General features: G+C 55.7%; 1 protein-coding gene and 1 long non-coding RNA gene across 8 annotated transcripts; both read right to left on the bottom strand.

The window, feature by feature from the left end:
* Positions 1 to 34,129: 34,129 nt before the first annotated feature.
* On the bottom strand, positions 34,130 to 36,683 carry LOC105740005. Its single transcript, XR_001116008.2, has 2 exons — positions 34,979 to 36,683; positions 34,130 to 34,382 (listed from the first exon to the last, which is right to left on the bottom strand). It is a non-coding gene; the product is annotated as an uncharacterized LOC105740005 (long non-coding RNA).
* Positions 36,684 to 49,873: 13,190 nt separating this feature from the next.
* On the bottom strand, positions 49,874 to 109,631 carry ELFN2 (extracellular leucine rich repeat and fibronectin type III domain containing 2). Of its 7 annotated transcripts, none has more exons than XM_030815610.1 (4): positions 109,603 to 109,631; positions 99,532 to 99,682; positions 66,439 to 71,498; positions 49,874 to 57,916 (listed from the first exon to the last, which is right to left on the bottom strand). In XM_030815610.1, exon 4 carries the CDS (start codon positions 57,461 to 57,463, stop codon positions 55,001 to 55,003), a length of 2,463 nt encoding a protein of 820 aa, XP_030671470.1. In that variant the 5' UTR covers positions 57,464 to 57,916; positions 66,439 to 71,498; positions 99,532 to 99,682; positions 109,603 to 109,631; the 3' UTR covers positions 49,874 to 55,000. The 7 variants fall into 7 exon arrangements, with proteins under 7 accessions (XP_030671470.1, XP_030671467.1, XP_030671468.1 ...); XM_030815607.1 differs by lacking the exon at positions 109,603 to 109,631 and adding an exon at positions 109,052 to 109,410; XM_030815608.1 differs by lacking the exon at positions 109,603 to 109,631 and adding an exon at positions 108,633 to 108,936.
* Positions 109,632 to 135,174: the final 25,543 nt, after the last annotated feature.

Genomic DNA, 135,174 nt, shown 5'->3' with positions numbered 1-135,174 from the left:
GAGCCGAGATCATGCCACTGCACACTAGCCTGGGCAACAGAGTGAGACTGTCTGAAAAAAAAAAAAAAAAAGGAAGGAAGGGGGGGAGAGAGAGAGAGAGAGAAAGGAAAGAAAGGAAGGAAGGAAGGAAGAAAAAAGAAAGAAAGAAAGAAAAAGAAAGAAAGAAAGAAGAAGAAAGAAATAAAGAAATAAAGAAAGAAAGAAAGAAAGAAAGAAAGAAAGAAAGAAAGAAAGAAAAGGAAGGAAGGGCGAGCCTGCTGCCACGGGAGGTGAGTAGTATGTTCCCCGTTGCCGGAGGAGTGCAAGCACTGTTGCTCCAAGGATCACTTGGTGGGTAATGGAGGAGCTTGAATTCAATAACCTTCATTTATTTGTACATCCCACAAATGTTTATGGAACACCTACGGTGTGCCAGGCACTGTCCCAGACACTGGTACGACAAGGCAGAATCCCTGCCTGCATGGGGCTCACATCCCTGCAGTGCTGAACACATGCTGTTCCAGAGGAGGCAGAGCGGGCAGTTGAGGGCTGGGCTGGGCTGGGCAGAGGGCAATCCGGGGAGGCTTCTCTGAGGAGGGTGCTCGAGTATTGGCAGCCAGGCTGGGGACAGGACACGCACCTGATAATGCAGTGAACGCACCTCATGTCTGCCCCACACTGAACTGTGGGCTCCTTGTGGGCCAGACCGTGCACCTACTCAGTGCCCAGCACACAATAGGTGCACAATAACTGCTAGTTCACCTGAAGTTAACTGATAAAAGGCCCTCTGGGTCTCAGCATCAGCAGGTGCAAATGTCCAGAGGCCTCGAGAGCTATGAGAACGTTGGTGTCTCCAGGAGATGCAGGAGTACCTGGAGAGGCCACATCACAAGCCAGGAGCATGGAGAGCTGGGCTCTGACTCACTGGCCCCCTGAGTCTCTCCAGGGCATCTCTGCTCGCCTTCCTGCCGTTCTGCCACTCCTCGCTCTGGTCAGCAGGGGGCTCCCACCACACGTGGATAAGAGGTTTCAACGCTGCAGCCAGAATGGCTGGACAGGGCTGGACAGGGCTGGACAGGGTCTCTGTCCAAAGTAGAGCCCTGGCCTGGACATCCTAAAGGGGGAAGCATCTGGTCTACCAGGGCCCAAGGGCTTGAGCAGCCCAGTGGACACCCATGGACACAAATAAGCATGGGCCTCCCCGCCACTCGTGCTGGGCACAGTCACCCCTGCTGGGGCTGGCATCGGGCCTGGCGCTGGGAGACTCGCGCACTCTTGCTTTCTGGCTGTTGGGCCCTGAACAAGTTGCTTACCCTCTCTGGGATTTTCCTCCCTGAGAGGTTGGGCCAGGTGAGTTCCATGATGCAAAACTTGAAGGGGGACTTCCACATGCAACAGGCACCGCTGCAACACAGCTCCTGCCCTGGAAGGGATGGCGGGGGAGGAAGATGAGCAGGTACCATGAAAGCCATTACTGTGACAGGGCACGGGGCGGGGGGGCGGCGCAGCCGTAAGAGCCACCCAGAGGGCCATGGTGAAGGCTCACCTCTCCCCTGTGTCTTAAGCAGATTTCCTAAGCTCTCTGAGCCTCAGGTTTTCCATCTATAAAATGGAAATAATTAAATATATGTAAAATGCTAACAACAGCGTTGGGCAGCTCCTGGGATGTTACGTGCTGCTATTATTATGGTCACAAGGCTGACTGTGGGCATGCATTCATGGAGCTACAAAAACATGGAATTGGGGCCATTGGAGGCGGAAAGATTCATGTGGGCAGTGGGGCAGTAGGGGAGATCTGGGAAGACTTCTTGGAAGAGGTGTGCTCAGGAAAGATAAGCCAACTGGAGGTCTGAGCCTTCCAGGCAGTGGGGCCAGTAGGAGACAGGACAAGGATGCAGGTCGAGGCAAGGTATTTCTGGAACTCCCTTGGGCCCCAAACACAAGCCCCAGTGGGCCAAAAGAATGCAAGGTTGAGGGAGGCTGGGTGCTGGCTGGGACTTAGCTGTGTGCACAGTGCAGGATCCTTGCAGCTCTGGGGCTGCAGCTCTGGCTGCATGAAGCTCCGAGTGGGGCATCCAGTAATGTGGCTGCTAAACGGAGACATCCCAGCCTGAGGGAGGACTAGCTTGGCACAGAAGGCTCTGGGTTGGAATAGGCCAGGGCAGCGGGGCTTGGAGAAGGCAGAGTGGGCCCCTGCCAGGTACCTGGGCAGGAGGAGCCCCTCCATCTTGAAGCCTGGCACACAGAGCTGCCAGGGGACAGGAGATGGGGGCAGGCAGCCCAAGTCGAGTGGCGGGTGTGAAAGACCTGGAGAAATTGATTTATTAGGGACATAAAAGGAGCTAAATATGTTTGCCGGCTCAGCGATGACTCAGGCCTTCCCCAGGGGTCTGCAAGTGTGAGCATCAAAGACAGGCCTGCTCCCACCAGGACACTGCAGGCTCCAGACCCTCCTTCCCTTCAATGGGAGGACCACCTCCTACCCAAAGTGTCCTGAGAGCCTGACCTCTGAGGGGCACCAGAGACCCAGCCGCTCACTCCTGCATGCCTCCCAACTCTAGACTGCACCCAGAATGGCTGAAGCATGAAGCCAGAGAGTGACACACATCTGGGTCAAAATCCTGGCCTTGCCCCAAACTGCCATGTGATCCTGGCCCAGTGGGGACCCTCTCTGGACCGTCCCCGTGAGTCAGCCCCATCTCCCTCCCTGTCTGGCAATGTTGTCCCATCCCTTTTGGCTTCTTCCTGACAGCACAGCCTCCTCTGCCCAAGATCCACCAACCACCCTCCAGGAGAAAAGCCAGACTCCACAGGGCCTCACTGGGGAGAACATGCTCTTCCCGTGGCGGTTCCAGGCCGGGCACTGGGCTCTGGAGAAACGTGGGCGAATCCAGTCTGCAGGCAGGGCCAGCGGAGGAGGAAGAAATGACCTCGCTGTGGGGACAGCATTGGGAGCGACAGTAAGGATGAGGGAAGGGGGGCTGTGGGGCCTGGGGAGAGTGGAGCACGGAGCCCCCACACAGGAGTTTGGCACATTTGAGAAGCAGTGAATTCTTTGGTGGGCCTGGAGGAGGCCTGCCTAGAACAGCTGGACTTGGAATGGAACAGAAGCAGAGACACACTGGCCAGCCTGCGTGGGTGACTTTACCAGGACGGGGAAGGGGAGCCAGAAAAGGGTTCAAAGCAGAAGAGAGACTCTGCTGGAGGCCATCTGGGGATAGCCCCTAGGATCGACCACTCAAGGGATAGATTAAGGAGGCTAGGTGGGCCACAGGAGGCTGGAGGAGCTGAGGGAGGAACAGAGTGGTTGCTGGACAGGAGGAAAGAGGCTTGATGGGCCTCCAGGACTAAGACTTGTAGGAGGTGACAGCATTCCCCGAAACAGCCCAGGGAAGGGCAGGTGGGGGGAAGGAGTCAGGGAGAGGGGAGGTGAACAGGTCACACTGTGTCAGAGGGGCAGCAGGACCTCCCCGTGGATACCTTCAGCTGTGAGTTAAATAAGGGCCCTGGGCTCAGCGGAAAGCCCTTCCCACCTCCTCTTTCACACCCTCTTATCTCCTCCTCCTCTCCCCCTCCCCCTTCTTGGCCATTTAGTCTTGGCTCAGTGGTGTGTACTGGCAGGCATCTGGGTCCTGGGGTCCACCTGCAGGCCTGGGTTCCAATCCCAGTGTGTGGGTTCTTAACAGCACGTGACCCTCAAAAGTAACCCACAAAGACCCAGGTTTGCCCTGGACAGCCCTGCCCACCCCCACCATGCCCAGCATCAATATGTCATGGCCAAAGCCGCCAACCATGGAGCACTCGCTAAGGCCAGCACCTCCCCCTACATGCTGTCTTCCAACCTTCCATCACTCCCTAAGCAGGCATGACTATCCCCATTTTACAGAGAAGGGCCCTGAGGCTCACTCTGGCCCAGCCAAGAAGGACCTGAGCCGGCATGGAACCAGCGCCATCTGATTTGAAACCTATGTCAGGGCGGCCACAAACTCATCATCCATAGTAGGCCCTTCCTATGAGTGCTGGAATCTGGATTCCAGGGGACGCCAGGACAACAGGCGGAAACCAGGACTGCTCCAGGCACCCCAAGACATAGGGTCACCCTAGAGATCAGACATATCTCTAGGCGCAGCAAGGAACTGGGGTCACTCTGGGTGGCCCTGTGGACTGGAAGAGTTGTGCCCCGTGGCTGCTTTATCCTGGAGAAGGAAAGGACAGCTGTTTCCTCCAGAGCAGATGGGGCTCAGCCTCTACTGCCACCAATAAATCCAGCGAACTTTTCTCCACGGTGAGTCTCCCCGAGTCCTACCCCAAAGTGGCACCGTGTGGACTGACACTGGATTGGGTGAACCTGGTCTACTGCACGCCCTCAGCAGATATTAGCTGTCACTGTCATATTACTGATGGAGTCTCACTCGAGAGGGCTGAGTTTGAGGACTCTGAACAGGACAGAACCATGGAAGGTAATGGGAGCTGTCCATGCCATCCTGCCAGCTCTCCTCCTGCAGGAAGCCCTCCCTGACCACCCCTGTCCCCAGGGCTACTTTAAGACTCCAGAGGTTTCACCATTTGGCTTTTGGTGGGCTGGCTTCCTGGTCTGCGGTTGCCAGGCTCAAAGTTTTTGTTCAGCTGCTCAACGCCAAGGCCCACAAGGCCTCTCCTTTTCCATCCCTCTCGGCTTCTGTACAGGGTCCTCCAGCCCCATCCAGAAATGCCCTGGCCTATAAAAGCATCCTTCCTGTTCTTTCATGAGGAAATCAAAGTTCACAGACATTCAGGGACACGCCGTAAGTCACCCAGCACAGAGGCTCCATGAAGAAGCCCGAGGCAGAAGTCGCTGGCATTTGTAGAACATACTTCACCTCATCTGATCCTCCCAGGAGCCCACAAGGTAAACAGGATTATTCCCATTTAACAGATGAGGATGTGGAGGCTCAGAGAGCTTGTGGCTTGCCCAGAGTCACACAACCAGGAACAGGCATCGGATCCAATTGTCAAGGCCAGGAGGACCCACCAGCTGGAAGGCTTCAGCAGAGGGCGAGGATTAATTCTGTGACCTTTCCAGTCCCTTTGATCCTTTGAGGCTAAAGCTTAACTCTTCTCTTTCTCCCTCCCCCAAGGGATTTTCAGTTCATAAATAAGAGCCTAGAGGGGACCAACCTTTGATCCAAAGAAATGATTTTTTAAGAAAATGTCCCCCATTTAAAAATTAATAAAACACGCTCATTGCAGAAAATTGGAAAGCGCAATGAAGAGGAAGAAAAACCTTAGACCAAAAAACGAATGAGATCATGTCCTCTGTTGCAACACGGCTAGAGCGGGAGGCCATTATCCCAAGCAAACAAACATAGACAGAAGCGGAAAGCCAAATACCGCATGTTCTCACGCATAAGTGGAAGCTAAACAATGAGGACACACGAATACTAGGAAAGGGACAACAGACACTGGGGCCTTCTGGAGGGTGGAGAGTGGGAGGAAGGAGAGGATTAGAAAAAAATACCTGGTGGGTATTATGCTTATTACCTGGGTGACAAAATTATCTGTATACCAAACTCACATGGCAGTTTATCTATATAACAAATCTGCACATGTATCCCAAACCTAAAAGTTAATAAAAAACCTAGACCAAGAATTCCTCTCCCGATATTTTTGTAAACATTTCAGGATATTTCTAGCACACCTCTACGCTTTATGTGTTATGTCTCTGCAATGATACTGCAAATGCAGTTTTGTAACCTTAACACTTAAGCCTTTTTTTTTGTTTTTTTTTTGGAGACAGAATCTCACTCTGTCCCCCAGGCTAGAGTGCAGTGGCACGATCTCAGCTCACTGCAACCTCCTCCTCCCAGGTTCAAGCGATTCTCCTGCCTCAGCCTCCTGAGTATCTGGGATTACAGGCACGCGCCACCACACCCGGCTAATTTTTGTATTTTTAGTAGAGGCGGGGTTTCGCCATGTTGCCCGGGCTGGTCTCGAACTCCGCACCTCAAGTGATCCGCCCGCCTCGGCCTTCCCAAAGTACTGGGGTTACAGGCGTGAGCCACCGTGCCCGGCCTTAACACTTAAGCCTTAAGACTATGAAATCCGGATGTCCACGTGTATACCAGCCAGGACAGGTGAGGTTACACCGTGGCAACAAATATCCCCAAATCTCAGTGGCGTCACACACCACAAGAGGTTATGTCTTGCTCACACCCTATGCCCTGGGATTGCAGGGGAGGGGTTGGCATGGAGTCTCTGCTTATCATAGTCACTCAGGGACCTAGGCTGAGGAGGTGCCATCCTGGCATGAATTGCCAGGAGCGCTGTCTGGACATGACATGCCACTTCTGTTCACATTGCATTAGCCAAAACATGTCACATAGCTACCTCACTGCAAGGCCAGACGAAATACCATCCTACCACCGGCCCTGCAACATGGGAGGACAGTAATACTTGGTGTGCGGCACTAGTGCCGATTATAGCTAGGGTGACCAACTGTCCCCATTTTCTCAGGACCAAGGAGTTTTCCAAAATGCAGGCCTTCTTGTGCTAAAACTGGGAAAGTCCTGGGCAACCCAGGAGGACTTGTCTGCTCCTACTGTACCACGTTGTGCGGTCTTTACACACTCACTTTTCAAAACTGCACAGCAGCCATCTTGTAGATGAACCAAGGTTTCTCTCCCCAGTCCCCTATTGCTGGAAACTCAGAGTGTTTCCAGTATTCCATGTTTATAAATACCTTGTCTTAAATACCTCCATGGATAAAACCGTGTCTACGTGGCTTCTCAGAGGTGCCGTTGGTGGCCGTTTACAGGCTCACAATACCTGTTGTCCATAGGTAATTCAAAACGGTTGAACCAATACAACTTGCCTTCTGCAGCCGAAGCACGTGCGTGCTTTCCTTACCTTCTCCTGGAACCCAGAGCAGTCATTCTCTAATTGTAGCCTCCAGCTCACCTGGGGAGCTCCTTAAAACAGATTGCTGGGCCCTAGCGCTAGAGTTTCTGATCCACCAGGGCTGGGGTGAAGCCTAACCTTTGCGTTTTTGTGTGTGTGGTTTGTTTGTGGGTTTTTTTTGTTGTTGTTTGTTTGTTTGTTTTGATATTTGTTGCTCTCGTTCTGTTGCCCAGGCTGGAGTGCAGTGGTGCAATCTCAGCTCACTGCACGCTCCACCTCCCAGGTTCATGCCATTCTCCTGCCTCAGCCTCCTAAGTAGCTGGGATTATAGGCGCCAGCCACCACACCTGACTAATTTTTCGTATCTTTAGTAGAGACAGGGTTTCACCGTGTTAGCCAGGATGGTCTCGATCTCCTGACCTCGTGATTTGCCCGCCTTGGCCTCCCAAAGTGCTGGGATTACAGGCGTGAGCCACCGCGCCTGGCCAACCTTTGTGTTTTGAGTGTGTTCCCAGGCAATGTTGATGTGGTTGTTTTCCGAATTCCGAATCACACTTGAGAACTACTGATGCCGTGGCTTTGTTTTTTTGTTTTGTTGTGTTTTTTTGTGACGGAGTTTTGCTCTTGTCGCCCAGGCTAGAGTGCAATGGCTCAATCTCAGCTCACTGCAAACTCCACCTCCCAGGTTCAAGCGATTCTCCTGCCTCAGCCTCCCAAATAGCTGGGATTACAGGCGTGCGCCACCAGGCCTGGCTAATTTTGTATTTTTAGTAGAGACCGGGTTTCTCCATATAGGTCAGGCTGGTCTCGAACTCCCAACCTCAGGTGATCCACCTGCCTCAGCCTCCCAAAGTGCTAGGATTACAGGCATGAGCCACCACACCCGGCCAGATGCCATGAGCCACTGCACCCAGCCAGATGCCACCGCTTTGCCACCGAACAGGTGACCCTGCTCAGCTACTCACCAGAGGTCTAACCTGGAGCAAATTATGCAATTAGCCTCTCTTAGCCTAGGTTCCTATCTGTAAATTGGAGCAGTTGGGAGGATGGACTACCAGGGTAACCAAGAGTTCAGTTAAAGATAGTTACAGTTATTCAGCGATAGATTAAATGACGTTATGTTTTAAAATATTTGTGAGTTTGAATGGAACTGCACTGATGAACACTTGTATTCCTTTCATACCTGAGTGGGAATGGACTTTCTCCCTCTGAGGGTTAAGCATTTGTGTTTCCTTTCCAGTGTGAATCATCGCTCCTGCCCTTTGCCCATTCACCTGCGGGTTTCTCTGCCTTTCCTCTCAGTCTGCCTGGGCTCCTTACAGAGCAAAGATAAACCTGCATGGCCGTTCTTCATTGCTAGAGATTTCTCCAAAGCTGTTGCTCACCTGTCTGCTGGGGCCATTTTTCTGGCTTACAAAGTGGCCGAATCCATCTGACTTTCCCATTTTTATTTTCTCTATCACTTTTAAGCTTAGATTGGAGCCCTTCTCCAGAATGTGACAATATAAAGGAAATGGATTTTGAATGATGAGATTTCCTGCACCTTGAGGGGTGGTGGAGGTGGGGGATCCTGGCTCACCTCAAACCCTGTGGTGGTGATAGAAGGCACAGTCGGAAACCAAGGGCCCCTCAGCACCAGGACAACCCACCACCCTAAGCTCTCCCCGGCATTAGCCACACTGTCTCTCCACCCCCCCCCCCCCCCCCCGTCTGCAGAGTCCCCCCGCAGAGAGGCACAGGGCAGGCCAGAGCTGGATGCGCCGCTGGCAAGTCAAAGGCGCCATCCTCAGGTTGGAGACAGGATGACCGAAGGTGTAAGAACTGGCCAGACGAGTGGGACAACTCCCAGCTCAGGTCTCTCCTCGACTGCTTCGGCCGCGTGAGCTTTGCCTCTCTGGGTCACTGTTGTCTCATCCATAAAATGGGCCTGACCATGCCCAAATCAACGGAAGGATTTAAATAGATCAGCGCCCTGAGGTCGGTGCCGGACGCCGAGTACACGCGCCCAGTACACAGGGCTTGAGCTCATTAGACGCCCCAGTTCTGTTCCTGGGGTGGTGGCGTGAACCCCACTGCCTTTGCCTTTGATTGCACTGAAAATATCCAGCACCGCTGATGTCAAGGGCCCAGGGCCCGGCGGAAATGAACTCCCAGACTTGGGCGCCCAGGTTTCCGTGCGCGACCCCCAGCCCCACCCGCTGCGGCTCAGCCCATCGGCCCTGCGCGGGAACAGCGTCACCCGGGCACCCGGGCCAGAACAGGCCACGCGTGTCCCAGGAGCGCGGGAGGCTCCCACGCCCCCTCCCCCGCACCGCTCCTTTGGCTGGCAGAGCGGGCCTGAGCGCGTCTCAGCCGCACCAAGCGCCTCCCGCTCCCGCGCCACCCGGGCGCGCTGCTGGGGCCTGATTTCCATAATAATCAGCCATAGATCTCCCGAAAAGGCTGGGAGCGGCCGCCGCCGCCCACCGGGGAAGCTCCCGAGGGTGGGCGCCCCCCTTCCCACCATTCCTGCCGCCGCCCGGAGGGAGCCTCGTTTTTAAAAGCTTTCGAGAAACCGTCCGTGCGCAGGAGGCAGCTGGGAGACACCCAGGATGTCTTTCTCCGCATTAAGGAGGGGGACGGCGGTGGGGGGAGGTGGGAGAGGCCGCGGCGCAGGTGTAGACCAGGCTCAGAGGCAAAGAGGGGAGGAGGGAAACTGAGGCAGCCGCGGTTTGAGGAGACGTTTCAAGGTACATTCTCACCGCAGCCTCACAGCGACCCTGCGGGTGAGTTATCTGCTATGCCCCACTTTACAGGTGGGGAAACTGAGGCCTAGAGAGGTTTCCAGTCTTCCAAGCTGGCAAGTGGCTGGGCGGGGACCCTTTTCCGAGTTGGGGGATTCAGAGCCCGTGGCCTGCCCGGCACACTACCTCCTGCCCAAAATGGGCAGCGTAGGAGCAGGATGCTCTGTGCATCCCAAGATGGGAGAACCAACCCGAAAGGGAAAGACCAGGGGGCTGAGGTCCGGCACATGCTAGGAGCTGATCTGGTCCAGAAGCCCGTGGGCTCGCAGAACCTAGTTTGAACTCCAGCTCTGCCACGTCCCAACCATCCCCCAAGGGGTGGGCAAACTACAGCCCCTAGGCCAAACCCTGTCAAACTGTTTTGGTACAACCAGAAACCAAGCATGGTTTTTTTTTTCTTTTTTTTCTCTTTTTCTTTCTTCCTTTTTTTTTTTTTTTTTTTTTTTTTTTTGAGATGGAGTTTTCGCTCTTGTTGCCCAGGCTGGAGTGCAGTGGTGCGATCTCGGCTCACTGCAGCCCCTCCCTCCTGGGTTCAAACAAGTCTCCTGCCTCAGCCTCCCAAGTAGCTGGGACTACAGGCGCCTGCTACCACACCTGGCTAATTATTTTGTATTTTCAGTACAGATGGGGTTTCACCATATTGGCCAGGCTGGTCTCAACCTCAGGTGATCCACCCTCCTCGGCCTCCCAAAGTGCTGGGATTACAGACATGAGCCACTGCGCCCAGCTAGGTTTTTTTCTATTTTTGAATTAAAAAAAAAAAATTCCTGACATGTGAAAATTATATGAAATTTGGATTTCCATGTTCATCCACATTTTTTATTAAAATACAGCCACACCCACTTATTTCTGGTACTGTCTATGGCTGCTTTCCCTCTATGGTAGCACCGTTGAATAGTTTTGACCAAGAAGCATGGCTCATAAAGTCAAAAATATTTACTACGTAGGCTTTTCCAGAAAAGCTTTGCCCATCCCTGCAATAATGGGGCAATGAGGAAGCTTCTACGCCTCGGTTTTCTCACCTGGACAGATGGGAATGCTATTAAGTGAGGATGAAGTGAAGGCTGGGAAAGCCCTGAGCACAGTTGGCAGCACCTATCTTAGAAATGCCTTTGACTGGCCTGGTGCAGTGGCTCATGCCTGTAATCCCAGCACTTTGGGAGGCTGAGGCAGGCAGATCCCCTGAGGTCGGGAGTTCAAGACCAGCCTGACCAACATGAAGAAACCCCATCTCTACTAAAAATACAAAATTAGCCAGGAGTGGTAGCGCATGCCTGTAATCCCAGCTACTCGGGAGGCTGAGGCAGGAGAATCCCTTGAACCCAGGAGGCTGAAGTTGCAGTGAGCCGAGATCGTGCCATTGCACTCCAGCCTGGGTGACAGAGAGAGACTCCATCTCAAAAAAAAAATAAGAAAGAAAGAAGAAAGAAGAAAGAAAGAAAGAAAGAAAGAAAGAAAGAAAGAGAAATGCCTTTGACTTTTGCCAAGCCCCTGCTGCTTGCTGCCTCCCCATTCCGAATCACAGCTACCTGGGTGGATGCACTTTGAACTCAAGATGTTCATCCCCTGCCCCCATTCATCCTGCTTGTCCTCACTCTAAGCTTATCAACCTGGCCTCCAGCCACCCTCCCCAGTCAGTGACCCAGCCTGACCGGTTCCACCTCCAGCACCCAGCACAATCCCTGCCCCACACTGGTTCTTAGCAAACATTTTCTTTCTCTTTTTTTGAGACGGAGTTTCACTCTTGTTGCCCAGGCTGTGGTGCAATGGTGCAATCTCAGCTCACTGCAACCTCTGCCTCCTGGATTCAAGCAATTCTCCTACCTCAGCCTCCCAAGTAGCTGGGATTACAGGCATGCGCCACCATGCCCGGCTAATTTTGTACTTTTAGTAAAGATAGGGTTTCACCATGTTGGTCAGGCTGGTCTCGAACTCCTGACCTCAGGTGATCTGCCCACCTTGGCCTTCCAAAGTGCTGGGATTACAGGTGTGAGCCACCGCACCCGGCCTCAGCCAACATTTTCTAGATGGATGGATGGATGGATGGATGGGTGGATACTTTGCAGTCTTTCTCCATTCTCTCGACTCTAGCCTCCATCGTCTCCTTCCAGGTCTCCCTGCTCCCCCTCTTCGTTTCATCCCTGACTCTGTAGCCAGGGTCACCTGCCTCCTCCCTGGCTCCCCAGTGCAGCACAGGTGCTGAGCCACCACCCTCCACCAAACGCCCAAACTCCTAGCACTTCCCTGAGCCCAACAGGTTGTATCAAGCCTCCAGGTGTTTGACCATTCAGTTTCCTCTGCCTGGAACCTTCTTTATCCCCAGTCCAATGGGCTTTGCATCCTCTACTTGACCCCCAAGACTCAGTTCAGGACCCAAGTCTATGAAGCCATTCCAGGTCTCTCCCTCTTCTCCCACTGCCCCAGTATACAAAGCTATCTTGGTACCAGTGGGACTTTGGTACCTTTATGAATATGCATGAGTTTCTCCTGGTGAGCCTGTGAGCCTCTTGAGGGCCAGAACTGTGACTAGTATTTCCTAGTATTTTCTTTTTTTTTTTTTTGAGACAGAGTCTCACTCTGTTGCCCAGGCTGGAGTGCAGTGGCACAATCATGGCTCACTGCAACCTCCACCTCAAGCGATTCTTCTGCCTCAGCCTCCCAAGTAGCTGGAATTACAGGTGCCCACCACCACACCCGGCCAATTTTTGTATTTTTAGTAGAGATGGGGTTTCACCATATTGGCCAGGCTGGTCTTAAATTCCTCACCTCAAGTGATCCACCCACCTCGGCCTCCCAAAGTTCTAGGATTACAGGTGTGAGCCACCACATCCGGCCTATGACTAGTACTTCTGAATCACCAGTCCCAGCAAAGGCATGCCGCAGAGAAGACAATAAATTTTTAATAAATGAGTCAATGGAGGAAGGAAGGAATTAATATACTGGGATCATCTCCCTCCTTGGCTCAACAACTTTCAGACGCTTCCCAGGTTCCCTCTGTCAAGGCCCAGCCTGGTCTTCAAGTCTTGAAGCCCTATATGAAGGGGTTCTGGTTCACCTCCCAACCTTGTCTCAAGCTGCGTCCATCATACAGTCTTCCCGAAGCAGTCCTGGCCTCCGAGCCTCCATTCATGCAGTTCCCCCTCCCTGTTTATCCTCCTTAGCCTACCCACATTTGTGCCTGTGGGGGCCCTGGCCATCCTTGGAGATCTTACAGGGCTTCAGGGATCCAGGGGCACCTGCAGTAGGGACCAGCTACCCCCACATTTCCCAAATCCCACAGCAGAAGGCAGTGAGCAGGGACTTTGACCGGGGGGACCTGGGTCCCGAATGAATCCTGCCAATGTCTACTATGGAGATGTCATTTCAGCTCTTGGAGTAAAGAGGAAGAGTCCACTTTACTTGTCTCCTGGGGCTGCTGTGGGGTTAGAGATACCGTTACCTCTCTAGCACACAGTAGGTACTCAATAATGGACAGCTATTTCCAGCCTGTACACAACCCTTCTGCCCTTCTGAGAGGAGGCTCAGAGAGCAGACCTACAGCTCCCCTCAACCTGCAGCCCCAACCTCTCTCTCTCTCTTTCTCTCTCTCTCTCTCCCTCTTTCTCTCTCTTTCCCTCTCTCTCTCTCTCTCCCCTCACCCCCGACAGTGCCTGCAGCCAGCGACTGATGCTGGCGAGGACAGAATGACAATGAGGCCAGGACCTAAGCGAGCCCATCTGGGAACCTAAGACTGTGGCAGAGGCTCAGATGAAGCCAGGGCTTGGGAGGGGTTGGACAGGGATGGGGCAGGCAGGCAGGGCAGAGCAGGGGTAGGAGCAGGGCAGTGATCTGCCACTGACCCTACAGCTGGGTCTCAGCTTTCCCTTCTGCCCAATGGGTGAATCATTCCCTCCTCTCAGGTCTTGTCCTGAGTACTAAGGGCCAAGTGAGAGTTTGGGATGAAGAGGGACAGAGCCAGGCAGGGCAGGAGCCAGGGAGTAGGGCAGGGGCAGGGTGGGACCAGGCGATGGGGTTCACAATGGAGATGGGGCTGGGGCAGGGACCAGTCAGATTTCTGATTCAGAGCAATTAAGATTGCTTGGGCAATCAATCGGACAAAATCACTCCCAGGGCAGGAAAAGAGACAGTGAGAATATTGTTGGGGGTGGTGGTGCATGCAGGGAAGAAGGAAGAAGGAGAGAAAGAAGAAAGAAGGAATCTGAGAAGGGACCGTGGAGGGGAGGGGGAGAAGCCACCCCCTGCTGGGGTCCTGGAGGCAGCCCCACTGGTGCCAGCCTTCTCCTTTGGCCGGTGGGACCCCTGTGGCCACAGGGCTAGGGACTCACCCAGGCCCCAGTGAGGAGGAGGCAGAATGGACAATAGGTGGGAAGACGGGCATGGGAAAGGGGTAAGAGGGGAGGTAGGGTGTGGCTGGCACAGGACTGCGTAGCTAACAATCAGAGAGACAGCCGCCCCTCCTTTTCAAGTCCACATCACAGGTGGAGGGGCTGACTCTTGCCACATGGCCAGCTCTTACCACCTCATTGCCTTTGCCCAAGCCAGGGCCCTGCCTGGGATGCCTTTATTTCCCTACCCTCACCCCAAACATTTAATCCTCCTCCCTAATTCCTCCAGCCTTCACCCCAGCCCTGACCTCCCTCAGCAATGACTGTCTCACGTGACCTCACCCTCAGAGCTCGGTGTGAGCGGGGTTACAGTCTGGTGGTCCAAGCATGCTTGCCGGTGTCCCATAAATGTGCTTAGTCCTCACAAGCAGCATGGATGAGCATCACAGCCTGGTGGTTAAGCTCACAGGCTTGGGACTCCACTGGGCCAGGTTCTAGTCCCAGTAGCTTTGTTTTCACATAGTAGTTGCTTCATAAATGCTAGGTCCCCTCCTCCTGTTCCATTGCTAGCTCAGAATGTGCACACAGCAGGTGCCCAATGGTGGCTTCTGGGCTGAGGTGCCCTTCTGTTCCCTAGTGGGCCCCTTGTCCCTGAAAGGACACATAGATGTCACCCCTGCCTTGGCCTCCAGGCCCAAGCCTGAGCAGTGAAGCTTGGGAGAAAGGCCCCATTGCTCATTCCCCTTGAGTCTGCAGCTCGGGCAATCAATCGGTCACCATGGAAACCAGCCTTCCAATCAGAAGCAGGCACTTCTTGGCTGCGCCAGCGCCACCTACCCACCCACTCAGGCCTGGCTGTGCGGTCCCTCACCTAGGACTGCCAGGGGTTGGGGGCGGGGAGGAGAAAAGGGAAACTGGCATAATCGGGGCACACCTGCTTGTATCCCTAAAGCCCTGAGACTCTCCAAAGAGAGAGCATTTTCTTGGGGCGGGGGTCACTACTCCAGTGGCCCCCTGATTTTTATAGCGTTCATTCCTATAGAGTATGGCCCTTGGTACTCAGAACAAAACCTGAGGGGAGGGAATGATTCACCCATTGGGCAGAAGGGAAAGCTGAGACCTAGCTGTAGGGTCAGTGGCAAAGCTAGGCGCATGCCCCCTCCCTGAGCCCCCATCTCCTTCCCCCTCCTCCCTGGCCTGAGGAATGGGGCAGGGAAAGGAGGGGCAGAAGAGTTCCTGGCCTGCTGCAGCCAGCACCTGCCTTCCCACTAAATCTACGCCTGGCACTTCCAGGGCCCATTAGCGCCGGGCCCACCAGGGCCCATTTGCCAGCATCTATGGGCCTGCGCACCCACCTGCCCACCCACGCCCAGCTGCAGCCTCCCGCCCAGGCCCCTCCTTCCCCCACTGCCAGCTGGGATTGGACAGAGCCCAGGCTCTGAGTCACACAACCCCACGTTCAACAATTGGCTCCTCACTGCTGAGCCTGAGCAAGCCAGAAAACCTCTCTGAGCCTCAGTTTCTCTGTTTGGAAAATGGAAAGAATTACTCCTGCCTTACAAGGGAGTGACGAGGAGTCAGAGTGCATAGAGAGCTTAACATAGGGCCTGGTATGGACTCAGTAAAAGGGAGGCCACCTTCCCCGTCCCTGTTCCCTCTCAGTACCCAAAACTGTCCCTTGGAGCTGAGCTAAGACATCCACCTGCCAGGAGAAGGCAGAAGACAAATTCTACTATTCTTAATAACCAGCCCAGGAAAGCAAATTACAAATGAGATTTAGAGAAGGGCAGCAACTTGCCCCCCTACCCCGACACTGGGAGGGATAGGTAGGATTTGAACCCAGAGCTGTCTGACTCAGACCTGAGCTGTCTGCTGCAGCCCAGCCTCTCCTGATCCTGACCCAGCCCTTCTCCAGCCAGACAAAGCCTGTCACCCTGGGCCACTAGTGCCCAGCTCTGCACTGACAGAGCACCTGCTAAGAACTTGGCATGCCAGGTGCCCACCACCACATACAGCACCCCCAGCACTCACAGGGCTGCAGAGGGGAAGTTGAAGGGATGTTGAGTCATGCTGGGGGATCTGACCTGGTTGAGGATGCTGGGGAGACTTCTGGAAGGAAGGTGGAGGCTAGACCACCTCCCGGCCACCACACAGCTGGTGCTGCCGCCTGCTGTTTGAAGCTTTTGCCCTCTCTGCCTAGAAGTCTCCCATTATGGTGCTGTGTCTGCTGGGACCCATGGGGCACTGCACAGGGAACCATGTGGCCGTGTACCTCAAGTCCAGCCCAGCAGGGATCAATTGTCTCAGCCCCACCCCTCGCTACCCCCAGTATCCTCTCTCCTTTATAGATCACCCACTAAGTGCCAGACAGGAAATGGAGGGTTAAGTGGGTTTCTCAAGGTCGTGCAGCTGGTAAATGGCAGAACCAGGATTTGAACTCAGGTGTGCATGACTTCAAAGGAAGACACCACTGAGGCCTCCTCTACTGGGTCTGCCTCCCCCCGGCCCCTGGCTCCTCAATGATGACTCCTGTACAACAGGATGGAGCAACTTGCTTCCAACTATTATCAGATTTCTGCTTCCCCCTTCTCTCCTCCAGAAAACAAATTGATTCATCAAATTACACCTTTAATCTGTCCTAGGGAAGGGGAGGAATGGGACTCAGCATCCCCAGCAGGAAGCAGGACGGGTAATCAGCCCACCTGTCCTCCCCAGCTCAGGCACAGCCACCCATGCTCTATCCTCTCGTGATTAAACACTAATTGCCGCTATGCTCTCGAATTGAGTATTTTAATTTCCAGAAATGCAGAGTACATTTCAATCAGTTCCTCTCCCAAACCATTCCTTCTCAGGAGCCAAGCCAAGAACATAAGCCCCCCAAGGCCATAGACAGCTAAGCCCCACTCCTGTACTCCTGCCATCCCTCTCCCCCGCAACCACTGCTTCTCTCCTTCCTGGGTACCCCGTGGGGGGACTGTGGGCAGTCGAAGTGTGTGGGAGCATCCAAGAGACCCTACAATTGTCAGCTCAGAAAAGTGAAGCAGGCCCCCCCAACCCTGGGGTCAGACATGGGGGCGGGGACTGTCCACTAGAGGCAGGGTCCAGGCTGCCTGCTCCTCACCTGCCCCCGACCCTCTCCCTGTACACAGTCAGTAGACGCTTATCCCAGCCTTCGGAGTGGACAGAGGCTGGGCAGGAATCCCAGTGGGAGCAGAGACTGGCGGGCTGGACACCTGGCCCTTAGTTCCAACTCTGCTACACATCTCCCCTCTCTAGCTCTCAGTGTCCCCATCTGTCCCAGGAAGGGGCTGGGGAGGGGCTCACAGTCATAGCTGGAAGGTATGTGCTTCCCAGGCACAGGCCCAGGGCCAGGACCCAGCTGGCTGCAGATTCCCCTTGGGGTTCTGAGGAGGGGCCAGAAACTGACTTTTTTTTTTTTTTTTTTTTTTAGACGGAGTCTTGCTCTGTGGCCCAGGCTGGAGTGCAGTGGCACCACCTTGGCTCACTGTAACCTCCACCTCCCAGGTTCAAGCAATTCTCCTGCCTCAGCTTCCTGAGTAGCTGGGATTACAGGCACCTGCCACCATGCCCAGCTAATTTTTGTATTTTTAGTAGAAACAGGGTTTCACCATGTTGGCCAGGCTGGTCTCAAACTCCTGACCTCAAGCGATCTGCCCTCCTCAGCCTACCAAAGTGCTGAGATTGCAGTCGTGAGCTGCGCCTAGCCAAACTGGCATTTTTGAAAGGCTTTCCGAGCTGGGCATAGTGGCTCATGCCTGTAATCCCAGCTACTCAGAAGGCTAAGCGGGGACGATCCCTTGAGGCCAGGAGCTGAAGACCAGCCTGAGCAACACAGAGGGATTCTGTCTCTTAAAAAATAAAAATAAATAAGTAAATAAAAATTAAAATGATAAAAAGCCTCTCCAAATGATAACAATATGTAGCTGGGGTTTGGGAACTGCCAGGCTAGTGCAGCCCTCTCTGTTGACAGGTGTGAATATGGGCCCAGAAAGGGTGAGCCTCTAGCCCAGAATCACACAGCAAGTGAGAGATGTTAGCCAGGAGATAGCTAACAACCCTTCCAGTTTGGACATTTCAGAAAAGCAGGTGAACAAACACACAGAGTGAAGGAGAACAGGGGCGTAGCACCCACTGTCACGGAGAGGAAGGGTTGCTGAGAGGTCTAGTCAAGAATTCCTACTTAAAAACTGCATCCCCTCCACAATGTTAGATGTAGGTCTTGAGCAAGTTACTCCATCCCTAAAAATAAAGATGGGGCTAGGGATTTAACCGAGGTCTCTCCAAGGTCCCTTCTGGCTCCAGAACCCTCCTTCCAGGCCAGCTGGAAGCATAATAAATAATAATAAAATGGCAGACATTTACTGAGCATTTACTAAGTCCAGGAACTGAGCTAAGCCTTTGGCGTGGATTGATTCTTTCTAGCCACTCCACCATCCTAAGAAGGGCTGTCTTATTTCCCTCTACCTCCCCTACAGGTGAGCAAAGCGCAGCTCGGGGAGGTAGCTCCCGCCGGAATGGAGCAGAAACTTCTCGGCTGGGAATCGAACCCAGGGTCATTCAGTAGCGGCCGCGTTTTAGGACCCGGCGGTGCACGGAAGACCCGGCGGAGCGGCGCGCACCCGGGGCCCAGAGCTCATTAGCCGGACGCCGCGGGGGCCTTCATTAAAGCTCAGCGACGCGGAGGCTGCCCGCGGAGGCCCCGCCTGGGCGCTCCGGGCTGGCCCGGACCTGCGGCGTCGGCCCAGGAGCCTCTGGAAAGGGGGCGGGGGGCGGGGATCGGTAGGACCGCCTATGCTCAGGGACTGTCACCCACCCCCTCCCCCAAGCCAAGGAGTAGGGGGGAGGGGGGCGAGTGCACTCGGGTATTGGGGGGAGCATCAAATCGGGGTGGAGGGGGCCGGTGTCACCGAGCTATCCCCAAACCTCGAACGGCCAAGGCCGAGTCACCCCCGCCCCACCTCCACACACTATGCACCCATTTCACAGATGGCAGGTCCTAGCTCAGAGTGTTAGGGCAGGCGCAGAACCGCATCGCCATCGCCCGTTCGCAGGCCTGATTGAGAGGCTGGAAACGAGGATGGGAAGGGAGTGAGGACCTGTAGGCTCTGCCGGAGAACTTGGGCGGGGCCGGAGCGGGGCATCCAGGAAGAAGCCCCCACCCCAGCCTTGGATAGGGTAGTATACGATAGGGGGCGTAAAGAAGGGCCACGGGCTCCGGTGGTCGCAGGTCCCACCGGCCACCGCCAGGGCGGGGGCAGCAGGAGCAGGAACCTGCCCGCCTCCACACCTCGTCGACTCCCCTCTCCCGCCAGACTCCTGTCTCTGCGCCAGGCTGGCCACCCATCCCCCACGGCCCGCCCCGCGCCTCGGTCCTCCTCCCGGCTCCCCGCGCTCTCCTCGCCTCCTCCCGCTTCTCTTACCGGAAACTGATCCTGTCCCCTCCATCCCACTCCACCGGTTGACTGAGGTCGCCGCCCATCTCTCCACCCCCGCTGTGTGACTCTAGACGATTGTCTTAACCTCTCCGAGCCTTAGTAAGTAGGCAAGTGGAAAAAGAAGTCAGAAGACTCGGGTGATGGAATGCCAGCCTTTAATGGGTTAAAAAGTGGGAAATGTATGTGTGTATATTTGCTTTTCTATGCATATGTTTGCTTGTCTGCGCAGACAGCCTGGAAGAGGAGGGAAGTCGCTGGCGAAGCTGGCTGCCTCCAGGGAAGGAGCCTGGTCCCTGGGGAATGGGCCGGGGGGAGACGGAGACTCAGTATTGCACACACCTCTTAAATATTCAAATGTGTAAATGCATTAGCAATTCCAGCTAATAAACAAAATAAAATACATTTACAAAACTAAAATTTAAGAATAATACTAGTGAAGATTAAGCCAGATAAACTGTGTGAAGCCAGCAGACACACACAAGTTTCAGTGAACCGCCCCTGTTTTGATTGTCACTGCTCACTAGGTTTGCTGTCCGCTGCTCTGGGTCCCCCTTTTCTTCCCCATCTCCCTCCGTCTTCTGGCCTCAAACCCACCTCGCCTCCCCCTCCCTGCAGCCCCTCCCTGCGCTGAAGCCCGTTGCACTCCACCCCCATCTCTTCGAGGGTGGCTGGACACCGGACAGAGGGGCAGGGCTGCGGTGGAGCCCTGGGGATGATGGAGAGTGGGGGGCAGCTGAGCTGTCTGCCAGTCCCCAGGATCCCGTTTGGGAGGGGATTCCCAGTCCAGCTTCAGATATCTCCCCACCTCGCAGACGCAGGGTCCCAGTGTAACCTTTGATGGGTGAAAGGATTGGGAGTGAGAACTAAGAGCAGGGGGCGTGGCCGGGCGCGGCAGCTCACTCCTGTAATCCCAGCACTTTGGGAGCCCAGGCGGGCCGATTGCCTGAGCTCAGGAGTTGGAGAGCAGCCTGGGCAACATAGCGAAACCCCATCTCTACTAAAAATCAAAAAATTAGCCAGGCGTGGTGATGGGCGCCCATAATCCCAGCTACTTGGGAGGCTGAGGAAAGAGAATTGCTTGAACCTGAGAGGGGGAGGTTGCAGTGAGCGGATATCGCGCCACTGCACTCCAGACTGGGAGACAGAGCAAGACTTAGTATCAAAAAATATATAAAAATAAAAATTAAAAAGCGGTGGGCGAAGCCCCCAGTGAACCACTGGAATCCCTTCTACACGCCCCTCCAAGACAAACGCCCCCGACATACACCCACAGCCCAGCACAGCATCACCCTACACTCCATCCCACGTGCACCCGGCACAACCTCTGGCCTGCCCATCCCCCTCTTCTCAGCTCCTCCCCTCCCCGCCCCCTCCATGATACAGTGTTGGCAAGGAGGTCCCCAGAGATAGCAACAAGTAACTAGCACCTTAGGCCAGGCTGAGGGTGTGGCAGATGTGGCCTCAAGGCAGGGCAGGGTGGGGCTGGCCCAGGAACCAGAGACCTTTTCAGAATCCAGGCTCAAGGACAGGGAGAGGTGTTTCATGACAGGAAGGAAGGAATCACTCTAGCAGCCCCAGAAAGCCTGTCCAAAGGGAGTCTTGGAGCTCCCCTAGAAAGACCCTCCTCTCTAGTCTTCCTGCCTCCAGCTCGTCCCCTCCAGGCCACCATCCCCGTTGCACAGTTGCTTGACACGTGCTGGCTCTTAACAGGGCTTTCCCAGTGCACACCTACCAGGCCTGTCCCCCACCTTCCCTTGAGGATCAAGTTCATGCAGTGCAGGTTGACATTCAGAGCCCTCAAGAGGTCCTCCCTGGCCTTCCAGGTGCAGCCTCCTTTCTGAAACTCCAGCCCCCACCTCACCCGATGCTCTCCGCTCCATTTGGAGTGAAAGGTACCCACCTGCCTGCTTTCTGTGAGAGCACCGCACAGTCTGCAACCGCAGCCTGGCCCAAGTGAGTGGAGAACCTAGAGGCCAGGGTCTGACTCATTTCTGAGTCCTCAGGGCCCCTTGGACACAGGGAGCCCAGAAGGGCAGGGGAGTGATGGCAAGTTCTGCAGATCAAGAGGGCTGAGCCGGGGCCCAGTGCCAGGCAGAGAAACAGCCCTGCCTTAACCACAGACCTGCAAGGCCGGCCTGATGGGTCCCTTTAACAGGAGAGGAAACTGAGGCTCAAAGCAAGTGTCTTCTCCAAGACCACACAGGCCTTGTTTTGGTTCCTGCATCAGTTGGCTCCCAGGTGGGAAGAGCCTGGAGGGCAGGAGGAAAGCCAATGCCAGGGGATTCTGCCCCTCTCTGTCCGCCTTGGGCGCGGCTCTGGCCAAGTCTGCACCCTCAGGGCTCCAGCTGCTGCCAGAATTGCTCCTCCTGGTTCCATGGTGCTGGAATTCCAGTAGAGCCATCTCCTCCCTCTGTCCCCCTGGCCTTGGGAAGCAGCAACTTCCTACTACGCTGTGATCTCATTGTCCCTTTACTTTTTTTTTTTTTTTTTTTTTTTTTTGAGACTGAGTCTTGCTCTGTCACCCAGGCTGGAGTGCAGTGGCACAATCTTGGCTCACTGCAACCTCCACCTCCGGGGTTCTAGCGATGCTCCTGCCTCATCCTCCTGAGTAACCGAGATTACAGTTGTGCGCCACCACACCCGGCTAATTTTTGTATTTTTAGTAGAGATGGGGTTTCACCATCTCTTTGGGATTTCCCAAAGTGCTAGGGTTTCCCAAAGTGCTGGGATTACAGGAATGAGCCACCGCGCCCGGCCTTCATTGTCCCCTTCTAACACTTCCAATCCCCTATGGTAAGTCCCCGATTTTCATTTCCTGGCTTGGCCCACCTTCCAGGAGGGGAGACTGAGGCCCTACCAGGCTCAGAGATGCCCCCGTAGTCAAATGACCTGGCCCCTGAGTGGAGCCTGTGACCCCACCCCACCCCTGAGCTTCTCCCACTGCATTTAAGCCCAGCCCAGCCCAGCCCAGCACTGGGAGCTGCTCTGGAAACAGGGCACTGTCTGCCCCAAGTCCTGCCTGGAACTGGCCCCCCCCACCTACCCCTAAGTGCCCCCCTTAGTTGGCAAATGCCTCGAGAGTCTCCTTCCTTCCCTTCTCCACCGCAGCCATCCTGAGAATATCCTCACAGAGAAGAAAGAGGCAAGGAGATTCCTAAAAAAGCCAAATATCCTGGTGAGAAGCTGCTATTAACCTCCTGGGAAGCTCCAGAGAAGAAATAGCAGGGAGTGGGGAGGCTGCCCGACTCCTGGGCAGTGATGGAGAGCCAGGAGGCGGTGTCAGGTGGTGGGTGGGCGGAGAGGCGGCAGCATCCAATGATTCCCATCACACATTCAACGTCTGGCAGCTCCCGCTGAGTGAGCACCTGCTGAATGCTCAGGGGCCTCTGCAGGCACGGCAAACCTTGAGGCCAGAGCCAGGGGTGCCAACTCCATGACACAGATGAGAAAAGTGAGGCCTAGGCGAGGCAATGGGCAGGTGGACGTAGCCAAGGTCACACAGCTGAGGAAGGCCGGGGCTGCAGCTTTGAAACCACATCTGTCTGAAGCCAAAGTCTAGGAGAGAAATAGACAGATGGAGGGCAGCAGGGCAGAGATTGGACTGAGAGAGATGGAGAGAGGGAGGGAGAAGGGGAGGGATAAAGAGGGATGGAGAGAAAGAGGGAGAGAGAGCAAGTGAGCCAGACCATGAGGGGCACCCACCGACCTCACCAGCAGCCGGGGGCAGGGGTCACCATGGAAATTGTGTGCTTAGTGGCAATGTGGCAGCATGGGAGGGGAGGTGCAGTCTTGAGTGGGTCGAGTGGGCCTCTGAGGCTCGCATGGCAGGGGTGTAGGGCAGGAGCTGAAGGGGTTCAGTCCCTCCCACTTTACTGCTGTCCCCTCTGGAGTCCTGCCGCTCCACCACTGTGGCCAGCCATCCTCTCCGCTTGCCTATCCCAGGCCCTCCTGTGCAGCTGTGGAGGACGGAGCTAGGTGGGCAGTACCTGCCTTTCCTCTCCAGCTCTGGGCCGAGCCCACTGTGCTCACCAGCCTGGGTCTAGAGGAGGAGGGAAAGTCTAAAGCTCTGGGTCCCGGTCCCTGTTCTGTCACTGGTGTGCTGTGCCGACCTGGGCAAGCCATATTTCCAAGATGGTTGAAGGTTTCCCGGATGGTTCTATTTCTGGGGTTTTCACACTGTCTCAGAACAGCCCCATCTCAGAGAAATCTCTTGGGTGCTATTTGGAGAGAACTCATTCTGGAGTCCAAATCCTCAAAGTCTGACTCCCATCCCTTCATTAAGCACCTGCCATGTGCCAAGCACTGGTTCAGAAGCCAGAAATACTGGTTTTGTTGGTGAACTCGAACCCCTGACAATGCTGAACCTTGGTTTCCTCATCTGCAAAATGGGTCAGTGAGGACAGAGCCCCTCCTCAGAATGAGGAAGAGGCACGGATGAGAGCATTTAGGGGAATTCTTCCCACAGGCAGGTCGCTACCAGGATTCTCCTCCTGCTGGGGCCCTGTGGTCACACAGACCCAGGTTCCAAGCCCAGCTCACCCACTCACCACTTGCACTGCCCTGTAGAAGCCCTGACCCTGACATTAGACAGGCACAGGGGTGGCCTGCCATCTGCGTTAGTCACCCCAACCTGTCCCCTTGCCCCCCAACTACAGCCACACCTCCATGCATTCTTTACACCCCTCCCCCAAGACAGGATGAGGACTTGGGTCCCTGGAGACCGAGCAAGTCTTCCCCTGAAGACTTGAATAGGCACGGAGAAGCGGAGTGAAGCAGAGTTTCCACATATCCATCCCCTGCTCAAAAACCTTCCATGGCTCCCTATTGTCCTGCAAATGATCCAGCTCCTCCCCAGCATTTCAGTCCTCCAGAATAGGCCCCTCTGCCCCTTTCTCCCATTACTGCCCTTTCTCTAGCCTCCCTCTATCAGCACCTGTTCCCCAGTGTCTCCTGCCCACCCCCTGTCCTCTTGCAGAGAAGGGGGAGAAGGAGGGCCATTCCAGGCAGAGGGATCGTCCTGTGTAAAGGCTCCGTGATGCAATGGGAGAAGTGGGGCGCAGTGCGGCCCTCGCCCAAGGTGCAGCCCGGTCCTGCGCTCTGCTGAGCGCAGTCCTCCCTCCCAGGCCCCCCCACTCCTGGGTCCCACTGCTGCCCCTGGGTTTTTCTACCTTGTTCTTCCGGAAATCCACTCAGATTTCTCCGGGGGCCCAGGAGCTGCTGGGCTTCACTGTTGATTTTTCACAAGTGATTACTGGTGGTAGAATTTGTCACCTGCACAAAGAAAGGAAAATGAACCTTTCATCAGAGCCAGTCTGTGGGCCCCTGAGGAGGCTCAGCTTCAAGAGCTGGGGAGCAAGGTGTGGATGGGGGGCGGGCACAGGAAAGGGAAGCGGGGAGGGGAGGGAAGGGGCAGGGCTACCCAGGGCCAGGCCCAGACAGGTAGATCTGTTTCAAGCCCCCATTCTTTGGAAGATGGGGAAACAGAAGCTCAGAGAGCTTGAGAGCGTCGCCCAAGGTCACACAGCAGCTAAGGGACAGCTTACCTGGGCCCACTCGGCACCCCGTGAATGCTGGCAGAGTGGGTGCCCTGGGGCTCAAGTCACAGAAACAGAAAGGAATATGGCAGATGGTCTGGTCCCAGGCCTCTTCAATTTCACAGAGAGACTGAGGCCCTCAGAGGGACTGGAACTTGCCGAGGACACACAGTGAGGCCACTAGAGACTAGAAGGCAGAGACTCGACTGCAGGCTCCTGAACCTCAGCCCAGCTCCTTCCTCTGGCCAAGGAATCCCATAAGTGAGGCAGGTGGGGGCCCCAGCTGCAACGGTCTGTGTCCCAGGTCCGCTCCTCCCTGCTCCCCCGCCCCTATGCCCCTGGGCTCCGAATGGGTGGCTTTGGAACAACCTGCCCTCCCTGAGCCTCAGTTTCCCCACCTAGAGATGGGCACTACACCCGCCCATTTCTTGGTCTGCTGTGAGGGTTCCCATCTGCTGGCCGATGCCCGCCTCTCCCGCTCCAGGCTGCCTCCAGTCTGAGGTTTCTGTCTCTCTCTCAGCCCCCGCCCTGGGCTCCACTGTCGGTTTCACGCCTCCTCCGCCTCCACCTTGGCCAGCTTCCCTCATTGCTGTGAGCCAAGCCCGTCTTGCTCCCTCCCCAGTGCTCCCGCTGCTCAGCCGTGAGGATGATCAACACCCACCAGGCTGCCAGCCACCAGCAGGAGCGAGCGCAGAGAGCCGGCCTGGCTGGCACCCACCCCTTGGCTCCCAGACCCACCCCCCCGGACCTCAGCCTCCCCGACTCATCTCCAGTGTGCACCCGCCTCAGTCCCTCCAGCCCTATCTAGCCCCTCCAGCTCCCAAACCCTTTCTAATCCTCCCCACACCCTCTCCAGCTCTCCCAACCCTCCTGGCCCTCATCTTCCCCAGTTTCCGCCAACGCTATCCCTCCTCATGCCCCTCACACCCCCCTGGATCCCTTAGGCCAGGCTGCTGTCAAAGAGGGAGTGGGACAGGGCAGTGGGTGGAGGGGCCGAGGGCTTAGAGCACTGCTCGCCCACCTGCCCATGACCCCCTGCCCATGCCCCCCTGCCCACACCCCCACCCATGCCCCATGCTCATGCCCCCCCGCCCATGCCCCCAGCCCCCGCCCTCACCCATGCCCCCTGCCCACACCCACCTGCCCATGCCCACCTGCCCACACCACCTGCCCACGCCTCCCTGCCCACGCCCGCCTGCCCACACCCACCTACAACGCAATGGTGGCAGCCACCACCCCTCCCACAGCCCACTCACCACACTCACACAAGTCCTACACACACCCCTCCCACAGATACCTCCTACACTCACACACAAATCCACATGAGCACATACACAACCACCCAGGAGCCCTGACCGCATCCCACACCCCCAGCATCGCCGGCTCTCAGCGCCAGGTGGACGGGGCACTGGGAGTGGACAGGAGGGGCAGCAAGACCCAGGCTCAGGGCACCCAGAGCCCCCCTTCTGCCCCCACACAGGCGGCCTTCCTGGTCCTGGCCCAGTGCCAGCCTCGATTCTTGGGAACACATTCCTCCCAGCCCTCATCCTGGTGCCTCTGATGTGGCAGGAGGAGGGGGATGCTGTGGCCCACTGTGGCCACACTGTCACTACACCCCTTCCACAAGAGACTCCATGCACATGGCCCTCAGGGGAAGCCTGATCCCCAGCATAGCTGACCTCTGCGGTCCTCGAAGGCTGACCTCTGCAAACTCCTTCTCCTGTCCTGGCACCACCACGGGCGTCCCCTCTGCCACAGGCACCCCGTCCCCATCCACGCCTGCTCTCACCCTGCTCCTCAGGTGCGCAAGGGGCGCTGAGGGGCGAGTTCCCCCAATGGGCATCATCATCCCATGCCACCTCCATGCCCAGAGCACAATCCCCCCCCGATCTGCCAGGGGGCCCTCCCCGTTCTCTTCCCTGCTGTCAGCACCACTCTCCCACCAGGAGCCAGCCCAGGCGCCTGTCCCTGTGGGGCCATGCTCCCAACAGTCCCTGCAGAGCAGGCCTGTCTCCTCTGGGTCCCCCTGCACCAGGCGCTGCCCCCATCACAGAGGTCCACTTGGCCCACTACCTGCCTGTGCCCACTTCTGGGCCCACCAATCTGTGAGCACCTTTCATCCTGACACACTGGCCTCCTCCTCGCCATTCCCAGTCTTTTCTCCTCTTTGTCTGTCATTGTGCAGTTTCCTTTCTGCCCCTCCCTCCCCATCACCTTCAGAAGCCACCTCCTCCAGGAAGCCTTCCCAGATGCTCTGTGAGGTGACACTGGGAAGTTGTATACAGGCTTTGGACTCAGGATGATCTGGGTTCTCTACCTATCTGTGTGACCTCAGCAAGTCGCTCCACTTCTCTGAGCCTTAGTTCCTTATGCATAACATGCATTAATAACATCCCCTGCCAGGGAGTCAAACACCCTGGCACACAGTAGGTGCTCCACAGCCCTGAGGCACACCTGCTCCCCTACGAAGGGCCATGTCCTCCTTGTTTTTTGTTTTCGTTGTTGTTGTCTTTTTTTTTTTTTTTTTTTTGAGACAAAGTCTCACTCTGTCACCCAGGCTGGAGTGCAGTGACACAATCTCAGCTCACTGCAGCCTCTGCCTCCCAGGTTCAAGCAATTCTCCTGCCTCAGCCTCCAGAGTAGCTGGGACTAGAGGTGCGTGCCGCCACACCCGGCTAATTTTTGTATTTTTAGTAGGAACGGGGTTTCACCATGTTGGCCAGGATGGTCTTGATCTCCTGACCTCGTGATCTGCCTGCCTCGGCCTCCCAAAGTGCTGGGATTACAGGCATGAGCCACCGCACCCGGCCATGGCCTCCTTGCTTTTACCCTTGGCAGGGAGCGTTTTCTTTGTCCCATTGTTTATGTCTGCTGTCACCCTCTTTTCCCACTGGCCCTGACATCTGCTGATCCCAAACCGCCCCCAGATGTGGTACTAAGCATTTCCCATCCACCCTCGCCTGGAATCCTCTCCACCATCCTCTCAAAAACACTCACTAACCTCTCTGGGCCACAGATTCTTGGTTTCTTCATCATTAGGACAGGATGATAACACCTGCTCGAGGTTGATGTGAGAATTAAGGGAGATAATTCGGGAAAAGCACTTGGCCCAGTGCCTGGCTCAAAACTCAGCGGCCACATCACGCCTGGGTTTATAGTTGAGACTCTGTTATCGTTCTGCCCTGGAGAAGCTCCGGCCTGTGCGCACACTGGGCACTTCCCCAAGCCTCCCAGACCAGGCCCCAGGAAGGGCTGGCATTGAGGGCCCTGGCCGGAGCGGGTGGGGTGAGGCTGAAGCAGGTTCCCCCGCCCCAGAGTCCAGAGTGCCCTCCAGCCTCCAGCACCTCCTACCCCACCCCTCCTTCCCTCCCAACCCAGGCCCTGGGTGGCCCTGGCAGCTGCTCTGTCCCCACCCTACACACCCCTCCTGCCTTCCTCCTCTTATTTCTCCTTGAAACCGCTTCTCCAAAAGTTCATTCTGAAAGAAATCGATTTCCAAGCTGTTTGGAGATACAATTTGGTTTTTCATTTTGAAGAAATGATGGTGGAGGAGAAGTTTGGAGACTTAATCACCGGGGAAGGCCATGGAAATAAAGAATTCCTCTGCCCTTGGCTGGAAACTGGTGGGGGGGCTGTGTTCATTCTCTTGCTGTGACAGCAGAAAACAGGTGCACACGGAGAGGCACGGCTCCTGTATGACACACACATGTGCACGCCACATGCAGCACACAACCGTACACACACGTTGCGAAACACACACATGCACGTGGACTGTACACACCAAGACATACACACACACAGCCCTCAGTGAAACACCGTGGATGCCTCCAGCCCCCAGTCCCCTCAGCAGCGCAGAGACAGGGCGTGGCTGGACTCTCTCCACCCCCAGCTCTCTGTCTCTGTCCCACACCCTAATGCATCTTGCTCTTGGAATAACCCCATCTTCATTATTATTATTATTTTTTTGAGACGGAGTTCCGCTCCTGTTGCCCAGGCTAGAGTTCAATGGCACGATCTCAGCTCACTGCAACCTCTGCCTCCCGAGTTCAAGTGATTCTCCTGCCTCAGCCTCCCGAGTAGCTGGGATTTCAGGTGTGCGCCACTACGCCCAGCTAATTTTGTACTTTTAGTAGAGACGCGGTTTCAACATGTTGGCCAGGCTGGTCTCGAACTCCTGACCTCAGGTGATCCACCCGCCTCGGCCTCCCAACGTGCTGGGATTACAGGTGTGAGCCACCGCACCCGGCCTCCCATCTTCATTATTTCCTGGAGGGCTTGACTTCCGCTGCTATTCCAAAGGTCCTTTCCAAATCTGAAGCTGCAGATATTCATAATCAGACATTACTGCCTCACTCAAGAAGCTTCACGAGCTCCCGATTACCTGGCTGGACAATAATCACATCCAAAACCACGGGCAGAACCACCCACACCTCCGGCTGTGGAAGCACCTCTGCATTCCATGTCACTTCTGCCCCAGCAGCCCCTGACAGGATGGGCAGCTGCTGGGAATGTGCCTGGGGCCTGCAACCGCACCCTCTATGTCATAAACACACTGACCCAAGAGGTTGAGGGACTCACACAAGATTGTATAGGTGGTGGGTGGCAGAACACACACATACACACACACACACACACACACACACACACACACACATCGGTGGCTGCAGTTGCTCATTATCAGTTCATTCTTTTGTATCTGGAAGATTTTTAAGAGTTCGCTATGAAGATGGGCCCCTGGGAAAGTCAATGTCTGACATACTAAGGCAGGGAACCCCCAAATTCCTTGGAATGGAGGACAGAACAGGCTCTAAATTCCATCTAGTTCAACCCCTCTGATATTTGAACCCCTTTACAGTATCCTTGCCTACAGCTCTTCAGCCTGTACTTGCACACCTCCAGGGCTGGGGAGCTCGCGCCCACCTGCCCATCTCTGATCTCTTGTGAAGGTTGGAGTCCCTCGTTCTGCTGAGCTGAACTCTACCTCCGGGTATTCTCCCACCTTAGGTCTTGGGTCTCTGCCTTGGGGCTCCAAGCCTTCTCCTCTTCTGGCTGTCCTCAACCTCAGGGGCCCAACTGGGATGCCCTCCTCATTCCAAGTCTATTGGCAGAGGCCGGTGTGGGCCATGTTGAGGCTGGAAGTTCACAGACACGTGCGCACATGTATGAGGCATTTGGCCTTCATGCTGGGGAAGGAGAAGAACAGGGCCCATCTTCTTGGGAGAGGACACCCTTGGGGGCTAGGGGTGCCGGGTGAGGGGCACTGTGCAGACAGCAAGGACAGGGCCTCCTTCTCACAGAAGTCTTAGCAAGGGGCTTCCAGGCTCAGTGGAGACAGGCGTGGCTGCGGGGTTGAGAAATAAAGAACCCTTTGTTAGGGGGCAGGGAAGGGCTGAGGGCTTCCTGAGACGTGAAAGGAGAAACGAGGCTGAGATGGGCACAGGGCCCCAGATCAGGGAGGGGCAGCCTTCCTGGAGTGTCTCCGAGCTGGTCAGTCCCGTGGCCATGCAGGGGAAAGCAAGGTCCGGAAGGTGAGGCCCGGCCCCGGGCCAGACCAGACCGTGGGGCAGGGCTTCTGTCCCCACACCCTTCCCCATGGTCTGGGTTTCTCTCTCCCAAAGAATGGGCTGTCCCTGGAAGGATACTCAGGGGCTTCCCTTCCCTCTCTCTGTCCTCAGCTCCCGGGGCCCATCAATCTGTGTCCTATCTGAGGAATGTGCCACCCGAGGGAGACCTGGGGAGGGGGAAGGTGGGAGAGGACGTGGAGGTCAATCGGACCCTGCCAGCAGGGCAGCAGAGCATGAGGGGTGGGGAGAAGATCATAAATATGATTGCTTGGTGGAGGTGGCATCATGGGAGGCTTCCTGGAGGAGATGAGGTAGGAAGTGAGCCCTGGGGGCTGGGGAGGTCTGCATCTACCCATCTCACACACTTACCCACAGACTGGTTTCCCATCTGCTGAGCGTTTACTGCATGCTGGGTGCTTTACATGCCAGCAGGGCAGCCCACAGATCTCTACAGAGCATCTCTCCTGCATGCCAGGCACTAGCCTGGGCTGGGCTGGTTGACTCTGATGGGCAGTCCTGGGTCCCCGCTCCCCACGGCAATGTGATACACCAGGAAAGAGGCCAAGCCCCGGCACCAGGAGGCCTGGGTGCAGATCCCGGCCCCGACACTTAGCTGTCGTGCAGTCCGGAGGTGGCATGGGACTGTGTGCTTGTGCGAGCCAGAGGCCAATGGGATGAGGGTGGCCTGGTGGCCCTGCCCTGGACTCTCCCTACAGGGGCAGGTGGAAGAGAGGCACTGGTGTACAAGGCCCAGCCCTGGGGATCCACGGTGTCCCCGGCCCAGATTCCCTGCACCTGCCCCAGTTTGGGGCAGCCCGGCCTACTTCTCAAGGATATTTGGAGGTTCCTGAGAGGCCCCCCAGGGGCCCTGCCCGCACCCACCTCCAGCATCTGCTCCCTCCTACAGCCACATACTCGGACCCCTAGCCTGACACAGGATAAGCCCCAGCACGGGGAACCCCTTTGCGGCCCCTCCTACCCCGGGGACATCAGATCTACCAGTCCCTTCCTCTTCCTGCCCTGCCCTCCAGAGAAGTCACTGGGAGGTGGCGGGGGGTGGGGTGCAGGTGGGGCCTTGCAGGTCACACTCGTCAGCCCACGCTGTGGTTTACACCCCACCCTCACCACCATCATCTTATACCTCCAGCCCGGGACATTCCAGCTTCTGCTTTCAAGGTGGGGTTGTGCCCACGGAAGTTAAGGCTCAGCGTTTCAATTTTGAAATAAAAATTTGAAACTTGTGTCAGAGAGAGCAACATTGAAAGGAGATTCCAGCCAACCCCTGGGCACAGAAGGCCCAAAAGCCAGCGTTCCCTAAGGACAATCAAGAGGTAAGTGGGCGCAAGGCTCCTGTTCCCGAGGGACGCCCCCCATGAGATAGGAGAGCCAAGGCAGTGAGGAGCAGTAAGCGCCCACAGCAGCACCTGGTCCTGGCGGGCAGTGGGGACAGGGTGTGAGGCTGCCTGGGCTGTGGGACAGAGAGGGCTGCTGGCTCAAAGGACATAGCACCCAGAGACACCCTTGCCGGAGAAGGGAACCCCACAGCTGGCCTCACAGATGCCCAAGAGTGAGTGGGTCCAAGGAGAACCTGATGCAACGGCGAAATCCCCATGTGGGCTGAGTTTGTCTAGAGTTTGTCTAGAAGGGGCCAGGTAGCAGCATAAATGGCAGGAACAGGGTGGGAGCCAAGGAAATGATTCAGTTTTGCTCCTGGAGGCAAAAGAAGTTCCATTTCTGCCACTTGCGTTTGCAGCCTGAGAAGGTTCCTCTGGCACGCAGTGTGCAGCTGACCGAGCAGACACGGTCGGGCAGCTGCAGGGGACTCGGTGGCCTCAGTGAGCTCTGGCCGCTCAGGGGGTGAGGGGAGGGACCCACTCACTCAGACCCACTACTGACCCCACATTGCTGAGGAGGTTTTAGAGACAACCCCAGGCCCTATCCCCTCTTTCCCTGCCTCCCCACCGCAGGCCCCTAGGCCCATCCGCCAGCCCCTTCCCCCTCCCCAGGCCTGGGCCCCTGGAGGCTGAGATTGTGTGCGACCCCAGAGCCCCCAGTCCTGTCATTAGCGCTGATTACCCCCATCAGCACCCCAGGGTGGGGGGTGGCAGCTCTGGCAGAAGTGTGTCAGGAGTGCCAGGCATCCCTGCTCCACGCTGGCTGTGGGCAGCCACCGAGAGGGGGCGCTGGGAGGCGGGACAGGCAAGGTGGTGCTTCTCCAAGACCCGAGGCCTCCAGGCAGTCTCCTTTCACCCCATCTCCAGCAGCCTCGGAGGGGCCCTCCCCTCTCAGGACTCCTCCACCCTTACCCCCTGACCCATTCCATCTCCCTCCCCGGCCTGGGAGTCAGGAAACCAGGCTCTGCCCTCTAATCCTGCCCCTGCCTCAGTGGGCCACGGCACCCCAGGTACATGGCTTCTCCTCTCCGGACCCGGTTCCTCCTCTTTTAAATGAGGGGTGCCATTTCTTGATTCCCTTCCAGCTGCAATCAGCCAGCCAACCCTCCTCCCTTGCAGTCCCCTGGGCCGAGTGCCCACCTGCCTGCATCCTCTCCTCTCTCCTCCCTCCTCTCCTCCTTTTCCCCTCTCTCCTCCCGGTCCTTCTCCCATCTCTTCCTCTCCCTCTTCTCTCTTCTCTCCCTCCTCCTCACTGTCTTCTTCCTGTTCTCTAGTCCCTCACTCCTCTCCTCTCCTGCCCCCACCCCCAGCAGCCTCCTCTCTCCCTGTCAATTAGACTGGCTCTGGCAGGAGGCTCAGAGAGCAGGCTAGGGCACCCAGCTGGAAGATTGGGTGTCAAGCGCTGTCTGGAATCCTAATGCCCTAGCCCTGCCCTTCTCCACCTCCCTCACCTCTCCTCGAGTGACAGGTGCTGGGTGCTGGCATTGACTCTTCAGTGGGGGCACCCTCCCGCTGCTCTCACCCTGCCAGGCCTGCAGCCTCCTCTCACAGCCCCAAAACTCCTCTCACTCTGCCCCTTCCCCATGCTCCAGCGTCCCCCCACCCTCTCGACCTCTGACCATCCCCAAGGTCAAGGCTTGGAGGAAAGAGCACTGGGCTGGGACTCGAGACCTGCGTGCTGGCCAGGCCCCCTTTCAAGGCCTCAGTTTACCTGTCTGTGAAGTGAGGCTCCACCTCGGAGCCCTTCCTGCTCAGACTATGTGGCCCCCAGACCTGTCAGCTTTCTAGCCAATGCAGAGGGCTGTCGTGGGGTCACTCCTGACCTGCTCTGGTGGCGGCCCCATTTCAAATCTTATTTTGTTTTTATTTTCAATGGGAATGGCTCTGGGCCAGGGCATTAGCATTCCAGTTTCTAGCAGATTCTCTCCTTCCTGTTCTGTTGTGGGAGTTGCCTCACTCATCTTTGCGCTTGCCTGGCCCCCGCGTAGACTGGGCTGTCCCACTTGGAGCTGGCAGCCACCCAGGGCTGGTGGGCATTCGGGTAACCTACGTTCTGGCCACCAGCACCACCTGGCCTCATCCCAAGCAGCTCAAGAAGGTGCCTCTCTGGAAGTAAAAGGTACATGCTCCTCACTCCCGGACCGCATGCCCTGCCCCATGGGTGCCATAAGTCCGCAAGTTTCAAGGACAGCGATGGTTCACCCAACTCAATCGTCTCCTTTGGTTATTATTAATTACTTTTCACTCTTCACCCAGGTAACCCCAACAAGGTAACCCCAACAAGCAGCCTTCTTGTCCTCTACCAAGCACACCTCCCCAGAGGGTGGAGCCTGTGCAGAATCCCAGAGGTGACTCCAGCAGACTTTGGGGAACCGTCACTATCAATCAGGCACCTGCTGTGCATCAGGCACATGCTGGGACTCTGGGGACACAGCAGGGGACCCCACCAGCAAGTCCTCTTGTCTCACATTCTGCAAACAAAATAGAAAAATAGCTCATTTCAGAGTGGCCAGTGTCATGAAGGAAAGAAAACAGAGTGAGGGGATGTTGACCCAGGGTAGGGCCAGATAGGAGGGCTCAGGGAAGACACCACGGGAGAGGTGGCCCTGAGATGGGCCCAAAATGATAAGAAGCTGGCGTGGCAAAGTTGGGGTATATATACCATTCTAGATGGCGGCGGCGGTAAGTGCAAAGGCCCTGAGGCTGGAACATGTGTGGTTGTTTGAGCAACACGTGGCCAGTGTGGCTGGGGCAGGAAAGTGGCAGGGGAGGCTGTCACACCCAGAATGCACTCTGTGTTCGTTTGTAATGATCTTGCTACTTCTGGCTGCTGGGCACAGGTGGGGGTGGAGGATGGCCAGGGCTGAAGCAGGCAGGCCAGTTAAGAGGATGCTGCAGTGATTCAGGCAAGGGGCAAAGTGGCTGCATAGAAAGGCAGAGAAGTGGCTCTGGCCTATACAGAGACCACAAGATGGGATCGACTCAATGTGTCCTGCCCATGAGAGCAGTAAGCCCCTTCCCAGAACCCTCTCCCATGTTCTCACCTCCCCTGCCCCCAGCTGCGTACCTTGGTTCCTTTTGATTCCTTCTCTCCACCAAAGTCCTTCCTCCTCTTGCATCCAGTCTTCAGCGTGGGTTGTGAGTCCCCAGCTCTATCTGTTTCTGCGGCTGACCCAGTGGGGAATTAGGTCCTCAGGGAAAGGGGAGAGGAGGAGCAGAGGCCCTCATGGGGTCTAGTCCAATCGAGTTACTTTTATAAAAGACAGCCAGACCATTCATGCTGCAAAGATTCACCTCCGGCTGTTTTTCAGCCTGTAGCTTATTATGCTAAGAGTGTCTGTTTCCTTCTCAGCCTTGAGTCGTTTTACAAAAGCCACCCTTCTATTACCTAGGCCTGGGTGATGCTAGGGTCCAAGACAGCAGGGAGCATTGTAAGCGAAGGAAGAGCCAAGAGGCTGCACAGCGGGAAAAGATATTTGCAACAGGACTCTTAATTACAAATCAATGAGAGAAACGGAGATAACCTCACAGAAAAATGGACCAATGGCCCGAATAGGCATTTCACAAAAGAGGACAATCAAATGGCCCATAAAGATATGAAAAAGTGCTCAGCTTCATCATCAGGGAAATGCAAATTAAAATCACAGTGATTAGCAATTTACACACCCACCAGAGGGACTAAAGCGCAAAAGCTACAATCCAGCCAGGCTTGGCCAGGAGGCAGCAGTCCAGGCGGAACTTTCGTCTCTGGTGGATGGCAGTGTAAACCTATGCAAGCACTTTGGAAACTCGAATGGTATCTAGGAAAGAGGAACACACATTTGCCCTATGACTGAGCGATTCATTCCTAGGTTTACACTCAACAGGAGTGAGTACATATGCCCAAGAAAAGACGTGTGAAAGAATGCTCATACCAGCTTTCTTCATCATCTTGCCAGACGGGAAACGACCCAAATGTCCATCAACGGTTGAATGCATAAATCCATTGTGGTGTATTTCACAGCAATGAAAATGATCCAACCGCTGCTCCGATCCACATGAATGAATCATGACATGTTGCTGAGGGAAAGACGCCAGTCTCAAGCGAGGACATCGGGTGGGATTCGGTTCATGTGGAGCCCAAAGCAGGTTGGAAGTCAGGACAGCAGTTCCCCTCGAAGCTCTCGAGGGAGAGGCTGGCAGGGCTGCGAAGGGCCTCATGGAGCAGTAGCCATGTTCTTCATCTTCATCAGGAGGCCATGCCATGGGTGTGTTCACTTTGTGAAATATCTGTTGTTTTGATAGGCATGCTTTCTGTGTGTATACACATATATATTCACTTCAGTTATGATTAACTTCACAAATAATAAAACACTGCAGAAGGTATTTAGAGTAAAAGAAATGACCACTCCCTACCTACCCCACATGACTTAGGTGTGTGACCTTCCATACCTTTTTCTACGCAATTATATGGCTTAGTTGGGTGTGTCAAAAGAAAAAAAGAAACACACACACACACACAACTCCATCCCCAGTGACAACCCCAGACAATGCCAAATGTCCCCTGGGGGTAGGGTTGCCAGAGTAAATACAGGACATACAAATGGGATCCTACCATATCTTATGGGGTTTTTGCTATCTTTCATTTAATACAGGAGTTCTCACCCTTGTCACAACTGACATTTTAGGCTGGATAATTTTTTTTTTTTTTTTTTTGGCATGAGCTGTCCTATGCATTGTGAAATGTTTAACAGCATCCCTAGTGCCTTCCCACCAGATGCTGGTAGCACCTAACCATCCCCAGTGACAACCAAAACTGCCTCCAGACATTGCCAAATGTCCCCTGGGGGTAAGATTGCCACGGTAAATACAGGACATCTAATTAATATGCACTGTCTGAAATTCAGCTTGAACCGGCTGCCATGCATTTTTATTTCCTTAACCTGGCAACCTACCTAGGAGCAAAATTACCCCTGGTTGAGAACAGATGACATCTCTCATCGCTGGTTCCTTTTCAGGATGGGAGGATACCCCCTCTTTCTTTTCAGCACTCTGCTGTGTTCTGTGATGGGGACAAGCCATAGCCTGTCAGTCTGTCCCTTGGGATGGACATGGTGCTTGCTAGCCAGTGGGAGGTTTTCTGCCGCAAGTGACAGAAATCCCTGCTCAGTCTTACGTGGGCCCCAAGCCCATCCACAGTGCTGGCTGGCAGGGAGCAGGGTAAGCATTGGCCCTTTGCGTGTTCTGCTCTTCCCCACCTCGAGTCAGCCTCATAGGTCGGCCTCAGCATCCAGGCTGGCCGGGCCTGAGGCCACCTGTGGGCCCTCCCTGATGTCTCATTGGCTGAGACTGGTCACAGCCCACACCTGACCTGTCACTGGCAGAAGGTGCGCTCAGCCTGAGATCCATCAGGAGCACCTGCCGTGGTGGCGAGGTGGAGGTGGCGCTGGCGTCGTAGGCTTCCTCTCATTGTCAAGTCCCTTCTCAGACCTCACCTCTGCAGTGGGGCCACCCCTGAGCACCTATCGATTGTGGCCTTGTCTCCCCACCCAAGGGCTCTCCTTCCCAAGTGTTGCCAGAAGCCCCATCAGACATCTACAGTCGAGTGTCAGCTCCTGGAGGGCCCAACTCCTGGTGACTGCTGTGGTCTCAGGCCTTCTGAGTGCAGTCCGTGGCCGGGGGAGCCTCTCCACTCACACCGAGTGAACTCAGCAAGAGAGGGTGCCTTTGTGCTCTGCAGAGTGCAGTCCGGTCCCATATCCACAGCCACGAAACCCAAATGCTCCCAGAATCATATTCCTTTTCTTCTACCTATTTGCCAGCAAACCTGACCCAAATTGACGTGAGTGTTCAGCGCCTTTGTTTCTCCCACTTGCTGTGATATATGTGCAGCTTGCTGAAGAAATAATGTGTTTCATCAGGGGGTTGTCTTGGGCTGAGTTCCCCAAAAGCAAAGCCTGAGACAGGACTTGAGTGCAGGTGGTTTTTTGGAAGGCGACACCAGAATCCAGGAGGGAGCAACTGGGGAGAGTGAGACGGGGGTCGGGAGAAGATAATACAAGGGTCATTACGGAGGTCACTGCAGAGGGCACTGCAGGAGGGGGCATTCGACTTCTCTAGGACCTCCTGAGCAATGTGGGGTGCTTCTCTGAAGGACTAGAAGCTGCTGGGCGCTTACCCACCTGCCCCTGGGCTTTACCAGCTGAGGGTTACCCGAAGGGCCTTCACTCCCCAGAATTCCCCGGTTGCGCTTGAGGTGGGCTGAACACCCCAGAGGGTCTACAGCATGGCGCACCCCCAGACCCCGTGGAAGAGTAACACAGGATGGGGCATATGCGCCAAGTTACCTTCCGAAAATCTGAAACACGTTTGGCCCCAAGGGATTCAGGGTCCTAGAGTTGGAATTTCTGGGTTAGAGGGGGCACCTTGGGGAGAGTCTTGTATGTAGTTTGAAAGTTTTGAAACAGCAAGAGCTCTCTGAAATGGCTGTCTACGTTTCACACTCCTGGCCAGGCGTGAACGTCTTTCCTCTACACCTGCACACCAACATCAGGTATGCCAGCTAAATAGTAATAGTCACGGCAGACACTTATGCGTGCTCTGTATGGGGCCCTGTTCTAAACACTGATCCCTTACAATGACTCTGTGGGGTAGTACTGGGTTTGACACTCATTTTTTAGGTGAGGAAACTGAGGCACAGAGGGTTACACACTTTGTCCATGTTTCCACAGCTGGTAAGTCCAGAGCAGGAGGGATATGAACCACAGCACTACACCGTCTCTAACAATATCATCGTCTTTTTAGGTTTCTGCCAATCTCATGAGTGAAAAGTGATCAGGAGTTTGGCAAGTTTCTTGTCTTGTTTTGTATTTCTCTGTTGCTATCAGCTAGGAATAGGCAGAGGAACAAATGACAGAGACTCAAGCCAGACATTTATTGCTTAAGTAAAATCAGGAGGTAGGCAGTCTAGAGCTGGCATGTCAGCTCTACTCCATGGTTTTGGTCACGCAGACCCCTCCTCTTGTTACTTTGCTTTGTGTGATCTCTGTCTCCAAGGTCTCCTCACTGCCCCATAAGGCTGCTGGAGCCCCAACCATTATGTCTCGTATTCCAGCCACAAGAAAAAGATAAAGAGAAAGGAAATAAGGAACACCTGTCAGCTGCCTTTTTAGGACGGTTCCTGGAATCTGCTACTTCTCATTGGCCAGAACTTGAGTACGGGGCCGCATGCTAGACGGGAGGTTGGGGAATGTCTTAATAATAGACCACATGCCTGGCTGAAAATCAAGGGTTTTGCTCCTGTGGAAGAAGGGAAGGTGGATACTGGAGAACAGCTTGTGGTCTCTGCCACAACAGAGGAGCATCTTTGCATAGGTTTCTTCGCCATTTTTATGTCTTCATCTAAGAATTCCCTTTTCCTACTCTCCTTTTCCTCTCACACTGATCATCCTTTTCTTACTGATTTTTAGCCACACTTCTTATGGAGAACGCACTACACTTCCCAAAACCATCTGTAGCAGTGCTTGGCTCTAAGAATTTGTGTCAAAATCAAATGGGAGCCACAGTGATGGGCCCAGCTCAGCACCTGGCTCACGTTAAATGCCTCACAAATGTTGGCTTCCTTCCCTTGAGTCAGGGATTGCAAAAATGTTGGGGTGCCCCAGAACCCCCTAGAGTGCTAACAACTTGGAACCCAGACTCATTGAAAGACAGGGCCTGGGCCCTTGTGTTCTTACCAACTTCCCTGGGTGAGAATGATACCCACTGAAGTTTGAATTTGCCCTCAATTGTTGACAAACTCTGTACTGTCATTGACTTCCTCTTGGTTAGCAGCACGAGCGTGGCCACTCCCTCCACGCATCACCCTGCACGCATCTGAAGCCGAAGTGAAGTCCCACAGCCAACCTTCTCTTTGCCAGGAGAAAAAGCCCCATTTCCTCACTTATCCCTTGCGTGGCAGGGTTTCCCAACCCTTCTAGTTGCTATCATTCTCAGCAGGTGGACCTGGTGGGTCAACCTCCCTCCTGGCATAGTCAGCCTGGACTGACCATAGCCTCTCCAGGTGGAGTCTGGCCAGTACGGGACAGCACAGAACCCTCACCTCCCCCAGCCCAGACCCGGTGATCCTATTCACATGGCCCACGGCTGCAGCGGCCCTAGAAACAGCTTTGTCACTCTGTGAACCTACAGTAAGTTCAAATCCCCCACAGTCTCCAGGAAGCAGGAGTTCCATGTTGATGGTTACATCTGCACATGCTACACGCGGCACAAAACCTTTACTCAAGTGAGTTCAAGCGAGAGACATCAGTTCACATGAGAAGGCAGAGGCACGCAGGCCCAGGTCCGCCGGGGTGAGCCTCGGTCCACCGTTTCTTCGAATACAGGATTTGTTCTCTTTCCACTTGGACGTCTCAATGTTTCACAGAGAGGGCCCTAGTGTTTCCTAAACTGCAGAGTTTCAGGCATCTGCATCCCGATTAGTTACAACCAATTCTAAAGGAGGATCATTCTTCTCATCCTATTTCCTCTTCCTGGTTGGAACTGGGTCCCGTGGCCATTCCTAAGCCAATCACTGGCAGGGGGAGTGGGACTACCATCTCTGGCAGGTGCCAAGGTCCAGAGGCATGAGTCAGTGATGGGCCTTCTCAGCATGGCTGGAAGAGCCTGTGAGATTATTTAACAGATGAGGGGCACAGCCAGATGTGGACCCACTGGCTGCTATCATCCCCCAAGTGAAGGGTGGTGTGGCTTGCATCCCAAGGGGAAAGGGTACATGGAGAGGAGCCACCAGATTGAGATGAGTTTTCAAGCTCAAGTCAGTATGAGATGAGGGGAAGGTGGAGACTAGCTCCAAAACAACAGCCCATCATGTTGGCTTGAGCGGCACGGGACTGCCACTTACATAGGAAGCAGGAGGATTGGGGGCTGCTGGGCTATCTGAGATGGATGTGGGGCTGGAAGTCACCAACCTATATCCATATGTTGGTATTGGAAGCACTGGGGCTTGGGGGAAAGCACTAAGTAGGGAATCAGCGAGTCGACACTTTAGCACCTCCCTGACTGTCTCCAGCTGTGGCAGGAATCCAAGTGAGAGATGGAGACCTGGATTAAGGCCACCCTGCAGAGAACTGAAAATATAATTTGTAAGACTCCATCATCAATGCCAAAGAAGGAGGAAGCGAAGGAGAGGAAGCAAGTTTGGATCTCAGAAAGACTCAGATGGTGTGAGGTCGCTGTCACTGCCCTCAGCACATGGGGCTCGGCTCTGCCCTCACTGGCCTGGTCCTTCTTGGGAGCCTTCCCCTGGCCTCCCTGGCCAGGCCCCTGCCACTCCCCTCTTCCTTTACCCCACTCGGAGGTTCTCCTGGCTCTCTCCTTCCTGGCTCTCGGCCCTCTATGGGGTCTATTTCTTTTGAACAAAGCATCTGCTTCCATTGCTGTATCTGCAACACTGTTGCAGCCTCCTTCATTCAGCCAACATTTTTGAGCGGCCCCTACCTGGGCCAGGCCACAGTATGAAGGATCCTCAGCTTTCAAGGCTTCCGTGCCTCGATGCAGCTACGTGAAGCAGGTGTAGCTCACTCCATTTCACAGAGGTGGAAATTGAGGCTCTGGAGTTCGGAGGAGCACTCCAAGGCCCAGTGCCTGACCACCATGGGGCAGGGCAGACGAGCCCCAAACTTGGAGCCTACCCTAGGAAGTTTCTTGGCTTTGCTCAGGAAAGAATTCAAGTGTGAGCTGGTGGTGGAAGAAACAGCTTTACGGAGGCGATAGTGTTACAGCTCTGTGATTGCCCCTGAAGAGCAGGGCTACCCCACAGGCAGTGTGCTGAGAGCAGCAGCTCAGGAGGAGTTCCGCAGTCATGTTTATACCCACTTTTAATCACATGCAAATTAAGGGGCAGGTTATTTAGAAATTTCTAGAAAAGGAGCTATAACTTCCGGGTCATTGCCATGGAAAGGGGCAGTAACTTCCGGGTATTGCTATGGACAAAGGTAAAACTCATAGTGCTGGTGGTGGGCATGACTTCTGGAGAGAGGTGCTTTCAGGGCCTCTTCCTGTTTTAGCCACTCTTCAATCTGTTCTAGAGTTGAGTCTCCATCTCCTACCTCAACCACACTCCTTCCCTTGACCCTGGTGGTCAGTCCAGCCCTAAGTTCATAGCCTGGCCTGGGGTGTCTCATCATGGATTTATGGGTGTAGAGGCAGCCAGGCCTGGGATGGGGACATGAGCTCCTAGAGTCAGGGAGAGTGGGCAGCCTGGCCTTGCCTGTGTTAATCAGCATTTGTTGGGCCTCAGTTCCCTGGTCCATACACGGAGGGTAAAAATAGCTGCCTTTTCCTCATTGGAGTACAACAGAAATCAAACGGCCTCATGCCTACCTCGTGAGGTGTCACTGGAAGCTCTGTGTGTGAGCACAGTGCGGACACACAGTGGGTGACTCATCCCTCAAGGAAGTCCTCCAGTTAAGAGCCATGGACCACGTACCTTTGTACACCCCACCCCAGCCCCCCCTTAGCAACCTCCATCCGGCTGGCACAGGGACAGACTGAATGGAGTCGACGAGCAGCTGTCAACAGGGAGTCAGTGGGGAGACTTCCACTCTCAGGTCCTAAAGTCAGAAAGTTCCTTAGACCGAAAGGAGATGGGAAAGCAGGGGCCAAAGACCGGAAATGGGAGCTGCAGAAACTGAAATATCAGACACAAAACAGGAAGAAAGAGCAGCTCTGGCCACGAGGCAACAAAGCAGAACAAAGAAGAGGCTCGTACAAGGCAGAACAAAAATGGAGATGAAGAACCAAGATGGCCCAGAAGCCTCACTGCAGTGGGCAGAGTGAAGCGCGGCGCTCCCCTCTCGTGCTATGTGATGGGTGGACTGTGCCCTCTGGAATGGGGTTTACAGCACAGACTGAGCCACTCGAGGCTCCACTGTCTCCTAGGGTTACTTCCCGCCTTTAACCCTCACCTGAAGCATGTCAAAGGACCCTTATAAACTGCTAAGGGACAGCCACATCCCAGCAGCTCCCCAGAGACAGAGGTGCTGTCTCCTTTAGGCTTTCCCACCGCAGGTACCAGCCAGGGCTGGTGCCTCACATGGCACATAGAAGAAGACTTGTGAGTTGACCCTCAGAGCAAGAAACTAGGAAAAGCAATGGGGCCATGCGATGCTGCTGAGCAGCAGAAAAGAGAAAAATATGCTTTTTACTTAGCATATTTGTATGCTAATACCATCCAATACCAACATATGGATATATGTTGGTGACTTCCAGCCCCACGTCCATAAATTACTTGAAAGGGCAAAAGGAAGACACCCCAAATGTAAAGTGACTTTCTGAGCCCCCCTCCTCCCTACCCCCTTATCCTGCCCTCCATGAGTTACCAGTTCCACCCCACCTTCCTCCCACCCCCAGGAGAAGTTTCTGCCAGCCCCACCCACCTCCTGGGCCCAAGTGACGCCATCTCCCCTTCTACCTCCCCAGTCCCCACAAGGTCGTTCCCTCCTCTGTGAGCAGCCTTCCAAACCCGCCCTGCTCCTGCCCAGACACAAAACAGCAAAACCACTTCCTCTTCCTTTTCCTCCATGTATAGCCTTTTCCTCCAAACAGTGGGCCCATCCCACACCATCTGACTTCTACCCCCAGGCCCCGTTAACCCAGAGCCCAAGCCTACCCCTAGTATTTGCTAGGCCTGGGCGTGAGTACAAAGGGAAGCCCAAATCCTGTGTGTCTAAATACTGAAAAGTTCTCCATTCAGCTAACAGACTGTTAGAATATCCTCCTGCATTGACAAATGTACCTTCATGACGACCTCTAACAGGTTTGAATTTCAAATTCCTCGCCTCCCTGAATGTAGTGGCCTATGGAAAGTCAAGCCCCATTCTCTGGCCCACAAGACACCCTCTTCTCGCCCACAGCACTATCTCACAACTTAAAGGGTCTCACAGGCATGCATAGAGACTGCCACCCCACGCATTCAAGCTCTGCCTACACCTCCCACACGCAGCTACTCCTTGGTCATCTCTCATGCCTAGGAGTGCCCACATGGGTGGCACGGTCCACCCTGGGAAGGACAGGCCTTGGAAACATGTCCAGGGCCAACTGGACAGTCAATCCTGGCATCCCAGGTGCTTGGAGCATGGTCAAGTGGAAAGTGTCTGGGAATGCCCGTGGGCCCTGCAGACTCATCAGCCTGTGGGGAAGAGCAGGGGGCTAGGGGAGGGTCAGAGCAGACCCTTCTCACATACATGCCCTGTGGCAGGGACCCCCTTGATCCTGGTCCCACCTGCCTCCTCCTCCTCCCGTCTCTGGGTTATAATCGAAATAACCGCCAGACGTGACCTCTTCTTCCTTGGTCATGCTTCCTATGACCACAGGAAGGCTCTCCCTGCTTCCAACGCTTATTTTGGGGGGCTCATTCTTCTCATCTTTAAAGGGAGGATTTGGAGCAGATCTCTCAGCAGGAACCAGAATTTTAGCAACAAGACACGAGATGCAGGGGTTGACAGGGCTGGCACAGGCCCAGGGATTACTGTACAGGTGGCATCTCTCGACACTCCACTGGCCTAAGGTTGGGACGTTGGGCCATGCCCCATCTGGGACTCGGGTCTTTGGGCCCTGACCTCTAGGGGAACAGGCGAAGTTTGGGAGTAAAGTGGGTTAGAGCTCCTTCCAGCTTTCTGGGTATGCTGTGCTTGCTTGGGGCAATTACTGTCTCTGAGTCTTTACCCCAAAGTATAGAGCAGGAGTAAAGCCCCTACTTCACGGAGCTGCTGAGGAAATAAACACACCCTCGTCCACGCACCGGATGTGAGGCATCAGCCCAACCCTGCCAAACCCTCTTAAAGCTGCAGGACAGATGTTTGGGCTCTGCAGATCAGATGCTCTTCTGAGAGCCTTGGAAGGAAGCAGTGAGGCAGAGAGATGCTTCTACCGCCATCGTCCCTGCCCTAGGATGAGAGTCCACAGCCCATTGCCAGCACCCAAGGGATACCCATGCAGCTGCTGTGATCCTGGCACCAGCAGCCCAGGGCCCCCAAGGGACCGTTTCATTCCCTCAGCAGCCCCATGAAGCAGAAACAGGTGGCAGCTTCTTTGGTGGGCCAGTCCTGCGTAGTTACTTTAAAAATCAGTTCGAAAAGGCCACCCTCAAGTCTGGTCTGCAGCCCTCCTGACAATTCCATTCACCACTTGGTTTCCCCTTGTGAATTTTTCTTCCTGCTTAAATTAGTTACAGAGAATACTGTTCTCTGCAACAGAAGCCGGACTGAGGTCTATAAATTCACAGCCATGGTGCTTAACATATGGGGATTGAGCCATACAATTTGTTTGAAAAGTAAGTGAGAAGAGAGAGGGGCAGATGAGTGAGTTTTCTCCCCTGGACCATTGCAGATTCTGGGAGTTATCTAAATCAGGGGAGGCGAGAGTTGCTGGAGGAGTTTCACCCCCCTGGGAACTCCTTCACACGTGACCTTGCTTAGTTTGGCAAGGACCGGGAGGATAGAAGATGGACAGTCTGAGATGCAGGTGAGGGCGGTTTCAGAGGAGGCCAAGAGAGAGAGGGGGCTTTGGGGTGGGGACTGGGTAAGAATGGGTGTGGTGGGCTTGGTGCTAAGGAGAGGGGAGAGCTGACAGCAGGCTGGGGCCCTAGGCCTAGGGAAGGAGAAGGGGCTGCCAGCATATGCTGGAGAGGCAGCCCGGGCCTCAACTGGAGGTTGGGCCCTAGCAGTCAAGTCGTGAAACCCTCCAGGCAGGAGTGGTGGGGAAAGCAGAAAAGCCCTAGCTTCCTGACATGTCCCCACGTGCCTGCGGGAGGGGGCAATGGCTGAGCTCCCAGAATGGCAGGGCCGAGAGCAGCCTGGACAACAAGGAGCAGAGGGCAACCCACAGGTGTAGTGTAGGGTTGGGAAGACAGTGACAGCGGGAGGCCAGAACCGTCACCTCCAATGCACACCTAGCAGCAGGTCTCCTTCCTTGCAGACAAAGGGCCTTGGGAAGGTGGCTCATGGGGCCAACCAGTTCCCCATGTGGGAGTCCTCAGATGCAGAGACCAGGAAGCCGCAGATGGAACCTGTAATCCAGGGGAATTGGGGTAAAGTGAGACCAAGAGCAGAACTCAGAATTGGATTCCCCAGCCCCACAGTCTGGGAAGAATGTGAAGAAAACACCTGAGCCAGCAGGGATCACCTAAGCCTCCCTTGGCCAAGGAGCAGACAGTAAAGGCTTTCCTGGAAAAAGGGGCTTGCAGACCCCAACCTCACGACACCAACAGGATGGAAGCCTCGGGGAGGCCAGGGTGGTGGTGGCAGCAGGGGAGGAGCGTCTGGGATTCAGGGCCAGGCACAGGGCCACGGGGCAGCCTCAGGGATGAGGGGCTCCAGAAAAAGCACGAGGGCTGCCAGGAAAGAGCCGGGGGTGAAGAGCAGGAGAGAGACTGGCCTGGCCACAGCCCCACTGGGACAGCTGCACTGGGCCTGTGTGAGGGTACTCAGAGGGGACAGGGGCCAGCTGGGGCCCAGACAGGAAAACGGTGAGGGGCCGAGTGCTGGGTCATCCCAGAGAATCCCCACAGTTCAGCCAACTCCCATGGAGGCAGGAAGGGAGCAGGAAACCCCATGGGCCACCAGAGCCAGCAGGACACAGCTCCTGTAGACATAGGCCATGGATGAGTGCCACGCTGTGATACCAGTCACAGGGAATAGCTCAGAACAAGGGAGTTCATTTAAAGCAAGCCATAACAATCCAGGCCGAATCCAGGGGCCTTCTGGAAGAGGGGTTGCTAGCAGCTGAAGAACGGGAGTCTGAGAAAAGGGCAGGCGGGCTCTGCCTCTAGGAAGCAAGGAGGCTGGGGCTGGGCGGTGGGCCCCAGGCTGCCCCCGAACAGAAGCTCGGGCGGTTCAGCCTGAGGTCACTGGATGCTGACCTGAGTGCCTCAGCCTGACCAGAGAGACAAGGCATCTCCTAAATCTGAGAAGGAGCAGGAGTGCTTCCTGGCTGTGAAAAAAATGAACAGCAGATGGTGGGAGGGCACCAGAGGAGCGGGTGGGGCAGGGGTCCAGGACAGGCTACCCAGGCTGAGCCCAGAGGAGAGAACCAGTGGGTCCCACAGAGACCCTGGACCCACCAATGACAGGAGCAGGAGGAGGCCAGCCTCTGAGACGCTGGGCCTGGGGCTGAGTGCCTGGAACCCTGCCTTCAGAGACTAAAGGAGGCCCTGAGAACCGGTGAGATCCAGTGATTCCCCCAAACCCCGCAGCCACAAGCGCTCATTTTAGGCTCACCTCTGGAAAGCGTTTATAATTGTTGCGTCAGGGGGAGCTTGAGGGAGGGGAATATTCAGCTAAACGACTAAGCAGAAAAGGAAGTTCCTGGCCCAGCAGCCACGAGGGTCACCAGAGTCACCTTGAAACTGTCAACTCCTTCAAACCAAGCCCCAGCAGAGCTCAGGGAACTGTGCTGAGGACACCTAGCTTCCTTGGAGCCCTGCTGCGGGGAAGAACATTAAAGAAGCTGGAGAAGGAAGCCTGCCCGGGCTGGAGAGGGCCGGTGGTCGGTGAAGTCTGAGTTACAGATATCTTGGAAAAAAAGAAGAAAGAAAAAGGAGGAAGAACTTACATACCAGCAGTTTAGCCCTTGGGCAAGGCTTGAGAAGTGCACCCCACTTAGAGGGCATGACACAGAAGGTGTCAAAGTGGGGTGCCCCTGGCAACTATGGTCCTGTTTACAGCACCCAGGCCCTTGTCCCACCTGAAATATCCAGTTCCTGGGGCCCAGCCAGCAGAGAAGCTTTAACCCAACATTGTCCACGAGGTACAGCCACACTTAGATACATTCGTCCAACAGATGGAGGAACACCCCTTCACCCCAGAAAAAATAACACGTTGATGCCATGAAAGGTCATCTTTTTGTCATCTATATTTTGTATCACGATATCTGAGCACGTGTAGCGTTTCAGGTATTTGCGAATGTCCTCGAGCACTTACGAATAAATTGATTGTTTGTAAGTAAGGCATTAATTCAGAATTGGGGTTTTCTTTTAAGTAACGGCTCACGTGTTAAGATGCAAGCACCGGTGAAAATGTGTGGGCTCATGGCGTTTGCTCGGTTTTCAAATAATTGAAGTGTGCAGAAAGGGAAGCAGATACGCGACACTTACGACGTGGGGGGTAGCTAAGGACATTTCCCTAATTGCATTTGTAAACGGGACCAAAATTAGCCCAAAGCCCCAAAACATGCATGTTAAATGTGCTCTGTTTAGAAACAGAATCACTTCTGAGTTGAAATGAAAAGGCAAGGGTGTTTGCATTTGTAACATTAGGGAGTAAAAGTGACTTTCTAAGCCTAAGAACTGTTGCCAGATCTCCACCCACCGAAGCAAAGCCATTCCAGAGGACACTTCCACACTCCCAGGGGCCACAGGGCTCCCCCAGCCCAAGGCCGGCGGAGGCAGCAGAGGGGAAGGGCCTGGACTTGGACTCCCAAGGTTCATTGATCCCTTTGATCACCTCTTAAGTTTCCTGAGGAGTAGAATGAATCCTTCAACAGAAACAGCTCCTGCTGATGAGGAAAACAGGGACGCAGTGCGACAGGCAGGCAGCTGAGCAGAGGCTCCTGGAGGCCACGGTTGGGTCCAGGGACCATAGGGCAGCCCCAGCTGAGGGGCCTGAGGGGACAGAGCCTGTCAGGGCCCAGGCCCTACCTCTCTGCACCTCCCACAAATGTGTCCCACTGTCCTCCTCCTCCTCCCTTGGTGCAGGCTCACAGTGAAACCTCCCTCACGAAGGAGGCCTGGGACTAGCAGGAAGCAGAGCAAAGGAGGGACCCTGGCTGGCTGTGGCCCCCTTGGGATGGCTGCACTGAGTCTGTGTGAGGGCCCTTGGAAGGGACAGGCATCCAGCTGGCGCTCAGGCGGTAGAAGGTGAGCGGGCCCAGGCCCTGGGCCATCCCAGAGGGTCCCCAGAGTACAACCAACTCTTAATGGAGGCAGGCAGGGGGGCAGGAAAGCCCTGTGGGCCACCAGAGCCACTAGGACACAGCTCCTGAAGACCTAGGGCTGGGCTGAAGGCCACAGGGTGATATCAGGGAATAGCTCAGACCCACAGAGTCCAGAATATCCCATAGCAACCCAGGCTGAAGCCAGGCCTTCCTGGAGGAGAGTTTTGTAGCAATTGGAGAATAAGAGTCTGAGAAAATGGTAGGTGGGCTCTGCCTCTGGGAAGCAAGGAGGCTGGGGCTGGCAGGTGGGCCCCAGGCTGGCCCCGAGCAGAGGCTTGGGCGGTTCAGCCTGCAGTCACTGGACGCTGACCTGAGTGCCTCAGCCTGACCAGAGAGACAAGGCATCTCCTAAATCTGAGAAGGAGCAGAAGCCCCAAAGGACCAGAGAGGATCGCTTCCCAGCCATGGAGAACCGCAGCAGATGGTGGGAGGGCACCAGAGGAGGGGTGGGCCAGGGGCCCAGGACAGGCTGCCCAGGCCAGGCGTGGAGGAGGCCCAGTGGGTCCCACAGAGACACTGGACCCACCATAGACAGGGGCAGAAAGAGGCTGACCTCAGAGACCGTGGTCACTGACGGGGTGCTTTTCTCCTGGGAAGCAGCTGAAATCTAAGAATGCCCCCACATGGCCCTGCCTCTCTGTACAGGGCTCTGAATCCCGGGTGTGGGAGAGGCCAGGGCAGCAGAAAAATAAAGTGAGAGCGCACAACAGAGGGATATCTAGGCTTTTGGGAAGGGAGGTCATCAGGCCCCCAAACCATCAGACGGTGTGGTATCTGGGTGCACACGGACCCTGGAATTGAGTTTCCTGCTGGCCCCCTCTCTCTGGCAGACCCCCTTCTTTTTTCCTTGACCGCAGGCAGTGACCCCCACCCTGTCTACTAAGCCTTAGCCCCATGAGTGGGGCTCCCAGTGGGAAGGGAAATGGGGAAAAGGGCACCGAGGGTCATGGCAGTGCAGTGTGGGAGGAATACAGCATAGACCGTGGCCCCGTAGCTTTAAATAAGAAATTTATTGCAAATATAGAAATTGATTCTCTCCATACAGGAATCTCCGAGTTGAGGAAAACAATTTCGTGCCATTCAGTTTTAAAACAGGAAATTGAGGGGAGGGAGAGGCAGATATAGGGAAGAGAAAATAAAGTTAACCCCCATCCCCAAAAGAAGAAAAGGAGAGGGTTCAAGGCCCTCAGAGGAAGGAAAGGTTCGTAACACAGCGAGGGTTCACAGGTTCAGAGCCCAGGGCCTGAGCCCAGCTCTGCAGGACCCAAACCAGGTGCCCAACCACAGCCAACTTGGGGACTGGCGGCTCCTGAGGGAGGGAGGGAGGGAGGGAAGTGTGGCCGCCACTGCAGGAACTCCAAGCCCCTGTCCCAGCCCTGTGGTGGAGCGTGGAGTGGCAGAGGGGCAGGAGGAAGGAGGAGCAGGCCCAGACCATCCTGCCCACCCTACAGGACCCCCTTCCTCTCCTTCCTGCTCAGCAGGACTGCCTGACCTTTAGTGAGGCCTGAAGCCGCCTCTGGAGGCAAGCAGTATGGACCCTGGTTTTGTCTTAGAGGTGGGAGGACCCAGGGTCAGGGAAAGAGTGTGTCAGGATGGAATCTGAGCATGAGAGTTAGAGGAGGTCCCCTCTCCTGGGGCTCAGCCACCTTGTCAGACAGGAGAGGTGGCAATGGCGCCAGGCAAGGCTGCCCTAACCTTCACACTGGCTTCCACGGGCAAAGTAAGCCCCTCAGGGCCGAGCTTCCCTGGGCTCCCCGACAGCTTGGAGCCGTCCATCCACACTCATGGAAAGGGGGCTCTGCTGGGCCAGGAATGGGCAGGGGCAGAGTAGTAGGGGACAGAGGCGGTGCTTGGGGGACAGGCAGCCACTGCAACCCCACTCCCTCTAGTCTCGTGTTCACACCCACCCACCCACCCACCCTTCTGGCTCCTCTTGTCATTCAGAGCTTGGCTGCCTGTCCCCCCATCCCACAAGGGATGCTCCCTGACCAGCCTTTCCCCTCCCCACCCCATCACCCTATTTTATTTTCTGCAAGGCCCCAGTCACTAGGGAGCATTGTGTTTATCCCTTCCCTGCACTTAGGCCCCTTATAAGCTGGGACCTGTCACTGTTGTCCTTCATTCCTGATGCCATCCTGGCCCTAGCACTGTCACTAACAAGTTTCTCGACTCTAGGTTTCCTTTCCTCTTCTTTCCTTCTCTGCACTTCTGTTCCACCCTCTGTGACATTTCCAGGAGGGAGTGGGGCAGGCGACCAGCTTCCATTTGAGACCATGGGTGACTCTCGGCCAGCCTGACACTCCCCACTGCTGCTGCCCCAGCTGCCTCCCGGGGGCGATCCAGTCCTGGCCTTCCCAAGTGGGTCTTTTTACTCCCACCCTCTCCTCGCTCCCCTGACAGCCCTTTTCCCAGATCTACCCAGACACGGGCTCCCCAGCCTGGACACAGGCTGCCCCCACATGCCTCCTGCACTGCCCCAGGAGGGGAGCCCAGGTCAGGGATCTTTGGTGGGCAGAGAGAGACTGCTCCTGCCACGGGGAGAAGCAAGGCTGGGACCCATGAGGAGGTTTCCCCACCAACCAGGCTTTCTTGTCTTCCTGCCAGACCTCTGTGTTTTGCTACTAGAGGGCCATAAGCTCCAACAGAGGGTTAGCTGCACCTGCTGTGCCCTCCAGGAAGGAGCAGACCCATTGTGCTACTTCCCAGAAACAGCTTCAGGGGAGATTCTCCAACAGAAGCAGGCAAGCCCAGGTGTGACCTCGTTCGGGCCCAAGGCAGGAGGCCTCCCCGCAGAGGAGGTCCAGGGCATGGCACCCACGCATCCCTCACTCCACCGGGCCCCCATCTCCCCTCCCTCCCTGCGGCCCCCCTGCCCTCTTCTCCTGGTGTCTGCCCTGCTGGCCTGCCCCAGACCACAGCCCAGCTCCACCATGCTCATCACCATCACAAACCCAGACCTTGGATGGCAGCGTTTTGTGAATACTTCCCTCCCGCCTGGGAAGAACTCACCCTGAACAGGACGTGGGACACAGATGCAGGCCAGCCTCCGGTGGGCTCTCCCCAAGCTGAGCAGTTGGGGCTCTGGCCTGGCTGGGAGGCCAGAGACCCGAGTCTTAGACCCTGCTCTGCCTCACAAAGAACCACATGAACTGGGTCTTCAAGGCCAGTTCCCCTCCTGGATCATCAGAGTCCTGCTCTTTGGAAGGGCCCCTGTCCCTGCAGTCAGGGAGTCTGAGGTCTGATAAGTATCTTCACACAAAAAGGATGGGGAAATGGCAAGCACAGGCCCCTAACTCCTGCTGCCGGGAACCCTCCCTGGGGCCCAGCCCAGGCGTGCTGCTTCTTCACACAGGTTCCTTTCTCAAAGCCCCCACCCTCTCCATGAAGCCCCCCACGAAGCCCCAAGCTCCTGGCCTCCTATACTCAGTAGTGTGACTGATCCTCCACCCCAGCTGGCCAGCCAAGTCACCAGGCCCCCGTCTGGGAGCCCTGATTTCCTCATCTGCAAAACGGGAACAAGTGGGACGGACGGACAGTCCCTTCCACCAGGACACGAGCCCTTGAGGAGGCTTCCCTGGGGCTGCCCTCCCTGGCATGGAGGAGGGGAAGGAACTTGGGAAAAGCAGATGGCAGTGGAGCGAGGGAGGAAGGAAGGGAGGTGGCACTTGGGACCAATGCTCAGATGCACAGGAGGTGGGTGTGGGGCAGGGCTGTGTCTTGGTGGCACCTGTTTTGGGTCTGTTTTTGCAGAGCTGACCCCTCCCTGGGTTTCAAGAGCTGCTCGTCAGATCACAACAGACAGAATGTGGGAAAGCAGGGCATCAGAGAGGGGGCAGGGGAGTCTGGACAAACTGGCACATACACGACAGATGTTTGCTCAGAAAAATACAGTAAAATCGTCATGCAAATATAACAGGGAGTCTGCTTCCTCACACCCCTGGCTTCTCTGCCTGCTTGCTTTTCTCAGTTGTGCCGACTGGGTGTGAGGAGGGGTTGGAGGGCAGGTTTTGGGGGCCGGGGGAGGGAGGTCTGCTCCACATATCCATGCCGCCCCCTCCCCTCTCGCCCGGGGAGAACAGTCTTTTCTTTGCAAACGTCACCCTCAGAGTGAGCCCTGGGCTTCGTTAACCCCAAAGTTCGTGTGAGAGAGGTACTTAGCTGAGCCCGAGCCTCCTAGCCCTCTGCTGTCCTCCCCCACCCCCTGCCCCCAGCAGGAAGGTCGTTGGGGTCCCCAGGGGATGGCACTAGCTTTCCTGGTCAGAGCCCCTGCCCACCAACAGTGCTGGTCTTGGACCCATTCCAGTGCCTGCCCTCACCCCTCAGTCACACTCCCCAAATCCCAGGAAACCCATGTGGGCCACAGGCCCTAGACTGGGAGTCTCTGGCAGGGGCGTGGGGAGAGCCGAGGCCCCCCAAGCTGAGGTGGGTGGGAGCCAAGAGACATGTCGCTAGGCGGGCAAAGCTGCTAGTAGAGGCATCCCCACACCCCGCTGGGCCAGCTCCCACCCAGAGGTGAAGGATGATGGACTCCGGCCCATCAGCATCCTGACTGGTCAAGACCCCAGTCTCAGGACCCCAGATTTGCCTCCCAAAAGAGCTGGCCCCAGGAGCTGCTGCCAGCCCGGCCCTCCGTCACCACCCTCAACACCCTCTGCCACCGCCTACACAGAGAACCCCGGAGCCCAACGGTCACTCTGGGCACCAACTGCCAGGCACAGGGTTACCATGGTGACAGAGGCTGGCTGGGAGGGGGCGGGGCGCCACGAACCCAGCCTGCTCCCCAACCCTCTCTCGGGTGTGGGGCCTCACTGTTTGTGCTTTGTTTGATGTTGGGTGGGGGGTCAGAAAGAGGGGAGTGGCCATTGCCATGGAAACATGGGAGCCCCTCTAGCCAGGGGGCCAGGCCTGGATGAGCAGCCCAGAGGGGGTGGGTGAGAAAGCCCTCCTTCCCCTGGTGGGCGGCTGAGACAGGAGCCGAGATCCCATGATGGGGTCAGGCAGGTGGGGACACAGGCCATGGGGACAGGCCGGAAGTCCCCCATGACAGCTCCTCCCTGCAGCCCTCCAGGCATCACAGTGCACCGCTGCCCTTCTGCGGTGAGCAGGGGTCTCGGAGGACCAGAGAAGCTGGGGCCGGGGGCCTGCACCTGAGATGTCCTGGGAGCTGGCCTGCCCGCCACACACCCCACTCTTCCCAGGCCACGTGGAAGACACTTGAAGTGGGCTGGTGGAATGTCGCCCTGCCTCGGCTCCTTTCCCGTCAACAGGACCCTCTCCCTTCTCCCGGGTGCCAGCATAGGGGGCAAAAGCCCCCCAGGATTCTGAATCACAGCTGCACGCTCTGGGGGCACTGCCATGTGGCTTTCTAGGAAGAAAAAGCTGCCTGATTCTCAAATCCCTCAGCCCCAAGGGACCACAGCTTCGGAAAGGGATGTGGGGTGGGCGTGGGGTGGGCGTGGGGTGGGCACAGGGTGGGCAGCAGTCCACAAGGGAGCTGCGGGGGGTTCCAGGACAGCACTGGGCTGGGAAGTTGGGAGACTTGAGGCTAAGCTGCTGTGTGACCCTGGGGTTGTCAGCTCCCTTCTCTGGGCCTCAGTTTCCCCCTCTCTAAAGTGGAAGGAGACATTGCCTGATGTCTGTCTAATGCTAAATCTGCAGGTGACTTGACCCCCAGCTCGGGAGGGGACCCTCTCCCTGCCCCAGAGGGGCTCCAGTCCCTCTCTACTCCAGCCTTCTTGGTCCCCACACCTGTTTCTAGCCCCAGACCCCCAGACCCCACACTCTCTTGGCTTCCTTCCTCCCCCTGCCGGCCCCCGGCCCTGCACACCCCAGCAGAGTCCCTGGGCAGCACAGTAAAGACGACTGGTTTCGGTATCAGTTTGTAAACTTTAAGGAAAATGTGTCTCTGTTTTCCTGTCCGTTATTGTCGGATGTTGGTTTGTTCACAGTCGGGTGGTGGTCAGGTGTGTGTGTGCGTGCGTGCGTGCGTGCGGGTCTGCATGTGCGTCCTCTCCTGGGCCTTGGCCCCCGAGTCTGCTCCCCGCCCTGGCCGCCTGGACCCTTCCCCAAAAAGGCCCCCAGCCCTCTGGCTCCGACCTCACCAGGGAGGAAGGGGGCGTCACAGCTTCTGCTGGGCCGAGACCCCCTTCCAGTAATCGAGGATGTCATGCAGATCCTCGTCCTTGGCGAACTGGACCTTCTTGCGCAGGGCGTGACCGGCGGCCATGTACACCTCCTCCCGGTGGTGCTTCTTGTAGGGCCGGAAGCGCTCCCAGATCTTGTGCGTGCTCTCGGATGAGTACTCGGGGCTGGAGGAGTACCCTGAGTAGTAGTGTCTGGGGGAGAGCTGCGAGTAGGCGGAGTCACGCTTGGAGCGGGTCAGCGGCTTGAGGAAGGACACGCGCTGGCTCAGGCTGTCGGCACCCTCCTCGTAGTACAGGGCGGGAAAGCTGTGCCGGTGCTCGCTGCAGTGGTAGGCTGGCTTCACTTCCAGGTGGTGGATGCCCCCGCCCCCGCCGCTGCCCCCACCGCTGCCCGCCGGCACCAGCGGGAGCCGGTCCAGCGGGCTGTTGAGGGGGCTGCCCTTCTCGATGTACTTGGAGTCGCCCTTAGCCAGCCCTGTGGCGGCCGGATGGTCAGGCACGTCCAGGCTAAAGACCTTGGCGCTCTTGATGGAACCACCAGACGACACGCTGCAGGTCTTGCGGGTCACGGCCGCGTCGGCGCTCAGCTGGCGCTGTAGTGGGTGGTGGGAGCTCTCCTTGTAGGGAGGCGAAAGAAAGCTGGGCCGCTCCAGGGCCCCGGGGGCAGTGGCCGAGGAGGCGGCAGCAGCTGCAGGGAGGGACTGGCACTCGAAGGCCAGCTCGGGGTCCCCACTGCTGCTGCCGCCTCCCAGAAAAGAGGCCGAGTCCAGCTTGAGAGCATCAATGCAGTTGTTAATGATCTGGTTGACCTTGTCCACCTCCTTGGCAATGGTGGAGATTTCTGCAGCCGAGCCCTGGCCGTTCTCGAGGTCCGGGAGGTCATCCTCGGGCCGAGCCAGACTGTCCCCGCCGGTGCCTGTGCGCACCTCGATATAGTTGCCTTTGGTGGCTACCTTGGGTGTGTCCAGCCCGGCCTCCAACCCCTTGGCTGTAGGCAGCTTCTCCCCGATCATGGAGGGGATGGAGGCCATGCGAGACACGGGCAGCACGGGAGGCTCGCCCAGCTTCTGGGCAGCGTGCACAATGGAGCCGGCATCCACATCAGCCCCGTAGCGCATCTCCAGGATGGTCTTCTTGACGTTGACAGACTTCTGCTTCTCCTCCTGCATGCGCCGCTTGCGCAGGCAGTAGTACACGGCTCCCAGCACGATAACCATGCCGAAGAGGCAGCCCAGGATGGTCATGATGTAGTGGGTGGTGGTGGAGGTGCTGGGCGCCAAGTCTCCGGGGACGGGGTCCCGCGTGGTGAAGGTCAGGCAGGTGTGGTTGAAGCGGCGGCTGTTGCGCAGCGAGGTCACGCAGAAGGTGTACTCAGTGTGCGCCCGCAGTTTGTCCAGCGTCACGATCTCCTTCTTGTTCTTGAGGGTCATGACGTCGGAGAAGTAGCTGTTGTTGTACTGCACCAGGATGTACATCTTGCTGTAGGGGTGTGGGATGATGACCACCAGGGTGGCCGAGGTGAACGTGACGTGGTGCAGCTTGATGGCTGGCCCTGCCGACGCATCCGTGGTGGACGAGGCCGGCGGCTCCACCGAAAGGATCTCGTCGGGGTTGAAGCCCGAGTTCTCATCTGGCTCCCTCTGGGCGTCGGTGGAGTATGGCGTGGGGTGGCTCACGGGCCGGGCGGGCAGCGAGCCGTTCCGACACTTGGCCTGGAGTACGGTGATGGCGTTGAGGCTGTGGTAGGGCCGGGGCACCAGCAGCGGGTAGCCGGCAAACTCCCGCGGCGACTCGCACTGCAGGCGGTCGTAGTTCTTGGTGACGTTGTTGAAGACCACGAGCCAGGCCAGGAAGCCGAAGAGGTCGCACTCACAGTTGAAGGGGTTGCCGGCCAGCTCACACACCATCAGGCTGGCGAGGCTGGCAAAGGTGGCGCCGTCCAGGCGGCTGAGGCGGTTGGAGGACAGGTCGATGCTGATGAGGCTCGGGCACTCGGAGAAGGCGGTGGGCGTCACCACCTCGATGAGGTTGTGCTGGACAAAGAGGAACTGCAGGCGGCTCATGCCGCGCAGCATGCCCTCCGTCAGGTTGCTGAGCTTGTTGTAGCCCAGCTGCAGGACCTGCAGGCTCGACTGGCCCAGGAAGGCACCGTCCTCGATGTAGGAGATCTCGTTCTTGGTGAGGTTGAGGTCGGTGAGGTTCCCAAAGCGGTTGAGCGAGGAGTAGAGCACGGCTTTCAGCTTGTTCTCGTTGAGCCGCAGGTCATGCACGGTGCTGTTGATGTGCTGCGGGATGGTCTCGTAGGGCGGCTGGTTCTGGCTGCAGATGGCCAGCCACACGTAGCCCTTGTCGCCCTCAATGAGCCAGCAGTCGGCACGCACGGCACCCGGCCGGCACACGCACAGCAGCACCGCCGCGCACAGCCCCAGGCGCAGCATGGCGCTGGCCTCGGAGTGAGGGGCCGGGGCAAGGTAGGGGATGCCTAGCGGCCAGAGGCTGGGGCTGGCAGTACAGTCCTCCCTGGGGCCGCCACCATCTTGGGGGCGACCCCCAGCACGGGGGCCCCAGGCAAGGTGGGTACAACTAGTGCCAACTGCTGGGGGTCTTCTAGGGTGCTACAGCAGGCACTACGCCTGGCTGAGGCTGGGGGTGGGGGCCCCACAGCCTGCTCCCCACCGCAGTGTTGCTCCTTGTCTCCTGCTAGGAAGGTGCAAGGGTTCTCAGGGCTTGACTTCCTCTCCCTCCTCCTCCTCCTCCTCCTCCTCGTCTTCCTCCTTGGCTTCCGGGCTCAGAACTTCAGATGATTCCCACAGGAGGCTGGAGAGCGCCACACTGAGCCGGGAGTGAGAGAGATGGGGGCAGGAAGGAAGAGACCCATCTGCACCTGGTTCCTGAAAGGCAGCATCGAGAGCGGGTGACAGATCAGTGTGAGGGCTCAGAGCAGCCCCATCAAGCTCCAGCGCAGGCCCCCCGTCCCTTCTCCACACCCCGTCCCAGGGCCTCTGTGCCAGCAAGCACTCTGGGGTCCCTGTTACATCAAAGAAGCAGGGGGTTGGTGGGTGGCAAGAGGCAGGAGGGGGCCCGGGGCTGGGATGGAGGGAGACAGAAGAATAGGGGGAGTAGGGGCAGAGACTGAGGACCATGAGCACAGAAGGGACACTGGAGAGGAACAGGTGGGCACAGGTGCAGACACACACCCCCAGCACCCTGGAGGCCACGCTCATCCCCCCACCTGCACAGAGACCCACATGCCCCCACGAGCCAGACCTCCATGGCATGCACACGCAGACAGCTACACACACGCACAAGCACACCTACAATCTGCACACAACAAGCAGGCCCATACACACGTGTCCACATACCCAAGCAGGCACCCCTGAATCCACATAAAGAATTAAGAAGCCCAGCAAAATGCCTCCTTTCCTCCATGCCCAAAGATAAATAATTCATTTGTTGTGTAACTGCTCTTGTTCCAAAAATAATTCCCTTGTCTCAGCTTCCATGGGGGAGGGGGAGCAGAATATCACAGCTGTGGGGCCCCCCAAGCAGGGGGACACAGAAGCCGGGGTCTCCCACAGTGGGAGGGCGTGGGGAGACCTCATCTCACAGGCAGAGCAGAGCCAAGGGAAAGAAAGGCCAGCCTCTGGGAGGCCAGAGGTGCCCCAGTATCATCTCCCCAAAGTGCCTTCCCTGGAGCACCTTGATCCTTGGGAGAGGGCCAGCCTTCTGGAGTAGCATGGCTGAGGCCTGGCTCCCCTTCCATGGCTGGAGAGTCAGAGGCCCAGAGAGGGACAGAGTTGCCCCAACTAACACAGCACAGCCTAGACCAGGATCAAGGTTCCTAAGGCACTGAGCCCAAGTCAGAAGTCAGGAGGCCTGGAGCACCACATCTGCTCAGCCCAATTAGCTAGGTAAACCACAACATCTTCTATTTCCACAGCTACAAAGTGGGTCCCTTTCTGGCCCACTTGATGGGGGAGAAGAAGCAGGGGACTCATGCTGCCCATTTCCAAGATGCAGAAGGGCAGGGGAGGCACCACGGGGGTCACAGCGGCAGACCATCTGCATCAACCCTCACTTTCCAAGTGGGGAAACTGAGCCAGACTCAGGGGAGACTTGGCCAGGTTGCCCAGCAAGCTGGACACAGCCCCTTGGACAGATCCCAGCCCCAGCCCCCACCCTGTGCTCTCAACTACGGAAACAGCCCAGTTCTCCCTCCCTCTGCCCCGGGCAGGGGCCAGGGATGTGAAGATTAGTTCTGAGAAATCCACGTTTGGACACAGAAAGCCAGAGACTGTTGACAAGAGCCACCTCTGCCTCTCTCTCCTCCTCCTCCTGGGAAAGTCCAGGAAAGATTGCTTAAAAAAATTTTTAAACCTTTGCCATTAAAGCAAAACCAATTTACAGCACTGAGCCCCAGAGGGCTGGAACAGAGGAAAGGGAAATGGGTGCGGGGGGCGGGGGTTAATCCCACAGGAAGTCTGAGGTGGGGATGCTGACAGGTGAACAGGGAGTCCAGATGGCCCGCTGGACTAAAGGCTGACGCTACGTTAGAGGCAGTCAGAGACCGTCAGAGGCTGTGATGATCTGGACCTCTGAGGCCAGCCTCACACCTCCCCAGTCGCTACAGAACCAGCTTGGGGGCGCCACAAGGCAGCCAGGCAGGAAGGGGTGCCCAGGCAGCAGACAGCAGCTCTGTCCTTGGCTGTGCTATGCAAAGGTCTCAGGGCTGCAGAGACCTTGGCCCCCATCCAGCAGGGCCACTGGCTCCTGGGGGACCCCAGGCCAGTTCTACCCCTCTCTGAGCCTCAGTTTCCCCTCCCACAGGTAGCAAGGTTGTACTGGAAGAGGCTGAGTCTCCATGCTTGCCACTTCAGAGATCCACAAGCCGGCCTGTCAGAGAACCCTGGTCTGCTCCAATGCAGTCCCTCGTCCTCATCGGGGAATGTCTGGGGACCGCATTTGTATGCAGGTGCACACACAGGTGGCTCAGAGTGCTGATGCAGGGGTGTGCTGATGTGTACAAGTCGAGGATGTGCGGGCAGGCGCGTGTGCACACGTCCTGTGCATCAGCTTCGGGGGCATGTGCTTGTGTGTAGAGGGGCAGGAAGGTATGTGTGTCGGGGACATCCCAGAGAATGCAAGCACCCATCTATGTTATACTTGGCATGTTTAAGTACATGTGTGTTCTGTGTGTTCTACACATGTGTGTGCCTACATGCAACTCCAGCCCCACTCCTCATATCTGAGTTGCTCAAACCAGCATCCCCACAGCCAGACCCAGGGTATTGGGCAAAGCCAAGCTGTCTAGAGCCTTGGGAAAGCCCAGGCCCTGCCAAAGGATGCGAAGAGGCTGAGTGTGGAGGGGTGTGGGAGAAGAGGCCCACGTGGGAGGGGAGCTAGTCCCCCCACCAGCTCTTCTCAAAGAGTCCAGGGTGGGCAGAGGCCCTCTGTGCCCCAACCCCAGCCACTCCAAGCTCTGCCCACCTGAGCCTCAAGGTGACCTGCCTGTGGCCCTCTCTCCTCTTCCTCCTGGTCTCCAGGATGGCTTGGGCTGGGCCCAGCTCCCACCCACCTCCGTGACTCAGATGGAACTGGGAGGAGGCTCCCATCACCCTGTCCCAGGTGCGTCAGCTGCCCAGTCCCCATCCCCGGCTGCCTGCCTGCTACCCGTGGAGACCTGACGCAGCCAGGGAGGGAACAGAGAGGCCGAGGCAGAGAAGGCGCTGACAGCAGCACTTGGCCCCCAGCCCAGCTGTTCACGCACTCAAGGTGTCGGGGGTGGGGGCACCAGCCTGTCCTCTCAGGTCTGAGGCTGAGGGTCCAGCGGTCACATGGCCAAGGTCATGCCCTTCCCCTCCTCCCATGAGGGTGGTCCTCCCACACACACAGCAGGGGGGACAGGGCAGCACCTCACATATCCAAGTGGTGAGAGACGGGAAGAAGGGGGGGCTGCAGGGAGGAGGCGAGGACTGAGAATGGTGGAAAAGCAAAAATATCAAGACAGCCGAGCAGACAGACAGAGGAGGAGAGAAAAGGAGAAAGTGCGTCTGAGACAGAGGCACCAATGGCAGTGAGCTATCTAGATGACAGATGAGGGGTGTGGGGGGACATGGGCACCTGCTTCCCTCCCCCAGCCCAGAGGCCCAGCAGACAATTGACACCTGGTCTGGCTGAACCACTGGAATGCAGCCTGTGACCAGCCCAGAGGGAGGGGGGAGCAGCGGAAGCAGCTGTGGGGCGCAGACGCCTCTTCTGCCCAGAGCCCGGTGGCACAGCCCAGGAGGGGTGCAGCCATGCAGGCAAGCAGGCATCGGGGGTTGGCGTGTTCTGGCAAAGAGCAGTGCTCCTGTGCCCTGGCCTGACTGGACCCCTCCCCTAGAGCGTTTCTCCCTTCAGGCCCCAAGTGCCCCGCCAGCAGCTCTCTTTAAGGGGCGCTCTCTCCTTCCAGCACAGAAGAAACAGCTGCACAGCCAGGGTGCATGCTGTTATCGGGGGTTCCCGGTCTGCAGGCTGCATGCTGTAGGACGTCCCCTCTCGTGGGGACATTGGTGGGCAGAGAGGAGAGTCAGTGAGATCTCACAGCACTTGCTGCTCTGAGGGCAGAGCTGGTGGTGCAGGAGTCTCATTTCAGAGCTGGGCAGGACCGCAGATCCCAGAGTCACTCTAGGCAAATGCCTCCCCTCTCCGGGTAGTCAGCTGCCCAGTGATCCCGCTGGGTTTGTGCCCTTTCCGCCCGGGTGCTCCAAGGTCCTGGGCCCCTCGCTGGACTCGGAACTGGGAAGACAAGGAGTGCTGGCTCAGCCCCACCCCTGCCCCCCTCGGAGGGCAAGCCTGGCACAGCGCCTGGCCTCTGTGAATGACAGCCGCTGTTAACGGGGGTTTTATCGTTATTTCTTCACAACCCTCATCACCTAAGATCAGGGTTCCCCTGGACTCAGGCTCGCTGAACCTCGGGGTCACATCCTCTCGGCCCCCCACTATAGGTTGACTCCCAAGCTTCCCTGTCAGAGGAGCGTCTGGACCCGCGACCCAGGGAGAGCCCTCACTGCACTGTGGCGTGTGGCAGGGGTTGAGGGGTGTTGGGCTAACTCCCCAGGGTGGGTGAGAGGGTGAACAGAACGAGGCCAGCTGGGGATGCAGGCAGCAGAGGTCAGCAGGGAAGATGCAGACCCGACCAGCTCTGAGAACCTGGGTAAGCTGCAGGCCCTCTCCGAGCCTCAGTTTCTCCCCGTGTGGCAAGGTGAGTACCACCCAACTCCAGAGTTCCCCCAAAATCCCAAGACATGACAGACACACACACGCTCAGTCCAGGGCAGGAGGCCCCACAAACACACCACCCCAGGCTCCCGCTTGTGTGGCCACACTCTTGCAGGGACACCCGTCAGCTCCAGGAGCAGGTGGGGGAAGCGCAGTCTGTGTCCTGGCCTCCTAGGAGCAGGGACGTGAGGCTCGGCCAGGGAAATCTCATTTGCAGCAGCTCATAAGCCCTGGCACAGGCTCTTCCCTGAGCCAGGCTGGCCAAGGCTCCCGGAGGTGTCATTGTCACCGTCCGTGTCAATGCCATTACTGAGGATTAGGAGGACCGAGGACTCCTGGGGCCCAGCCAGATCCCTCAGGTAGGTGGCCGCCTCACCCCTCGCTGCTGGAACCCTAGCACCAGGCCAGGAACTCTGCCCTCAGGGACAAAGCCTGCCACCCCCCGGGGAAGAGACTCAAGCCGGGGGTCTGAACACCGGTCTTGTCACTGCCTAGAGCTCCTTGGAGCCCCCTTGTCATGGAGCTCCCTGGGCCTCAGTTCCTTGTCTGTAAAATGGGAGGATTATACCTTTGCCATGGAACTACCGTTCGGTAAGTTAACTGTTTGGATTTCCAGCGCAATGAGCTCTTGCTGCAGGGCATAGATGGTGAGGGGAAGGGTCCTGGGATTGAATGCTGAGCTGTGTGACTTCAGGCACATTATCTAACTCCTCTGGGCTTCAGTCTCCTGGCCTCTAAGATAGTCATATACCCCTTATCCAGTGCTCCTTTGTGTCTGACATTTGATGTTCCTTGAATCTTATATCAACCCCACACAGCTGGTGCTGTCAGCCTCATCTTACAGATGAGAAGACAGAGGCTCTCTCCTCCCCGGCTTCCCTCCAAAGGGCTGGGACCATGGCAGGGGCGGGACATGCACTGAGCCAGTCTACTGGGTTTCCTGCCCCTGTCAGAGGAAAGCGTGCAAGGGGGAGTTGTCCACAAGCCTCGAGAGACTTCGATGTTTCCACCAATCAGGAAGTACTGATTCCAGGCCAGCTGTGCTCCTCAAACCCCTAGGCACTCCCACCCCAGGACCTTTGCTCTTCTCTCTGCCTGGAATGTTCTTCCCCCAGAATCCCCATAATCCACTTCACTGAGATCTCTGCTCAACCGCTCCCTGCCCCCCACCCCCGCCTTCTCTGGCCTCCCAGTCTGAGATAACTCACTCCTCACCCAACCCAGGCTTCGGTCCCCTGACAGCAGCCAGCACTACCTGATGTCACTTAATTCTTCATCATCGCCCTGCCTTGCCCTGCCCCCAGCAGAAAAGCAAAGCAGGATTTGACCTTGTTCACTGCTGTAACCCCCATGCCTAGAACAGGGTCAGACGTACAGCAGGTTCTCAGGGCGTGCTGTGTGCAATGAGAGCTCCAGGCTAGGGACGGTGGGGAGATCCTGGAGCCCCTGACTCTGCTGAGTCAGAATCTTCAGTATCAGAGGGAGAAGCCCCCCCTGTGATGGGGTGCTCATGACGGGGCACAAACTGTGCCGAGCCTTCCTTTTAGCCTCACGGCCCTCCTTACGCCTCCCATTTTACAGGCGAGGAACTGAAACTCAGAGAGGTGCAGTGATGCACCCAAGACCACACAGCCAAGAACCCAGGCCAGCCTGAGCTCATGGAACCAGCAGACTTTCCAAGACTCCTCCCTGGAAGACGATGTCCCGTCACCTGCAGACGTCCAGTAACAGGGCTCTCGGCGCCCACCTAAAGCTACTGGGTCTCCTTTTTTGTTTCTTTTCTTTGCTCGCTGCAGCCTCTGCCTCCCGGGTTCAAGTGATTCTCCTGCCTCAGCCTCCCGAGTAGCTGGGACTACAGGCGCACATCACCACGCCCAGCTAATTTTTGTATTTTTAATAGAGATGGGGTTTCATCACGTTGGCCAGGATGGTCTCCATCTCTTGACCTTGTGATCCACCCGCCTCGGCCTCCCAAAGTGCTGGGATTATAGGTGTGAGCCACCGCACCTGGCCTTTTTTTTTTTTTTTTTTTTTTTGAGACAGAGTCTAGCTAGCTCTGTCACCCAGGCTGGAGTGCAGTGGCACGATCTCGGCTCACTGCAACCTCTGCCTCTCGGGCCCAAGCAATTTTCGTGTCTCAGCCTCCCAAGTAGCTGGGACCATAGGCACATGCCACCACGCCCAGCTAATTGTTTTGTATTTTTCGTAGTGACGGGGTTTCACCACGTTGCCCAGGCTGGTCTTGAACTCCTGAGCTCAAGCGATCCACCCGCCCACGACTACCAAAGTGCTGGGATTACACCCAGCCATCGTACCCGGCCCTGATTCCCTTCTTGAACAGCTCTGATTGCTAGAAATTTCTTCTTCTATTGCAAAGCCAAGTCTGGCTCCTTGTGCCTCTGTTCATGGGTGCCACCTCGCTCTCTGGAGCCACTAGGGACCAGGCCAGTACCCCATAAAGAACCTTCTGACACCTCCTGGTCTGTTATCGCTCTGTTTATCCAAGCTAAACAGCACCGCGTCCTCTACCTGCTCTTCCTCCGCTGTGGTGTCAAGTCCCTCCTGCCCTTGGGTACAGCTGCCCGGGTCATGCTTGCTGTCAAGGTCCCTCTTACAATGTGTCGCCTGGAGCCAAGCACGAGTGCCGATGAGTTTGGAGCAGGATCAGCTCCACAAGGTCCACGGGCAGCTCTGGGCAGTATCTGTTTAGGTCTCTTCCGAGGTGCTGGGTGTTCGTCCACCCCCATTCAATCATGTCTTGTTAGTCTCAGTCCTGCACACCAGCTGCTCTGGGTCTCGGGGGGAGCTGGCTCCTGCCCCTCATTGCTTTGGCACCTGCTCCGGGCTCTGTGTCATCCTGCACTGGGTGAGCAGGCCATGACTGCATCTGTGTCACAGGGAAACAGGGACCAGGCCCGGGCTACGGGCCCTGCCTGCGGTTCAGCCCTGGGTTGGGTGAGGCATGCTGCTCAAGCAGCCGCACACCCACCCACGTTTCTTACGCGTTCCACATGTATTCCCTGAACACCTACTATGCGCCTGGCCCTGGGGCAGACAGATTTGCCTCCCCTTCACTAAGCTGCCTTCTTACTCAAAAGAGCTTAACAAGAACGACACAGCACCAACAGCTGACAGCAAGGCGTCAGGGGCTCTGCAAGGCCTTGGTGCTTTGGACGCGCATCTCCAGGCGTAACCTCAGCCAAAGAAGGGGCTTGGGGCTGGGCCGCTGAGCCACAGCGTAACCTCGGGCAAGTCAGCACCTCACTTCCCTGGGCCTCAGTTTCCTCATCTGTTTGGAGGAAAACCACAGTACACGTGTCTCTGGTTTGCTGGGGCCACCCCAAAGCCCTGTCACCTGCCCACCGTGTCACCTCCCATGGCTCACCTCGTCCCCGTGCCTCCCCTGCTCACAGGGTGCCACAGTCATCTTTAGTACCTACTCCGTGTCCAGGCCTTGGTGGAAGGAGAGAGGCAGGGGGTGGAAGGTTTTACCAAAGGTCTTGGCCTTGGCAAACCACCCCATGGACTAACAGGAGAGGCCTGAGCCTGGTTCTAGGGGCAGCTGTAAACACACGGCCCGTGAGCAGGGCCCACTCCCTGGCAAACCCCCACCCCAGCCCACCCACCACCAGGCACCTGGGGACAGAACTGTCCCACAGCCAAGGATGACCTGTATTAAAAACCCACCTCCTGGCTTTCCCAGAATCCTCCAGGCTACTCAGGAGACTGCCTCCCTCACCCCCTCTCTCCCCAACCTGGCCTTTACCTCTCCTCCCCCAGATCCCACCTCCCCCATGGACTCTGCCTCCCACACCTGATCCCACCTTCCCAACCCGACCCCTGTCCTCATCCCATTTGACCCCACCTCCCCACCCCGCCCCCGTGACCTCTAGCCACTCCCCACTTGCCCTTGCCTCCCCCACCTGACCCTGCCTCCCACACCTGACCCTGCCTCCCACACCTGACCCCTACCCTCTCCCCACCCGACCCCTGGACTCTCCCCACCTGACCCCGCTTCCCACTCCCAACCCCTGCCCTCTCCCCACCTGACCCCAATTCCCAGTCCTGACCCCCTGCCCTCTCCCGACCTGACCTTCGCCTCCCCACCGGCCCCTGCTGGTCCCCTCAGCTGCAACCCCTGGGCACTACTCACCAGTGTCCACTGGACCCGCTCTTTCACCAGTGCCTGCGCAGCACGGCTGCCTCTGCCTGCATGGCCTCCATTCATTCATTCAATAAACATTTATGGAGCACCTACTATGTACCAGGCGCCGGCTAGGCCCGCCCTCCCGGCTCTGCCTCCTCCACCTGCTCCTCCTCCAGGGTCCCAAGGGGCGAACGCTTCCCTGCCCTCCAGTACCCTCAGGGCTGTCCCAAGACAGGGGCAGTGCATGTGGGGACCGCAAGAGGGAAGTGGAGGCTCCAGTGGCGCGGAGCGAAGCCCCTGAGAGGTAGCCCGGGGAGGGATGGGCAGCCTCTGACAAGATGAAAAAAGTCTTCAGTGCTTGCACTGGCTGAGCCTCCGCACTTCCCATATTAACTCATTTGATCCTGAGCCAACTTTAAACGTCTTAAAAGCACTATCACTATTCCCACTTTGCTGATGAGGAAACTGAGGCCTCACAACTGCTACGCAGTGGCTTCCAGCCTCCACGGCCCCAGGCTCTGTTCAAGAGCTGCTGCGGGATCCTGTTTCATCTGGATGGTGGTTTTCACATTTTTTTCATCAGTTGCCAATATTGAAAACTTGGCAGATTTTATTTCAAAAATCCTCATTTCTGGAATCCACTGAGATACAGGGAAGATCTGGCTTCCCTGGGTCTGCATCCCTGGAGGGACAGCAGTGGCACAGGCCGGGGTGGTATCCAACCTCCTCCCTGCCTCTCTGGTTTAGGTGGCCAGCTGACCCCTGCACACTGGAGTTCATGAGGCCAGCAACAAGGGGGAACCCCAGAGTGGGGACAAGTAGAACCCCAGCCTGTCAAGGGTATTCCTATGAGCCTCTCAGCCTGGGACCCAAGGGTGCCCCGATCCCTGCCTCCTGTACTTGACCCCTGCCTGACCTTGAGCCCCCCCTCCCCTATCCTCCTGACCCATGGCTCCTGGATTTTAGCACCAGGATACTAACAGCATGGATCTGTCATTCGGGGAGGGAGGTCTCCAGTTATGAGTCTGGGGCTCAAGGATTCTAGGATGTATCTACCATTTATTTGGTCCTAAAAGTCTCCCGTGTCTTGGCCTCTGTGGGTCACCAATTCTACAAGACTCTAAGCTGTCCTGACCTTCCGACGGCTTCCCCTTGGCTCCAAGCGGCCCCACTGGGGAGAGGTCCCCAACCAAGGGAGCTCCCACACAGCCACCCCAGGCCCACCTGTCACCCTGTGGGGCCCACTTCTCCCCTGCCAACAACCCTGCCTGGGTCAAGTTTGGGGCTCCTACTTGGGTTTGAGGGTTACCCTCTCCCAAACATTATTTCCACCCCACAGAACACTGCCAGCTGGCCTAGCCTAGGTGCTGTTTCCAGGCATGGCTGCTGTGGACACCAGGGGACCTGAGTTCCTGAAGCCACACCACAGCTCACCAAGGGGCCCTGGGGTTTCTGGAATGGCTCCTTGGTCCCACCCCTCTCCCCATGGACTTAGGGTCCCCTCACTCTGCTCACCTAGGACTGGGACACCTGCCTGCCACGCCCCCAGCCCCATGTGTCTAGCATGGCCCAGCACCCAGGGTCCTGGAGCCCTCTAGGCCCAGGCTGAGAAACTCCTCCTGAGGCCACAGCCCATTCAGCTTCTGTCGCTTCAGAACCTCTAACCAGGCGGTCGCAAGGGGTCAGTATGGACACCAGCTGGGGTAGCCTAAATTCCCTCCCCCTGGCCCTGAGACCAGCTTTCTCTAGAGGAGATGGGAGGGTCCAGCCCACACTGACGGCTGCCTCTGAGGCCATGGGGGGCCTGCAGCTGCAGCATCAGAGAACAAGGAGGCTCTGTCAGTGCAGAGGGGTCGGCATCGAGCCCCGGAAACTCCCCGGGGAGGGCCACCCCAGGACTGCCGGCTGGGCAGAAACCACAGCCCGAACGTGAGGCCATCTATGTGGCAGCTCCTGTGTCCACCAACTCCACGTGGCCAATTCACCAAGACCGGCCCTCCCTAACGTGCTGCCAAAGCGTAGGGTCCACATTCAGCTCAAATCCAGGCTACGCCACCTCACCCCGTGGTCCTGGCAAGCTAATCTTTCCTGGGTCTCAGTTTCCTCTTCTGTAAAGTGGGACAAGAAGGGCACCAGCTCAGAGGGCTGTGGAGGGGATGGCCACAGGCCAGGGTCTGGGCAGGGTCACAGCTCCAGGAAGCTGCCTCCTGCAGGTATCGCTGTGGGGGTCTGGCGCGTGGCACCGTGGCACACGCCAGGCAGGCAGGAGGACCTCATTACCCACTGCAACAATGACAGTGAGGAAGGATGGGGCCTGGCCTGACAATGTCTTCCTTTCAGTCCCGAGGGCAACACACCCCTCTTTGCCTCTGTCCCTGTCCCCTCTCTGATGTCCAGGCCCCTCAGCAGCCTGCTCCCACCCCCACCTTCAGCCTGTTCCCCGGCCTCGGTTTCTCTCCCATTGCCAAAGTACAATGGCTGTTATAATTAACGAATTATCTCAGTGTGACAGCTGTGGTCCTTTGAAAATTAGCTTGAATAACAAGATCCTGGTGTATGGTAATTTATTTTCCTCTCTTTCTCCCCCTTTCTCTCTACCTCACTTCTGCCTTGTCATGCATGCAAATGTTTTTCCCCTTTTCCTCCTTCCCCGACACCTTCCCCCTCTGTAGCCTCCTCGTCCTCCTCAGGAGGGTAAGGGACAGACTAAGCTTCTGCCTTCGGGTGAAAAGATGCAGGAGCTGACCCTCCTGGGCACCTCGTCCACACTGGCGCCAGGCACAGCGCCTGACACGTCGCCTTCTGAAATCTCCCCGCAGATCTAAGTCCTGCCACCTCCTTCCTGGGCCGGGGACCTGCAGCTTTGCTTTCCCGCCACCTCCCAGGCCGCGGCCCCTCGGGCTCCTCTGCTTGTACACCAAGCAGTGGCCTCCCCTGATGTCCTGGTCCCTGCTCACTGCCTCTCTCAAACCCGCTTCCCCCTCCCCTACCCCAAGAGCCCTTCAACCCCTCCCAAGGCTTCTAATGTCAGCTCCGGGCTGACCACACCCAAACCACCGTACCCAGCTGCCTCCGGGGCCCTTCCCTGGCACCTGAAACTCACTCGTCCATGTCCACCTCCATGACTAGACTCGTCTCCCATGGCCCCTTCCCCCTCCTCCCCTGCTTCTCTCCCAGTTCCCAGACACGGTAAGAGGCACCCACACCTCCCCACCTGCCCCTAGTCCCGCCTTGGTGCCGCCCCCTCCCCCTACTGCTGCTGGTCTACCTCCAACCCTACCTCCCCACTCCATGCCACCTCCACCCAGCAGAAGATGAGCTTTCTAGAACGTCTGAGCATGGCACTCCCTGCTGAAAAGTCTTCGTTGGCTCGGGCTGATCTGGGAAAATTCCAACAGCATCCAGAGCCCAGCCCACATGGTCCTGTGGGAGCCACTGCCTGTTCTGCCCTCCTACCTGCCTGCCTTCTTCCAACCTGGCCAGGGTCTCTCCTGTGGGTCCCCACAGCCCCCTGCGCTTCCTTCATCACAACCGGAATCATAACTGCTGCTGCTACTCCTGGACTGAGTTCCCCGAGGAAGGGTCCTGCTTCTCCTAGTAGGTGCTCAATAAATATTTGTTCATGGCTGAGTGAAGGAGGCCAGCTCGCCGCCCTCATATAGATAAGGAAATCGAGGCTCCGAGTAATTCATGACTTGCTCAGATCACACAGTTCATGCAAAAAACAAAACCAGGATTTGAACCAGCTCTGTGACTCCAGTGCTCTTCTGGGCTCTTCTGCTCCCTGGGGAGGTCGGGGAGGGGTCGGCTTTTGCACAGATCTCAGGGGACTTGAGCCTCCCTCCAGCCTCAGTTGGGCAATAAAGAGACCAGCTTCTAGCCTAGGCTGTCACTCCCTTGAGTTTGACCTTGGACTAGCCACATGACTCTCAGGGCCTCAGTCTTCTCATCTGTAAAGTGGGAAGGAGCCCCGCCTCATTCTCTATCCCAGAGGGTGGCTGATAGGGCAGAAACTCAGGTCTTGGAGAAAGCCAGTCCTGCTAACATCTGGGATTTTCCTGACCTCGCCCTCCAAACCCAACTGCACTGCCCTTGGCAGGCACTCCCCAGGGCTTTGTAGAGGGCATCCCCAGGATGGGAGAGGTCACAGAGAACAGGAACTCTTTCAGTGGGAGGTAGTGGGAGAAGCATGGGGGGCTTGGGGGTCAGATCATGACCTTGGGCAAGAGCTTCCTGTCAGAGCTCGGCGTCCTCCTCTGTGAATTGGGGCCGCAATGAGGACTCATGTGCACAGTGCCTGGCACAGTGCAGGTGCTGCCATGTCCACATGGCTGCAAGGTTCTATGGGAATGTGATCTTGAGTGTGCCCCAGAGAGGGAGAGAGAAGAGGGTGAGACAGAGCAGGACCAGCTGTTCCTGACTCTCCCTCAACAGCCCACAGAATAGAGCTCACACCCCAACCTGTGGCCCTAGAACCCCTCTCTCCCTCTCTAAGCTCACACCCCACCATGTCCCCTCGCAACCCTATAGAATTGGGGGCACGCCCACACCCACATCCACCAGGCCATTACTCACTAGCCATTAGCTGGTCCTAACCCTGGGACCCATTCCCACCTGTCCCCATCCCCTGGGCTGAGACCTTATGCCTCCTCCTCTGAGAAGCCTTTGGAGATCTCCCTTCTGCAGGGTGACCCCCCTGCTCTGCCCCCACAACCCCGAGGTATAGCCCTTGGAATCCTGGGTGGGTCCTAGAGATCATCTCCCCCATTTTACAAGTGGGGGAAACTGAGGTGCGGACGAGGAACACCAGCTCTCCAGTGATGCACTTGAACCCGGGTCTCTGCTGCGTCCAGCCTGCCAAGCAGCTTCTCTCCTGGTGCTGAGCTGTTTAGCCCTCGCCTGTCTTCTCCACGCCCCCTCCCCCACCTGGAGCTACCTGAGGACAGGACCCCACCTTCCTGTCTGTGCCCCTCCCCCAGTGCCCAGCCTAAGGCCTGGCGCATAGTAGGCACTCAGTAAATGTCTGTTGAATTGAATTGCGCTCAGGGCGGCCAGTCGTCTCTGCTCTGTAAGAAAAGCATAGAGTTAGTGGAGCTCTCCCCAAGACCAGGGGGGTGGGAACCAAGCTGGTGGAGTGAGGAACCTGGCCTGCCCCAAGGAGCCCGCGGGCCCTGGGGAGGGGGCCTGGGAAGCTGGAACATTCAGACTTAGATGAGTCCGAATTCTGCCCCAACAGGCAGCATGACTCTGGTAAGTCACGCTGTGGCAGGGCCTCACTGGCCTCATCTGTCAAATGGAGATGACACTCCGGTCCCTCCAGGCTGTGAGGACTGCTTGTGATGAGGACCAGAGAGATGTGAAGAGTGTAAACAGTAACCCCCAGCTCACAAGCATGGAGTGCCCAGCGCCTGACACAGGAGAGTCGGGTGCGAATGATGCCCATTCTACAGATGAGGAGACTGAGGCTTGGAGAGGGGCCTGGCTTGCCCAAGGCCACACAGCCCATGCATTGATCTCATGCTGTACACACGGCCTCCCTGCCAAGCCAGGGAGAAGCAAGGTGTGATAATGAACCCCAGACGAAGAAGCTGAACCCACCAAAGGGTGGCCCAACCCTCACCCAGGCTGGCAAAGATTCTGCAAGCAAAGGGCCCAGCATGAGCCCGAGAGCTGTGAAGGGAAGGGTGAGAAGCCGCATTCTCCCCTCCCCATGGGGGTGAGCTCTGATTCCACAGCCCCCCAGAGGGTTCAAAGGCATCCTGAGATCCAGAGGCTGCAAAGGCCTGGGCAGGCCTGGGTGTTAATATAGATCAGTAGAGACTATAAATACACGGCCAAGCGGGACACTGCAGGGCGGCCGACCTGGCACAGCCAAGACAGAGGTTCTAACCCCAGCCCTGCCCCCTCCCGCCACCCCTCTCCCTTCTGGGCCTCGGTTTCCTTGCTTGTCAACAGCAGGCTGCTCCATGACCATGACTGCCAGAAGGTTCTTTACCCAGCAACACACAGTTTTCTGACCCCAGCCAGGCTGGCCCAGGGGGAGGCCCTGGAGGCCCAGGCAGAGACCTGGGAGAAGAGAAGGATGTACAACAGGATCACCCCGGATCCCGGAGACAGTCAAGTGAGGGGCTTGACTACGCCCCTGCTCACCAGCCTGGAGCTGAGAAGAGGCAGAGAAAGGAGCCTAGAAGCCAGTCATTCATTCATTCCCTCCCTCTTCGTTGAAACAGCCATTCTGTGAGCACTGCCTCCTGCAAGTGGAGGACTCACAGCCAAAGCCAGGCCTTCTGGTTGGGGCTCTGGTGGGGAAGACAGGGAGATGTATGAGCATCTCTTTCCCTATCCACCCAAGGCTGCGTGGGGGCCATCCTCTGGCTCCCAACCCCCATCCCAGGTCGCATGACAGGGACACTGGTTTTACATCCACCTTCTGCCTGGACCACAGCCTCGTAAAGGACAAAGACCAAGTGTGGACAGTCTCGCTCACCCTGTAAACCCAGGGCCCGGCACCGTCCCAGCAGGCTCTCTGTACACATCCACGGCTGAAAATCACCCTGGGAACACAAGAGAGCCACCACCCACAGGGCCATGACACAGGCCCAGGGACAGAGGAGCACACCGTGCCGGCACCCACTGTGTGCCAGGCCCTGCACACTTCACACATGGCAGCCACACTGTCATGCCTGCTTGAAGGATGAGGAACTGAGGCTGAGAAACGACAAGAGACACGCCCAAGAGCTCACAGCTAAAGTGGCTCGGCACCCACGACTCCCCAGATACAAGTCCGGCTGATACCGCAGTCTGACCATCAAAGGGACGGTGTCTGGGACTCCCCGAAGGCCAGGCATAGGTGAAGGGACAGTGTCCCACTTCCTCATCAAAGCCTCAAAACAACCCCAAATGGCAGACAGACCCTTACATGACAGGGAGAGAAACTGAGGCTCTGAGAGATGACCCAGCCCCAGTCCTGGCAAATATTGGAAGGCCCTTCCCAGGCAGTGCGTGTGTCCCACGTCCTCTGAGACTCAGGGGGAAGGGGTGCAGACCTGGGCCCAAGTCCAGCTGGCCCTCATGTGGCTGGGTGACATGGGCAGTGACCGGCCCCCTCAGAGCCTCAGTTTCCCCAAGACTCATCTCCTCTGCCCCACGCAGCTGCTGCAAGGAGGAGGAAAAGGATAACCAATGGGCGACTCCCCTTTATAAACTGTAAAGTGCCATTCATCTTTGTTCTTCTTTCTTGCTGTCAATGCAACAGAAGCACCGTCCATCTTCAGGGAATTTAACTGCTACCGTTATACTTTCCTTGGCCCTCCTCAACCACTTCTCCGCCCTGGTCTCTAAAAAGGCTGACCTGTGTTTGTGAGATGCTCACAATGAGCCCACTCTTGTTAAGGGATTCTCTCACATTTCATCCCCAGGATCCTAGGAACCAGTTTTTTTTTTGTTGTTTTTTGTTTGTTTGTTTGTTGGATTTTTTTTTTTTTTTTTTGAGATGGAGTCTCAGTCTGTCGCCCAGGCTGGAGTGCAGTGGCGCAATCTGGGCTCACTGCAACCTCCGCCTCCCAGATTCAAGCAATTCTCCTGCCTCAGCCTCCTGAGTAGCTGGGACTACAGGTGCCCGCCACCACGCCCAGCTAGTTTTCTTGTATTTTTAGTAGAAATGGGGTTTCACCATGTTGGCCAGGATGGTCTCGATCACCTGACCTGGTGATCCACCCGCCTTGGCCTCCCAAAGTGCTGGGATCACAGGTGTGAGCCACCGCGCCCGGCCAGAATCAGGTATTATTTTTATGCCCATTCTGCAGATAAGGGAAGTAAGGCTCTCAGAGATTAAGTGACATCCCCAAGATCACATTGCAAGAAAGTTAGCATGCTCCCCACACCACTGTATATTTGCCCCCACATATCTGTATATTCCACTCTCAGTGGCTGCTAGAACCCTCTGGTTAGTTAATGCCCATCTGTTCCCTGGTTTATCCGACTTCCCAGATGTATGTAATATTCATAATTCCATCAGCAGCAGCTAACGCACCCCTTTCCAAGGCCTTCAGGAGCTCCATTAATCATTCAGACACACCTGCATATTCATTAACTTCTGAATAAATACAGGGTCCCTTATTACTTCAGGCCTGCTGCCTGCATTAAAGACACTTCAACTTCATTCATTATTAAACTCCCCTGGTAAATGATCACACCCCTCTATCACAGAGGTGGACAGCACCCAGGCCCTGGGGCTGGCAGGCCTGCTCCCAGTGACAGCTGCTGTGTGACCTTGAGCCAGGCCCTCACCCTCTCTGAGCCTCCTGCATGTTTACCTGGTAAAATCAGGCAAAGGATAGTCTCTGACCACCACCTGGCCTCATCAAGGTGGCCCTGTCTCATCCTTTGTCCTTTCTCTGCGTGTCTTTCTTGGACTCACATAATCCCTCCCCAGAATGGAAGCCGATCCTCTCTGGAGGTTTCCTTATGCTCCCCCATCAACAGCCTCCACTCACACCTGAGCCTGGGCCTGGGCTTTGCAGTCAGTGGGCCTCAGGTCCTGGCACTGGCCCATCATCCTGAGGGCAGCATCTCTGGGCTAACTCGGCTTGGGCCTGGCAGACCACGACACGTCCCAAATCAGAGAGGACAACTGACACCCCCCACCAGTTGCTGGACTCCAACTGCCACACAACAATATCAATGATGACAACAGTAATAATAACAGCACCCAGCACTTCCCGAGCCTGGACCATGCCCCGGGCCTTGTGCTAAGTCCCATACGGTCCCATCCTTAGATCCACCTCCACTTAACAGATAGGAAAGCTGAGGCCAGTGAGGTCAAGTCATCTCCCTAAGCTGGGCTGGAGCTGGCTCTGCACCCAGGCCTCGCTGACTTGGGGTCCCCAGGGCGTCCCTATCACATGTGCCACCAGGAGGACCCAGCACTGGGCCACCCTCTTGCCCTGGCTCTTTCCAGCACCTTCTTCCCAAGCTCATCCTTTATAGGCCTGATCTCTGCCTCATGGAGCTGCAGGCGACACGGAACGGGTCCCCCATTCGCTGGCAGATGCCCCAATCCATCTCCATTATGCCTGGCACTAAGGAGCGCCACAAATGAAGCGTGATGATGCCACCGCCAGCATCACTCCTGCTGGCTCTGACCTGCCTGCCACTTCCACCTAACATGCACACCAGGCTGCGACTGATGTCCACAGGCCCAGCTGCCACCTCGTACAGATGCCGGGATGGAGCCTTTGCTCCTGGCCCCACTGGCTGTGTGACTGTGGGCCCCTTACTGAACCTCTCTGTGCCTCAGTCTCATCATCCGAATTATGCCTGACTCCACCCTCCCCCTCGTCTCTCATTTCCCATCCATCTCGACACCTCTCCAAGCCACACACCTGTGTGTCCACTGCCGCCCGTCAGTCCAAGCTTGTCTGGATGGCAGCACCCACCTCCCAGGGTCTCTAGTGTGCCCCAAGGTCCTCCCCTTCCTCTGCTCGGCTCGGGTGCTGTCTTTTATGGACTCACCGAGGCCTCTTTCTTAACACCCTTTCAGCCGCTTCCATGGTTCCCAGGCTAAAGCCAGACGTTCTCCTGAAGGTCAAGGCCCCTCAAGGGCCTGGCCTGGCCGCCTGTTCCAGGCTCCCTCCCACCCTCCTCCTGGGCAGCCTCACCTCTCCCAGGGTGACTCCTTGGTGAGTGTCCGGCCCCCCTGGACCGTCAGGGGGCCGCAGTGGCCAGCACAGTGGGTCCTCCCCTGCAGCTCCCGCCCCTGGCACACAGTAGGCAGAGCAATCCCGCAGCTTAAAGGAATGCCTCCATCGAGTGCAGACAGCAGTTTCATCCCACGGGCCATGGTGACTGTCAACAGTGCCTCATATGCTGTCAATGAAGAACTCTTCACTCCTCGCCTGGGACTGAGCACTGGGTTGGCTGCTGCAAACTCAACACCCACCCCCGACCTTACAGGGTGTCAAGATAAAGATTGTCAGGCCGGGCGCGGTGGCTCACGACTGTAATCCCAACACTTTAGGAGGCCGAATCACGAGGTCAGCAGTTTAAGACCAGCCTGGCCAACATAGTGAAACCCCATCTCTACTAAAAATACAAAAATTAGCTGGAAAAGGGGGCACACACCTGTAGTCCCAGCTACTTGGGAGGCTGAGAGGCAGGAGAATCACTTCAACCCAGGAGGCAGAGGTTGTGGTGGGCCAAGATCACGCCACTGCACTCCAGCCTGGGTGACAGAGCGAGACTCTGTCAGAAAAATAAATAAATAAATAAAATAAAGATTGTCGGATTAATTTCTCAAATGAGAAAACAGAGGCTCAGAAAGACAAAGTGGCCTCACGGCGTCACAGCTGGTAAGTGGTGAGGCTGGGATTCAAACCTGGCTCTGCCTGTGCCTGGTTCTGGCAACCAGAAGAAACGTCCTAGAAGTAGTCAAGGAGCATCGATCAAGTGCCGACCACAAGCCAGACCCAAGTAGGCATTTACATCAATCACTTCATGAAACCCCTCCACGGCCCTGGGAGACGGGCACTGTTATTCTACCCATCTGAGACACGAGGGATCAGGCCCAGAGCAGGGGAGCCACTTCCCAAAGGCACACAGCTAAAAAGCGGCAGGGCCTGAGACACACCAAGGTGTTGCCCCCTCTAGCTCTGCCCAGATCTCCTTCCCAGCCTCCTCTGCTGTCAGGGACACTCTAGGGAGAGAGCCACCCCTTGGCTGGCTCTGTGGCAGCCAGGAGTTGAGCAAAGCCCTTCTCTCCCTGGGCCTTGGCTTCCTCACCCACGGGGGGTGGGAGATGTGGACAAGACAACCCAGGGGTCGTGTCAGCACTGGCACAATATCCGTGCACCCAGGGGCCCACCACACACCAGGCCCTGGGCTTGGCACCGTGGGCTGCAAAGACCTGCAAAACTAGTGTCTGGCTTGCAGGGCATCACCAAGGGAGGCCCAGGGTGGGAGAGGCAGGGAGCCACCTGTTCAGGGCTCAGGGGACAAGCAGGGTGCAGGTCCCTGTCTGCTGTCAGCACAAGCACCACAGAGCCAACAGGAAGCCAGAAGAAGGGTCATGGACACGGCTGAGCCCCCAGATACCCGAAGTTGGTGATTAAGTGGGAGGCTCGGCACCTCTGAGGACCCGCTACCACCCAAGAGGGCTGGAGACCCCCGGAAGGGGCTGCATCCAGCTAACCAGACATTCTACATCTGATGGGCACCTGGCCTAGGATTTCAGGCACACCATGGAAAAGACAAAGACAAGCCAGGAACTCACAGACGGACAAATAAGCCAGAGACTTCGCTATTTAAAGAAAGCTTCCTGTGAATTATTTTATAAGCTAAGTATCAGCCTCCAGTTCCCCATCAAAGGCTTGAATTTTCAGATTGGGTTTGCCGAAAGTGAGCTAACACTCCTGGCTTTCTAGGGGCTTCCGTATTGCACACCCCAAGGGTGGGACCAGGGCTGTGTCCCCACCATGCCCCCAGCCCCCAAAATGGGGCCAGCATGCAGAAGAGGCTCAGCAAATGCTGCAGAAGCCAACTCTGTTAGCGCACTCATTTCCAAACCCCAGGAGCAGAGCTGCTTGGGTGCCAGGATCCCCCGGCTGGCACACCTTGTGCCATCTACTTTCAGACCCTCTGGGGCACTTGGAAGGAGGTCAGAGCTGGTAGATCCCTTAGCACCACCCAGGCCCCTGTCATGCAGCAGGTGAGGAAACCGAACCCAGAGAGGACCAGAGCCTTGAGCCCCATGGCCTCCCAGCCACGCCCCCTCCCCTTCCAGGTGCCCCCTTCCTGCCCCGACCCACCAACCACCGCTGCTCCTCCAGGCTCTGTCATTGGCCTGTGGCGCCCTCGTCTGCCCTCTCCTCCAGGGTGACTTCATGCATGCCCCTGGCTGCTCAGATCGCGTTTGGTCACGGTCACCACTGCCTGCCTGCTTGCTCAGGCCACAGATCCCAGCTTTCCCATCAACTCCTGCCTCTCCCACTGGAAGATGAAGATCAGACCAGCCTCCAAGTCCATGCCAGGACAGGCTACTATCATCACTTGCCTGCCACTCACAGGGATCTCCTTTTTTTCCAGCCAGAGGGAGCCTTCTGGAGGGCAGCTCTGTTGCTGTCTCTCCTGCTCAAAATCTTTCTAGGGCTCCCTGCAGCCCCAGGGCCAGAGGCTAAGCTCCTTCTTGGTGGGTGACCACCAACACGGTGAACTACTACCAGCTTCAGCTCGGGCATCACCTCCTCCAGGAAGCCTTCTTTGAATCCCTGGTCTGGCTTCACCACTCCACTCCACAGCACCCCCATGCTCACCAGCTCCAAGCAGCATCCCATTGAAGGGTCACCGTGTCCCCTCCAGAGGGCCAGGAAGCACGGCGTGTCCCTCTGTGCCCCTTCAGTGTCCCCAGTGAGAAGCCTGGCACAGAGAAGGCACCCACGGAGTGAAAATTGAAAATGCAAAAGAACCACATAGGCCCCCAGGCATGTAAATCCCAGCTGGCGTCCGTCTCCACTCGCTCACCCCCACCCACGCTGAGTGTGCCCATTATTATGACATGACAGCCAGGCCTCCCAGCTCCTTCTGGCTGCTGCGACCATCAGGAAGCCGTCGAGTACAATGAGCTCCCATGCTGGCCCTGCCCTCAGGACAGTCTGGTCAGGCGAGTGCAGAGGGACACGGAAAGGGGGGGAACGTGGACACAGCCCCTGCCGGAAGCCTCGCCTAGACCCCAAGGTCAGCTGATGCTGCTGGCCTTGTGGGAGCCCCGTGTTACCTTCTTATCTGGGGACGCGGGGCTCTCACTTCCAAATGAGGAAACTGAGGCTCCAAGAGCAAGCAGCCGACCTGAACCCAGAGATTGGCCTTGGTCTCCTGCCCGCTTCTTCTTACATTGGATCCAGGAGCTTCCTAAGCGCAAGGAGGGGAACGAGTTTACCGGGCTGGGCATTTTACAGGCATTCTGGGAGGCTGTGAGCACCCAGGAAAGAACACCAAGTCTGGGGTCCTCATAACCTGGACTCAGACCCTTGCTCGGTTCCCCTCCCAGCTGTGTGGCCTCAGCAGCCTGCGCAGCTTCTCTGAGCTGACGTCTTCACTGGTCCCTGGGGGTGCGAGGCTGCCCTGCAGGGTTACTGCGTTAAATGAGATGGTAAGGACACAGCCAATAACAGCTGAACACCTTCCAGGCCACGCTGCGGGTGGACTATTGCATCTAATCCTCACAGTGACTCTGTGAGGCTGAGTCTAACAGGGTCCCCATTTGACAGACAATGAAATGAAGGCGCCAGGGTCAAACACCTTACCCAAGGCCAGGCAGCTACGGGCGGCGGAGCTAGCGCTCAGTCCTGGGTAGACCGTGCCGGGCACACGGAGGGCCTCACTAAAAGACATTCTTTTTTACTCCAACCTGCCCGTTATTCCTCAAAGGCCCCTGAATACACTGGCCTCCAGCCTGGCCTCTCCCTCCTACGAGCCTTTGTAGGGACTGTTGCAGCCACCTGCTGTGCCTCTCCTTCCACTTCCAGAAAGCAAACCTCTCACCTTTTACATTCTCATCAAATGCTACCTATTCCACTGAGCCGCCCTGGGCTCCACCACCCTGCTCCTGTCCGGCCCCTTCCCCCTACCCCACTAAAACCCCTCAGCACAGCACAGCAGTCTCCTAACCGACTGTCGCCTACCCTGCCTCAGCCCATCCTCTGCACAGCAGCCCAAGGAAGCCTCCTGCAGCGCAGTCACGTCGCCACCCTGCTCTAAAGCCTCTGGCGCCTCCCCAGCTCCTCTACTCCACAGTTTAGGCCCCTCATGATCTGGCTTGGCCCTGTCTCTGCAATGTGCCCTCCAACACCATCAGGACAAACTGCTCCCCACTTCACACACACAGGCGTGCACACACACGCATCTACACATGTCATGTGTGCACACATGTACACCTCTCCAGCTGGTGCGGGATCTCCTAGGCTCCTCCCTTGCTTGGGCCTCTACCTCCACTCCTGCCTTACCCACCTTCCCACCTCCAGCCCGACCCCAGAACAGCACCTCCAAGAAACACCCCCTGTAATTCCTCAGCTCCCCCCACCAGCTCCTTCCTGGAACACAGCATCCACATGGCCTGTTCCCAAACACACACGTGCTCCCTGCTGCTGGAAGACATAGCATCCAGCCTTCTCTCGGCCTAGAGGGAGCTCAGGGGCCTCTGGCCTCCTCCCCAGACTCCTGGATCCTCCATCCCCACTCCCAGGCATGGGCCTGTGAGCTTCTTACCCCTCTCTGAACTCGGAGAGGCTTTTCGCACCTCTTGGCCTTTCCCCTTGAGATTCCCAGGCCTGGAGTACTCTCCTGTCCCATCCCCGCCCAGTGAGGGTTACTTCTCAGGCAGGACTCAAAGCTGCCTCCTACAGGAAGCCTTCCAGCCCACCAGGCCTCAGCCACACTGTAAGGACTGGCTGGCAAGTCTGCCCCTGTGTGGGCTTCCTGAGGGCAGGGACTCTTTTCATGCCCAGGCTCATACTGGCTCCTTGAGAACTGCCCGCTGAGGAAACATGCTCCCTCCTGTGCCGCCCCTGAGTGCCCGGAGGCAGAGCAAGCAAGTGGATCAGACCACGGAGACCACCAGCCCACCTCTCCCACCTCCACCAACCATGGGGACCACCGGCCCACCTCTCCCACCTCCACCGACCACAGGGACCACTGGCCTACCTCTCCCACCTCCACCGAGCCCCCTGCGTCGCACACCTGGGCCACCGGCCTCTGCCCTCACCGGCTGCTGGCTCCCATGAGATTGGAATAGTATCCAAAATCTTCCCAGACTTCCACTTCTTCACCTCCCACCTCACTCACTTGCTCCAGCCACCACCTCCCGGCCATGGCCACCTTGCTCCTCCTGGTGAATGAAAGAAGGAAGGGCTTGCAGAGCTTGACCAAATGCTTCCTCAGCACTCACTGAACCCTCAAACCAGCATCATCCGCAAGGCACAGAGGAGGAAACTGAGGCATAGAGAGGGGAAACAACTGCCCAAAGCCAGGCTGCTGCAGGGTGAGGCCTGCAACCACCCCCTCCCTGCCTCCAAAGGCGAGGCCCTCCATGTCCCCAGCCCATGCAGCAGGTCCCTGGGAAACCAGGAGGGACAACGGGGTGCAAGGGAGAAGAATGTAAGGAAAGGCGGGGTTATTATCCTCCCAGGTCAGGGGCCTCAATCACCCTCCACTCCCCTCAGAGATGCTGACCCACCCCCTCATGTCTACACCCATCCCACCCCACTCCGGTCCAATCAGACTTCACCTTCTGTCCACAGGTCGACTCCCACTGTGGATAGAGAGCTGCCCCCACTGACACAGGCCTGGGGGTAGCAGCAGGGGCAGTTGTCCCCTCCCCCCACCCCCGGAGGCCCACACACCTGTGCCTGAGGGGCACCTCAGCCACCTGGAAGGCCAGGGCTGCCTGGGCAGGGCTGGGACAAAGGCATCCTGGCATCTTAGGGCCTCCTAGCAGGTGCCTGGTGACAAAACCTGACTACCAAGAATCACGGCCTGGCAGAACTGGAAGAGCTTAAACCTCTTCGCTGTCACCCATCAGACAGATGGGAGCCTGAGGCCTGCAGGGGTGCCAGTACTCCCCAAGGCCCCCTCAGCCTCCCCACCCACCCTCGGTGGGCACACCTGCTGGGAGCAGCCCCTGAGCCCCTGGAGGGAAGGACATGGCCTCACTCCCCCGCAGGGTCCCAGCACCCGGCCCAGAACAGGAGTTCAAGAGTTTCCTCGAACAAACAAAAGCATGAGAGAGTCCATGCCGAACACAGGCCCTACCTTGCCTTCTTGTAGGGGGATCTAAAGGTGGAGATCAAACGAGGGCATTAGCCTGAAAGTGCTTTCAAACCCATAAATCACTACACACCTGGAAGGGACTCATAATCCCTAAGTGGCGAAAATGGACCCAGGTTAAGTATTTCATTCACTCATTCATTTCATACTGCTTCTCAAGTCCTGGGGCAGGTGCAGGGGACTGGCAATGACCTCGACAGACATGGCACTGCCCTGAGGAAACTCACAGCCCCAAGGGAGTCAGTCATACAGGGGACCAGGAATTACAAGCAGAACGTGCGGGGCTGTGGGGCCTAGGCCAGGTGGGGCTGCCTGGTCTTCCAGAGGAAGGGTCACCTAGCTCTCAGGCCTATTGGAGACAAAGGGTCTCCCAAAAGACGGGTCAACTAGCAAAGGGAGCACAGCTCCCCAACCAGCCAGTGTAATCTCAGGTGGGCAGTGTCTAAGACGGAGACACACAGTTGGGCAGTATATATAACACTATCATTGTCCTCATTTTAAAGATGAGGAAACTGAGGCCCAGAGAGCCAAAGCAACATGCCTCAGGTCTCACAGCACTTAGGCAGCAAAGCTGGTGGTCATGGGGCCTCCTGCACATTCTCAGGTCCCTGAGGAGGCTTGGAACAGTTTCTAGAACATTCAGCCAGTGAACTAAGGGCCAAGCCACTGTGATGGGATTCAGGCCAGCTGCTCCACTCCCAGCAGGGAGGGAGGAGGCCGCAGCCAGGGTAGGCCAATGCCGATCGCACAGTGGGCCCTCAGGAAACACGGCCCCAGCTGGACCTGCAGAAATCACTAGAAACAGCCCAAACCAACCATCCCTGCACAGGAGCTGCCTAATGCGAGCCTGGGGGCCACCGCCCTAGGAGGCACATGAGGTTTCCCAGTAACCAAGCCAGCCCGGCAGCCCTCCCTTTAATGCATGCAAACGAGGGGCATAAATTCCTGCTTACTTAACTTCACAAATGTTAACAAGCCCATAAAAAATAAGTTATTCTTCCCCAGCTCCACAACACCCTTCATTTATTTAATTTTGCTACTCCTCTCCCCACCCCCAGCCTCCTTGGCGACAAGGGAAAAGCTGCCATCTTCCGTCTTTCCCTGCCTGCGGGGTCTTTCCCTGCCAGCGGGGTCTGCCCTTGCCTCAACCTGCCCCAGGGAGGCTGAAGGAAGAAGCCCCAGATAAGGAATCAGAAGGCCCAGGAGTGAGCCCTGCTCCCTCCTCTGCAGCTGTGTGACCTTGGGCTCCTGACTTAACTTCTCTGTGGTTTAACTGCCTCATCTACAAAGTAGGAACAGTAGCTGCACCCCGCCTGCTTTGGGGTTCCTGGGAGGATCAGAGGAGATAATCCAAGTAAAGTGCTTAGTTGTCTCTCGCACAGAGCAAACCCTCAATAAATGTTAGCCCATGTTATTATGTAAAGAAGAGTTAAATACCCCCCAGTTAATCCATTTGTAGAGTTTGTCTTCCGGGGCAAGCTGGCAGCTCCAAAGGCAGCCTGTGGTTCTGTTTTGGTGGCAGACTCGGTGTTGACACACATTTGAGTTTTGATGCCATCCAAACTGACCGCTGGAGTTTGCCACAGGCCCCACCACACCCTATTGCCCTACACAGACCAGACGTGCGCCTTGCAGTGACCCGGCCCCGGTGAGCGTCTGAGTTTCCCACCCCTAGTTCTTGCCTCTCAAAAGCCTTTCCAACTGGTGATCTCATTAGAGGCATCACTAGGCCCAGCTGACAGATAAGGAAACCGAGGCTCATGAGGGGGGCAGCAACGTGCCCACAGTTCCCAAGGAAGGGGCTATGGAGCCAAGGCGAGTGTGTAGCCACCAGTCCCAGCCTGCCTTCTCTCCCGAGCCCCTGTACCACCACGATAGTTTCGGGGAAGCCTCCCTGGCAGCTGGAGGAGCAAACAAATGGCCAGTTACGCAGGTGGCAGGAGAGATGGTTTTCAGCCTCCAGGGGCTCAGTGGGTCCCAGGACCAGGCAGGAGGCTGAGCAGAAGCCAGAGCATGCGCTGGGCCTTGTCCCAGCCAACCCAAGGCATGCCAAGCCAGGGTGGCATTGCTGTGTACCGAGCACAGCACTGGGGACTCCGAAAGATAGGAGACGGGGGATAGAGATGGCCTGTTCCCTTCAGGTCTCCTCCACATCCTCCACTTGAGCCCACTTCCAAGAATGGCCCGGGCCAGAAACCATGCCTCACTTGCCCACAACTGCCCCCTCCTGCTGGCATCGAGTAGAAACAGCCATAGCCCCAGCCTATCCCAGTTACTACCAGCTACATCTTCCCCAACAACATCCCAAGCTGAGGCCACTTTCATTCTTCCCTCTCTCACCAGTCTCAAGTCCCCCATGACGTATCACTCCATGACGCTCCGCCCCCACCCCCAGGCAGGTGCACCTGTCCATCCATTCATTCTGCAGAACAAAGCTAGGCTCCCAGCACTGCAGGGACTTGCCCAAGGTCCCACCAAGCCCAGAGTGAAACCCAGCTCCTAGACATCCCTACCACCACCTTCCTGATTTAGGAGGAGTCCCCAAGGGCATCCCCCGGGCAGAGGGCGGGGCCAGGCTCCTAAGGGGCGGGGCCATGCAAGACGGGCGAGGGGCCGGAGGGTGGGGGTGGGCCGAGAGAAGACTGGATCCTGGTCTGGGTCCCAGTTGCCTTGGCAGCAGGACTAATTAATTCCGACTCCATCTGTGCCTTGGCTGGATTGGCGGTTTGGGCTCGCGGGTGTTTGTTTTGAAGCAAAGGGAGAGAAGCGAGAGGGCCTGGGAGGCTGCGGCCTTGGGATCTAGCGAGGGGCTGACACTCACCCCAAATTCACATCGCATGCCCTCACCCCCACCACAGGAAAAGGCAGAGATGGCAGGCCAGGCACCCAGAGACCATCTGGGACCTCCTCTCCCCAACGAGGCTCATCATCTCAGCCCAAACGAGGTCTCACACAGGCAGCCATAGGCAGTGAGCGTGTGTGCACACGTATACACGCACCTGCACACGCCGAGGAGACCACAGGCCCCAGAATGAGACAGCCTTGGGTTTGGCTGCCAGCTTAGCCTTCTGAGTCTCAGCTTCCCCATCTGCAAAATGGGCAACACCACTCCCCTCAAAGGGCTCTTGGGAGAAAGAGAGGGACGTCCCCAGCGCAGGGACACCTGACGGGCCTCATCTGTCCTGGGGTCCAGGAAGGCTTTGCTGAGGGTGATCCTGGCGAGGGAACCATGTACGTGGTACCCAGAAGGTGGCACTTTTGAGGAACTGGAACAAGGTCAGGAGAACTGAGATCAAGATAAATGGAACGTCAGAAGGAAAGGGAGCCCCAAGGCCGAGCCAACTCCTTGCAGATCTCAAGGTTCTGGATCTTGGCCCAAGGGCAGTGGGGAGCCAGTGACATGCTGGGGAGGTGCCACCAATGGAAGGGTTCGGAAGGCATCGGAGGGGTGGGAATGGCGCCAGCGGCCTGTGAGGAGGCTGCAATGAGACGGGCCTGGAGGGTGACTTGGTGCAGGCAAGGACAGCAGGGTGGGCACATGAAGGCAGATTTGAGTCAGGCTTGGTGAAGAGTCAGGCAGGATGAAGAGAGAGACCAAGGGGGGAGTTCAGGGATGCCACCCAGGGTCTGGGTGGGTGGCTGAGTGAGGGTAGTGCCTGCCCTGGAACAGGGAGCCTCAGAGAATGGGCAAATAGCAGTGCAGGAGGGCAGAGGCAGAGGCCGGGTGGGACCAATTGAGCTTTAGGAGTCGGAGGAACACCCGAAAGGAGTGACCAGTCAGCAGGTGGCCACATGCAATGTCCTACAGCCAGAGGCAGGTGACGGCGGAGGATGGAGACTCAGGCATCCCTTGCACACAGCTGTTAAGATGCTGGCCCGAGAGCAGCGGCTGACACCCGGGCTGGGAGGGTCAGCGCTCAGGGACGGGTGTAGCTGGGAGTGGATGCTGGTGCTCAGGAGCCTGCCACACTCGCCTGCGTTCAAAGCCCGAACCCAACACCTCACCAGCGATGGGATCCTTGGCAAGTCACTTCACCTCTCTGAGCCTCAACTTCCCCATCTGTAAAATGAGAATAAAAGCAATACCTACCACATAGGTTGTTGTGAGGAGGGCCATCCCCCCAGATCCTTAGCTGAGCCCCAGAGACACAGGAGTTCCAGCTACCTGCTGGTGATCAAGAAGGGAGGGCTGGGCGTCAGGCCCTGGGCTGAATCCTGGGTCCCCTACTTACCAACTGTGGAACCAGAGCGAGGCCCCTCACCTCCCTGAACCTCAGTTTTTTGTTTTGTTTTGTTTTGTTTTGTTTTGAGACGGAGTCTCACTCTTGCCCAGGCTGGAGTGCAATGGTGTGATCTCGGCTTACTGCAACCTCCGCCTCCTGGGTTCAAGTGATTCTTGTGCCTCAGCCTCCTGAGTAGCTGGGATTACAGGTGCTCGCCACCACACCGGGCTAATTTTTGTATTTTTAGTAGAGAGGGGGTTTCGCCATGTTGGCCAGGCTGGTTTCGAACCTCTGACGTCAGGTGATCCACCCGCCTTGGCCTCCCAAAGTGCTGGGATTACAGGCATGAGCCACCGTGCCCAGCCACCTCAGCTTCTTAAAATGTAAAATGGGGATAGTGAAGGTATCAACCCCATGGCTCATGGGGTCACTGTAAATATGAAATAAGAAAACATGTCAGGCATGGGTCACCTGCCTGGGACATAGCAAGCACTAAATAATTCATCACTGCTGTCATTATTACAGTTATTATCACTGCTCCTCCCAGTGACCCAAGAAGGGAGATGTATGTGCTGATGCCCGAATAACAAACGAGAAAGACAAAGGCCTCAACCTAGCATCCAGGACCTGGACTGACCACCAAGTGATCACAGGATCCCCTTTCCCGGCCCAAACAGCCCCCTTAGCCTGAGACAGGGCTGCATGAGACGACCTGGATCTGAACCCTTTCCTGGCCTCTCCAAACTGTGTGACCTTGGACAAGTCATCTCACTTCTCTGGGCCCCAGGTTCCTCCCTTTAGGAAAAAAAAAAGGGGGGGGGGGTCCTGGGCAGGCACAATGGCTCACGCCTGTCATCTGAGCACCTTGGGAGGCCAAGGCAGGAGGATCACTTGAGCCCAGGAGTTTAAGACTAGCCTGGGCAACATAGTGAGACCCTGTCTCCACAAAAAAGTTTTTTAAAAACTTAGCTGGGCATAGTGAGATGCACCTGTAGCCCCAGCTACTCTGGAGGCTGAGATGGGAGGATCGCTTGAGCCTAGGAGGTTGAGGCTGCAATGAGCCACGATTGCACCACTGCACTCCAGCCTGGGCGATAGGGTGAGACCCTGTCTCGAAAAATCCTGGGCGATAGGGTGAGACCCTGTCTCGAAAAATAAAATAATAAAACAAATGAAAAATAAAAAACAAGGGTCCCCTATCTGCACCATTGTCCCGAGGACTGAACAAGGTGATACCTGAAAGTTGTCCAGTCCAGTGATGGCACACAGCAGGTGCTCAACAAGTGACAGCAGTTATGATCGGTGATTGGATATGAAGACCTGGACCCGGCACGAATGACTGCATACAAGCACTCACAATGGAGTGCCGAGGTGTGGTGCCTGTCAGCTCCATCACACCCCAGAGGGCTGAACATCTTGGGACTCACCCCCAGGTGACCCTCCCTGGCGCTCCCCCATCAGGGAAAGGGCAGAGAGCAAAGGGACCCCCAGACAGTGCCTCCCATCCATGCCGCCCCCCACTCCCACCACCTCTGCAACAAGCACACAGCCCCGCGTGTGCCGCCCCAGCCCCGTGACCCACTAGCAGCCCCTCCCAGTCCCCCGCTCTGCATCTGCTCAATTAGGGAAACTGGGGAGCGAGGGAAACAAAGACTTAATTTCTGAGCTAATCAGCCTGCCTCATACTAATTACCATCCTCCCGGGCATTAGGGCAGACTTCCTGGGGGAGGCTGAGGGGGAAGCTGGTCCCTGGGAATGACACCCCCTTCCCCTAAAGCCTGAGAGCCCAGCAATGGGAGGGTGGTGGTGCAGGGGGACCGGGAGGCTTGGGCAGGTGGGATTTCAGGGTGGGATGAAGGAGACGTGGTCAGAAGCAGGAGACAGAGTCCACTGGGCAAAGCAGGGAATGCGCCCATGGTCACCTGGACAGCCCCACCTTCCCAGGGTTCCCACCCCGTCCTCTGGGCAGCCACAGGCTGGGGGGAGGCCCAGAACAGGTGCCCCAGTAGGCATGCAGCCCATGGCCTTGGCCAAGAGGACAGATGGACAATTTGGGGCTGGATAATTGAGCAACGATCAGAGGGAAGCTTCTGGATCATAGCCTACTGGGTGTGTGCATTTGTGTGTGCTTGTGTGTGTGCGTGTGCGTGTGTGTCATATGTGCACACCAGAACAAGAGGGCTCAGGACTGGGAGCCAGGAAGCCTGCATTCAATTCCCTGCTCAGGCTCTGGGGAAGTCCTTGCCCCTCTGAATTTCAGGCTGTACCATAAGCGAGCTGGAGGGCACAATTTTTAGAAATCATTTCAGACGTGACCACAGGGCCACTTATTCTTCAACAAATGCTTGTTGAGCACCTACTATCATGCAGCCAGCTCTGTGCTGGCACCACAGGCACGTTCGTGAACAAGACACACAAGGTCCCCAGCCTCACGGTGCTTTCACTGTGATGGGGGAGCCGGGGAGTAAACATGAAAATCAAGAAACAAGTGCCCTGGGATTGGCAGATAGAGGAACGTGCTCTGTAGAGAGTCGACCCATAGGATGTGGGCAAGCGATGGGGCCACCGCAGCTAGGGCTTATGGCAGCATTTTTTAGAAAAGGCCCCACCCAGCGGCCAGGCCCAGTGGCTCACGCCTGTAATCCCAATACTTTGGGAGGCTGAGGCGGGCGGATCACGAGGTCAGGAGATCGAGACCATCCTGGCTAACATGGTGAAACCCCATCTCTGCTAAAAAGAAATTTTTTTTTTTTTTTTTTTTTTTTTTTTTTGAGACGGAGTCTCGCTCTGTCGCCCAGGCTGGAGTGCAGTGGCGCAATCTCGGCTCACTGCAAGCTCTGCCTCCCGGGTTCACGCCATTCTCCTGCCTCAGCCTCTCTGAGTAGCTGGGACTACGGGCGCCCGCCACCACACCCGGCTAATTTTTTTTTGTATTTTTTAGTAGAGACGGGGTTTCACCGTGGTCTCGATCTCCTGACCTCGTGATCCGCCCGCCTCGGCCTCCCAAAGTGCTGGAATTACAAGCGTGAGCCACCGCGCCCGGCCTAAAAAAAAAACTAACTGGGCATGGTGGCGGGCGCCTGTAGTCCCAGCTACTCGGGAGGCTGAGGCAGGAGAATGGCATGAATCCAGGAGGCAGAGCTTGCAGTGAGCCGAGATCGCACCACTACACTCCTGCCTGGGTGACAGAGCAAGACTCCGTCTCAGACAAAAAAAAAAGAGAGAAAAGGCCCCACCCAGCAATTAAACTGTAGATAATCCCAACTCACGGAGGGCCTCAGAGCAACCCCCCTCCCTTCTCTGGACCTCTGTTTCATGCACACTGCACAGGAGCTGGATGAGATGCTGTCCAAGGCTGATTGAGTCCCACAAGCAGGAGTTCTCACAAGTTTCTCCAGGCCGGGTGTGTGCATGAGAATGTCTGCATGATCCCCCCAGGGGCTGCGGTCTAGCCCACACATTTATACATACACAGACAGATGACCACTATGTCCCCAGTCTTGGGCCCGGCTGCACGATGGATGTACCAGGTAGACAGGTATGTGCCTGATGATGAGAGGGGCAGAGCATCACATACCCCAGGGCCCATCAGCTCCCAATCACGGGCTCTGGGGTCTGCATTCCAGAGGACACACTCAGCTCTGCTGGCACAGGTGTCCCTTGAACTGCCTCCCTCACACCTGGTCATGGGGCCTTCACAGCGGCCCACCATGTGCTGAGCACCTGAGCCTCACTGCACAGAATTCTCACAACAGCCCTGCCAAGGAAGGGCTGTTACCCTGTTTTACAGATGGGGAAACCGAGGCTCCACTAGGTCAAGTCACTTGCTCAGTAAATAATCAGCTAGGCATTCAAATCGGGCCTGATCCCAAACTGCCACCCCTACCATGTGCCAGGACCTTCTTCCTGGACCACTCTCAAGGCTCAAACCAGGGGACCCGCCTGGACCAGCCCTGCCCAATAACTGCCTTCCAGGGATTGCCAAGGGCGCCCAACACAGCAAGGCAGTCAGGTTCAGATGGCCAGGTTCAAATCCTGATTTCATCACCGAGTCGCTGTGTGACCGTGGGTAGGATCCTTAACCTCTCTGTTCCTCAGTTCCACCTGTCAAGTAGGGATGGTGATAGTATCTATTTTGCTGGGTTGTTGTGAGGATTTTGCTAAGTTCTATAAAGTTCTTAGAACAGTGCCTGGCACATGGTGTGTTGATAAAAGGAAGATATGATTCCCTTTGACTCTGTGAATGGCCTGACACTTGTGTTCCACAGAAGGCAAGAGGCAGAGCTGCAATGTGAACGCTGGACTCAGGACTCCCTGTCCAGCGCTCTCTTCCCACAGCATCAAGGAATCTCCAGCTTGGCCAAGGGAACAAAAAAGTCCCAGGACTGGCCCAGGCTCAGCCCCAAGGCAGAAAGACAGCCTGTGAGGAAGACTAAAGAGATGAGAGCCGCAGGCCAGGGGCCAGGCCCCAGACCCTTCTCCATCACCTGCACCTCCCTCCTCTGTGCCTGGCACTTGCCTACCTGGCCCCACCCCCAGTTCCGGAAGGCCCAGGCACTCCTGTGGACACTCAAGGACCCTGGGAAGCTCCTGGGCCCTGAAGCAGCTCCCCGTGGCCCCAAGGAACCCAGTGCCCAGTGATCCTGGGACACAGCAGGTGGAGAACAGCAGGGAACAGCATGGTCTCCCGGCACCACCTTCCAAGTCCCTGGGTACTCTGTCCCCAGAGACAGCCAGGGGTCCTGGCCCTGGACCCCCACACCCTACCTTTCCCCAAGTCCCAGGGAGCCCGCAGGCAGGAATCCCAGCCAGAATGGGCTCCTGCCTAAAGTGCTCAGCCAACAGCGAGAGGAGCCCAGATGTCCACACTTAGCCTTGGAAGGAGATCCCCGCAAACCAGCCCACCCATGCCCCGGGGCAGCATGCTGGGTCAGAGGAGCTTGATTCTGAAGTCAGACACTTCAGATCTGAAGTGGGTGAAAGCAGAAAAAGTGCAAACAGCCCAGGCACTCACAAGAGGGAAACGTCCTTTCAAGGAAAGCCCATTCCAAAGTGGATTAGGACCCAGGTCCCGCCGCACCCCTGAGGAGGGTGCTCCGGGTGCAGTCAGGGGCCACAGGAGGGTGCAGGGCCAGCTGCCAGGAGAATCCCTCCTGGGTAAGAACAGATGGTGTACATGTGTTTGTAGGTACCAGGAAACACGGGCCAGTGAGAGCCTCTGGAGAGGAGGCCTTGGGAACAGGCAGTGGCCCGTTCCTTTCTGCTGTGCACGCCGAGAGCATGTGCCAGTTCCCCAGGTATAAGGGGGTTTGTATACTTGTGCATTGTTTTACACGTACATGCTCCAAAACCCAGCAAATGCACAAAGATCACGAGGGCACACACATACACACACACCTGCCCATGCGTGCCCAGCTTCCGTCCAGCCAGCTCCCTCCTGCGGCCTGAGAGAGAGACAGGCGGCTGCGGCAAACAGACAGGGCAGGGCCACAGAGACGGGTGGGCAGACAGAGACAAAGAGACAGGGAGAGAGTCAGAAACAGAACGAATGGGCTCAGCTCAGGCCCTAGGGTGATCCTGCTCAGAGCAGCCACTTCAGGCTGGTCCAGGGGCTGCGGGAAGTGAAAGTGCCCAAGAGGAAAGCCGGCAGGGCTCCACCCTCAGCCTGGCCACTCACTGCGGTGTGGGCCCGAGCCGGTGCCTCACCTCTTTGGGCTGCAGCCTGCCCACGAGTGCGGGCAGTGGGTGGGAGACCCCCTGGCTCCAACCCTCCAGCACTCCGGGGGGTCCTGGTTCCCTGTCAAGCCCCTGCTTCCCCTCTCCCCAGATGGTGCTGAGGGCAGCGTCCAGGTCAGTTGCCATCTCAGCCCAGCCAGGAACTCACTCCCAAAGCCCCTCCCTCCCCTGCCATCAGCCCCTGCATCAAATCGGAGAGGGACGAGCCAGGCACTGACCGGAAACCGCAGGCGTGGATACCGCTGTCTTCCTGCCTCATCTCACCTAATCCCCATCACAGCCCTGATCCCATTCTACCACACGAAGCAAGCCCTGCGGCCAGCGGGGGATGAATATGAATGAGCTGGGATGGAACCCATGCGTCTACCCCAAAGCCCATCGGCTCCTTCCATGACACCCTGTTTGGCAGGCAGCAGGAGGGGCCACAGAGGCAGACACCCCCACATTTCCTGACCTAGCACCCAAACCCGGGACTCCACAGGCCCCAGCCTGTCTCCAGCAGCCTCACTGGTGACTCTAGAAGGGCCCCTGAAGCCCTGCCTCCCTGCTCCGACCACCAGGAAAGCCAGCAAGAAGCCCAGAGCTAGCATTCCTGACTGCACACCAGGCGTGGCACCGAGTGCTTCATAGTGTCACCCTTGGGAGGTGGGTACTACTTTTATTCCCATTTGACAGGTGAGGACACCGAGGCACACACAGGCGGGGCAACTTGTCATGAGTAGAATCGGGAACTGACAGCTGGGCCCATGGGCCTGATCACTGCGTCGCCCCATCCTGCAGCCTAGGAGTTTTTCCACTCTGACCTGCGACCCCCAAGCCAAGGAGTGTCTAGTGGGGCAGCAAAGGCCTCACCCCAGAAGTGCTGCTTAGATCAAGGGCCCTTGAGCCACCACCATTGGGGCAACTCAGTGCCGACCCCTCTCTGTAGCCGGTCTCTTCCCTGGATGATGCTTGGGGTCCCTGGAGAGCCCCCACCTCCATCCTTGAGTCCCAGCCCTGGGTGAGGAGGGGAAGCGGAGAAGGTCTGCCTGCCTCCACAGACCTCAGACAATGTCCTCCGGGACACAGGCTGTCCTTTGCCTGAGGTCCAGAGAGAGTGTGGGACAAGCCAGACTCACACAGCAAGCAGGAGGCAGGAAGGGGCCCCACAGCCCTTCATCTCTGCCTCCCAGCTTGGCACAGAGGGCACCCTACCTCCTATGCTGGGTGAGTTGAGCTGTGACCCAGTGTGGAGACAGGGATGGGGCTATGGGTTCTCAGTAGCTTCTAGCTTCTCACACAGCCCCCGGCAACCCTGTGGGCCTATTGTGTGCAGATACTCCTATCTCCAACCCTATTTCACTCCATCCCCTCCAGGAGCCTGGCAGTATCCCCATTTCACAGATAAGAAAACTGAGACTGGGACATGTGACCACTCAGGCATGGGATCTAACTCACAATGCCTCACTTCCCACCACCAAACAGGCCTTCCTGCAGCCCCTGCCCCAATCCAACCACTCCCAGCCCTCAGGGACTGCCTCTTCCAAAAAAAAAAGTCTTCCCAGAGCTCCTGGAACCACCGCTCAGTGGACCATCTCTCCTCTGACATTCAGAAAGCAGACTGAGGCTGGGCGTCTCAGTCTGCACACTCAGGCCTGTAATCTCAGCATTTTGGGAGGCCGAGGCAGGTGGATCACTTGAGGTCAGGAGTTCGAGACCAGCCTGGTCAACATGGTGAAACCTCGTCTCTACTAAAAATAAAAATACAAAAATTTTCTGAGCATGGTGGCAGTCGCCTGTAATCTTAGTTTTCTCTCCAGCCTGGGCAAATGAGCAAAACTCCATCTCAAAAAAAAAAAAAAAAAAAAAAAGAAAGAAAAAAAAAGAGAGAAAGCAAACTGAGGCCAGCATACCCACAGTGCCTCCACCCTCAGACTGGGGCTCCTGGGAATTGAGGCTCTATCTCCCTCAGACAGGGCACTCACTCCCCTTCCCAAAGACTAAGAGGTCCCAGGACTCCCTCCTCCAGCACCTCCATCCACACAGCCCCCTACCCGATTGCAGGACTCTGCCCCAAGGGGCCAAGCAGGACCCAGGCCACGCCTCAGCCCCTCCTCTCCCTTCTTCCTGGCGCTCCTCCAGGCCTGGCCAGTACCAGGCAGGCTACCCTCCCACCACCGGGCCCTATCCATGAATCCCACCTCTGTTGGGCACCACAGACCCCCCTTTCTCCTCCCCAAACAAATGGGGTCTTGAGCAAGGCACCAGGACAACCACACACAAGGCCAGATCTATTCCCTGGACTGGCACGGCTGCCAGCAGGGTGGGCAGTCAGGCTCGCGGAGCGGTCTGTCCTTTCCACAGCCCCTCCAGGTCCAGCCTCTGGCACTGGGAGCCCAGCACTCTAAGCTCGTCCTGGCAGGGCTGGGACCAGCAGCCCCCCCTCCCCAGGTGACCCAGGAGTGGGCCTGGGCCAGGCGCCCCTAACAACGCTCCCCACTTCCTCCCCTCTCCCTTCCCCTGACAGAGTGTGGGCGGGGACCTCTGAGCATAGGTCCAAATCCCCGCTCTGCACCCTGGAAGAGAATCTCTCCAGGCCTCTGTTTGGTGGTTGGTAACCGGGTGTGACACTCCCTATGCTGCAGGAGCTGCTGTGGCCACAGATGGGGTGGGGTACAGGCAGAAAATCCCAGCACAGAAGAGGTGCTCAGTTCAAACCGGTTTTTCTCTCTCCTTCATTCCCTCCTCTGCCCTAGGGGGATAAGAGGTGGGGCTGGCAGAAGTGGGGGTGAGAGGGCACAGGCTGGCAGGGTAGAAAATGACCTGTCCCAGGCACTTAAAATGTTGCCTATTCCAAAATCAAAGCCTCAAATCCCTCTACAGCTGGCAGTGAAGTATCATAAGACTAGGCTGGTTAAGGCTCCCAAGACCCCACAGCCAGCCTGGGCAACACAGTGAGACCCTGTCTCTACAAAAAAAAAAAAAAAATTAGCTTGGCATGGTGGTATGTGCCTGCAGTCCCAGCTACTCAGGAGGCTGAGATGAGCAGATCACTTGAGTCCAGAAGGTTAAGGCTGCAAGGCTGCAGTGAGCCATGACTGCACCTCTGCACTCCAGTCTGAATGACAGAGCAACAGCCTGTCTCAAAAAAAAAAAAAAAAAAAAATCCCACGGCCCATTAATGGCAACACTGGGGAGGAGGCCTCAGAGCTAAGCCTGCAAATCAAAGCTCAAAGCCCACTGCCTCCTAGAAGCCAGCCCAGATATTATCCCCACTTTACAGACAAGTAAACTGAGGTACACAGTAGTTAAGTAATATGCCTGAGGTCACACAGCTAGTGAGCATCTGGACTGATTTCTTTTGACAATTCAGGCTGCTACCAAAAGCTGTTCATTATGGCACAAGCACTCCCTAAGAATCTGTGATTTCGACTCTGTATCCAGAGTCATGTCTGAGTTCTTTAGCCTGAAATGCAAGGCCTCCCAGCAAGGTGGTATACAGCAGCAGAAGACAGCACCGGACCTCAAGTCAAATGCCAGGCCTGCCACTCACATCCTGCTGTGTACCCACGGCAACTTACCAGGCCTCCCTGGCCTCACTGTCCTCTTGTGTAAAATGGGAATAACAAGACTGACCTCCCATAACAAGCTGGTGGGGTTACCTATCCATGCAGTCACACAAATTTATTGAACATCTACTATGTGCCAGGCCCCATTCAAGGTACTTGAGATAGAGCAGAGAACAAGACAAAAAAAAAAAAAAAAGCTGCCTTCAGGGAGTTGATACTCTACAGTAGTGGGAGGGCAGAGATTCAGCAAGCAAATAAACAGTATTAAATTGTGTTAAGGGCTTTAAGAAAACAGAGGGAGGAGGCCAAGGGCAAAGGACAGGGTGGTCAGGGAGGACTTCCCTGAGGAGGTGACAGTTAACCAGAACAGGAGACAGCCATGCACTGAGCCAGGGGAGCAGCAGTGAGCACAGAAGGAACAGCAAGGTCAAAGGCCAGTGAATCAAATGAGAGCTGGAGCCTATGGGAAAATGCCTGGCACACAGCAGATGCTCAATAAACAGCAGCTGTGAAAATTATTACTCTAAGCCCCCCAAACCCCTTGCTCCTTGCCTTCCTCTTCTGGAAACCAGGTTGCAATGCAGCTTGAAGTGCATCCTAGGTCTCTTCCACATTCCTTCATTCATTGAAAGTAACCCTGCTTCCATTAATAGTCCTCCCATTTCGCAGGTGAGAAAATTGAGATTCCCAAGATCCCACAGCCCATAAACGACAGCATCGGGACACGAACCTAAGTCTAGTGGTCTCAAACCCCACGCTCCTGGCAGCCTTGGGTGGTCTCACTTACAAAGGGCTCTCACTACATTCCCCCTTCCCATCCCAAGACAGCTCAGCCTTTCAGAACTCCTCTAGGATGAACCAAGGTCTTAGCCTGCCCTTTGAGGCCACCCGGGACAGCCCTCTCTCCTCTTTCCCAGATCACCCTGAAATGTTAGCACCTGCCACCTGGAGCACCTCCCAGTGCCAAGCCCTGTGCCTGACTCTGTCCCCTGGCCTTGCTCCGGCAAGGTGAAGTAGGGATTCTTATCATCCCCATTGTACAGGTAAAGAAATTGAGGCCCAGAAAGGTGGAGAAACATGCCCAACGGCAGCATCCAGGAAAGTGGCAGTGTTGGGATCTCAGCTCAGGCCCTCGTCACCTGAAAGACAGTCACCCGTCACTTCCCAGGCCTCTCAAATGGTCCCCTTTGGGCATCACTCTCAGTCCCTTGCCTGGCCTGTCCCCCTGGTGATGCCAAAATGGTAGATAGGACAGGCTTCCCCTGACTCGTTATTCTCAGCGCACCACCAGCCACGTGCCTGGCATCTGGTGCCCTAGGCCAGGGCTGGCTGAACAGCTCAGAGCACCCAAGTCCCACGAAGGAGACCAGTGGCCAGGGGCTCAGGCAATGGCTGTGGGGACAGGGCTCGCCTGATGAAAGTGCACACACAGGCCCTGGGGCAGGCAGGAGAGGAGCACCAGAGAGGCAGCCTGCCACACCTGGCTCCATCCTGCCTCAGCCACCAGGGCACTATGTGCGTGTCAGAAGGCTCTCTGCCTCTCCGGCCCCATTCCTGTTACCACGAACTCAGGACCGTACTCCCACTGCTAAGGGTCATGGGGAAAGGTACGACGCCACAGAACTCTAGTGAGATCTGGCTATCCCATGCGTGTCAGGAAATCATTTTAAAACGATTTTTAAAAGTAATGATGGTGGGCCAGGTGCAGTGGTTCACGCCCGTAATCCCAGCACTTTGGGAGGCTGAGGCGGGCGGATCACAAGGTCAGGAGATCAAAACCATCCTGGCTAACACTGTGAAACTCCGTCTCTACTAAAAATACAAAAAATTAGCCAGGCGTGGTGGCACACACCTGTAGTCCCAGCTACTCAAGGAGGCTGAAGCAGGAGAATCGCTTGAACCCGTGAGACGGAGGTTGCAGTGAGCCGAGATCATGCCACTGCACTCCAGCCTGGGTGACAGAGCGAGACTCCGTCTCAAAAAAAAAGTAATAATGATGGTGGTGGTGGTTCCCAGTCACTGAGAGTCTGTTACATACCAGGAGCCATCACATCCATGAGCCCAAATAACAGCCACCCTGGGAGGCATGTGCCTCATCTCCATTTTACAGGGGGGGAAACTGAGGCCAGAGGTCCTCCACTGTAAAAACCAGAGCCAGGTTGCAAACCCAGAACTTGCTGCTCTCCTGTGCAGCTTCCTGTTGTTAGTAATTGAATGAAATGCTGCTTCAGGAGAACCCCTGGGGACTGGGGGGAGAGAGAGGACTCAACGGTGTGAGAGAGACAGGCTCCCCCAGGGAAGCAGTTAGGCCTGCTGAGTCCGGCACTCAGGGAGGGAGATGCTCCCCAGAACGTGCCTGCTGGTGACCTTGGGCAAGTCACTTCCCCTGTCTGATTCCTCAAAGGCAGGTACCAATGCTGGTCCCCCCAGAGAACGGCACTGGGTCAACAGGTCCTCAGCAAACATGACGGATGGGGACAAAGTCACTTGGGGGCAAGAAAGGAGCATGTGCCCAGATGAGAGACTTATGTGATCAGAGGCCCTAGAGAGCCAGAGGGCTCAAGGAGGCAGAGGTGGGAAGATTATGGCCACAGAAGTGGGAGGGAAGGGCTGGGTGGAGGCGCTGGGAGGAAGCACGCGCTGGTGCAGCAGGGTCTCCGGTCCGTCCACAGGGGCAGGCAGGATAAGCACAGACCCGCCCACTGTGCTTCACTCCCCAGCCCTCCACCACCAAGAACCCCCACTTCAGCCTGTGACAGCAATAGCAAGTCCCCTGCAGCAGCCCTTCCCCCTCCACGGCTCCTCCGTCCTCCGGGGCGCACCCACCACCCTGCACAAGCCCCCTTCAGGGCATCCATCACTACCCCTTTCCTGGGGACCTCCAACACCTCAACAGCCACAGCCCCTCCACGTGGGGACCACCGCACCTTGGAGACAGCATCTCCCTATCCTTAGCAACCACCAACACTGCGCGCAGCCAGCCAGCCTCCCTCCTCTGTCTCCTCCTCTCTCCACGGAGACCACAATGCCACAGAGGCGGCTCCCTCGCCACGGCAACCACCGTCACTCAGCGCCGCCTGGACAACAGCTCCCTCCACGTGGCCGCCACCAACACAGCCTCGGTGACAGCCCCAGCCTCTCCTCTCCTCTCCAGGGCAGCCACCAGCCCCAGCCAGGACGGAGCAGCTCCTTCTGCCTGCCCGTCTGCCTGTTTGCGGCCTCCTAGTGCCAGACGGCTCTCCCTGTGCCTCCAAAATTCAATGACATAGGATCAGGCCCCATATCAATTCTGCTGGCGTTTTCCCCTGCTCCCGGCTCACTTCCAGCCTCTCTCTCTACAATGGAAAGACCCCCACCTGAGCGAGACCCCCACCAGGGGGTCCCAGGCCTTCCCTTGGAAGCTGGCTCTCCACCCCCAGCAGGTGCACAGATGCCCCCTGACCTACTGGGGTGCAGACTAGGCCTGGCTCAGCCTCTCTGCCGGGTGATGGGGCAGGAGCTGGGGTCCTTGAGCCAACAGGGGCTTCCTGCCTACCCTCCCCAGTGGGCTTGTCTCAGCCCCCAACAGGCCTGCCGCTCTGCAGGCTGCCTCACAGGCCCTGTGGAAGGAAAGCTGGGTGGGGGGGTGCCCACGGCTGGGGGCAGGGGCCGGGCCCACAAGAAGGAACACACAGAAGCCTGAGGCTGGGCCACATCACAGGTTTGCAAGGCCGGGTCATGTGAGCTATGCTCACGGACAGCGACACACACACAGGCAAAAGGACCCTGTCCTTACCAGATGTCTGCAGCAGAGGAGGCCCCTCCGGCACTGTCCCCGACCTGGGTCTCAGAAAGGTCCCCCAGGCAGCAGTGGCAGCAGTAGCAAGGAGATCTCAGGTCCTGGCCCAGCCCAGGTGGCAGCAGCTCCTCACCCAAGTCCTCTCCTTCTGCAGGGAGGCGAGGGGGAGAGAGGGGAGGGAGGGAGAGAAGGGAGGAGAGGGAGGGGGGACAGCAGGAGGGAGGGAGGAGGGAAAAATGCTGAAGTCTTGAAGGGTACACTCACTTCTTTCTTGGGTTTCCCATGGCAACCGAATATACCACAAATGAATATCAGGGTGAGACAGAGAGAGGAGGTAAAGGGAGAGGAGGAATGGAGGGAGATGGAAGAGAGATGGAGAGAGACAGAGATAGAGAGATGGGGGAGACAGGGTGGGGAGAGATGGAGAGATGCAGAGAGAGATGGAGGCAGAGACGTGAAGGCACTGAGATGGAGAGATGGGGCAGGGAGAGGAGAAGAGATGGAGGTAGAGACAGAAGGATGATGAGGCAGGAGAGACGGAGGGCTGAGGCTTCCAATCATAACCCATGGGGCTCAGGGGCCAGGGGAGAGGCCAGGGGCCACAGGGCTTCTTTCAAGCCCCTGGGCAGGAGGAGCAAGCACAGATGAGTGAGCTTTCTGGGAACCAAGGGGCCCCCACTCCCACCCCTTCACCTTGTCCCACACTCCCTACTGGGCTCCACAGCCTGGAGGTACCTCCCAAGTCACATCCCAGCCTCACACCCCACTCACAGCCACGGTCACACATGTCACACCCACATGTGTGTGCACACTCACTCTCACCCTCCCCTGACCCCCAGTGCCCCCACACAGCCCTCACCCCCTTCATGGCCAACCACCCTCCTCTCCTGTTGGTCACTCGGATCATCAATGCCGCCCAACCCCATCATCAGCCGGGCCCCAGGGAACAAAGACACCCTCGCCCTCAGCACACCCTCTCCTCTTCAGAACTCTTCCAGGACTGGCACACTCCTTCCCCTATGTGCTCAGCCTGTTCCCAGCCAGGTGTAATGCCTCTGCCCCACCTTCCCGCCATATGGGCTCACACACAGCCTAAGAGCACAGTACCTGGCTGACCTCCACCTGCACAGACAGGCGCTCCCAGACAGACGGGCCTCGGCGGAACCTCGCCTCCATCTGCGCCAACACGTGCACACACACACTCAGCCCTTCCCGAGGAGGCCCCTCTCCCTCTCCGGCCCCGCACCCCACCAGCCCAGATGGTACTCTTGGCCCTCCCCCGCAGGCAGGGGCTCACACCTCGGCCCCCTCGGCATTGCCATTCACAAACATATGTAGACCCACCAAGTGCTGGCAGCCAGCGGCGCCCAACAGAAAATAAACACACACTCGGGCCTCCCTTCCCCTCTCCCCCCCACACTGCCTCAACTCCCTCACCCCCACCCAAAGGCAGAGAACTAGCAGGGCCGGCTTCCTCCAGGAAAAGTTCCCAGGCCTAGCTGGGAGCACACGATTGACCCTGAGCCCAGCAGGGATGGGAAAGCACTCCGGAGGCACACACTATACCCAAACACACACACACACACACACACCAGTCCTCCCAGAGCACACCCAGACAGAATTCACACAGGAGAACTTCCCACCGCCGCAGAGAAACGCACATCACAGACCCTGGGACCCGTGGGCCTAGAGACCAAGGTGCACTGCACACAGCTGAACCAGAACACAGGGGCGCCCCACACAGACACACTCCCCAACACGCAGGCCCACGCTGGTGCCAAAATGCGTGGGGCCACTGCACAGACGCACAAACCAGGGGCACCGTGGACTGCCCCGCCCCAGGCTCACCAAACACACCCAGAAAAACGTGCGTCGGGAGCACGGGGCCCCCAACATAGACACACGCCAATACATACATGCCCCAAGCATGCCCACACACAGGGAACCACTCCCGGACACACGTGCCAATGCACATGTGCCAACACAGCCCCAGCACAGCCACGCCTGCACGCCACAGCGCTCCCAGGGCAGTTCACGCGGCACGTCCCCATGCCGTCCACACCCACCGGGCACACACACCCCCTCGCCAGCAACTCGCCTGGTCCTGGCTCCGGTCGCCCCCTGTGCCCCTGCCCGGCGCGGCCGGCCCCGCCGCCAGCCCCCGCCCCTGCCGGCCGCTTTCGGAGCCCAGGCACCGCGCAGAGCCCAGAGGCTGCGAAATTGGCTGCGAGCGTCAGGGGCTGCGGCTGCAAATTCTAAACACAGGCAAGTAAGGAGGAAAGCCGGGCCAGCCGAGCGAGCCGGGCCAGCCAAGCGAGCCGGGCCAGCCGGGCGCAAGTTCCGGAGGCTGGAGGGGGTGGGCCGCCGGGGACGGGGGCCTCGAAGAGCCGCAGACGGCGGAGGACGGTGCGGGGGTGGGGAGCGCGGCGGGGTCGGGGGGCAGGGTGGCGGTGCGGCCCCGGCGGGGCTCCGAGCGCGCGCTCCCGTCCCCACCACACCAGGTCCGCAGCAGTTCCCGCCCGCCCCCTCCTCCGGCCCAGCAGCCATCGCGCACCCGCCCCGTGCGCCCCCAGGACGGACAAGCCCAGCCGCCCGCCAGACCCAAGTCTGCCTCCACCAAGTGGATGGACCGTATGGAGCCACCGCTACGCGGCTGTGCGTCGCCTCCTCCAGGACGTCTTCTCTGCTCTCCGCCTTCTTCGCCGCTGCTCTGCCCTCACCTCCACCTCCGCCTCTGGCCTCTGCTCACATGCACAGCCGCAAACTCAGCTCCACCAGCGCCCTCGCTCCACAGGAAGGGAGAGGGAGGACATTCGCCCTGTCCAAGGCGCTGGGGCAGGCCCGCTCCAATTCCACTTCATCCCGACCACACTTTAGGCTGCTAACGTGCCTAGCTTTAGCAGCTGTGCGGCCTCGAACCCGTGACCGCACACTCTGCCTCCGATTCCTCATCTGTGCAACACGAAAGATGCAGAGGGGCGTTCTGAGGATTTAATGAGGGACTCCTTAAACAGGCTTAGAGCAGCAGGCAACGAACATGGAAGATGATTAGCCAGTATTATTAGTCAGTATTGGCCCCTGTCTTGCTGCTGTGGCGCGGAAGGTTAGGCACTTCTCTGAGCTCAAGCTCCTCCTCTCTGGAAAATGAGGATGGCTTTGCTGGCTCCGGAGGATTCTGAGAGGAGTCTCAGAGACCCCGGGGAACATGCAGCTGCCATCCAACCAGCAAATGTGAGCGAATTAATCTTCGGGAAAGCATTAAAATTGCAAGTTCCTGCAATTTTCCCCTCGTCCACTCTCCCAATCAAAATCTCAGTGTACAGGGCCCAAGAATCTGCATTTTAACGAACACCGGGAGATTCGAATGCTCCCTGACAAAAAGGATATTACTCAATTTCTTGGCGCAGCATGGATGGTCCCGTGTGGTTGATCCTCAAACTACATGTCCAGACCCATCTTCTCAAAATCCACTCTGGGCTTCCCCACCTCCGGGCCCCTGCTCACACGGTCACTCCATATGGCACGCCCCCACCCAGGGGCAGGCAGGGCCTCTTTCACAATCCTCCAGCCAAAATTAAACAAGATAACAGAGAGTGCCTTGCCCGATGCCTGGCACATAGCAGGTGCATAATCGAGAGAATTCTGCAGAGCCCAGAGCAGAAGTTGGCACAACCTCTCCAGCCCTGCCCCGGAGGCTCACTCCACACCTGGCCTCCAGCCTGCAGCAGCAACCCCCTCTCGGTCAGGTCACAGAGGGACAAGAATCACCTGTCAAGCAAGCCCTACTGTGTGCAGACCCCATGCTGGGCACTCATCAGAGGTTCCCGTGTCTCACCTCTCCTCCAGGGCCCTGAGCTCTGCCAGGCAGGGGCTCCTCTCTGGGGGTTCCTGCCTGAGCCCCGGGGCCCAGCATTTCTCCCTGGGTGAAACATGCTAATAAGGGTGTGTGTGCACACACCATCTGAATGCAAAATGCAGCGATCCATCCTCGGTAGCATGTAGATGAAAGGAATTTGTTTAATAAGTATTTTTTGAGGGCCTACCAGTCTCCGCCTGCACAGAGCTGACATGCAGTGGGAGAAATAGACAGGCAATAGGCAGATGTAGGAAATCCACTGGGGAATGAGAAGGGCCAGGAAGGGAGGGAGGCAGGTAGGCTGACCCCACAGCCTCTGTCTCTCCAAGATTCAGGGACAATTGTAGGGGGAGAGGGATAATAGACAGGCCAAGGAGGGAAACTGAGTCAGGCCTGAGTCTTGGGACTAGGCCCACGGCAGGCTGGTCAGGCAGCCTTGGGATTCATTCCTTCCTTCCCCCTGAGAGAGGTGGTGACCAGTCTATACAAACAGTCACAAGAGCTGGCAGCACCCAGGCTCTTTTCATGCATCCTTAGGCCCCCCAACCCCCAGCAGTACCCATGCACTTCAGGCGGTGAAAAGGAGAGGGTGAAAAGGATGGGAAAGAAACATACACATGCATGCACAGTGCAGACCCCCTCCAGGAAGCCAGGAATGAACGGAGGGGGCAGATGGGAAGGGGGAGGAAAATAATGGCATCTCGCATGCCAGATAGGATGTTATACACTTGGTCTTCTCTTACCTAACCTTTAGCATGACCTTTAGGACAACCCAGAAGGGTTAAGAATTCGTTTTTTTGTTTTTTGGTTGTTTTATTGCTGCTGTTGTTGTTCTGGCCAGGCATGGTGGCTCACGCCTGTAATCCCAGCACTTTGGGAGGCTGAGGAGGGAGGATCACGAGGTCAGGAGCTCGGGACCAGCCTGACCAACATAGTGAATTAGCCGGGTGTGGTGGTGTGTGCCTGTAATCCCAGCTACTGGGGAGGTTTTTTTTTTTTGAGACAGAGCCTCACTCTGTCACCCAGGCTGGAGTGCAGTGGCACAATTTCAGCTCACTGCAACCTTGGCCTCCTGGGTTCAAGCGATTCTCCTGCCTCAACCTCCTGAGTAGCTGGGATTACAGGCATGCACCACGACACCCGAATAATTTTTTGTATTTTTAGTAGGGACAGGGTTTCACCATGTTGGCCAAGCTGGTCTCGAACTCCTGACCTTAGGTGATCCTTCTGCCTCGGCCTCCCAAAGTGCTAGGATTACAGGTGTGAGCCACCACACCCAACCAAGAATTCGGTACTTTTTTCCCCACTTCACATTGAGGAAACTGGGCCTCCGGGAGGGGAAGTGACTTGCCCAGGACGCACACCAAGGAGGAAAAGAGGTTGGATTTGGAGCCCTGCCCCTGTCCTTTCCACAAGCAAGATGGCCAGAAAGTGGGGAGTCCAGAGGGCCACAGCTGAGGCCACGATAGGGACCTCTTCGGGACCTGAAGAAGATACTGATCCTGGGGCAAACTCCCCACCATCACCCTGGGGAGCCCTCCAAGCGCTGCTGTTCGAGGCACTGTGGGAAGGCCAGGGAGCAAGGGGCTGCGTTTGGGGGTGTCCCATCTCTGTGGAGGAGGGGCGCAGGAGGAATGGGATGGGGGGATTGAGATGCAGGCACCACCCACGAGGCCCCTCCTTTCCTGTCTCTCCTTGCAGCCAAAGCAAAGGGCATCCCCTGCCCCCAGCTTCCCTAGGGCAGGGTCACTGCACCCATTTACAGATAAGCAAAGCAAGGCCCAGAAAGGGCCTTCAGTGAGAGGGGTACGCCGAGATGTAGAGGCCTCCAGGCCCACCTGGCAAAGGAGTTCAGCAGCCAATGATGCTGACGTGAGAGTCTCCCTTCAGGGGTTCCAGTCCTGGTTCCATCGCTGTGTGGCCCTGGACTAGTCTGTAACCTCTCTGTTTCTTGTCTTCAAAATAAGGAATAATAATAGTGCCTACTGCAGCTGGCTTTCGTGGGACTAAACGAATGCCGCCCATAAAGAGCTTCGAACCGGGCCTGGCTCTCGGTAGGGGCTCAATAATATTAGTTGATATCATTATTATCACTATAGTTATTACTATTTCAATCAGCAGCATCGTGCAGCCAGCACCCTTCCTCTGGCACCCCAGGCATAAGCAAGCCTGCCCAGGTAGCTCTTCAGTCCTCAGGGCTTCTCTGGGGCTTTCCTGGGGACTGTCTGCAGAGCTGGGGGGAAGGAGAGGGGGCTCAATTATTCCAACCCCCAGACACCATCTCCAGTAATAATGGCAATGCCTCTGCCCCAGGTGGTAATTGAGCCAAGAGAAGGTTAATTTAATCAGGGATTGGGCCGGGACGGCAGGAGGCAGAGGCCTGGGTTAACCTTCTACACTATTAACACAGCTCCTGAAGAGGTCTGACTTGCTAAGAAGGCTCAGGATTCCAGGCAATCCTACTTCTCGGCCATCCACTCCACACAGCACATGTCACAACACGGGGCAGGTGGGGGCACCGAGAGAGGAGCTTGGCCCCCAGGCACCGTGGCCGGAGCAGGTGAGGGTAGCAGCAACGCGTGCCTCCCAGCCCTGCACACGGTTGTCACCCTTTCACACTCACACATCACACCCGCAAGGGAAGCTGCCACCACCCTCTTACAGAGACAGGAGAGGCTGACCTCTGTCACACACAGCCAGGATGCAGATGCGGCAGGGGTGTCACTGGAACCCAGTTTTGCTGCCAAAAACAAGCATCCTACAAGATGTCAGGGGACACTGAGGAACAGGCATGGAGCCCCCAGTGACCGCCCCAGACACGCCCCACTAGAGAAGGCTTGCTGGGTGTGCCCGTTCCTATCACCCTGACTGTTTCTGGAGCTTGTTGGTGGAAGAGCAAGACAGCACTGACCTGGGAGTCAAGAGCAGCCTCTCCTCCAGCCAGGGACCTCTTGGCCTTGGGCTCATCACCTGGCATCCCACCCCCAATTCCTCATAGCTCCATGTCTCTCCATGAAATGAAGGTACCCCTCGAGAAGGGGCTGGGTAATCAAATGTGTCTCCCTGTAGCCACTGAGGGTGGCGGGGGTTGGGGGGTGGAATTCACATTAAATCAACAGACAGCTTATGCCAGAACTCAGTTTACTCATCTGTCAAATATCCACATAATAGCAGCTAACTCACCCACCTCAAAGAACTGCCATGGAAATCCAAGGAAAGAAAAGAAAGTCCTTTGCAAAGTTAGACTTAAACCAAAACAGGAAAGCAGCTACTCTGGGCTGGGGGTATAGGAGGTGAGAGGACAGAGCTCACATATACTAAGCCCCCACCATATGCCAGGCATCAGCACCCGCCCCCCACAAGGCCCATGGTCTCCTTAACCCCCTTCACCTCTCTAACCCCCCATCCCATGTTACAGAGAAGAGACTGAGGCTCAGAGAGGCGACGTGAATGCTTAAATCACAAAACACAGAAAGTGGCAAAATTGGATTCGAACCAATGGTCTCACGCTCCCTGGCTATGGCCATTTTCTATTGTCACATGCACTGACACACTCACATACACACTCATTAAAGCACATCCACCCAGGGTTGGTGGGTCTGGCTGGGATGAAGAGGAAAACAGGGACTGGGGAGGTCAGATTGGGGGGGCTGCAGCACATCGGAGGCCTCCAGGCCCACCTGGCAAAGGAGTTCAGCAGCCAATGGTGCTGATGTGAGAACCTCCCTTCGGGGGTTCCAGTCTCGGAAGGTGCACTATTCAGGGCGCAGGACTTAAGGAAAGGGGTCCCATGCCCACTCAGGATGCTGGGAAAGGGGGCCTCTTGGGAGAGACCATGCCATGCGTCCTAAGGCTCCATCCCTCTCCCCTTCCCACCCCTCATATACAAGGGACATAACCACACCTGGCCACACACACTCCCCTGACATCACACTTACACTTTCTGGCTGGGGGGAGCGACCTCCGACAAAACTGTCCCACTGACGTCACCTGTGGCCTGGAGCTTATGTCACACCTGAGGTTCTCACTGACGTCACATATATACTTTTTCCTGATGTCCCCACAATTAATCCTCTTTCTTCCTGCCTAGGGGTTGATGGCCCAGAGGTACCCACCTCCCCACCCACACAGCTGCAGGGCCCCCAGCTCATCAGGACAGCACCTGCCTGTGCACCCCTCTCGGGGGACACACATGCCCACATGCTTTGCTGATGGCCCAGATGTGACACGTCCCACAGGTGTCCACGGGCCACGAGAACAGGGGTGTCGGCCATGCACATACACATACACACACACACACTCCCAGTCCCGTCTCATGATGCAGCTTGCATGTTAAAACACCTCTCAGTAACTGCGCCGGGCAGTCCGCGCCCCACAGCTTCCACCACATTCCTCCAGGTGCTGCCAGCACCCCCTCCCTCCAGCTTTCTGACTCCGACAGCCTGGCCTGCTGACAGCGACAGCCGCAGCCCAGACACACACACACACACTCCAGCCCAACACCTGTGTCTCAGCAAGGGACCAAGGCAGTGCCCTCCAGCCGCAGCTGCTGGGTGGGAGGAGTCCAGGGGGAAGGGGCACAGCACAGAGCCCTGAGCTGCAGAAAGTGCCGAGTACCACGTTCCTCCCTAGCTGAGTGCACGGTCAGCACCACTGTCCCCTTCTCGTCTCCCTTCTTGGGCACGCCTGACACACCATGGCCTGGTGGCCTCTGTTTTGGACACAAGCTCCCCGAGTGTGCATGCACACGCACGCGCACACACACACACACACACCAGCTCGCTTCCCTCCAAACATTCCGAGGAAATCCTGCCAGGCCACTGACAGTGTGCGTGTGTGCGCTTGTGTGTGTACAGACAGAGAGCAGGGTCCACCCCATGTCCACACACACAGGCACACACCACACACACACAGCATGCACGATCCTCCCCACATGCACACGGCGCCCCACCGGCCAACACACCCACCCCCTCCCCGTCCCCTGACAGCTGCTGGAGCCCACACATGCACACACACACACTGGCACGAGCTCACACACACACACACACACCCGGCAGTGGCCCCAGCCCTGCAGTCTCTGCGATTTATGCCGCCTCCCTGGGCTGCCTCCCTCCTTGTCCCTGGCCAGCGCCTCTGCAAGGGTCCCCACCCCCCAATTCTGGTCTTACCAACCCCACCGCCGTCAAGCCCCACCCTGGCCCCCCTTCCCCTAGAAGACATCCACCCCGTCAACCCCTCTTACCAGCTAGAGGATGAATGCCTTGACCCAGCAGCACCCCGTGAAAGAGAGGGGTTAGGGCCCCCGATTCGAAAAGATGAGGGCAGAGAGGTGCAGTGTGGCACCGGCTGGCACACCGTCCACCATCAAGCCTCTGCACCACCCCCAGAAACGCTCACCTCACCGACCGTCCTCGGTGTCCTCCCACCGCCTCCGCCCACCGCCACCACCACCACCTCCCTCGCGCAGGGTGGTCCCCCGGGGGGCTCACGGGGATCCCCAGACCCAGGAGACACTGGGGGTGGCTCTCCCCGTCTCATCCCCCTCTTCCGTGTCCCTCTCCAAGCCCCACCCCCACTGACGGAGGGGGTGCCCTCCGGCTCCAGCCCCGACTCCCACCGTCTCCCCGGTCGCGGCGCTCGGATCCGGAGGAATTCACTTACCCCAGCCCCAGCCGGGATCCGGGCCAAGCACCGCCTCCGGGAAGCGGCGGCCGCGGGGCCTGCGCGTGTGAGTGTGAGTGTCAATGTGAGTGTGAGCGCGGGTGTGGGTGCGGGGTGCGTGACGCGTGGCCGTGGGGTGGCCCGCGTGTGTCTGTGTGTGTGTCTGGGAGCGCGCGTGTGCGCGCAGACGCCGCCGCCCCCTCCTCCCCGCCGCCGCGCCTCTGCCTTTGCCTCCGCGCGGAGGGCGCCCGGGAGGGGCCAAACGGCGCGCGTCAGGGACCGCAGAGGCCGTGTCCGTCTGTCCGTCTGCCAGGCCGCCCGCGCCCGGTGCCCTCCGCAGGCCTTTCCGCAGCAAGCCCGCTCCCGCCCCCGAGCCGGCCGCACGCTCCACGGACACACGCGCGCTCGCAGACACACGCCCGCGGGGCTGGGGCCGCGCCTGGCGCCGCCGCTGCAGCTGCAGCGCCCGGGGAGGCGGCGGCGGCCCCACGGAACCCCAAGCCCCGGCCCGGCGGACCCCTGTCCCGGCCCCGGCCCCCTGCGCTGCTCACCCCGCGGGATCCGGGTCCGGGTCCGGGTCCGGCCTCCGCCAGCGCATTCAACAGCTGGGGGCAAACTTGCGGCGGGGCCGCCCGAGGTGCTCCTGGACTCGCCCTCCCGCTGGACTCCGCCTCCGCGGATGGGCCCCCTCTCCGCCTTGTACCTCCATGCCCTACGGCCTGCGCCCTGCTGGTTGGTCCCGCGTTCAACCGCTGGCGACTGGGGAAGTGCGGCTGCTGCGTTCCCATTTTATAGGCCAGATAACTGAGGTTCGGAAGAGGAGTGATTCCCCCAAGGTTACACAGGGAGCCTGCAGACAGTATTAGACTTTACGCTCCCCTACCTTGTGCCAGGGCGCTCACTGCCTTTCCCCACCCCTCCAGGAGTAGGTCCAAGGGATACTGGGCTCATCCGCAGCTAGAGAAGCTTCATTAGCCTTCCAGAGGCCCAGTCCCCCGCCCCTTACGCCAAAGCCCCTGCCACCTGCTGCCACCTGCAAAGGGGTGGATGCTGGGAGGAGGAAGAGGTGGAAGATGCAAGAAGCTCTGGCACCCGGGGCCTATACCTTGGTGCTTGGGCAGGCAAGCACCTCCTCCCGAGCCCTGCGAGCTGCATGTCAGAGGCCTGCTGCCAGCAGGCCCTGTACTTCTCCATCACTTTTATAGGACCGCATGCACCAGTGCCTGTTCTCAGGTGTTGCACAACAGATGAAGTCCAGGCTACAGGAACTCCCCGTCGGAGCATCTCATGAAGGTCTGGAATAAGGAGACTCCCCAGAAGAAGCCACTGCCTGAGCTGAATCTTGATGGATGAGTAGGAGTTGGCCAGCTGAAGGAGGAGGAGAAGGGTGTCCTGGACTGTGGGAATAGCATGTGCAAAGAGGCACAGAGGCATGAAACAGCTTTGTATGTGTGTACAGGGAACTCCACGGAGTTGGGTATTAGTAGAGCAGAAAGAACTTCTGTCCAGAAATTCCTCCCTCCTGTCAGCTAAGAACAGGGAACGGCCCAGGATGGGCCTGGGAGGGCAGACAAGCACTGGGTCACAGGCCACACTGGTTGTCCCGGGGTATGGAGAAGGACTATTGGGCATTCCCCACCTGCACCCCAGGCTGCCTGGCACACCTACCCATCCTTCAAGGTCCTTCGCTGCAAACCCAAACAAGCCATATGCTGTCTCTGCCCTTTAAACTGAGCCCTCCTACAGGGCAGGGGCGGTATCCAACTCATGGTGTGTACACCCGACAAGGCTGGGCAAGAAGCAGGGTCCCAGCTCCAAGACCCTGCTGGAAGAGCCCCTCAGGTGGAACATAACGGCCTCTGCGCCCTCTGGCGGATCCCTCGAGAAACTAGAGTGCTCCCCAATCCAACAGCCCCCTGTGGCTCTCAGGCCCAGACACTTTCTGAGATGGGCACTGGCAGATGCCACCTAATCCGCTCCTGCCCAAGGAACTGAGCAGTGATGACCCCAAAGAATACCAGGCAGTGAGTGGCAAAATAGCCTCTTGCTGCTCCGTTTCCGAGACGTTCCCAGTCATCTTCCAGAGTGCAAGTCACAACCCTCTCTGAGCCTGTTTCCTCCTTTGTGAAAGGAATATAGCAAAAGCAGCCTGTCCCCCCAGCACAGTGCCGGCTGCTCCCTTCTCCCTGGAGACCTCCAGGTCTGGCTGGATTCGCTCAGAGTTGGTTTGAAGCTCTAAAACGGTCTAAGAATCTCCCTTTGGAGACTTTGCCCTTACGGGGCAGATGTACATTGACAGGAGTTTCAGCTCTTAGCTCACTTTCTGCCACCATATAGAAGATGGAGTTGGCCTGGCCTGAGGGTCATAGTGGACCACACCATCTAGACACTTGACTGGACTTTCTCTAGACCATAGTGGAAAGGATACATGTCTGCACTGTCAAAGACAGTAGCCACTAACTGCACATGGCTATTGAGTGATTGGAATTGTGGCTAGTGTGGCTGAGGAACCAAATTTTTAATTTTAATTGTTATTACTTTAAATAGCCATACTGTGGCTTGTGGCTGCCATGTGAGATAGTGCAGCTCCAGACATACAGCAAGCTCCTTGTTAAAATCAAGCCCAGACAGACCTAATGCACACACACAGAGAGACACACACACACAGGGAACGCTGAGGACCTGGGGATGCAGGGAGCGGGGAGCTCAGGAGACTGCCTGGAATCTGTAGCTGAATGGTTAAGACCGAGACAGATGTGAGCAATAACATGTCCATTCCCACAGTCACTGTCCCAGACCAGGCTTGCCGTCACCTGGATACCTGCAACGAACTCCCTCATCACCCATCTGTTTAAACCCTCCAATAGCTCCCCAGAGCCCATGCAGGGAGGCAAATACGTTCTCTTTCTCATGACAAATGATTGGCAGCAGCTGCCTAGAGGTGCTCACCCTTTGCAGAAAATGGCATGATCGATTGGTGATGACTGCCTCAGGAATAAATACAGAGATGAACGGTAAGCCCTCTCTGCTACAGGATAAAATCCAAACTCTTTATTTATTTATGTATTTTTGAGACAGTGCCTCTCTCTGTCACCCAGTCTGGAGTGCAGCGGTGCAATCTCCCCTCACAGTAGTGCAACCTCCGCTCACTGTAACCTCCGCCTCCCAGGTTCAAGCAATTCTCCTGCCTCAGTGTCCCGAGTAGCTGGGATTACAGGCGCCCGCCCCCACGCCTGGCTAATTTTTGCATTTTTAGTAGAGACGGGGTTTCCCCATGTTGGCCAGGCTGACCTCAAACTCCTGATCTCTGGTGATCTGCCCGCTTCGGCCTCCCAAAGTGCTGGGATTACAGGCATGAGCCACTGCACCTGACCCAAACTCCAAACTCTTTAACTTGCCTAAATAAGGCCCGTTGCAGTTGGTCCTTATTTATTCCTCCAGCATCTTCAATATCATCCCACATATGTTCTGGGTCCCAGCAACACCAATATCTGCCCTTTCCAGACTCACTTTCTGCCACCATATAGAAGATGGAGTTGGATCTGTCACCCCATCATCTTCACACCTTTGTGCTTTTGATCCTGTTCCCTTGATGTGGGAAGCCTTTCCTCCTCTCAGATCCCTTCCCTACCTGTCTACTTTCTACCTATCCTCAGGTGCTGCTTGAAGGCCGCCTCCTCAGTGAAGCCTCCCCTGACCACTCCTAAGCTGAGCTGGCTGAACTACTTCCTTCTCCACTGGCTCCCAGAACGCTCTGCGGAGGCTTCAATGACAGCACACATCACATCATGTCATTATTCATTCTCTGTGTTTCCACCTCCCCCCAACTTATTCTTCACTTGGTCACCTCTATCAAGTAGCAACCATGTGTCAGGGTCTCACTCAAGGCCAGGCACTGTGCAGGGCCATTCTCACACATTATTCTTATTAATAAGCCACAAATCTAGACATTAGGAGATTCTTTTCTGGGCACACAGCATCCACCCCCCTTCCCACTAGCGCCCCAATTTCTCCTCTCCCCACCACCATGTACAGTCTTGGAGGAATGTGAATCCAGGTACCACTTCCTGCCCTCAGCTGGGCTAATTGCACTGTGGGTGGAGTGACGCGTGGGCAGGAAAATTAGCCGGAGCAGAACCATCCTCAAAATGTCAGTGCCAGGTGACATGGGTGGGTTGGGCACCTGCCCTGCATCCCAGAACCCCATCTGCTCGGCCATCTCCCAGAGGTGCATAGGAGCTGCCTCTGGCTGACAGCTCACCAGAAAGTGCCCTTTATTTTCAAGGTGAACAAGCATGGCCCACATCCAAATGATCCCACTGCCCTAGCCACGTCACTAGAAAGACATTTTTTCCAGAAAGTCTTCCTTTCTTCAAGGCTTAGAGAACAGAGGAGGAAGAGTGAGAGGAACACAGAAATGCTAAAAGCTTCACGCATTGTTTAAGGTGAATAACAAGATTTACCCTTTGTACTTAGGTGAAATTTTCTTCACTTGGTCTCCGTGGCATTTTGAGTTGATGCTAAGAAAATTAGGTTAAGTGATTCTTTCAGAGAAACACACACACACACACACCCCAGAGCTTGTGCGGGGTGTCACATTCCTCCTTTGGATCCAGACCTAAAATCACATTTCTGTTGTGCCTCCAGTGCTGGAACTGAGGACATCAGCTCGCTGAGGACAGGAGCCAGTGGTGAGACAGAGCCTGGAAGAAAAAGACGGGCCTGGAATGAAAAGCATGGTCCTTGCCCACGGTGGAACCATGCCAAGTGGACTAGGAAAGATGGGGGCTGAGCTGCCTTCTGGGGAAGGTGGGTCCTCTTATCCAGGAGTGTTTTGTTTTTCTGGTCACTGTGACAGGTCAGGGCATGCAAGGGTGAAGGTAGTTGTCAGATGCTGGGGCTTGGGGGAGAATGAGTAGGAGAGAGAAGAGACCACAGGTCGGGAGGAAGGTGACAGGGAGGGAAGCCCTCCCCGCCCCCCCAACCCCCCCTGGAGGCCTAGTTACGAAGAACACATGTATTTCTAGGAAGGATTTTGACATTCTTTTGCTGGGGTGTGTACATTACAAGCCCCCTCCCCCACTTCAGTCTCCCTACCACCTCCTTCCCCCCACTCCCTTCAGAAAAGTCTGCGTGTTTCTCCTATGAGTCATTTATTGCTTTGTAATGAATTACCTCAAAACTCGGTGGCTTAAATCTGCAAAAAGACATGCTTATTATTTCACAGTTTCTGTGGTCAGGCATTTGGGAGAGGGTGATTCAGCCTTGGAATGTCTCATAAGCTTGCAGTCAAGATGTTTAGCTGGGGCTCCACCCATCTGAAGGCTGGACTGGGGCTGGCGGATCTGCTTCTGAGATGCTTCCCTCACATGACTGGCAGGTTGGTGCTGGCTGTCGGTGGGAGGCCTCTGTGTCTTGTCACATGGACCTCTCCATAGGACTGTTTGAGTGTCCTCACAACATTATGGCTGCTTTCTCCACAGTGAGAACAAGTAGGAAGCCTGTGTCTCTTATGACCTGTCCTCAGAAGTAACACTCATTTTCGCTTTCCTGTTGGTTCCATGGATCTGACCCATTCATTGTAGTGAGGGGACCACACAGGGGGTGGAGCCCAGGAGGGAGGTACCATCAAGAGCCCTCCTGGGGGCCAGTGGTTTTGAGATCAATTAATTATATTTGGGGAAGTTGAGGAAGTTCTGTGTTCTGCATCCACACTAGCAAAGATGAAAACAGAACTAGAGGAGTGGCAGCCAACACAGGATGGCCTGATTCCTTAGGAGTCCATGATTCTGAGAGCCTATGGTCTTCATTGTTTATAGACCAAGGGCAGCTCAAGACTAATGATGCATAAAGAATGTGCATAAAGACCCTAGGGCTGGACAAGAGTCAAAGGTGGCTGAGGGTGTGGCCCCAGTGACGGGGTGCCTGTGAGGACCAAAGGCCAGAGCCACACTCTGAGGGATATTTTGAAGTGTCCAGGTGGATGCCTGTTGGTCCAGAGACCCAGTTATGGGAGGGACCCCAGAGAACCCTATTAGAGGTGCTGATGGCACCCTGCTTGCCTGGCTTGGGGCTGAGATGACTGGATGGTGAGGTTTGCCAGGCTGCCTCCCCACCAGTCTTGGTAGAGCAGCCCTGGAGTGTGCTGTCAGATAGGGAGGGGACAGGAGGACAATGGGGGACACCCCTTTTGACACACTGGCTGCCTCCACTAGAAGGTGAGCCATTTTCAGCCAATTCAACCATCTAATCCAGATCTGTGCCATGGGTGCCCAGCCCCTTGCCAATCACAAGCAGGTGCTTGGGGAGGGTCCTGGTGAGCTGCCCCACCCAACGGTGCAAGGGCCAGACTGAGAGTGTCCATCCCCCTCCCCCCAACCCGGAGGCCTGCTCCAACAGAAGCGGGGTCTGCCGAGTGTTTACAGCCCCATGGCAGATTGCCTCCCCTCAGCTCTCTGAACCAGGAGACTCCTCTGAGACACCCCCAGGGAGAGCTGGAGGAGGAGGAAGGAAGCCTCAGATCTCTCTGCATCTGCCTGACTTATTCTTTCCCCTAGCCAGAGGCCACTGTCCCCGCACTATTGTGTGGCTGCCATTTGGATCTGAGCACCCTTGCAGGGAGCTCTGGAATTCTGCTGGAGCCACAGCATGGGGAGCGGAGTTAGCCTCAGCTGGCTCAGCGGCTACGAGGTCAACCCAGCAGCCTGCATTATTAAACCATCTATCTGGCTCCATCCAGGGAGATGCTGGGGGTGGGGGCAGGCTGCTGCCTGGGTCCGGAACTGGGGCAGCCGGCAGCTCCTGGGAGCTGGAGGTCACCGGCCTCATGGCTGGGCTTGTCACTGCTGACCTGCTGCCGGCTCCGAGGTTCCAGATGCTGCAGGGGCTGGAAAGGAGCTGACTGGCTGGTTTCTTCATGTTCTTTTTTCTGCTCAAAAACTTCTGGTCTCTGACTCCACAGGGTAAAGCGCCAGCTCCTTACGCTGGCATCTGGAGTTTTCTGCAACCTGGCCACACTCTTCCTAAAATCATAATAATAGCTCAAAAAGGAGTTGTTTACTCTCCTTCAGGCTTGGTGCCATGTGCTCTACATGAATTAAAGTCTCTGTGAATAATGACAACAATCTACGAGGTACTTCTGTTATTCTCATTTGACTGCGGAGGCTCAGAGATGCTAAGCAGTTTGACCAGGATCACACAGTGAAGAAGAGGCGATGATTCCCCCCAGGCTTTCCTGCTGATGCAGCCAGGCTGTGGCCACGAGACGCTGGGGATATTTTAGGCTCAAAGCCCCATTCTTAGCCCCACGATCGCTTGTCATTTCCCAGAGTCATGCCTTTCTTGAGGTTCTCTCAGTGTAGAATCTGGGGGACTGACAGTCCCTGGGGAGGGGGATGCATAGTATATATTCCCAAGACTCCACGTGGAAGGGATGGTTTGTGTGGCTCCTACCAAGTTACTCAGGCCCAAATCCCAGATGCCACCTGAATGCCACCTGGATGCCACCTGGGCTCCTGTCAGCTCTGCCTGCTAAACCTAGCCCCTCCTCTCTCCCTCGCTGCCACAAAGGCAAAGGCAGGTGGGTCCCATTCACCTCTGCGTGCTCAGGGTCTGGCATGCAGATGGCACTCCAAAAATATTTGCTAAGGAAAATGATCAAGTGTATGCCTGCGTGAACAAATGAAGGAAGAAAAGAAGAGGGAGTGGCCAGCATGAGGAGAGGAAATGGATGGGTGAACAGGAAGGCCGGTGAATTTGGCTCTGCCCTAGAGACCGGGGGTGGGCACTGGGCAAAGGAAATCTTCACACAAGAAGAGATGCTCCAGGAAACTGCCTGACGGGTGGCAGGAGCATGCAGGCGGGGCGCCTGGAAGGGGCAAGGCGTGGAGGAAGCTTTGAGAGGGGGCAGTAAGAGCAGGCCAGAGAAGAGGCCTTGGTCTCACTCAGATCTTTCCGCTAGTTCTGACTGGTTTCTCCGAAATCTCCCCATTTTCTCTCATCTCCTGCTTTCTGTCTGCTCTCGTGCTTGGAGGCCATGGAACTCCAGCTCACATGGCCCATCACAACTCATTCTCAGAGCAAGCACTGGCACAGCCTTGGCATCTGACACCTAGCTGTGCCTTGGTTCTGCCGGGTCTGGCCAGGGCAGTGATAGGGACTTCCCTTCTCTTCCGCCATAGACCCAGCTGTGGTCACAGCCAAGACCCCAGCTCCCCACACCCAGAGGAGAAGGCTGGAGTGGGGCCTGGAGAGGGGAAGGGATTTGTGAGCCAGGCGGGCTCCTTTGAAGTGGGACCTCTCCTTCCTACCAGGGACTGAGTGGGACCAGGAGGAGAGTCTGTGTCAGGGCCACAACCATGCAGGCTGGAGTCCAGGGCAGTCCCCAGACTCCTTGGAGAGGATAACAAGACCACTCACCACGTAGGAGTGGCTCCCTTGTGCCAGGTTGTAGATATGCCGCCATGTCCTCATGACAACCTGAGGGGACGTCATCAGTCCCCAGGACTCATTGGTTGTAAGTGACAGAAACCCAACTTAAACCAGTTTGAACTGGATTACACTCAAAGGTGATATCTTGACTCCCATAACAGGGCAGGCTGCCTTGAGGAAGACTGAGAAGGGAAAGAGGAGGAGGCCATCTTGAATGCCATCAACATCCTCTCTTTGTGCTGTAGTTCTCTCGGGCCCACTGTCCCTGCTGCAGGGGAACCAGGAGCCTCCACAGGCCCAGACTTACGGCCTGACAGATTCATGGCCACAGTAGGAAGAGCTTCTCTTCCCATTCCAAGCTGAACGATTCTAGGAAAGGACTCTGATTGGCCCAGCATGGGTCACATGCTTATCCCTTGGACCAATTGCTGTGGCCAGGGTGACCCAGCCTGGGTCAGGTACCCCCGCCCTTGTAACCAGGGAGAGGACCTGTCAGCAGAGGAACTGGGAGGGACCCTGGCCAGACAACAGCAACAGCAGCAGTGCAGGGACTTTTTAAAAATACACGTTTTATTTTGGAATAATTCTGGATTTGTGGAAACAACGCAAAGATAGCACAGAGAGTTCCCGGATACCCTTCACCCAGCCTCCCCTGAAGCCAGCATCTTATATAACCATGGTACCTTTGTCAAAATTAAGAAATTAGCATTGGTGCATTACCATTAACTAAACTCCAGCCTTCATCCAGATTTACCTGTTTTTCCATGGATTCTTTTTCTGTTCCAAGATCTTATCTGGGACACGACATTGTATTTAGCCATCACGTCTCCTCAGTCCTCTAGCCTGGGACAGTTTATTGTACTATGCTTGCTTTGCTTGACCTTGACAGTTTTGAAGGGCCAGATATGTTGTAGACTGTGCCTCAATTTGGGTTTGTCTGATGCTTGCTTTTTTTTTTTTTTTTTTTGAGATACAGTTTCGCTCTTGTCACCCAGGCTAGAGTGCAATGGCACAATCTCAGCTCACTGCAACCTCCACCTCCTAGGTTCAAGCAATTCTCCTGCCTCACCCTCCTGAGTAGCTGGGACTACAGGCATGCACCACCATGCCCAGCTAATTTTTGTATTTTTAATAGAGACGGGGTTTCACTATGTTGGCCAGGCTGGTCTCGAACTGCTGAGACCTCAGGTGATCCGCCAGCCTCGGCCTCCCAAAGTGCTGTGATTACAGGTGTAAGCCACCATGCCTGTCCTGTCTGATGCCTTCTTATCATTAATATGGGTCACAGTGGGAGAGAACAGCCCAGAGTTATAGTAGATTGTCACTGCTACATGTCAGGGGGTACAGGATGGATCATTGGTGATACTAACCCTGGTCACTTGGTTAGGGTGGGGCTTTCTTCACTTAACAGATGGGCCTTAAACTGAGGCCTGGAGAGGTGAAGCTGCTTGCACTGGAGTGATGGTAGGGCAGGACGTGAACCAGGCCCATCTGACTCCCATTATCCCACAATTCATTGGAGTTTTAGGCAGGGAAACTGAGGCAGAAGCCCAGCTCTAAGAGTGGGAAGGTGAAAAAAGCTGTACCATGGAGTCTATTCGGTATGCAGCAAGAAAACTGAGCCCAAGACTTCTTTTTTGGGGAGATGAGGCCCCATCAGAATGGGCCTGGGGGCCTGGAAGCCATGGTAGATGCCAGCCAAGAGCGGGGAAAGGAAACGGGGGCGGGCATGAGGACCGTGGGAAGGAAGAATGAAGGAAGGAGGGAGTGGTGAGCACAACTGAGCTGGAGCAATCCAGGAAGTCTCCTTGGAAGAGAAAGCCACAATTTTAAGAACAGTCAGGAGAGCAGCTCGGGTGTGAGGTCCTTCCCAGGAGACAGAGAGTAAAGTATTTAAGACCACAGGCCAGGCTGGGTGCAGTGGCTCACACCCGTAATCCCAACAATTTGGGAGGCCAAGGCAGGTGGATCACTTGAGGTCAGGAGTTCAAGACCAGGCTGGCCAACATGGTTAAATCCCAGCTCTACTAAAAATACAAAAATTATCAGAGTGTGGTGGTGGGCACCTGTAAACCCAGCTACTCGGGAGGCTGAGGCTGGAGAATTGCTTGAACCCAGGAGGCGGAGGTTGCAGTGAGCAGAGATTGCGCCATTGCACTCCAGCCTGGGCAACAAGAGCAAAACTCCGACTCAAAAAATAAGACCACAGACCTTGGAGTCCGAGAGGCCTGGGTTTAAACCCTTGTGCTACCACTTCCTGACTGGTGATCTTGGGCAAGTCACTGTTTCCCAAACTAATGGAGTTTTCTAGCCCCCAGGTCTTGCCTGTCCTGCTCACCTGTCTGAAACGGTCATTCCTGAACCAGCCCATGACCTCCCCAGCCTGAACCAGCTACCGATTTTGTGAAGCTCAGCGAAAAATGAAAATGCTGGACTTTGGACTCCTTGTTCAAAAATTATTATGAATTTCAAGACAGCAATAGCAGAGCATTAAACCAAGCATGGGATCCTTCCAGGTGGGGAGCCCTGAGCGACTGCTCGGGTTACATACCCTTGAGGCTGGCCCCGTCCCCGGCCTCAGTGACCACCTGAGCCCTGTGATCTGATGTCCATATTTCCTCTGCAGTTCCTTAACTGTTAATCACAAGCTGTCTGCCGCAGCTGCTCAGACCATCATATTGAACGGTTGCTTCCCTCACACATGTGTTTTCTTGTCTTGCCCTGGGTGGAAGGTTAGATGCAATGGACTCCAAGGTGCATCCAACAGTTAAATTTGATGTCCTTTAATTTAATGGCTCTAATATTTTTCGCCAGGAAGCTTCTGAGCTGCCATGACTTAAAATGCTAAGAACCAAGGGGTCAGAGCTTCCCCTGTGTGGTCTCAAAACCCTGATGATCCCCAGGCAGTTTGGAGGTTTCAGATGAAAGAAGGTTGTTAGAATTTCATTTACTGACATTTTGCAAATTTGAAATGTGAAATTAATTGTGATTTTTGCAGGAATTGCTCAGTTCTTAAAGGTGCTGTGTGTACTATACAGTCCATCCATCCAAAATGGGTCCAAAGGAAACCGGGTGCCATGGCTTATGCCTGTAATCCCAGCACTTTGGGAGGCCAAGATGGGAAGATCATCCAGCTCAGGAATTTGAGACCAGCCTGGGCAACACAGTAAGAACCCATCTCTACCAAAAAAAAAATAAAATCAGTCAGGCACGGTGGTGTGCATCTGTAGTCCCAGCTACTCGGGAGGCTGAGGTGGGAAGATCACTTGAGCCCAGGAGGTGAGGCTACAGTGAGCTATGATTGTACCACCGCACTTCAGCCTGGGTAACAGAGCAAGAACCTGTCTCCAAAAACAAAAACAAAGACAAAAACAATGGGTTCCTCAACAGCCCTGAGCCTGGCTGGCACATTTTTCCGTGTTTTGCATAACTACTTGTTAACTTTGCATTTTCTCCCCTTATTATTGTCAAGAGGCAGAATATTGGAATCAACTGTACTCATCTCTTACCTCTTCCATGAGAACATATGCAAGTTGCTTAATCTCTCTGGGTCTCAATTTCTTTATCTGAGAAATGGAGATTAAATGAGTTCTATGTCTTCTGGTGATCATTGCTAATTAGAAATTCTAGTGGTGCAAAAAAAAAGGCACACCTGCTTTATTTTGCTCGAAATTTTGTGGGTCAAGAGTGGAAGGGCTTAGCTGGGTTGTTTTTGCTTGGGGTTTTCATGCAGTTAGCCTCAGATGTCTGCTGGAGCTGCCATTATCTGATAGCTCAGCTGGGATGGGTACAATCAAGACGGTTCACCCGCACAGCTGGCACCTGATGCCTGCCATCGGTTGGCAGCTCTGTTGGAGCTGGTGACTGAAGTGGCTATCTGCAGCATAGCAGAACCAGAAGAGCCGGGCTTATTACATGGCAGCCAACTTCCCCCAGAACAAGCATCCCGGGAGAAGCAGGAGGAAAACACTTGGCCTTGGAAATGACAAAACATCACTTCTGCTGTTTTCTATTGATTATAATGAGTCACTAAGTCCAGCCCACATTTAAGAGGAAGGGACATAGACCCCACCCCTCAACAGGAAGAGTGTCCAAAATTGGGGTCATGTTTTAAAACCACCACAGTATTTATAAAAAGCACTTAGAGCCGGGCGTGGTGGCTCATGCCTGTAATCCCAGCACTTTGGGAGGCCGAAACAGGCAGATCACCTGAGGTCAGGAGTTCAAGACCAGCCTGGCCAACATGGTAAAACCCCATCTCTACTAAAAATACAAAAAAAATTAGCCAGGTGTGGTGGCGTGCACCTGTAATCTTAGCTACTTGGGAGGCTGAGGCAGGAGAATCACTTGAACCTGGGAGGTGGAGGTTACAGTGGCCCAAGATCGTGCCACTGCACTCCAGCCTGGGCAGCAAGAGCAAAACTCCATCTCAAAAAAAAAAAAAAAAGCACCTAGAATAGTGCCCGGCACATGGTTGGCCCTACGTATTTCCTGTCGTATGAAGCCCCAAATGACAAAAATGGATGGATAATGCAAAATGGTTGTTGAAACATCAAAGTGGGGATGAAAATATTAACAAAAATTCTATGATTCAGAATACAACACAATCATAAGTGGTAAGTAGGATTTTTATATGCCTGTCGAATGTGCTGGTTCGGAAATGTATGATTTTGCACAAACAAAGAAGAAAAATAAAAATAGAAAGTGCAACCCTAAATACCTGAAAGAGGAGACACATCATACCTCTGACCAGTGTGGGCTCTCTCATCTCAGGTGGCTGGTGGCGGCTGGAAGCCTTTGAAATGTTTTCATCTTTCCCCTACAAAACAAGGTATCACTCCAGGGAACCATTGGAATTTTTTTAGAACAAGCACAAAATAAAACTTTCCAGTACAAAATTGATGACTTCCATCACTAAAGGCAGAGAAGCGACCAAAAGCACAGAGGTATTATTCAAAGTGGCTTGCCGTATAGAAAAGCCAGGTACAAGCCATTCTATTGCCAAGACATTTATAAAGCTAGTCACACACTGAGTGACAAGTCAGAGAGAACAGGTTAGGCTATTGGCAGGTAACACTACTGGTGGAGAGGGACTTGAAATTCATGACAAACAATATGGAAGGTCCATAATTGTCATATGTGCATGCCAGCAGATATTTCACTAGCAGATGAGCAAAGCTGCTGGTGAACAGGACGTATCAGACTTGGGTGGCAGGCACATCCTCCATCTTTCTCTTAACGGACCCATCTTTCTCTTAATGGAGCCCTCGAGGAGGCAGTGCACTCTGTCCTAAGCCAGTCTTGAGATCCTGGTTCCTGATTTCCCAGCCTCCCTTGCAGCTAGGGATACCCATGTGACCCAGTCTGACCAATGAGATCTAAGCAGAAAGCAGCTGGTGCATGTCTAAAGAAGTTTCTTCCCTTCCTTTTAAAAGATATGAGATACAACCAGTGGGGCCCCACCTTTCTTCCACCTTCTTCCTGTTTGGAATGCTGGTGGTGATGCTGGAGCCCACTGCAGAAGCCATCTTGCCCACCTTGAGGCTTCTTGTCATGTGAGGAAGCCCCAACCCCTGCAGCAGACAGATGCCTCCTCTGCCCCAAAATTTCCTACTGCTCTTCCCCATCTTCACTCAAGCCATCCATGACCTTGCCTCCCATTTCACTGAGCAAGCAGAAATTATCCAAAGAGCCTCCACCAACACCTACATTCCTCTTTCCGAGGCTGATCCGTCAACTCTGCCCCTCACCAGGGTCCACCTCCACTGTGCCCTATACCCAGCCCTCTTACTTCCTTAAGGAGGGCACTCCTGCTGTGTGTACCCCTCTTTCTCCTGCATTTTCATTTTTCTTTTTCCTTTGAGACAGGGTCTCTGATGCCCAGGCTGGAGTGCAGTGGCACCATCATGTTTCATTATAGCCTTGAACTCCTGGTCCTGGGCTCAAGTGATCCTCCCACCTCAGCCTCCCAAGTAGCTGGGACTACAGGTGCACGCCACCACACCTGGCTAATTTTTTTTTTTTTTGTATTTTTTGTAGAGACAGGGTTTTGCCATGTTGCCCAGGCTGGTCTCGAACTCCTGGGCTTAAGCGATCCGCCTCAGCCTCCCAGGTAGCTGGGACTATAGGCATGAGCCCTGTACCCAGCCCTCCTGCATTTTCATTTTTCCTTCTCCAGGTTCATTACCATCATAACGACATGCATGTACTGCCATTTCTCCATCTTAAAAAACTTGTCTCGTGAATGCCTGTAACCTCAGCTACTCGGGAGGCTGAGGCAGGAGAATCGCTTGAACCCGGGAGATGGAGGTTGCAGTGAACTGTGAGCCAAGATCGAGCCACTGCACTCCAGCCTGCTGACAGAGCCAGACTCCATCAAAAAAAAAAAAAAAGTCTCAACAGCATATCCCCAGTTCTCTCCTTTCCTTAATAGAAAGAAGATATATCCAAAGAGCTCCCTTTTTTTCACCCCAATTCCTATGCATTAGGAACTAGACTCTCCAGGCTTTGCCCTTCCATGTCACTGATATGACTTTGTCAAGGTCTCCAGGGACTCCAACGGCCAGACATTCACCCTGCCTCTGACGCGCCCGTCAGCCACAATAGACTCAGCTGGTCACTCCCTCCTCCTTGAAGCGCTCTCCTTCTGGCTTCCAGGACACTAGGCTCTCCTCTCACTTGAATGTAAGCTCTGGAAGAAACAAGATGTTTGTCACCTTGCCCACTGCTGTATCCTCACCACCTAAAACAGTGCTTAGCAACAGTGGGGGCTCAACTCTCTTCATTGAATTCATGAAGAGACTGCTGGTTGTCCCTCAATATCCACTCTCCCCTTCTTCTACAGTAATATTAATAGTTTTAGCTGAGTCCATGGCTGCCTAGATAAAGACTACACTTCCCAGCTTACCACGCACATGGGCATGGCCACATGACTGGATTCCAGCCAATGAAATGAGGGCAGAAATGAGTTGTGCAATTTCCTGTTCATGCCCTCCAAAGAAAAAGTATGTTCCCCCCTTTGTTTTTGTGCCCTTTCCGTGGGCTGAAATGCAGATGTGATGGCAGGAGCTGCAGCAGCCATCGTAAACCAGATGGTGAAGCCACCTGCAGGTTGAGGAAGATGGGTAACAAAAGGGACACCTGCTCAGCGTTGGTCACATTATGTTCAGATTGTCACTGACAGAGAAGTAAATGTCTATCTTATTTAAATCATGGTGATTTTGGCTTTTGTTATGGCAGACAGACCTGTACTCTGAGGAATGCACTGTTATTTATTAAACCAATTGTAGTTTGATTTTCCATAACTTGCAACCTGATCCATCCATCCAGGAGGGAAACGGGTGCCACTATTTATTTGGGTCCTGTTCATCGCGTAACAGTGATGCTGTAAGGGAGGACGTTTATGGGGTAAGTTAATGAAGACTTTGTGAGCTGGAGAGGGACTCTGGGAACCAGGCCGGCAGAGTGCCCACCATGTAGGCTGCCAGGAAGGGCACCGCTATGTGGATGGAGGCACCTGCTCCAGAATGCCAGCACTCAGCACTTATTCACAGCGAGCAGCTGGTGGGCAACAATGTGCCTCCCAATCTTCATGCAGCACAGAGAGAAACTGAGAACATTACAATTAAACCCAGGCCACTGAGTGGACATCGTTTTAGCCAGCTGTCTGAAGAGACGGGCAGAACAAAACTGCTTTTCCAACCTGAGCAACTCTCACTGTGGAATAAATGTGCATGTCAAGTTTTTTGAAATAAGGGGCAAGATTTTTTCAATCTTTTTAATCTTGCTTTTTAAAATTTTTTTTAATTTTTGTTTTGTTTTGTTTTGAGACAGAGTCTCGCTCTGTCGCCCAGGCTGGAGTGCAGTGGTGCAATCTCGGCTCACTGCAACCTCTGCCTCCCAGGTTCAAGCAATTCTCGTGCCTCAGCCTCCTGAGTAACTGGGATTACAGGCATGTGCCACCATGCCCAGCTAATTTTTTTGTTGTTGTTTTTTGTGTTTTTTGTTTGTTTGTTTGTTTGTTTAGTAGAGACAGGATTTCGCCACGTTGGCCAGGCTGGTTTTGAACTCCCGACCTCAAGTGATCCGCCCACCTTGGCCTCCCAAAGTGCTGAGATTACAGGCGTGAGCCACTGCACTCGACCTAAATTTTTTTTTAATTTTTTAAATCTTGCTCTGCCAGGCACCATGGTTCATGCCTGTATTCCTAGCACTTTGGGAAACCAAGGCGGGAGGATCCCTTGAACCCATGAGTTCAAGTCTTCAGTGAGCTATTACCACATCACTCTACTCCAGCCTGGGCGACAGAGTGAAACCTGTCTCAAAAAAAAAAAAAAAAAAAAAGTCTCTGTATGACACAATAATGCCATTGAAAACCATTCCTTTGATTTTAAGAAACATGACTCAGTGACACAGTCAGCACCTTGAATATTCTGACTCTGTCGCTTTGGAGCTAAAATACAATTTTCACATTTGATAAACTGTGGAGCAAACTTCTTGATCCCTGACAGCCTGACTCTGTCCCAATACTAGATGTTTTTGTCTGCTGCTCGAGGGAAGAAATCAATGACACAGCAATGAGCGTATTAAAAACCACATCCAAGCACTGCTGTCAAACAAGAAGGAATCCTCTAGAGTGTGAAATATTAAATACAACCAAAGCAGAGTCCAGGCCGTTTGTCTGGACAACTTTCCAGTTCTTGAGTGTGCTGTGTGGGATGTCTCCTCTTCTGACGGGTACTGGAAGGAGGCTTCCATGAGAAATCACCTTTTTGTCACTTCTGAGGCTGTGTCTAATCCCCAAATCGAGAACAGGCACTTGCGGACGCCATCTCTGACCACCTGCAGCCTAGCAAGGGGCTATTGGCTTTGGGGAGATAAAGAGTGCAAGGAAAGAAGCTGCCTAGATAGGAAACATGAGCTGCTGGCCGAACTAGCTTGCCATCAAGCCAGCTGGGACCATTTGTCCACTCAGCAAACAATGACTGAGGACCTACTACGTGCTGGGAACACAGGGCCCGGAGGCAGGAAGGTGAACAGAAAAAAAAAAAAAAAAGACAGAAGGATTGCAAACAGAATCATCACTCTCAGTGACGTAAAACCTTGTTTACAAAATTGTGATAAAGGGCTTGGTATGGTGGCTCACACCCACTTTGGGAGGCCAAGGCGGGCAGATTGCTTGAGCCCAAGAGTACGAGACCAGCCTGGGCAACATGGTGAAACCCCGTCTCTACAAAAAAAAAAAAAAAAAAAATTAGCCAGGCATGGTGGTGTGTGCCTGTAATCCCAGCTACCCGGGAGGCTGAGGTTGGAGGATGGCTTGAGCCCAGGAGGCAGAGATTGCAGTGAGCCAAGATTGTACCACTCCACTCCAACCTGAGCGATGGAGCCAGACCTTGTCTCAAAACAAAAAACAAACAAAAAAAAATTGTGATAAAATATATACAACGTAAAGCTTACCATTTTTAACCTTTTTAATTTTTGTTTGTTTGTTTTTAAGATGGAGTCTCGCTCTGTCACCCAGGCTGGAGTGCAATGGTGCAATCTCGACTCACTGCAACGTCCACCTCCCAGGTTCAAGCGATTCTCCTGCCTCAGCCTCCTGCATAGCTGGGATAACAGGTGTGTGCCACCAGCCCAGCTAATTTTTGTATTTTTAGTAGAGATGGGGTTTTACCATGTTGGTCAGGCTGGTCTTGAACTCCTGACCTCAGGTGATCCACACACCTTGGCCTCCCAAAGTGCTGCTGGGATTACAGGCATGAGCCACTGTGCCTGGCCCATTTTCATCATTTTTAAATGCACAGTTCACTGGCATTTAGTACATTTGTGTTGTTGTGCAAACATCACTGCTGTCCAGTCCATTTCCATGCCTTTTTTCATCATCCCCAACATAAATTCTGTACCTTTCCATGCCTTTTTCATCATCCCCAACATAAACTCAGTACCCATTCAATGATAACTCCCCATTTCTCCCTCCCCACTGCTCCTGGTAACCCCTGGTAACCTCTGTTCAACTATCTCTATGAATTTCGCTATTCTAGGTACTTTATATGCATGGAATCATATGATATTTGTCCTTTTTTTTTTTTTTGAGATGGAGTCCCACTCTATCACCCAGGCTGCAGTACAGTGGCGTGATCTCAGCTCTGCAATCTCCACCTCTTGGGTTCAAGCGATTCTCCTGCCTCAGCCTCCCAAGTAGCTGGGATTACAGGCGCCCGCCACCAAGCCTGGCTAATTTTTGTATTTTTAGTAGAGACAGGGTTTCACCATGTTGGCCAGGCTGATCTCGAACTCCTGACCTCAAGTGATCCACCTGTCTTGGCCTCCCAAAGTGCTCGTATTATAGGCATGAGCCACTGCACCTGGTCAATGTTTGTCCTTTTATGTCCAGTTTCTTTCACTTAGCATAATATTTTCGAGCTTCACTCATGTTGTAGCATGCATCAGACTTTCCTTTTTCAGGCTGAATAATACTCCACTGCATATCTACACCGCATTTTGTTAGTCTGCCCTGTGTTGATGAATACTTGGGCTGTTTCCACCTTTGGCTATTGTGAACAAGGCTGCCACAAACATGGGTGGACACATCTGTTTGAGTCCCTGCTCCCAGTCCCTTAAATTACATGTCTAAGAGTGGGACTGCAGGATCATATGGTGATTCTATATTTAACTTTTTTTTTTTGAGATGGAGTCTTACTCTGTTGCCCAGGCTGGAGTGCAGTGGCACAATCTCGGCTCACTGCAACCTCCACCTCCTGGGTTCAGGTGATTCTCCTGCCTCAGCCTCCTGAGTAGCTGAGATTACAGGCACCCGCCACCACGCCTGGCTAATTTTTGTATTTAGTAGAGACAGGGTCTCGCCATGTTGCCCAGGCTGGTCTTGAACTCCTGACCACAAGTGATCCACCCCCTTCGGCCTCCCAAAGTGCTGGGATTACAGACATGAGCCGCCGCACCTGGCCCTATATTTAACTTTTTAAGGAACTGCTAAACTATCTTCCACAGCAGTTGCACCATCTACATTCTATTATTAATTTTACATGTTATATTTGATTTAGATGGGTTTTTTTGTTGTTTTTTTTGTGTTTTTTTTGTTTTTTTTTTTTTTTTGAGACAGAGTCTCGCTCTGTTGCCCAGGCTGGAGTGCAGTGGTGCAATCTCGGCTCACTGCAAGCTCCGCCTCCTGGGTTCACACCATTCTCCTGCCTCAGCCTCTCCGAATAGCTGGGACTACAGGCGCCTGCCACCACGCCCGGCTAATTTTTTTGTTATTTTTAGTAGAGACGGGGTTTCACCATGGTCTCCATCTCCTGACCTCGTGATCCGCCCGCCTCGGCCTCCCAAAGTGCTGGGATTACAAGCGTGAGCCACCACACCCGGCCCCAATTTAGATTTTTTAATGATGACAAATCTGAGTTTACCTAATCGGTGGTGCACATGGGCACCCTGTGCCATCCTGTAGTCCAAAAGTTCACAAGTTTACGCAATGCTCCTCTGGGGTGTTTCAATTCTAAGGTTCTGCAGCTGAAGGCTGAATAAGATCTTTTCATGCTAGGATTAAGACCTGTGGCGCTCCATTCTGAGGTTTGGAGAGACGGAATTTGTGAGTTCACTTCTGGACCACCATGGTGTACGTGGGCCCAGCCTGCCCTGTCTTCTCCACACTGCTTGGGAGGAAGGCTGCCAGAGGCTAGGCAGCTAGGGAGGGGCAAGAACTCACCACCACCAGCAGCAGCTGCAGCAGTGGAGCTGGGACTGTGGGAGTGGAGAGGAAGAAGTAGAGATGGGGACAGATGGAAGAGGAAAGAGCAAGACCTGGGGACCTACTGGAGAGAGGACACAAGTCCCAGATCCCCTGCCTGCCTGACTGGGGCTGGTGCAGTGAATAGGAAGGGCTGAGAGAAGAGAAAACCGTTCACTCATTCAACAAACATCCACTGAGCACTGGGATGCCAGCTGGGAACGGGGCCTATGAGGATGGAATGACCCAGCCCTGCCCTGTGCCCACTCTTGTGTGTCTCTACTTTCACCGAGTCTAAGCAGCCTGCCAAAAGTCTGCCCAAAAGAACCACTGCCACTCAGTCATAGCCACCATGCACGCGGGGTTCACCCCATGCCGGCTTCATTCTGAGCGCTTTACCTAGATGATGAATTCTCACCACCTGGGCTACTTTACAGGTAAGGTGACCGCAGCTCAGAGAGGCTGAGTAGCTTCCCCAGGATCACACAGCTGGGGAGTGGAGGAACCCACACTCGCCACCCCAAGCTGCCTCTCTACATGCACAAGCCTTCTCTGAGGATCCCGAAGGTGAGACGTGGAAAGGGACTGACACACACTTCACAGAATCGGAGGTTTCCAAGTCCTCTCAGGGGCGGCACCAACATCAATATCCCTCCGTCTAGCCCCCTCAAGCTGTCTCTGGGTCCCCCTTCCTTCTGCCCAGATCCCTGCAGCACCCACCCCACCCTCTGCAGCAACAAATTTCTCTTCCTTCTGGAAAGCAGTGGCTGACACGCCCAACCTACCATGGCAGCCTCCACAGAAAGCCCGGCCCTGTCACTCCTTGTGAGCAGTCAGGGCTGCTAAGAACAAACATTTTTCCCCTTTGTCACATAGAGTAATAGACTCTTGAAAAATCACATTCTGGGAGGCTCATGGCTGAATCTTATAATCTGAGACTCTCCATCAAAGAACCTCAGAGCCACCGACCAATAGAATCCCGAAGTCAGTGACTGGAGAATCCTACGATGCTGCACTCTCTCCGTCAACGACTGGACAACAGCTGGTGTCACAGAGCAGGGCAGGCAGGGAGGCTGAGGGATCGGGGAGGCAAGAAAGCCTTGGGGTACAGAGGACAGGGTGGGGTGCTGGAGGGAGGCCCAGCCTGTTGTCATGCTGGAGGAAGCAGTTGGTGGGTGAGGCCTGGCTTTGTTACTGATGGTTTTTAATTATGTAAATCAGCCCAGGGCCTGTGCCTGGCACAGGCTTGGCATTCATCAGCTGGCAGCAGAATTAATCAATAAACAACCAGCTGGATGGGCCTGGGCATGAACACCCAGCCACGCCCCCACCACCCTTCCAGAGGGGTCCTCCCAGGTGGGCAGGGGAGGAGCTACAAGGAAACTGCCGCTCCCAGCTATCAGTGCAGTTGCACACACGCACGCACATGCACCACGCGCGCATTGGCAGCTTGGACTCGCTGTGCATATGCACAGGTGGACACACCTGCACATACAGACAGGCGTGTCATACAAAGCACACACTCAGACCCTCCGCCCCCGCAGCCCAGCACACATGCAGGAATACAGCCGTAAGAGGCGAGGGCCTCGTTACAGCCTCACATTTCACAGCTCACAGCCACGCCATTCCCCTCTACAACCCGCCCTGGGAGGCGGGCTGGGATGGGCTGGGCTGGGCTGAAGCTCTCGTTTTACAGATGAGGAGACTGAGATCTAGAGAAGGGACTTGCCCAGGGTCCTCCCCAGGGGTCCTTCCTCCCAACCCACCTCACTCCAAGGTACAAAGGGGCTGCAGGCCCAAGAGAACTAAGGAAGGAAAGTGAGGGGCACAGGTGCTGGTGGCCCCAAAGCTTCTGAGGCAAGGTCCCCTCCCTGAAAGCAGGGTCCTTGGTGACCTGGCAGAGAACAGGGCAGGGCAGGTGACCCAGTGGGGGCACAGGCGGGGGCTGGGCAGGGGCAGGCAGTGGAGCTGGGCGCCAAGGCCCTCTCTGCCCTCCAGGGAGCCACGATGGATGGCTGCCTCCCAGCCAGCGTGCTCACTCCTGCTCCCGGGGCTGCCCCATAAATCAGCTCCCTCATCTCTGCCGTGGCTGTTCCTTAATCGCTTTTCAGCATCGAGGGGAGAGGGGGAAGTTCACTATCCCTAGCAGCAGGAGGGGGCTAGCAGAGAGGATCATAAAATTAATAGAAAGGTTTTCTCTTCCCCTTTTTGCCTTATCTCTGCTTCCAACTTTCTGCCAGCCTCTACCCCTCTCTGGCTGGGGCTCACTAAGTACTGAGTGAGGAAATAGGACCTGAGGCCTGGATGAATCTCCGAGACATCCAGCACTGCGTGTCTCTGTCGCAGCCTCAGCCATGGGTTTCCTAGCAGCCCCCAAAGACAAGGAAAGGAAGCAGGAAGGTGTCCTTCCTGGTCCGAGCAGATCTCAAGTAGCTCTGGAAGGGGGCCAGGAAAGGGCCTTGAGTGTCAGGGACCCCTTTTAGAGATCAGCCTTTTGGAGCCCCCCCACCCCTTGGAGAAGTTGATGAAGGCTGTGGGTGTCTGTGAAGGCCCTAGGAACTCAACGCCACACAGCACAGCAGTCAGCAGTTCAGCCTCTGCGGCCAGCCTCCCCAGTCCAAGTTCAGCCTCTGCGGCCAGCCTCCCCAGTCCAAGTTCAGCCTCTGCCACTTAGTAACTGTTTCACCATGGTCAAGCTGCTTCCCCTCTCTGTGCCTCAGTTTCCCCAAGTGCAAAGCAGGGTGAGTTACAGGACCTGCATCCTAATCAACAGATACATATTCTTTAGAAGAGTCACTGGGGATTATAGAGTTAAATGCTCTAAATATTATCAAGTGTTATCATTATTAAAGACACTAGCTCTCAGACCTTCATGCTCATTCACTGGAGGCTTTTCAAACCCTGATTGCTGCCCCCTGAGTTCCTGTCTTAGTAGGCCTGGGGAAGGGCCCAAGGTTGCATTTCTAACAAGTTACTGGCTGATGCTCAGACACTGGTCCAGGAGCCACACTCAGAACCCACTAGAGCCCATGTTGGTGTTGCTGATGCAGCTCAGCCCCCTCACCACTCTACATCTTAAGAACTGAGGCCCAGAAAGGTGAGCTTGTGCCCAGGGCCATACCCAGTGAGGGTGGCCTAGGCCTCTGTCTACCAGGGGGAGGGGTTCTCAGCAGGAAGTCGGATGAGGGGACCTGGAGGTGGAGGCAGCTCCATCACGGCCCCCACCTGCCCTCCTTCCTCCCCCATTCCCCCCCAACCAGCTCCAAGAGCAAAGAGGCAGAATTTGCCTTCCTGGCCAGAGGTAATCTTTTAATCTCTTTGGCTTTAATCTTGCAGCCCAACATAAACCCAAATCTGTACAGGGGAAGGAAGGGGGTGGGAGATACAGATCTCCTGTCCTGGGGAGGGGGTAATCTAGGCTTTGCCTTTCACTTTGCCACAGATCTCCCATACCATCTCCACCTTCCCCTCTCATGCTTCTGAGAGCACTGGGCTGGGAGGCAGATCTAATAGGGCATGAGGAGGCAGACAGAGCAGCCAGATGGGGTGAGGCAAGGGAGATTCACTTGTTAAAAGGAATCCACTTTGATAGGCAAAGCTTTCTTAAACAAGACATGAAAAGCATTGGACATAAAAGGAAAAAATTACAAATTGGGCTTCCTTACAATTAAAAACTTATGTTCAGCAAAATACGCCATCAAGAGAAAGAAAAGTCAATCCACACATGCAGAAAAGATATTTCAATACATATATCTGACAAAGGACTAGTAGCCAGCATAAATAAAGGACTCCTACAAATCAATAAGAAAAAAAAATTTTTAAGTGGGCAAAAGATATGAACAGGCACTTCACAAAAGAGAGTATCAAAATGCTCAATATATACTTGAAAAAGACACCAACCATGAGCAAGCAGCAGAGATACACAACTTGAAATTACCTCAAGCTGTCATTCACACTCGCCAGACTGGCAACATTTAAAAGAACAAAAACATCAAATGTTGGAAGGATGAGGATCAACTTTCTTATATAGTGAGTGGGAGTGTAAATGGTTCAGCCACTTTGAAAAACTGTTTGGCAGTTTCTTCCTGCTATGGTTTGAAGGTATGTGTCCCCTCCAAAATTCATGTTGAAACTTAGTTGTCAATATGAGAGGACTAAGAAATGAGGGTGGAGCCCTTCTGGATGGGAATCATGGTTTTATAGAGGAGGTTCAAGAGAACTGTTCATCCCTTTTTGTCCCTTCCACCATGTGAGGATGTAATAAGAAAGCCCAGGCCCTCACCTGACATTGAATTTGCAGGCATCTTGATCTTGGACTTCCCAGCCTCCAGAACTATGGGAAATACATTTCTCTTATATGAATTACCCAGTCTCAGGTATTTTGTTGTAGCAAGAGGAAGGGACTAAGACACTTAAAAAAACTAAATAAACACCTGTTCTATAACCTAACCATTCCACTCCTAGGTGTTTACACAAGATAAATGAAAGCAGGCCAGACACTGTGGCTCACACCTGTAATCCCAGCACTTTGGGAGGCCAAGGCACGAGGATCACTTGAGGCCAGGTGTTTGAAACCAGCCTAGTCAACAGAATAAGACCCCATCTCCACAAAAGAAACGTAAAAAGAAATTAGCTGGGTGTGGTGGCATGCGCCTGTAGTTCCAGCTACTCAGGAGGCTGAGGTGGGAGGATCATTTGAGCCCAGGAGGTCGAGGCTGCAGTGAGCCAAGATTGTGCCACTTGCCACTGCACTCCAGCCTAGGCAACAGAGTGAGACCCTGCCTCAAAAAAAAAAAAAAAAAAAAGAAGAAGAAGAAGAAGAAGAAATGAAGGTATATGTGTACACAATGAATGCAAATTCTCACTGACTAATTTTAGTGCTAAACAGAAAACAACCCAAATGTCCATCAACAGGTGAATGAATAAACAAATTCTGGTCTATCCCCATAGTGGAGTTCCACTCAGTGATTAAAAAAAAAAAAAAAAAAAAAAGGATCAATTCCAGGCCAGGTGCTGTGGCTCAAGCCTGTAATCCCAGCACTTTGGGAGGCTGAGGCAGGTGGATCACGAGGTCAGGAGATTGAGACCAGCCTAGCTAACACGGTGAAACCCCGTCTCTACTAAAAATACAAAAAAATAGCTGGGTGTGGTGCTGGGCGCCTGTAGTCCCAGCTACTCGGGAGGCTGAGGCAGGAGAATGGCATGAACCTGGGAGGCGGAGTTTGCAGTGAGCTGAGATCATGCCACTGCACTCCAGCCTGGATGACAGAGTGAGACTCCGTCTCAAAAAAAAAAAAAAAAGGATCGATTCCTGACATACAAACCACAACCCAATGAATCTCACAAGGCTTATGCTAAGTCCAAGAAGCAAGAGAACGCACTTTATGAATCTATTTATTTGAGGTGTAAGAACAGGAAAAACCAATTTCTAGCCATAGGGATTAGAAAAGTGGTTACCTTTGTGGAATGGGAGGTCAGTGACTGGGAAGGGACACAAAAGGAACCTTTTTGGGGTTTTGGTTTTGTTTTTTGTTTTTGAGATAGAGTCTGGCTCTGTCTCCCAGGCTGGAGTGCAGTGGTGCAATCTCAGCTCACTGTAAGCTCCACCTCCCAGGTTCAAGCAATTCTCCTGCTTCAGCCTCCCAAGTATCTGGGATTACAGACGCCCAGCTAATATTTTGTATTTTTAGTAGAGGTGGGGTTTCACTGTGTTGGCCAGGCTGGTCTTGAACTCCTGACCTCAGGTGATCCACCCGCCTCAGCCTCCCAAAGTGCTGAGATTACAGGCATGAGCCACCACGCCCAGCCAAAAGGGACCTTTTTGGAATGCTGGGCATGTTTGATAAATGTATGTATATCATTGAACTAAACACTTAAAACCCATGCACTTTCTTTGCTTTTCTGTATGTAAACTATACCTCAGTTGTTTTTTTTTTAAGTTAAAGTA

This window comes from Nomascus leucogenys, chromosome 7b (genome assembly GCF_006542625.1).
Source record: "Nomascus leucogenys isolate Asia chromosome 7b, Asia_NLE_v1, whole genome shotgun sequence".
NCBI classification, from domain to species: domain Eukaryota; kingdom Metazoa; phylum Chordata; class Mammalia; order Primates; family Hylobatidae; genus Nomascus; species Nomascus leucogenys.
The sequence above is the reverse complement of the archived record's forward strand: the minus strand, read 5'-3'. Positions and strand labels throughout refer to the sequence as shown.

What these genes read in the sequence shown, in the direction of transcription:
- ELFN2 (XM_030815610.1), bottom strand. Translation starts at nt 57,463, where the DNA reads ATGCTGCGCCTGGGGCTGTGCGCGGCGGTGCTGCTGTGCGTGTGCCGG.